The sequence below is a fragment of the Trachurus trachurus genome (genome assembly GCF_905171665.1).
Source record: "Trachurus trachurus genome assembly, chromosome: 8".
NCBI classification, from domain to species: Eukaryota; Metazoa; Chordata; class Actinopteri; order Carangiformes; family Carangidae; genus Trachurus; species Trachurus trachurus.
Genome location: NC_139905.1, coordinates 19,885,094 through 20,029,272, shown reverse-complemented (window position 1 = coordinate 20,029,272; position 144,179 = coordinate 19,885,094). Strand labels below are relative to the sequence as shown.

At 39.9% G+C, this 144,179-nt stretch overlaps 10 protein-coding genes and 1 long non-coding RNA gene across 13 annotated transcripts; 3 read left to right on the top strand and 8 right to left on the bottom strand.

Moving 5' to 3' along the window:
• Positions 1-2,519: 2,519 nt before the first annotated feature.
• On the bottom strand, positions 2,520-16,170 carry slc17a7a (solute carrier family 17 member 7a; the record flags this gene model as incomplete). The annotated part of the gene is made up of 13 exons (XM_083977372.1): positions 2,520-2,845; positions 2,925-2,994; positions 3,106-3,233; positions 3,537-3,647; positions 4,119-4,251; positions 5,245-5,394; positions 5,529-5,667; positions 5,966-6,056; positions 6,175-6,262; positions 6,374-6,488; positions 6,809-6,927; positions 7,576-7,828; positions 16,109-16,170. 13 exons carry the CDS (start codon positions 16,168-16,170, stop codon positions 2,520-2,522), a joined length of 1,785 nt encoding a protein of 594 aa, XP_083833498.1.
• Positions 16,171-16,569: 399 nt separating this feature from the next.
• On the bottom strand, positions 16,570-28,907 carry slc6a16a (solute carrier family 6 member 16a). The gene is made up of 12 exons (XM_083977913.1): positions 28,636-28,907; positions 23,626-23,845; positions 23,200-23,357; positions 21,969-22,095; positions 21,708-21,883; positions 20,900-21,010; positions 20,529-20,770; positions 20,047-20,227; positions 19,388-19,589; positions 19,017-19,176; positions 18,741-18,903; positions 16,570-18,264 (listed from the first exon to the last, which is right to left on the bottom strand). The coding sequence occupies exons 1-12, from the start codon at positions 28,636-28,638 to the stop codon at positions 17,920-17,922; spliced, it is 2,088 nt and encodes a 695-aa protein (XP_083834039.1). The 5' UTR covers positions 28,639-28,907; the 3' UTR covers positions 16,570-17,919.
• Positions 28,908-34,395: 5,488 nt separating this feature from the next.
• Positions 34,396-42,889, top strand: eps8l1a (EPS8 signaling adaptor L1a; the record flags this gene model as incomplete). The annotated part of the gene is made up of 13 exons (XM_083977700.1): positions 34,396-34,513; positions 34,669-34,727; positions 35,610-35,742; positions 36,817-36,905; positions 37,095-37,169; positions 37,242-37,390; positions 37,480-37,689; positions 37,867-37,972; positions 39,232-39,372; positions 39,505-39,649; positions 40,093-40,255; positions 40,767-40,899; positions 41,315-42,889. The coding sequence occupies 13 exons, from the start codon at positions 34,396-34,398 to the stop codon at positions 41,399-41,401; spliced, it is 1,608 nt and encodes a 535-aa protein (XP_083833826.1). The 3' UTR covers positions 41,402-42,889.
• Positions 42,890-43,792: 903 nt separating this feature from the next.
• On the bottom strand, positions 43,793-46,313 carry nme4 (NME/NM23 nucleoside diphosphate kinase 4). Of its 3 annotated transcripts, none has more exons than XM_083977292.1 (5): positions 45,916-46,313; positions 45,136-45,257; positions 44,935-45,036; positions 44,150-44,262; positions 43,793-44,033 (listed from the first exon to the last, which is right to left on the bottom strand). In XM_083977292.1, exons 1-5 carry the CDS (start codon positions 46,058-46,060, stop codon positions 43,985-43,987), a joined length of 531 nt encoding a protein of 176 aa, XP_083833418.1. In that variant the 5' UTR covers positions 46,061-46,313; the 3' UTR covers positions 43,793-43,984. The 3 variants fall into 3 exon arrangements, with proteins under 3 accessions (XP_083833418.1, XP_083833417.1, XP_083833419.1); XM_083977291.1 differs by having other exon boundaries at positions 43,793-44,005; positions 45,916-46,300; XM_083977293.1 differs by lacking the exon at positions 44,935-45,036 and having other exon boundaries at positions 43,793-44,005; positions 45,916-46,309.
• On the top strand, positions 45,378-48,954 carry LOC310990066. Its single transcript, XR_014595567.1, has 3 exons — positions 45,378-45,507; positions 48,098-48,471; positions 48,779-48,954. It is a non-coding gene; the product is annotated as an uncharacterized lncRNA (long non-coding RNA).
• xpo6 (exportin 6) lies at positions 48,129-62,086 on the bottom strand. The gene is made up of 24 exons (XM_083977289.1): positions 61,815-62,086; positions 60,485-60,575; positions 59,920-60,032; positions 58,741-58,938; positions 58,271-58,430; positions 57,926-58,003; positions 57,011-57,530; positions 56,357-56,483; positions 56,139-56,248; positions 55,892-56,000; positions 55,606-55,698; positions 54,518-54,587; positions 54,229-54,388; positions 53,980-54,072; positions 52,438-52,582; positions 51,971-52,120; positions 51,588-51,777; positions 51,352-51,507; positions 50,931-51,045; positions 50,636-50,807; positions 50,183-50,344; positions 49,861-49,959; positions 49,036-49,266; positions 48,129-48,304 (listed from the first exon to the last, which is right to left on the bottom strand). The coding sequence occupies exons 1-24, from the start codon at positions 61,815-61,817 to the stop codon at positions 48,203-48,205; spliced, it is 3,447 nt and encodes a 1,148-aa protein (XP_083833415.1). The 5' UTR covers positions 61,818-62,086; the 3' UTR covers positions 48,129-48,202.
• Positions 62,087-63,099: 1,013 nt separating this feature from the next.
• Positions 63,100-70,463, bottom strand: LOC310990353 (uncharacterized protein). Its single transcript, XM_083977699.1, has 14 exons — positions 70,365-70,463; positions 69,450-69,570; positions 69,200-69,347; positions 67,952-68,545; positions 67,704-67,855; positions 67,137-67,284; positions 66,780-66,878; positions 66,203-66,367; positions 65,739-65,762; positions 65,032-65,195; positions 64,823-64,927; positions 64,599-64,739; positions 64,237-64,287; positions 63,100-64,103 (listed from the first exon to the last, which is right to left on the bottom strand). Exons 1-14 carry the CDS (start codon positions 70,430-70,432, stop codon positions 63,876-63,878), a joined length of 2,208 nt encoding a protein of 735 aa, XP_083833825.1. The 5' UTR covers positions 70,433-70,463; the 3' UTR covers positions 63,100-63,875.
• Positions 70,464-71,156: 693 nt separating this feature from the next.
• kctd13 (potassium channel tetramerization domain containing 13) lies at positions 71,157-75,806 on the bottom strand. Its single transcript, XM_083977290.1, has 7 exons — positions 75,364-75,806; positions 74,702-74,968; positions 74,050-74,219; positions 73,465-73,554; positions 73,195-73,247; positions 72,850-73,045; positions 71,157-72,618 (listed from the first exon to the last, which is right to left on the bottom strand). Exons 2-7 carry the CDS (start codon positions 74,943-74,945, stop codon positions 72,376-72,378), a joined length of 996 nt encoding a protein of 331 aa, XP_083833416.1. The 5' UTR covers positions 74,946-74,968; positions 75,364-75,806; the 3' UTR covers positions 71,157-72,375.
• A 2,359-nt stretch (positions 75,807-78,165) lies between these two features.
• sez6l2 (seizure related 6 homolog (mouse)-like 2) lies at positions 78,166-91,554 on the bottom strand (the record flags this gene model as incomplete). The annotated part of the gene is made up of 18 exons (XM_083976694.1): positions 78,166-78,195; positions 78,343-78,454; positions 78,602-78,719; positions 79,046-79,084; positions 79,325-79,516; positions 79,626-79,820; positions 80,053-80,247; positions 80,398-80,594; positions 81,289-81,427; positions 82,567-82,761; positions 83,662-83,825; positions 84,283-84,466; positions 84,557-84,742; positions 85,696-85,888; positions 86,821-86,975; positions 90,928-91,143; positions 91,236-91,364; positions 91,497-91,554. 18 exons carry the CDS (start codon positions 91,552-91,554, stop codon positions 78,166-78,168), a joined length of 2,697 nt encoding a protein of 898 aa, XP_083832820.1.
• A 3,403-nt stretch (positions 91,555-94,957) lies between these two features.
• asphd1 (aspartate beta-hydroxylase domain containing 1) lies at positions 94,958-97,539 on the top strand (the record flags this gene model as incomplete). The annotated part of the gene is made up of 5 exons (XM_083976444.1): positions 94,958-95,410; positions 95,626-95,832; positions 96,170-96,377; positions 96,984-97,097; positions 97,430-97,539. 5 exons carry the CDS (start codon positions 94,958-94,960, stop codon positions 97,537-97,539), a joined length of 1,092 nt encoding a protein of 363 aa, XP_083832570.1.
• Positions 97,540-102,749: 5,210 nt separating this feature from the next.
• cabp5b (calcium binding protein 5b) lies at positions 102,750-106,330 on the bottom strand (the record flags this gene model as incomplete). The annotated part of the gene is made up of 6 exons (XM_083976849.1): positions 102,750-102,778; positions 103,586-103,733; positions 103,816-103,925; positions 104,441-104,584; positions 104,684-104,714; positions 106,280-106,330. The coding sequence occupies 6 exons, from the start codon at positions 106,328-106,330 to the stop codon at positions 102,750-102,752; spliced, it is 513 nt and encodes a 170-aa protein (XP_083832975.1).
• Between the last annotated feature and the right edge of the window lie 37,849 nt (positions 106,331-144,179).

Here is a 144,179-nt window from a genome sequence, read left to right as displayed (position 1 = left end):
CATTTCATCAAGAAGGAGGAGGACAACACTGGAACAGCCATAAACTGAGACAAAGAAGAAACTTGATTGAAAATACACTGATACAACACTTAAAAATGAAATTCTTCACAGGAATAATCATTCAAATCTTTAAGACATTTCACTCAAACAAAATGCTAATTTGCCTTTGACACCTTTTAAAATATTTTTCAACCAACCCATTTTACCACTACACCCTCATTAGATCCAAAGAAATCCTCTTTAAAATTCCAGCAGTGTGTTTTTTCTCTCTCTCTCTCTCTCCCACAAAAGTGCGTTCAAATCTCAAACCTTCAACAAGTTAAATAGAAACAGATTTTTGATCAGAGAAAGGACCGTCTGCAAATAGGCTACTTTTGAATTAAAAAGTAAATGAGTGTGTTAGCATGACCTGTGAGTACAAGCAGAATGCAGGACTTGTGTGTGCGTGAATGCGTGTTCATGTCTGTGTGTGTGTGTGTGTGCGTGCTCATGTTTCACGTCTGACTCAGTTGCCTCAGTCTGCTGCATGTGCACGCTCCAGAGGTTGTTCTGCACGGTTCGCACAATACGGTGGTTTCCCTCCTGAGAACGGTAGATAGTGTGAAGCACCTCTGGACTCTGCAGCACTACCCAGCTGTCAGTGCATTGAGATGGAGAGGGTGCTGTTTTTAAAGGGCATTAGAGAGGCTGATGTGATCGGCCATGATTGTCAAGAAACCTCAACACACCCTCTGACATGTTGTATGATGATGATGATGATGATGATGAATTTTTGCGAATCCCTCCGCCCTCCCCCCTGCGTGCCTCTGGGTGCGTTTTGCTCCTGCAGGCACATGAATACCAAATATTGTGCCACCACTCCCTCTGCTCAGTGTGACTGTGCTTACATGAAATTAGCACCCTGTGTGTGTGTGTGTGTGTTTGTGTGTAAAAGAGAGGGACGGCACAGGGTACTGCACTGCTGTGCTCATTACAACATGCTCACCGCACAATGTTTCAGCACCTGCACCCAACACAACAACACACTGAACTATCACACACATACGCACACAGCCACACACACACACACACACACACACACATACACAGACAGTCTGGAGAGCTCTGACCCACCAACTCAAACATGACTGACATTTAAAGACAGGGAAACAGCACAGAGGAGGAGCAACACAGGGATGATGGGGAGGCAGCCACAGATACACAGACAAAGGCCCAAACAGAGGCAGCGCACGCTGTGATGCCCCGGGAATATGATACCGTCACTATCTGTCTGTGCTGGTTGAGCAGTGGAAGAGTTACGCTAACTATCACACTCTACTTGTCATTCTGGGCCACCTCTCCGATGGGACCGTACACACCAAAATGGAAAGTCACAAGTGTCAGATGATTACTCATGATATGTGCTTTGTGACCCATGAGCCTGGCTGGACGTGACCTAGTTTAGGTCAGACCCAGGTGAGATTCAGCTAGACACCACATGCAGCTTTGTGCATTAACTCAAGCACACGCCTTTGCACACACACACAAATGCGTACACTCACATTAAGGGCGGCCTGTTTTAACAAAAGCTATACAACCTTACAAACACATACACAGACTGATACAACACCAAAGCACCCTTTTTTCCTTTTTTGACTGAAAAGTTTTCTTAGTCACTGCGAGTGTGAAACAGATGACGGATTGACGCCACATGCAGTCGGACTGTAAATACACACACGGTGAAGCGAAATGAACTGGACACAAAACTAATGAAACACACTGACTTTTAGTTTGTGTATTAATTTTATCATATGATTTCTATAATATCCATCAGCCTTAAAAGACTGGGTGAAGAGAGAATGAGCTTTTTGTGTCGACACTGACAATATTGTGAGCTCGAAAGTTTTATATTCTAAAACCGATGCTCCGAAGGTGCTTTCCCAGCAGAAAAAATAAATAAATGTGTGGCTTACACATAAAAATTTAAACACAACACAACTCCAGTGGCTTGAGAGACTTGCTGTACAGGCAAAAAGCCCACCACACACACACACACACACACACACACACACACACACACACACACACACACACACACACACACACACACACACACACACACACACACACACACACACACACACACACACACACACACACACACACACACACACACAGAATTTCCTTAGTGATTGTGGAAACACAACTCCTGACCAATCACAACGAGCCCAGGAGCAGGAAGGAAGTCTAGAAGCTGAGTTCAGTCTGTCTTTGCAAAGAATACTGTATGTGTTTATGTACATTAACGACTCTAACACCTGCATGCACATGCACACACGCCCACACACGCCCACACACACGCACACACAAATGCACACACACGATGGAATGAATCGGATGCATCCTTTTGATATGTGCAATTTGTAAATATTGTACAAAAGCACAGAGGAGGTCCATTCAGTATTGCAGTGACTCTCTCTTACAATCCCTCTCCAAAAACAATCTTCCTTTTTTTTTCTTTTTTAACATGTGTCAATCTTCTATGTCAGCTCCCTCTCCTCTTCTCCACCATACATATAAGAGTTGTATCCAGGTGGCTGAACATACTCCTCAGATTTATCCCAGTCCGACACCCATCCAGGTCCGGCTCCTCCTCCCCCTCCTCCTCCTCCTCCTCCTCCTCCTCCTCCGCCGCCGCCTCCGTTGGAACCAACCACTGGTTGGCTCATGGCCCCGTACTGCCCGCCTCCGCGGTACATCTCCTCCGTTTCATTGGCCAACTCATCCTCATCTATGATACCACACTTCTCTTCGCTTGTGTCCTCTATGTCTGCCCACGGCTGCTTCTCCCCTGATGCAAAGAGTCCTATTGAAACAAAAGATCACATTTAGACTTCAGTCCTTCTTTCCACACTCAGAAAACTTATGATCATTCATAGTCGTACCGTAGAAAATCACTCCTCCATAATGAACCAAGGAAGCTATAAGGAAGACCCCTTGCCACTCCTCACGTGTCTGAAATAATGTAAAAGATTTTACTTTGTCTCTTTGTCCATTAAACATACACAACCATTGCAATCATTTCATGCTTGGCATTGTTAAGTTGAAATAAGTGAACAGATGTACCTTATGTTTGGTCATGGCTCCCACTATAAGAGGACACACCATCCCAGATAATGTTCCCACCCCATTTGAGATGCCCATCAGTATGCTGGCGTATCGCGGGGCGATATCCAAGTGATTGACATTGAACCCTAAGAGAGAAAAACAAATACAAGCACAATATACTTTTCTCTTATTTCTTAAACCTTTTCTCCAATGTCACCATAACAGATGTTCATGGTTAGAGTAAGAAACAAAAGCACAGAGTACTGATATTTATCACAGTACAGAGAAAATGGGTGTTAGTAGTATATTTCTAAAAACATCAAACTGAACAGGGGCGATAACCCACTGCTCACAACATGTTGATGGCTGAACCACACCACCAACAGATGACACAACTGTAGATCTAATTAAATTGGGCTTCCAGCTTATTTGTTTACAGCATCTCTTACCTGAGATAGCAAATCCACTGAAACCCACAGCGAGGACCAAAAAGGAGATGGCGACACCTTTTGTGTGAGAGTATCCCACCACCAGCAGGAGGGTCGCCTCCATTCCAAAACCTGAAACACAGAAACGTGCACATGAGAGGAAAAGAGAGGGGAGGAATGAGGAGCACTGTCCATAGCTTTATACCCGGTCTCTCTGTTACACTGTAGTGCACCATAATGAGGCTGTGTATCCTTTGTTCATTGTGTATGCATATTAAATAGAAAGACTGATTTGACCTTTAAGTTGCACAATAATAGTAATATGACTCCAGCACTTCAGCGCTGCACTTCAAATGAGAGTTGCAGCTATAAATTAGTGCCTTCAATTTCAGACGATCGCAACAAGGACACCTGTTATTTTTTGGTCTTTCTTTCAGTTGTGTTTCTCCTCACTCAGTCAGTGCACAACATAGATATTTTTTTTAACAGAACAAAGATGTCAGTGTGTAATTCAGTTTGTGCTCTGCTCATAAACAGTTTATTAACGGAGTCTTTTTCCGCCTCCATCGTTCTCTGTCCTCCTCGCCCTCCTACATCTCTCACCTCCACAGTTCATCATTTTCCTGACATTGGTGGTGGTCATCAGGTTGTGGGTTCTCAGGTAGTCGGCCAACTGGCCTCCGATCGGCACGATGATTGTCATCACCAGATGGGGCAAAGCTGACACCATGCCCACCTGAAGCAGGAGAGGGGAGAGGGGGCGGTCGAGTGCATGTCACAGAAGGAGAGAGAGAGAGAGAGAGAGACAGAGAGGAATAGTGTTTTCATGAGTAGTAGAAGCAATTGGAGGATGAAAGGTGAAAAAGCACAAAACTTCTGTTTCAGTTCAAATCAAATGATAAGATAAGATAATGATAATTGATATATTCATATCAATAAGAGTAATTGTTGAAATTGTTAACATAATATTAAATGTAATGTTGTCTGGGGGTCCTCCAGCATGTTACTCTCTCCCTGTCTTCCCTAACCTCATGTCTCCTCTACATCACTGTCCGCTATAAATTAAGGGCAGAACCTCATGGTTTTAACATGTTACTGCTCAGTTTTTGAATTGAAAAATTCAACTAAATTTTTATTTAACATGCATCAAAAATGATATTTACAGTGTATAAACAGGACTATACACACAAGTAGCTCTTTGAGATTATGTTTTAATGTAAAGTGCATTAGAAATCAAATCTATTATTATTATTATTATTATTATTATTATTATTATTATTATTATTATTATTATTATTATTATTATATAGTCTATGCAACAGAAATGTTTATCCATTAGATCAAATCACTGTAAACCTCTCCCTGAGGTGTTTTGTTGAGATGAGTTGGCAACTTTAACCTCATTCTCTAAAACTTCTCATGAAATTTCAACAGTGAAAGCCATGAAAGAGTTAAAAAATGAACTTATATGACATAAATTGTAAAAAAAATAAAAATAAAAAAAAATGCTTGAGTCAGTGAGTACAAACTTACAGTAATATAGACCGGAGTTAAAGCAGACACAATATGGGAGAAAAAATAATTTCACTTTAACACCACATGAAGTGTCACTGAGCAAGACACCACAATTAATTGATCTGTAGCTGGCCACAGAAGGAGACTGTTGCTGCATGAGAGAAAGCTGTAGTAATTTGGTTTCTGTAAAAGTATGTGGATGATATGATCCCACCTTGCTGATCTCAAATCCAAAGACTTCTTCAAAGTAGGCGGGCTGACTGATGAGCAGGAGGTAAAAGGTCCAGCTCCTGCAGAAGTTGGCCACAATGATGGCATAGACCGGCATGGAGGTGAAGAAGTGTCTCCATGGGGTTTTAAATTTCTGCCACCAAAAAGGAAGAAGATATTAGTTGGATCCACACTGACTACTGATTGATTGAGATCTAGAGAGTCAGCTGAGTGTGTATGGGTGTGTGTGTGTGTACAAGTCTACGTCCACACATGACATGAACATACTTGGAGAGGGTTGACAAACCCTGCAGACTCTCCGATCGCATCTTCGATATACTTCCTCTCTTCTGGTGTGATGGTGGGATGCGCCGCAGGACTCTCATACGACACCAGTACCCAGAACAAATACCAGAATATCCCAAAGCTGCCTGGGAGAGGAGGAGAGAGAGACAAAGACACAGACAGAGGGACAGAAAGAGAGAGAGACAGAGTTAAAGTCAACAGTAGAGAGAGAGAGACACTGAAAATGAAAAATAATCGCTTAAAGTTTCTTCCACATTGGTGTTAATTTGTTGAAATGCTGTAAGGAAACCAGTGTATCTTGATGGCTAAGCTAATGTTACTAACCCCATGTAACCAACACAAAATCTTACACCTGAGTATTGTGCACACCTCCAAAATGCTCCAGTAAAACACCACATGTTATTTGAGTAAACAGATACTAACCATAGACGTAGAATACTGAAGGCCACCCAGTGTATTGCACCAGTATCCCAGCTAAAGGCATGGCCACCACAGCCCCTGCATAGGATCCTAAGAAGGAATCAAATATAAAGAAGAAATGTAAAGACATTTCAGCACTGCAAAAATGTCATATACTATAAATTATACATACTATATAATTTTAGTTAGTGAGATGCTGAAACTTTACCACAAAAGGCTGTTGTGGCTAATCGACTTCTCTCAAGAGGAGGCGCCCACTTGGCCCAGATGCCGTGGCAGGCTGGGTATGATACACCCTGAACAACAAAAAACAGCCACAACACACTCATCATGTGTGTTGAGTATATATAGAGTATAGTCTAACACACAGTCCTGCAAACACACGTGCACGGAGAAACATGATGTACCTCAACAAGGCCCTGGCATATCCTGACCAGTATGACGCAGCTGTAATGGCAGCGAGCTGCGGATGGAATCAGCATGTTGAGGGTGGAGGTGGCCACGATCGCAAAGCCAAACACTCTACAACACGCAAAGGACAAAGAAGCTGCTTCAGATCAAATAACCAGCAGCACAAAACACACTAACACAAAGGTGAAGCCTTACTGTATGACTGTTTAGTCATGCTGAGTAAGCCTGATTTATTATTGTTTTTTATAGTACAGATGTTCCAGTTGCTTTGTGTGTATGTTTGAATATATTTTTAAGTAGCTGGCACAATTCATTGTGTCATACTGTTACCCAATCAACCATTTTATAGCAAGCAGAAATGCACTATTCTCTATGATATCATCTTAATACTAGAGGAGAAATTAAAGTATAGCCAATTTGAAGCCACTCACCTGTTGGCTGCAAATTTTTGACATATAAAGCCACCCGGGATTTGTGTGACAATGTAGCCCCAGAAGAAGGAGCCGTGGATCATCCCCACTGTCTCAGGGTCCCAGGTGAACTGTGCAGCCTGGAGGAAAAACATTTTATATACAGTACATATATATCCTATATGACAATTAAATTCTATTGGAGAAAGAAGATGTCAGACATCAGAGCGTTGATCAAACATCATCAGACACGCACCTATTTGTCATCATGTCTAATTTCTGTATTGATCATTTTGAGCATCTATAAATAGAAGAAGAAGTAAATAACTATATCTTAAAAGTAATCTTTATTGGCATTAAAGCAGAAGTAAGCAGAATATTTGTGTTAATATAAGTCTTAAATAGTTCTATCTTCCGACAGTGATCACTTATATAGAGTGTTTGGTCCGAAACACGGGTCTGTCAGTCACTCTGCTCTGCTGTAAGCCGAGGAGAAAACTTTCCTTGTATCCTACAACCTTTATCCAATGAGGAGAGAGGATGGCATAAAGGGGCGGTCCTCTCTGTGTGTGCAGCCAAGGGATGCGCGTGAATGTGGTGACGTAGGGACGAGGGCGGAGACGCTAACTCCATCGGCTGACAAGAAGTTAGCCAAAACGACCGGATCGCTTACTTCTGCTTTAATCAGGCATCTTAACAGAAAAAGGAAGTAATGCTTGGCTAACACGGCAAATGTCCTTCTGTGACAGACAGATACAGTAAAGATACAAAAGCTTTGTGCCACTTACCACAAGTACTTCCTTGTTGCCTCTGTAGACAGTGTGATCATTGACCATGCTTACAATGGCTACACCCAGGTTGCACCGGATGCCAAAGGAGATGCAGAACCCCAGGCCAGACAGGATGGCTATGATGTACCGCCTCGGCAAACCAAAGCAGGTGCAGTCCACCACCGGCAGTTCCTTCTCCTCGACCAGCTCAGGACGTCCCTCCGCTGACAACTCGATGGTTTCTCCATTGGCCTGCCGCTTCTCAATAAGTCTGAGGTGAGACACAGACAAACAGACAAAGAGAGTTATTTTCAGAAATAAATACTGCAGATAGTTGACAAATATATCTAAGGATTTAGATAGAAGTTAAAAACAAGACTTTAGATTTTAAATAGAGCTCTGTAGGTCTAAATAATACACAAAGTGTTTGCAAAAACAGACTCAAAGGTGAGAACAGCAGGTTCTGGTGTTTACTTATACATCTTGTTGATCTTCTCACAGCTTTTGATTGGTATGCTTAGCTCAGACAGTGCAACACACTATACTGGATATTACTGCTTTTATCACCTCTGATTTGCTGATACATGCAACGTTTTAAGGGAAATGTTTGCTCATTCAAATGGTCAAATGTGGACTGGTGTTACCCTTCGAAAAAAGAAGGAAAAAAAAACAAAGACAAGAAGGAGAGAGGGAGAAGTGGCAGTGAGGTGACACACTGACGTTCACCTCCATTAGGGACAAAAACTTGCATAACATGAATCAGAGGCTCAAAGGGGGATTTCCTGGGAGTGTGGGGGGATGTTGGTGTGATGTCAACAAATATCTTTGAGCAAGAGTCTGACTGAATGTCCTCTATATTTTTTGTACATTACTCTCTGTGCTTCTTAGTGAGGAGCAATAATCATTTCATATGGGAAGTGTTAGATTTTAGTGGCATTACCAATAGTATTTTTCAGATAGTGGCAAAGACCTCACACAACCTTTATCTATGCTTTTCACTGCAGACACACTATAGTGTTAGTCTCTCACAGACACACAAACCCTAAACACCTCCATGCAGGCAACATGCACCATATTGGGGATGGGTCTGACTCAGCGTGTCCCAGTGTGTGGAAGCAGCTGTCACTGGTTAGCTATGACAGCACATTCCCCCAGTGTCCGCTCCTTCAGGACGCCTGGGACCTGCTGCCATACTGGTGCTGTTCAACATGTCCACTCGCTCAGACACAAACAGGAGGTCCCTAGACACACATTTAACCAAATCATATCTGTCTGTGCAAACGTATATATACGTATATATATATATATATATGTGCATTATGTTGATCGACTGAAAGCAGAAGCATTTACTGCATTGTGTAGGCGCTGTACCCACAGTATAGCCTGTACACCCATTTCATTACACACAATGTTTTTATTTTGTCTATAATGTCTTTGTAAACCAAAGAGCTTTTGTGCTTCTCTTTAAAATATTCAATGTATTCCTTACTCTTCCTATAAAAACACCCCCCAAAAAATAGTTGTTATATTATGCTGATGCTGAATTTGTGCAAGACCATTTTGGTCACTTTTTTTTCCACACGAGTCAAACAGAGAAGTCAGGAGAGCGACCATCTGTGTATTACAACCTTCACCCTACCCCCCACCCCCCACAAACACACACGCAGCAGCAGTCTATACTAAATGCTGCAGATACATGAATTCCTACAAATAAATCAGACATAGCATCACCGTTTCCAGTGAGTATATATCTATATATATAGACATATATCTATATATATTTTAACCTGAGTGTGTGTGTGTTTTTGTGTAAATTCACAGCGAAGTGCACCCGTGTGTCAGCCGTCCACTTTCTGTTGGGCTGATCCAGTTAGTCAGTGAGCTGGAGAATTATGCACAGAAAGAGGCACAATTACCACAAGGATTTGTTCCCTGTGACGTTGGATTTTTTTTTTTAAAAACAGGTTATTCAAATTTGAGCTTTGATATAAAATCAACGAGTCTGTTTGCTGCATTGAACGCTCCTTTGTTTTTCAAGCTGCATTCAAAGACAATTCATCTCTCTTTCCAGCTCTCCGCGCACTGAAACTCCAAGATAACTTATTCACACACAAGACAAGTCAGACTCTGACACTGGTTAATTATTGATGTGTTTTTGGGTGGGATAAATAATTTACTGGAGCTTTTACACCATATTCTGTCACTATGTATCTATCTATCTGTTGGCTTGTCTGTCTGCTCCTCTGCACACACACACACACACACACACACACGCACACACACACACACGCACACACACACATGCACACACACACCGCTTCATCCATGCAGTCGTTATATTTCTTCGTTATGCTTATGGATTCCACGCCCTCCCCCCCCATTTCCACACAGCACATTCTGCATAATCTCTTCAAATGTTCATGCAACAATAAACATATTGTTATAATATAAATATATATACTATATACTGTATATGCCAGGATAATGATCTATAACTTAGCCTAGATCCATCACAAAGAGTTCTTTGTAAGACACAAAGGACGATAGTAAAGTAATACTTTGTAGGGCGACATTTTGGAGTGTGTAAGAGATTAGAGAAGCTGCATCCTCTCTCTCTCTCTCTCTCTCTCTCTCTCTCTCTCTTAATCTGTCACAACATTCAGATTAGGATTACAAAAATGATTTACTTCCGGAAATGAATATGGAGGGATAGACTAGCACTGGGCTTGGCTCAGTGTGCTTCTGTCTCCATCACGACACACTGTTGAGTTCATGATGAACTCAGTTTTTCAGTTCTTTCATAAACAAGACTGTGTTCATTTAGACCTAGTTATCATTATCAGATCAACAAATGATTCCTAACATATCTGGTATAGTTACTTCTATGTTTTGAGTTTGACTGATGTGCTGGTGCACAACCGAACCCCTGTTCCTGATTGTTTCAGCTATAGCACATCATGCAGGCATACATTTGACAATAGACAGAAGGTGCATTGGCCTCTCCACATGGACCATCTTCAGGCACAGCGCGCTGAAAACCAGAAACACAGAGCAGCGTTCCATGTCCTGTAAACCAAAGCAATAAGATGATCAAAAAAGCTGAAGCAACATAAAGGACAGTGTGCACACGTTTTCTGATGAATCAGTTCAACAAAGCTCACGCTGTGCTTCCCCCTGTACCCAACAAATTTGCTGAGTCGCCACCTGAATGGAGCTCACTATCCTGCTTCAGAGTTGAAGGTTGCAGGAGGATCCTCATTAAACCTCGAGACAGATTGCAGCCCAACACCTACACATATGCTACCAGCTAACGAGGCTAGCCCACAGCAAAAATGACTCTTGATTACAGATGCTTCCCACTAAAGGGCAATCTCTCCCCATTGAGTGTAAGTGTCCCAAAATAGCCGACGTGCTGAGGCTCTCCCTCTTCTAATGTGGTTATTTAAGGCGGTAGTGATGGAGTTCTTTCACACGTTACTGCGACTAATTGCAGCTTCATAACTGCACCAATCCTGAGCAAACAGGAGCATGAGAGGAACAAAGAAAAAGAGTTTCCTCTGGACATTTGCACAACACCGTGAGCTTCCGCTCAGCTGATGTAGCCTCTCTCGTTAGCTTAGCGAGGACCTGATTGGTCTCAGCTGGCAACAATTAATGAGCCAGAGAGCATGAGCAGGCAGGAGTCCCGTGACCTCGGGCTCTCTGAAATATCATAATTACAATAGTAGCAGGCTCAGTGGAGACCCGGGAACTGTTCACACCTCGAACTGAGCTCATGTCTCCACCTGAGCATGTGAAGCAATGTTCAACCTTCAACATAAAACCTGAGTAACAAATGTACAAAGTCAACCAACTAAGTGATTCAGTGTTAAACACACACACACACACACACACACACACACACACACACACACACACACACACACACACACACACACACACACACACACACACACACACACACACACACAAAATGTAACTCTTTGATTTTTTTTTTTTTAAATTTCTACCACAAGACAATAATAGGTGAACTGTGTGTTTACATTATTATTTTGAGTTAAATTCACTCCACTCAGTGTGCACCCCAAAATACGATACTTAACCACAGATTATTGATTCATATTTAATGTGACACGAGCCAGTCTCACAGACCATCACTGGTTCTTTTCATATGGAGGTAAAAGTGACCAACTTTCTCCCCTTTTTTAGTTATAATATTAAGGATTTTACCGAAATATCATGGTGATTTTTACAATGATAGCTACATCCCCAATGGCAAAATCACAGTGTGCCCCTCACGTGCTGGTGGCTGACCTGGGAGTTTTGTTACTCTGTATATTAAATTCACCAATTCACGGAGCGTTCTGCGTAATCCTCTCATAAGAGGATGATCGAGACAGAGAGGGGACAGCAAGGGAGGTGGACAGCAAAAATATTATATAACGCCAGAAACCCTGGTCATTATTTGTCTAAATACGTGTGCTGATTGATTCTCCATTGTCTTTCCTCATGTCAGCCCACCCACCTCAGGCCTCCTGTCTGAATATTATTTCACCCTTATTCGTCCTCTGGTTGTAGGTCATGTGTATGGAAGAATGGGTGCTTTTTTGTGTTTATATTGAAATGAGTGCAGTTGCTTTATAATTTTGATAGTGGTGTCTCCCCCTTCCTCCACGAGCCTCTCTCTTTCTCTCTCTCTCTCTCCCTGAAGTGAACAGATTGGGTCTCGGTGGGACTGTGTCACCCAGGGAGACACCCTCCTCCCCATCCTGTCACACCACTGTTTTTTCTCTCTCTCCTGTGGACACGACTTGCACACGCTCACTCACTCACACACACAAACACACAGAGACACGACATTCAAACACACACACGTGTGACCTTCATAGACTTATTATCTAAATACTCATAGTATAACTCAATCACTTTACGAGTGCTGGCCGCATACACACACACAGACACACACACTTCTGGCTCGCTACCAGACAGTAAATGACAAACTAAGCTGTGTCCCAACACGATCATTACTTTACATATTAGCAGACTGTATATGAAAGTACTTCTCTTTTTTTTAAAGTTTACACCCAAACCCAGCAGCACACAGAAGCAGAGTAAAGTCTCAACAACATGGACGCAAACAGCACTGGTGCAATAACCAGAGATGTTGAGTGATTCCAAAATACTCAGCTCTCACTTTGATGACCTGATACCCAAGAATACACAACACAAAGATGGAGAACACAAGCTGTAGCGTCTCAGATGTATTTTTGGTTTCTGTCTTTTTAATTTCTGTCAGAGTCTAAAATCATCCTGCTCTCTCCTGCTTAATAATGTTGTCCTGCCTTTTTGGTCTTGGCTGCACAACCTGTCCAATAACTTTCATATTATTACTGCAGTTATATGTTGTTGTTTTTTCACATAAGCTTTGTTTCTCTTTGGTCATTTTGTATCTTTCATGATGAATATATATATATATAAAAAAACACACCTCTAGCTATAAGACCACCAACAGCTTTTTGTGTAATAGTGACTAAATCAGCTGCAATATTAAATTTCAAAGGTCCAAAAAAAAGATACAAACCCCTTATTCATCAGGAGTGTGTTCATATAGAAGGAGAGCCAAGTAGCAACGCTGCTTTGTCCCTGGGTGTATTTGAAATATTAATTTCAAGAACATGGGGTTATATATAATACAATGACTAACACTGCCTCTTCAGCTGATAAGAATGTGTTTTTGCAGTTCTTGCATTGTGCTAAAGCAAAAATTGTAAAAAAGAAAAAAAGCCCATTATTGGTTATTTGAATATTTTATTTCGACCATCTTTCAGACCAATGTGTAATGGCGCTAAAAACACAGCAAGAAAAACTGATTAAAAATTGATTACCTGTTATATTCTGTTTTGCTCTAGTAAAACATAAGCTCTCCTTGTCTATCATGCATTCCTGTGAATTCATTTAAAAGTCTATTATAAATATATGTGGCTTTTTTTTTTTTTAAACCAAAAGCTAAATGTCAGTGAGATGCTATGAGAAGCATTTACAGTTTTACATGCAGCTGTGGCATGAATCTGTAGGTTTATATTTCACAGAGATGGAAAGGGAGAATTTATGACCATTTATTTCAAGACGTTAAAAGAGTGAATAGTCAGAGGAGAGATGTGGAGTGTACTTGACCTTACAGTGCTGAAGTTTATGCTTACCTAGTGGAGTTTAATATAGAAACAGGAGATGCATTCTGATGGAGAAAATGTTTAAATAATAGATGAACTCCTGGCTGCTTTCATCAGGAGGGATCACGGTTTTGTCTGTGAGGTGGTGAGATTGCACACAGACATATACTCACACAATGCAGGGATGCTCCCTGCACAAAAAAACAAAACAACACACACATATACACACACGCAACTAAAAACACATTATACACACAATTTGATAAAATAAATTCACTTCTTCTATGGAACGCATTGCTTGTGCTTCATATGCTGTGGCCTCATAAATCCAGAGTTCACTAGCTAAGCTGAGGGAAACGCCCACTACAATCAATCTGACTCCAATCCGACATCACATCTCTCATGGCATCAGCTGTGAACGTGCACATGCGTGGCTCATGACCAGTAAGAGAGACAAAGCCTGAGATTTTGCATGTCTGTTAATCTGGGAGATCTCCAATAGGCACAAAGTTGTCTGTTGGTCTCTGAGAGGATGGATGGATGAATGGATAGAGGATGGAAGATGGATGATGGAGGAGGAGGGAGCGGCTGGAGGAAGTGACATGGGCTGGGATGGAGTGAGTGGGAGGGGAGAGTTTAGGGATTTGCGTGGCTCGACAGCTGGACTGAAAAACAGGCTATTTCAGGACGGGATTTATACGTTTGGTTGCTACCTCAAATCCTGAGAGAGCGAAAGCTTAAAGCATGAGGTTCTATCAGTGTATTTAATCTCTCCTTTTTACGGAAATATTGTCTGCACACCAATCTGTGTTGTAACATGCAATTTATTTACATTTGGCCAGCACGTTATCACATCTGTAATTAAAGATTATAATTACGTATGATATTTCTCTCTGTATGTCTTTATGTGCAGGCCATGAAGATGTACAGATTTCTTTAGGCTATATCATAGGGCTGCAGATGCTGTAGATTAGATTTCAGGAAAAGATAATAAGTGTCCATCAGAACCAGAACTTCAAGGTCACATCTTCTGATAGTTTGTTCTGTACAACAAGTCAAAGATGCCCCGTTTTCTACAGTATGCAACTATGCAATAAATCACAAGGTTTTCCCCCCCTGAACCCATAGTCAAACATGGTCAGTTTACTTTATGAACGTTTGGCTCTTGGCTTTTGGTCATGTCAGATGTGCCTTTACGGTGGTGGACACTGGTGGCCAGCTGTAGGATATAAATCCTTGTATATTAACACTCCATTTCTAATATTTTGGTTTTTAGATCATTTTCATGTAGTATCATCTAGCCCTATACGATATTTTATGGCAAACTAACCTACCATGGCAGGGTACTTAAAAAACCCATCAGAACTATGTCATGTTTGAAAATGATATATTATTTTAAAAGTTGCTGATAAAGTCTCTGTTGAGTGACCAATCAATCAATCGATCAGTCAGTCAATCAATCAATCCACTCACTGTGTCATCTCAGCTCTACATTACTACAAGGATCATTTTTTGAATATTCTAATATTACCAAGACTTTTTTCTCTCTTTTTGATCTTCTCATTTGTTACAGCATTGGCTTCTTTATTAAATGTCATTTCTTGTTTCTGTTTTTTTTGTAGTTATGCTTCATCATTAACGACCTTATTGACCACAGATAGATAGATAGATAGATAGATAGATAGATAGATAGATAGATAGATAGATAGATAGATAGATAGATGACTTTGCCTCCATCTGGTCAGAGCTCTCATTCAGCCAGGTCGGGCCAACAAAGCACGGAATTATTACGTAACCACATTTCCTCTGGTCTGAAACACCAATATTCTCAATCTACTTTGAGTTAGCGCAAATCTAACAACAAACTAACTAAATACAAACAAACAAACAAACAAACAAAGTGGATGGTGAGATCCAGAGAAAAGCAGCATCACTCGTTGTTTCCAGCAGTAAAGTCAAGCACAAAGCATCAACCTCGACAAAAGCTTCTAGCCCCACAGGTCACTGCACTTTTACCGCACATTTGCTAAACATACCCGTGAAATGAGAACCAAGCATTTTCTCAATCTCCGGGAGCATTTTGCACCTGCTGTCGCTCCCATCACTGCACTGTGCGTAAAGCCGCGGACTTTTGCAGCTACACCTGCGCAACGTCTCATAATGTCTCCCTGCTCAGTTAATTTAGGAACAACAACAACAGAAAAAAGAATAAGGAACAAACTTTTCACCACTGAGAGTCAGTGGTTGGAGGAGGAAAGGATGGGACCCCGCAGCATCATGAGCGGCAGAGTCCCGCAGACCACAACTATCCCGAACAAAGGGGGGAAAACGGGCAGAAGTCAGAGGTTGGGGGGTCAGTCGTGAGTCAAATAGTTGTGTACCTGTGAATTTTCCCCAGAGTTTTGCCCGCGGCCGCCTTAAACCTGTCCGGTCGGATCTCCATCCTTGCAGCTCCTTGACCCGGCCGGTGTGCTGATGTCCCGCGCGCTCTCCTGTCCTGCCTGAGCGCGCACCGTCCTCTCTCCCTCCTCCTCCTCCTCCTCCTCCTCCTCCTCCTCCTCCTCTCTCTCTCCACCCTCCCCAGTCGCACCAGCCTCCACTTCACTCTCGGATAGGCCACAGAGGTGGAGGCCTCCCGGGATCACTTTATGAAACATGCCCTGCACTTCTTGCTTTTTATACATGAAATGTGTGAAGTTATAGGATATTTCAAGCTGCTTCTACTAAATTATCAAAAAGTGCCACTGTCATCCACATAATAAAGTAAAGTTGGATATACAGATAGGCAGTTGTGATTATTCTCCAGTTTTCACTCCAAATTGTGTATTATAGAGAAAATGTTTTATTTCTTGTCATTTGAACATCAGCTTTGCACTGCAGTTTTTCATTTGCATGCAGGCTCTAAGGAAATTCCTATAGCAACTCATATGGATGGCATCTGATTTATTAAACTATATAATATACTTTTAAAAGAAAAAATAAAACACACAATAAACACATCACAAATAAGTGAGTAGCTATAATATGAAATACATTCAGCTACAAAATTACAAAAATACAGGCATGTTCACTTAAAATCCCCCAGAAACTGTGTGAATTTAAGTGGATTTCATCAACGTTGAGCTAAATAACATCAGATTAAATGGCATAGAGCCACTTACAAATGAAGTGGACATAGTTTCCCAGGTGGCTTCTTAAAATGATGGAACTGCCTTTTAAAGTAAAACTTAAAAAACCACAAATCTACTTCAGCTTCATGAAGAAAACCCCTCGCCAATATTTAATCAACTCTTTTTTCACCAAAACAAAATATAAACACCTTGAGATGAAAAAAAGAGATTATTATCATGTAGAGGTGTTAATGGCTTTAGGTTTGAGTGATGGTTTCATACATGAGTCAGGTTGCTGCCATCTAGAGGTTTATTCAAGTCCTCATCCTGAACAGTATAATACTGCTACACTGAACACTGTGAACACATGTAAAAACATCGATGTGGTCTTTTGAGGTAAAATGATACAAATATAATGTAAAATAAACATATTCAACTGATATACTAACATCTCTCACTTCACATACAAACTGATTCACAACAGACACACACGCACACACACATTTATCACAGTTCCTCAAGATAGAATGTTTTCATGCAATGTTTTCATCCATACTCACTATTTAGTTAAAAATACTCATAATAAAGCCTGTTTCTGAGTTGTTGCCTTCCTCCTTTCACCAGCTACTTCTCTGCCTCACAGGAAATCAGGCTGGCTCAAATGATAGAGGTTGACAATTTCCTACAAAAATGAAAAACCTCCAGTAAAATTCTTTGTTTCACCAAATATAGCAGCTTCTTTTGTTCGTCATGTTTGTATTTTCTGAGCAGCACCAGGGCTTCAGAAAACAAATGGAGGGATGTACAAAGTGGGGCTGAGGTTGTAGTTTCATAACTACAGAATCTTAAAAGCTTGCAGTTTGACTGGTAATAAACTTCCATTAACATAATTACTTTGGCTCGGCAGCAAAGTAGAGTTTACTTGAATATGATGAGGATACAACCCAAAGACTCTTCCTCTGATTATGTATAATTCTGTTGATGACTGTAGTCCCGTCACACTGACATCTCTGTCTGCTTGTACACTCTCAGAGGTTCCACATTTTGCCTGTGCACATCCGACTACCCTCCCACAGCTGTGCTCACACCCCTGTATCTTGCTCCTCATCTTCCTCCTCCTGCTGGGACAGGAGCCGGTAGTGCTCGTTGCCCATTGGCAGGAAACCAGTCCTGGGACGAGCCTCGGCTTCCTCGGACGGGACTCGGTGGTGGGAGTTGGAATCCAGCTGCTCAGTGGAGTTGCACTTGGTGTACAACTCGCGGTGCACCTCCGGGCTGCCACCCTCCACAGGGGAACCGTTAAGGACTTTGCGGCTTTTCAGTATGGAATGGATGTAGCCAATTGGTACAGGTAGGCTGGCGAAGACTATGAGCATGACAATCATAGCCAGGGCCCAGCCAGGGTACGGGAGGGTCATCTCAGAGGCCTGAAGACAAGAACAGACAGCACATAAGGGAGAGACACGGGCACAGCCACTGTACAAATAAGTCTGGTGCTGTCTAGTGCTGAAATAACTAATGGAGAACTTTCAAAGATTACATTTAGATTAATGATTCCTTTGTGCAAAGCTATATAACATATTGATAACACCAAAGATGTCTATTCTGTCTATCAAAACCAAGACTTTTACAACATAATCCCACAGTGTCCACAGACAATGACCGCACAAATGTATGGTGGTTTTTGTGCCATGTTGAAACTGCTACATATCCTGCTCCTTTTTGAGAATACGTTTTTTTATTGATTTGAATATTGGTCTTATTTTTTGGGACACTATAACACGTGTTATTTATTTCATATGTTCAAAATAAAGAATAATCAATCTATTTCATAAGTTATAACAGGCTGATTTGAACTGAAATTCATCTCTGTAGGACAAAAATCTTCTGTTAAGTATCTTACTGTGTTTTGATTCCAGGCGGTGTATGTGGGTCCTTTGAGGACCATGCGCAGCAGACTGGCAGCCAGGAGACTGACCATGGCCAGTAAGCAAACATATTTCCAGAGATATTTGTACACCACCGGAGGGCGCCATTTAAGCATGACTTCGATATCGTCCAGGAAACTGCAGGAGAGGAAAGCAGTAATGTTACAGTCTTTTTCAAAATCAGAAAACACTGAAAACCGGACGCACGGTGAAATCTGTCTGAAATTTTGAGTTGTCGATATGTTTCTTACCGGTCAGTTCCGTAAACCCAGGACACACTGAAGGTTTCAAATATGACCACAATGATTAATGGCAGAGTTGCAGAGTAGTCATCAAACATTGTCACAAAGTAGTTGCCTGAGCGTTGGGTAAACAACAGACCTATCACGAACCCTAAAGCACAGCTGGACACTGAAACACAAATAAGAGTGAAGACAGTGTTATAAAACAGTAAAGCTACTGAACAAACAACACAAATTAAACGTATCTGATATAATATGCGGCACTAGTAGATACATGCCTGTCACTCTAGTAATTTGAATATCTTCCACATATCTTTTATATGATCAAGAGCAGGCATTGGCATGTTTGAACAAGTGTGAACTTGTGGGTATTGTATTACCAGTGAGTATGGTCCGGTGGCGCCCCAACAGGCTAAAATTGTCCATAAGAGGTGTGAGGATCCCCTGCATGGTCCCAAACATGGTGCTGAGGCCCAGGTTGAGAAGCATTAGGAAAAAGAGGGTGGACCAGAAGGGGCTGGCTGGGAAGAGGGCCATCACCTCAGTGAATGCTATGAATGCCAGGCCTGTCCCTTCGACACCCTGCACTCACACAGGAGGAGAAATAGTGACAATATGTTTTGAAAAAGACCCAGAGAAATATTGATTTGAGTTTAAGCATGTGAGCTGAGACCGTGCAAACTGTGTCTCCCCCTATGGCTCTATGTCTGAGAATATAAGATATAGATAAAATAAACTTTGTGGTATAACATGTCTTTTAGTGCCTCTTCCGCTGTTTCTTTAGTATCTCCTTTCACTCCTCTATCACAGCTTGCTGCCATCTCTCATGTGGACCTACTAGATACAATATCCCATATGTTTTCTTCCTCTTGCCTGCTGGATATTTTACGGCACCTCACAGATTCCTCAGGAGGTCATGGGAGACTCAAAACTTCACCTACATCCTATGATGAGGAAATGTTTCCCCCTCTTTTTTTTTTTAGAAGGCAAGGATCTGATTGTGGACTACTCGGGCTCCCTGGCTACATCCCCGACTCACCTTGTTCATCTCCTCCTCCAGACTGCAGTCAGTTATGTTGGGCCCCACCATGGAGCTGTGGAGACTGTACCACTGTCTGTACTCATCTATAGACACAGAGCTTGGGTCTGTCACGTTGAACGAAGGCCACCAGCCCTGGTCAGATCCATGGGATGTCATGGAGCTTAGCAGACCAAGATTCCTGGAAGATATAAAAAACGAGTCAATACGATATTTTAAAAGGTGAAGGTGTCAAAGGTGTCATTAGAGAATATTTTAAATAGCTGTGTCACTGGTCTTGACCCAGTACATGCATATGTTACAATTTGCTTTTCACAAATCTCCTGCAAATTGTATCAACAGAAGGCATTTTTCTAGCAGTAAGGTAAAAGAAGTTACTTCAGTAATAATGTTGAGAGTGAACTGTAAATCTACAAAATATGTTGCAAATAATAGACAAAGGGAAGTTAAATTCATGCGCACACACACACACTTATTCATACTCAGCCACGCAGCGTAGTGCAATCGTCTTGGCACGGAAACCCAGCACTACAAAAACCACCAGTGAGGCCAGAACAGACGTCATGAAGTTGATGCCAGAGACCATCAGCGCGTCCCTGTGGCAGTTGTTGTGGACTGGATTATAGGAGGAATAGGCGATAACAGAGCCGTAGCCCAGACCGAGGGCAAAAAAGACTTGTGTAGCAGCCTGTCGCCACACCTGCACATTACCCCAGATTTCCAGCTGGAAAATACCACAAAAAAACTCATTAAGTCTCTCTCTCTCTCTCTCAAAACATGTTTACAGTTGAGCTCCATTGAGGTTAAAATCACAAAATCTGAACAACACAAATGTGATGAAACTTGTGCTCACTTTAGGATAAAACATGTAGGCGATTCCCTCCAAAGCGCCGTCCAACAACGACCCTCTGATGAGGAAAATAAAGAGCACCACATAGGGAAAGACTGAGGAAAAGTACATCACCTAAGATTTGGAAAAAGAAGTGATTTCTGTGTTAGGGCATCTGAAAGGAGGAGTTTAACATTTTGGAAAATACATTTATTTGCATGATACTAGTAAGAAGTTCCTGACAGCAGCTGGTTAGCTTAGCTTGGCACAAAGGCTGAAGCAAGGGGTAAACAGAAGGCAGAGAAGGTCACTGAAAGGTCATCCCTTGGTCTATCTATGCCTGCTCTTTGAGCTAAGCCGAGCTAACTATTTTTGTTAAAGGGATAGTTCACTCAAAATTGAAATTTCACTCATTATCTACTCACCACCCTCATGTCGACTAAGGGTCGGGAGAAGTTTCAGAGTCCTCCGTGCCTTCTCATGTTGGGGCTTCAATACAAGAGGGACATTACAGATGAGCACTATGGAGGTATTTGGATGTTTTTTGGTGTGTCTTTTTGGACGGAGAAAAGTGAGCTCCGTTCGCAACCGTCATATGGCAGTGCAGTGCTGCGCGGACCCCCCCCTGTAACTCAGAGAAGGCACGGAGGACTCTGAAACTTCTCCCAGCCCTTAGTCGACATGAGGGTGAGTAGATAATGAGTGAAATTTCAATTTTGAGTGAACTATCCCTTTAACAATGATACAAGCTTTAATGTGTATTTGTGTGCTGGGGTATTGCTTCTTGTTCAGCTACCTGGGACAAAAACTATAAAAGATGTTCAATTATTACCCTTGCAGAAGACTTGATGCCCTTAATCATGGCCAAGGCGACGATTGCCCAAGCGGCCAATAAACAGCCTGTCATGATGGGGTTAAACTCTCCGGACTCCTCGATCGAGTTTGTGATGTTGAGGGCTTTGCGAAACCAGAAGTATGACGTCGGGGAGCTGCTTGCGCATTCTTTCACTGTGGATCGAAGACAGACAACTCGGTGAACTTTTCACTGGCATCCGTAACGTGACAACTCAGTTTGTTTAATTTTTGCACGCACCTGTGACATTAGTGGCGACATCGATCGGACACTGCTCGAATGGCAGAGGATACTGGAAAGAATTACCCAGGTAGAACAGGCTCCATGCAATGATGACATTGTAGTAAAGAGCCACGTAAAAACAGACCTAGAGAAAAAGAAAGGGTTTATGAATCATTTACTTTAAGCATTATCGATATTTACCTAAGTCCTTGGTAGGACACAGTATGTGCTGACTTGTATATTGTCCATTCGGTGAAAAGTTCTCTCAAGGACAAGCTAATAGAGCAACAGCAAACCTCAAATGACCTAAGATAGGAGTTAGCCTTTATGTAATGTGTTTATGTACACGTGTACTTTACAAGCTATCAAGTTATAATCGACACATTGACTCTTGCATGGGGAAATAAGTGTGAAAGTTTTAAGTGTAAAAATCATTTTTGACACTATCATTGATTGGGACTGATGGAGCAACGAGGCTTTTTGGAAAATACCTGTAAGCAAAGTCTTTAAAAAAGCATGGGCGTACAAATATACGTCTGTGTGCTGTACATACACAGAAAGTTCTTGTCTACTCTGTTTGCCTTCACGTCTGTATAGAAACTGTTATGTAACAAGCTGCTAGCGCCACAGCACACTGCCTCTCTCACATTACAGTGCTGCAGATGTCATCATAGTCCTTTCTAAAGTATACACACCGCGTGGCCGGCAGTAAAAAAGGAAAGTTGTTAAGTTGTCTACAGAACGGTGCTAAAAAAGGAGAACGTGCTGCGGTTTTTGATCAGACAAGAGGAGGAAGACATTTCGTTCTTGTGAATCTTTTCATATTGAAAATACTGATTTGACTTTGACTTGTGCATTTGATAGAAAAACGAGATAAATAACAACTACAAAAAAAGAAAGAAGCACAGGTGGGACGAAGAAACCCGCAAGGGCTTGTAAAGAGAACCCTCCCAACACTGAAATTAAAAACCGGCTGTATACGTCCTGATGACGGCTCTACTGTGGAAACTCAATCATGAAAACTCCATCCAGTGACCAAACCACAGCAGCCTCGCTGAGTAATCACCTCACTGACATGTGTAAACACAAACATTTCATAATTACGGTGACTTCTGGAGCACATGCTTTTATTGGACACTGCTGACAAATACTAGGAAGTAAAAAACTTGTTTAAAAGACATGGACAGTTCACTTTCAAACACAGAACAGAAGAATAAGAAAGGAGGAGAAGGAGAAGGAGAATCCTCACCATACAGCTGGAGTAGCCAATGCCTGCCAGTTTTGGGGAGATGTGCTTCCACACCCCGATGCTGCCCTGCCGTATGCTCTGGCCTGCAGCCAGCTCCATGAAAAACAGTGGAACTCCCACAATCAGCAGAAGAAAAACATACAGCAGCATGAAGGCCCCTGGAAGGAGGAGAGCAGTGACAGGTCCAAATAAATATAAGGCCATATACAGTATAAATTACATGTTACCTAACTCACTCACACTGTGTAATAGTGTGTATCGCTTCGTAGATTCATTTTCCTATACATTTATGTGTTTGTTCTGCTGCCTGTCTGTTTTAAAGTGCACCATTAAAAAAGGGGGTACACATTTGTCAAGAGAGCTGCTATGCTACGACAATCAATCTGGGTTATGTAATCCACATGTTGTTCCCTTACAGACACTCACCTCCTCCATTTTGGTGGCAGAGGTATGGGAACCTCCACACGTTGCCTAACCCCACGCTGAACCCCACCTGGGCCAACACATACTGGATCTTGGAGTCCCATGCTGGACGGTCTCCTTCGCCCTCCTCCCCTCCATCAGGAACACTCGCGAGCTGAACTTCAGACTGACCCTCACCCAGCCAGGCTCTGTCCTCGGTGTCGTCCAGTGAAGGCTTTTCCGTCTTGTCGGAAACATAGGAGAAAGAGAAGAAGAATTGGATAGTCAGGACAAAATTAAAGTAAAAACTTTTTTTTTTTTTTTTTTTGTGAGGACAAAAAAGATCCAGAGGGAAATGTAGATATAAATAGATATATAAATATAGATTTAAATAGTTCAGACTCCAGCAAACAAATCTCATGTATTTAAGGCCAGAACATGGAAAACATTGTATGTGTTGGAGTCCCGTTTATTTGTGTTTCACATTCCAGCAGATACCCACCATGTCCGACTCAAGATTTATCAGGGACCACAGTAGTCTGTATAGCAACAGGCAAGGCCTATGGAGTCTGAGGGGACAGGCCAAAGACCACTGACGAGGAGAGAACAACAAGTCGGACGCCCCGGTGTTTTGTTGCTATAGTGTCCCATGTGCTGAAACTCGCACCTCCTCCACCTCCGCCATGTGAAAACACAACCCTGGGACATATGTGCTGTAACTTGGGCTGCTTTCCAATTTCATAAATAAACAAGGAGAATATGCTCCATGTGGGAAAGAGTGAGCCTGAGATCATGTCTATACCTTGTGCAGTATCAGAACAAAGGTCTGGTATGATAGATTAACATAATCCTTATATTTCCAAGACATAAAAACCCTGCTTCTGGTATTAATGGGTGACATTTTTTTTTAGCAATAGCAGGTCACTGTGTCTTTACTCTGTAACAGCCAACGTTTCTATGAAAGTTCTTATGTATTGGAGTCTGCCATTCATGCACAAATTGCCTCCACTCAGGGGAATCACAGGAAAACAATGGATGCATGTAACCCAGCGTTAGTGTTGCTATTTCTATCTTTAGCCTCATCTTATTTTCACTCTAACTCTTGTATCAGAGCTTGTGTTTGAAGGCTCTGCAAATACAAACTCAGCATTTCCTGCTGCCATCTAAACTATCAAGGAGTACATCATTAGCATGTTGAGTTGAAATTCTTAAAAAATATTTAAAATGTATTAATTCTCTGACATTAATAAAAAAAAAACTGCACAAATAACCCTAATGTTAATGATGATACTTTTTTTTTTCTTTTAGAAATAAAAAGCATAAAAAGCATGAGCATACTCAAAAGACACGCTCTTGCTAACCAGCTTAGAAGATGAGTGGGCCAGATCCAAAATGGCATAGCATGTGCCAAACTGGCTTTAGGACATGACCCAGCTGGATTATTTCTCTGTGTCCCGGCTGGTATCAGCTGGTGAGAATGGAAAATTACAAGAGGTGTATGACCCAGAAAAGTACGTGGCTGGTCAAGACCCATGGCCAGATAGGGCAGGTGATTTCAGAAATATGCCGTGCACACATAGTCGCATACACAGAGAAGTGCGAAAGAGTGACAAAAATATTCATGTGTACACAAATAGAGACGAGGGGAAGTGGGAAGAGCAGGAGCCACATAGGCAGATGTGAGGGTGAGGGTGAGGGTCTTGGGTGACGTGTGGGTGGGTGTGTGAGGGAGAAGCCACTGGGAGGTGTTGGGTTTACATTGGTCCACACTGTGGGAGGTGCTGAGGTGCATGTTGGGTCGACCGTGGAGTTGGTAACAGGGCAGTAGAGCACTACAAAATAAAAACGTATTATGAAGAGACGTGAGCCTAAATAAAGTTGATTCAAGTGTTTGATTCACAGATTTGATAGATTTCACTTCAACAGAATAAAAAACAATGTTTCTGAATGGCTGTGGCCTGTTTCACTCATGAGAGCAGATGCCTTAAAATTCAAATGATAATTAATCACAAACCATAACAGGCTGTTGTTGCAGTAATAGGTAACAACTGTTGCTCAGGCATAACATGGCCTTTGGAAATAGAGCTAAACTAACTGTAGGCAATATTGCAACATAGTGAACATTTCAACATTTTAATTTTGAATTCCATTTTACTAAAATTTTCATTAATTGATCAATATATCAATAGAGGTAAATCTTAGGCTGGATAGTTGCAATCCTAGTTGCTTCTGGATTTAGGTGAACTTCAAGACAACCTGAACTTGATTCAATATTGATAATCAATGAAGCCTATTCTTCTATAAGAGCCTTTATTTTCAAAGGAAAACAAAATGATTTAAAGCAGAAGTAAGCGATCCGGTCATTTTGGCTAACTTCTTGTCAGCAGATGGAGTTAGCAGCCCCCGCCCTCGTCCCTACGTCACCACATTCACGCAGTCGCGCATCCCTTGGCTGCACACACAGAGAGGACCGCCCCTTTATGCCGTTCTCTCTCCTCATTGGATAAAGGTTGTAGGATACAAGGAAAGTTTTCTCCTCGGCTTACAGCAGAGCAGAGTGACTGACAGACCCGTGTTTCAGACCAAACACTCTATATAAGTGATTGCTGTCGGAAGATGTAACTATTTAAGACTTATATTAACACAAACATTCCGCTTACTTCTGCTTTAATTTTTTAATGCAGTAAAACTAGCTTTTGCCATTGAAATAGATGTGCATGTAAATGCAGTTTGAATCCAAGGTCGGATATTTCAGTGACTCTCCCGCTATTGGACAGGCACCAGCCCTTTGTGCAGAAAGACGATTATGCAACTGATTTTCACAGAATTGCAAACTTTTGTCAGGTAAAAAACATTTCACGTTTATTTCTACTTCTTTAACTTTTAAAAGACCTTAAGAACTACTGGAAAATCCTGTACACTTATTCTTTACGTGTTGGCCTTGCTACAACCTTTTCCCAAAGGAACTACTGTATTTTTTCCTTTCCTACTATTTTCCTACACTTGGACAACCTTAAATTATCACAAAGCCTCACATACACACACACACACACACACATAGATGGGCTGTAGCCTAAATTTTTGCCTGTTGGTCGGTCGGGGTCTGTCTGTGGGTTAGGGTTGGAAAACAGGCAACCGCACGTCTTCAGTGAACGGGAATAGTAAATGCATAAAAGCATGAAGCAGTGGTGAAAGCAGCCTACATGAAATCTGTTCAGATACATTTTTGTTGTTTTACTTGTATGAAACTGAAACAGCTGGTATTAAAAATAAATCACAGATACTTTTTAATTGCTCAGAGAGTTGTATCAGATTACATTTCAGATTAAATATATCGACTCATGAACACAGGTTCCTCATCCCTCATCCAGGTTCTTTTGCAGCCACTATCAATGTGAACATGTTTAACTATAGTTTAACCATGGGGCAGTGGGATATGCTTGTTATTCTGCCGCCTTATCTGTTGAACAATGTTTGTTTAACATTGATCTGAATCCTTTCCCTAAAATGCATATAATAGCAGCAGAGAGTATTTAGGGTGGAAATAATTATTGTCACGTATGTGCATGTAACAATTATATGTAACTTTGTTTTATGTAAGCAAATATCTCAATCCGCAGGTATAGTATACCTTTGTTAGTTTACAGAAACACCCACCTTCCACAAATAAACCAAGAATAAAGTCCATTTCAGACAGTCAATTATACATTTCAACATCATGTTTGAAAAAGAGCCAGAGCCGTTTTTTTTCTGGTAAATGTCTCTTTGGAAATCTGCCAGCTAACGACCGAGCAACGTTTCTGTAACACTCCCATCTAGGATCGAGAGTAAACTAAACAGCCCCTCTCATCAGGCCACCAGCTAACTTGCCACACTTTTTCAGCTTTCACTTGAGCCAGCTGCTACAGCGTGAAGATCAGATAGCGAAACTGGCATGTGAGCCGAACAGGAATGAAACAAGAGCCAAAAGCTAGCCGAAATATCTTCATAATGTTGTGTCAAAATGAGTTTTAAGAATGGTTGGCTCACAAGAAACTATCAAACAAACAAGTGAGTCCACACATCTCAGCACAGAGTGCAGTAGAATAATGTACAGTACATTACAGAGTCCTAACCCGGAGGAAGCCCCAAGAGGCTGCAGAGCAGGAGCTGTTACATAATCAGCCCAAATGCAGCAGCTCTGAGGCGGCCATCATAATACAGGCAGATCATTCACTTAGCCCACCTGCCTCCTCATGTTTTCAAATGGCCAACTCCCTACACAGGTATACATTGGCCAGTACATTTAATACTGTTCCCCCAGAACACACACAAACCACAGTAGGCTATTGCATAACCCACCTACCTGTCAATCAGACTAACTCTCCCTCCTTCAGTGTGCCTGTAGGAGCTTGTACTATAAAAATACAGATACACACTATATGTTGCACTACAAAAAGAAAAAGAAAGAAAAAATGTGATTAATTAAAATGGGTTTAGGAAAACAACATTGTGGACAGTTGCTCATGTCTGCATGGGTTCTGTAGCTTCTTAATCTTATTGCTTGTGTGTAAGGAGTGTGATAAAACATTTCCCTTTGGAACAATAAAGGCATCTAAATATCTATGCTACATAAACATTAAATCAATGTCTGGGAATGTAAGTGAATATTTTGTCACCATGACTGTAGAATAGTAGGCTACATTAGGTGTAATTTGAAATTGTTTCAATGTACTTAATCTGTAACATACAGAGCAGCATGTGAACACAATGCATGAAGAAAACAAGCTGCACAGGAGAGATTATCCAGAGTCAGACAAAGCACAGAGTTAAAGCCTGTTCATGACCAACTGACAGAGGAGTGGAGGAGTTAACGGTACATACATTAGAGATAAGCGCAAACGTCGCGCGAGAAGACAAAAAGTCAGTGAAAAGCAAGAAGTGCACAATGGGCTGAGCTGAGATATTAATGCTCATTAAAGCGAGGTTAATAAAGAGTAAAATCCGAGCAGAGCTGTGTGTGTGTGTGTGTGTGTGTGTGTGTTGTGGACATACCATAATGACAGCTCGGTCCAGGAGGAGTAGAGTTTCTAGCCTTGGTGTTGCTTTTCTGTGCGGTTGGAAGATTTCTCACAAGCCAACTTTTCAGCTTCTCCTTTTATGGTGTCTAGGTAGATAATAGTCGGACTGATAAATGTGATTTGCGGAGGGGAGAAAAGTCTCCGCTGGGTAGCTACTTCAAGTTCTGACAACTCGCGGCCACGTTTCTGCTGTTCGCACAAACTGTGTCCGTCGCTCAAACCAAGAAGAGACGAAGGAGAAGTTGGTGCAGCTGGAGCCAATGGGGAGAGTGAGGGGCCGGACCCGGAGCGGACACAGGGCCTGGACAACCCCATAACCTACAGCCCTACACACTGCTGGACGCGTGTGTGTGCGTGTGTTGTAGCCTATAGGTTTTAGAAAAAAGACCTCGAGGCCAACCTACCTACGGAAGAACATTAGGGTAAACAACAGAGTTTTTTTTAAATTATTATTATTTTTTAACATTTTTAACCATTTCTGAGAGAAAACTCTGAATTTCTGAGAAAAAAAAACGTCTGAATTTCCTCTGATGACGTCCAACCCATAAATCCCCTTGTCAGCTGCTTTGAAGAAATCAACTGCTGGATGGCAGCCAACTTCCTTCAGTTGAATAGGGAGAAAACTGAAATTCTGGTCGTGGGTGCTAAACAGCGGGTATATGTTATATATGTTGTCCAATATGTAAAGCACTCTGAACTGCTTATGCAAATACATTTGAATTCAATTTAATTGAATTTCTGAGATAGGCTAAACTCAGAAGTTTTTTCTCAGATGCATTTGCATATCTTTTAAGCGAATCAATTTGCGTGGTTGAATTGGGTTCACATACTCTGGGCTTGCTGGTCAGCTCTCCAACCAATCGGAGAGCTTGTTACTAATTGGGATTTGCTTATGATCAATCTGTTTAAAGGGATAGTTCAGCTTTTTTGAAGTGGGGTCGTATGAGCTACAAATGCCCATAGATTATATGCAGTAGAAATGTCTCTGCTCTCCCCAACTGAGAAACACCGGCGCATCGCGATGCACTGAGACACAGACAATAAACTTTTTTTCAATGAGGGACGATTAATCAGCGTATTTCCGCCGCCCAAGATAAGTCCCATCTCAAAATAATACACCATAGTTCAAGAGTTCGATCTAAAGTAAAAATTTACAATGCGTCACGTAGTCGGAAAAAAGGCTGCCTGCCTCTGTGGAGGAGTACCGAGGAGTAGGCTACTGAGTGAGTTGATAAACAGTTCCAGATAAACAGACGTTTTTTCCGACCAGCTGATGCATTGTAGATTTTTACTTTAGATCGTACTCTTGAACTGGTGTATTACTTTGAGACGGGACTTCTCGTAGGCGGCGGAAATATGCTGATTAATCGTCCCTCATTGGCAACAGTTTACTGCCTGTGTCTCGCTGCAGCGATGCGCCCGTGTTTCTCAGTGGGGGGGAGCAGAGACCTCTCTACTGCATCTAGTGTACTTAGTGGGCATTTGTAGCTCATACAACCCCTCAAAAAAGCTGAACTATCCCTTTAAATGGCTGCCAATGTGGTGTAGTGAACACCCCACCACTTTCTTCCTCCTCCTCCTCCAGCTGGTCCAGGTGCTGTCAGCCCACCTCAGGCTGCCTTGATTCTGCTGGACGTCTCTTTCCATTACAGGAGCTCCCCACCTCCACCCCACCGCTCTAGTAAACAGCTCTGCACTGAAACATCTTATTGTGACTTTAACTGGCAACTGTTCACACTGCTTATTGTGTTGAAGTGTAGAGAGCTTGCAGCACATCATCAGCATGGCTCGGGTTGTCAATACATTACGTTTAAACACCGTGGTAGGCTACCAGAGAATTTCCTATTGCAGTTGTTGCTGCTGAGGTTTTACAAGTTTTACGTCACTGACTTGAGACTTACTGTAGAGGTCAAGGCTGTCGTTACCACACAGTTGAGCAATGCCAGGTAGTAGTAAATTCACTTTCGCAGCCACCTGTTGGTTCAATATAAGGAAGGTCCTGAGTCCCTCTAGTGGAAAGAATGAGCTAAAGTGAGACTGAATAGGAAGCCACAGTAAACTCCTGGTATTCAGAAATACAGTAGGCTATATACAATACTCTGGATACTTGGAGAGGGATAATTATATTACCCTCTACAGCCTGGTGTTGCAAGCAAATGTTTTAATTGCCATTTAAGAGAAGAGAACGTTTGCCCCTGAGGCAAAAAGATCAGTAATGAGGGTGTCCCATGTTTACTTATATGTCACTAGAGCAGCCTTCACCTATTGGGATGTGGGTCATAAGTGTCCTTCTACAAGCCGCACAGTGGAAATTAATACACTGCTGAGAACAGAACAGCAAATCCCAGGTTAATTATGAAGGTCAACTGAAAAGCTCTTTTGCTGAGACAAGACCTTTAGGAGCTGCGTGTCATGTGCATCATGTCAACAGTAGTGAATACCAAACTATTTGATTGATTTAAATTAGGGAGACTATTTGTCTCTTTTTTGCCAAGAACCTATTTGTGTAGTCAGGCTCTGATTCAATCCCAGGTCAACGTGGCTGCAGAGAGACTATTGTTACAGTCGATCATCCAAGCAGCAGGGCAGCTGACCCACAAGTTCACTGCAGCCAGGTCTGCTACACATGTCTACACTATCAATCATTTGATCTTCAGTATCTGAACAGTGGCTATTTAAAGTTTTATAGCTGTGATCAAGTCAAACATGAGGAGAGCTGAAGGGACAGACGGGTCTGACCTGTAACGACCAGCTGGTGTCACTGTTCACCAACAGCTCAGTTCTTACCAACGCCATCACCCAGCTGCTGTGTGGGAGTATCTTACCTATAAACTCAGAACTAAGGCTGCTTCAAAGTAAAATCTTAACAAAGACATATTTTAACAGCTGTTGTTCGGCTGTCGATTCCTTTCATTCTGTCCTCTCACTGTTTTTCCCCCCTGTTAAACACCATCACTCTGAAACACCCTCATGATAAATATTCATCTGAAAGTAAAGTTTAAATGTCTGTAACTGTAAGAGCAGGCACATCTGCTTTTATCTCTGCATTGTTTTTTTTTTGCTGATTAATTATTATTTGCTGGTTTACTAATTGATTTGATAACCCACTGACATACAGCAGAGTCACATTTCTGCAGTAAACTTCTCCACACCATAATAAGTTATCAACCACACCCTCTCCCACACCTTCTTTCATATCATTTTGACAAATGTCTTTCTGACTGTTCTTGCAAACATTCTCACTCAACACTATTCAGTCAATATTTGCTTTTAAAAAGTTAGCACTGCCCTCTGATCGCAAACTCTCCCAACTAATAATGAGCAGATGTTGTAATGATAAATCATACATTGATTTCATTTTATGGACTACTTCACTTTTAACATTTGAAGTTTAGAAAAAGCAAAAATCTTCGCACATCTATTTCTTTGGTAGGTGCATCGGAGGGTGACAGTTAAGTCCAAATTAGAAAAGAAGAGTTCCCGCACATGGCCAACTTGCAGAATTTATTGCATTGCAACGTTTCAGTGCTAGACATTTTTCAAGCAAATGTTTGTGCCAACACAGGAAGCCATCTTAAATAGGAGCGGCTGTGTGACACAAACCAATCACTTTCCCACACGTCTGAGTGTGAGGAATTCAAATATTAAATATCAACATACAAACAATAGAAACAGCATCAATATACAAAGGTAAAGAGCAATGAATACATACAATAAATACTAAGCTGTCGTGACTGGATACATTAGGTCCTAATGGAAGGTAATAGCTAATAATCACAGTCAGAAACAATAAATACGACAGATACAATAGAAGACAGAGGGACTTGCAATAAAAAGTGTGCAAGGATACAGTAAAAATCTGAAACAGTCTGAAAAAAATATGATGTAAAATATGATTTTTTTTTAGCACCGAAACGTTGCAATGCAATAAATTCTGCAAGTTGGCCATGTGTGCGGGAACTCTTCTTTTCTAACATTTGAAGTTTAATTGTGTATTTTGATTCTTTTTTTTTATGAAATGGTGTCAATTAAGACAACTATTTAAAAAAGGGAGGTTCAGTGCCACATTATCAAATTGTTAAATATGGGTTGGTATTGTGTTGTCACAAGGAGGAAGTTTGTTTTGGCTGATTTAAATTATACAATTTCTGAATGAATTGCATTTAGAAGTTTAACTTTTTTTGTTCTCAATTTAAACATTAAATTAATCCTCTTGGTAACACTTTATTTTAAGGGGTCCTTGTTCCTGTGTATCGACCTAATTAATTACAGTGTAATGTAACCGTATGTAATAACATGCACTTACATTGTAAATACATAGTGTATTTTGGTGTACTTACAGGTCCTTGTTACACTTGTAATAAGAAATGCTTGTGCAAAGAGAGAGGCCACTTTGGCATTTATTATTACAAGTGTAACAAGGACCTGTAAGTACACCAAAATACACTATGTATTTACAATGTAAGTACATGTTATTACATACGGTTACATAGGTAATTACACTGTAATTAATTAGGTAGATACACAGGAACAAGTACCCCTTAAAATAAAGTGTTACCATCCTCTTTCTCTCAAATGAAACTTGATGTCACTGAATTTATGCAGGTGGGGAGCGAGTGACTGCATTACATTTCTGAGATGGCATGTGTAGGTCCCATTAGACCTTTGGCACAAGCCACAGGCAGTTGCTGCTGGAAATGCCTGTCTCAAGGAAGGAGAGGCTTATTGAGATGCAGAGAGAAGAATAGGAGAGAGAGAGAGAGAGAGAGAGAGAGAGAGAGAGAGAGAGAGAGAGAGAGAGAGAGAGAGAGAGAGAGAGAGAGAGAGAGAGAGGGAGGGAGGGAGGGAGGGAGGGAGAGAGAGAGAGACTATGAAAGAGGCAGAGGAGAGTGAAAGCTACCTGCGAAAGGAAAGCCAGACAAGTTTTTCTTGTTTCTGCATTTCTCTAGAAGGTGGGACGAGCTCATGTAAACAGCTAAGCTCAGTGCACATATAGCTCCACTAGCGAATGGTCTCTTGGATTTAAACCCTCAAAGCAAACTAAAAGGTACAGTGATGAATCCAGATTTCAGGTGTTTACTTTGTGTAAACTGTGTGTATATATGTGTGTGTGTGTATGTGTGTATGTGTGTGAGAGAGAAGCAGGTGCACCTGTCATGTGACGGACAGGTGTTCTGTGTTGGTGTCATGTGTTTGAAGTAGCTTTAATTGACACATTTGAACATTTGAGGAGTTGTGACTGCTCAAAGGGCGTTGTCTGTGTATTTCATAACGATTAATTAAGCTTGAAAGAGTTTATGGGTCGGGAGAGGAAAGATTACAGGCAGAAGATTAGAAAAAGAGCTTTCGATGTATTTGCATAGCACACAATTAAAAGTACGACTCAAACAGTTTGTCATCTGCATACCACATACCTGGTGATAGTGGTTTTTCCTGTCATATGCATGTGTCACTAAGATGCAGATAGAATACTCAGCATTCTTACAACCAGCCTGAGGAATGCGTCAGCCGTCATTGATCACCTTTTTCCTGATATTGGATGAAACCAGCATAACAATTATGTAACAATTTAAGAATGTGGTCATGAGATAATTAGAAATAGTAAAGTTGAGCTAATGCAACAGTTCATAAGCAGTATTCAGAAATTGAGATGCAGGTTTGAGATCAAGGAAAATGTAAATGTTATTTATTATTTTCGATGGTACGTACTTAATATTCCTGTCACACAAAACAGATGTCTGGACCACCTCCTCCGGTGGTCCCCAGGAAGCCTTCAATGCTTCGTGTCATGATACCAACAGGAGACCAGCCGCCTCCCGCTGCCGTGCCCATCTACACAGTTTCTGTCAAAGGTATGAACACCAAGCTGATGTGTTTTTGTATATGTGAGCATGTACTGTGGATATCGTGAGCATGTACTGTGGATATCTTTTCATCCTCTGCATTACTACAGCAGGGTTGGTGTTGTGAATTTGCCTTAATAGCTTCTTCTCCTTCCTCTGCTCAGGGAATCGAGCTAAAAGAGATTCATACCATGTACCTCCGCTGGATGCAGAGCGAGAAGTGGTATGTGTTTGCATAAATAAGTTTGATGTTCCTCTGTAAATGTGTATACAGTATACAGAGGTGGGTTTCTCTTAAAGTCAAAGGAGATGTGATGCTAAGAAGCTGAACAAAGTATGTTTATTGTTATGTGAGTAACCCTCATAAAGTTTCAAGACTGAAACTGCTGTCTGTACACAAGAGAGGACATAACAGCAGTGATGGTGAGGTGGTAGTGAAGAGCCGGCCTGTAATTCTGGTCAAAATGAAAAAAAGAAAAGAAAAATGAATTGCATCTGCATGTAAACCAGAGAAAAGAAGCTTTCATATCAAAATATGAAAGAAATGAAGGTTGTTGTTTGTTTGTACAGAATTATTATTGTTTTAGATTTGTTGTTTGATAATATAATACCAGCAAAATTCCCACTGGCATCTTTACCTATAGAAATCTGAAAAGGACAGTGAGGACTATATTGGACCATGAGTTTTTAAAGTTGTTTCAATACAAGCTTTTTTTAAAGGTTTATTTAGCTCTAAGTATAACAAAAGAGGCTTCCTCCATAACCCAGTAGGGTCAACATCAAAATCCTAACCCTAAATACAACAGAGAATTTATAACATTCAGCTTGTTTGCTGAGAAAGCGGATCATGGTGAAGCTTCCACATTAGATTTCATTTTTGTACATTTGAATGCTCAAATATTGAACATTCGAGGCATTACAAATGTGCAAACCATAATATATGTGTGTATATCATTTATATATAAATATATGCCACTCTTCCTGTTAGCTACAACTCTTGTTGTGTGTTATTTGGCTTATTGAATCATCTTTATTATGAATTACTACAATTAATTTCTGTAAGTTGTGCAGTTGGCTAAACAGACAGTGTGTGTGTGCTCATCAGGAGATTCTGAACCACTGTTTTGACGACGTGGAGCGTTTCATGGGACGGTTGCAGCAGGCAGCCGAGGCCCAGAGTGTTCTCAACCAAAGTAAGAAGAAGAGAAGCAGGAAGAGCAAGAAGGGAGACCAAGAAGGTGAGAGAATATATATAGGTGCCTTCAATAACTATTCTGTGTTCACAGTTTCACAGGGGTGGGAAAGAGGAAAGTTGGCTGCGGAAGAAGTGTAACTGTTGAAACTGTTGACTAAGGCTGAACATCCATCCATTGCTAATCAACCTTGTGTTTGGCCTGTGGGAGGAAGGTGGAGTACCAGGACAGAACACTAAGACTAAACATTTGCACCCTATTTTGCATGGAAGCATATCAACAGGCAGAATGCCAAAAAATAAAATAAAATAAAAAATCTTGCCATCAGTAGTAATCATAACCAAGAATCATAAGGCTCAGGTTAAGTCGTGTTTCTAATACGCTTCATTCAGTGATTCATTGCGTTGGATTGTATGAAACGGCATGAGTGGTATGAAGAATGTAAGTAGTCATATCTGACGTTATAACTAGTTTGCATCCCACCTCTGAATAAATGAATGGCATTCACTGCTGCACTGTGGGATCAAGATTAGAGGCGACATCGGCAACAAGGTTTGATTGATGATTCCCATGCAGCCTTGATCTGCTCACGTTGGACTGCTGTGTCCTCATCACTGGACATTGTCTGTGGATGTGAACTGATGTTTGTTTGTGTCTCTCTGTGCTTGCCCAATGTCGGCTTGGCAACATAACCCAGGTTTCTGGCAAGTGCACACCGGGATAGGTGTAACTGTGAATAAGACCAAAGGCAATGAATGTATGAATGCTTTTATAACCTAAGAGGACACAAAGTTGTTACAGTATTAGTCATTCATTGCCAGTGGCTTTTTCCACCTGCCACAACAAGCTAGAAGGAGCACTCCACACCTACAGAGTCATTACCAGTAGTGTAAGACTTTTACCTGAATCTATTTTTTGTTGTTGTACTTTTTAACTTTTCCAAAAACAAATATTGATAGACTGGCTATTTACCTTCATTATCACTCAAAACACTTGAACACACAAAACATACTGGCAAATAGTTTGAAAACAACAACAGCAGTGATGTAAGACCAATAATATGTCATACTTTCTGAAGTTGCTGTGGTTGTAGCTGTGATCGTTCTCTTGTGTGTGCAGACCATGTGTTGACCATGAAAGCCTCTCCTCCACCAGAGGAGGACTTTGTGAACATCTTTCAGAAAATCAAGTACTCCTTCAGCCTGCTGGTGAGATTAGTCAGATTGTACTGTATAAGTAAAGCTGTTAAGCACCAAATAACTCTGGAGTATCACCTGAAATAAAAAATGTAAATAACCCCATTTTCACAAATATTGTTATTTATTGCTTTGTATTTATTATTTAGTGTTCTTATCCAATATCATATCTTATCTTACTCCATTTGCTTGTTTCTTCAGGACCGTCTCAAGTCATCCATCACACAGCCTGATGCTCCAGACCTGCTGCATCACATCTTTGTGCCTCTAAGACTAGTGAGTGTTCCTAATGTTTCATTTAGTGTTTATTTTGTGTGATTCTGACTCTAGTGACTCTGTCTTTCATAGATGGTGAACACCACTGGAGGGCCAGAATTAGGCATGTCAGTGCTTAGCCCTGCTTTGACCAGTGGTGCAGTCTCATTGCTCCAGGAACATCTGACCACAGAAGAAAAGGAGCTCTGGACTTCATTAGGACCCAACTGGACTTTTGACTGGTCTGTGTGTATAATATGCTGTGTCAGTCTTGCTTTCTGAGTGGCCCATGTTGATGTAACAAAACCCCCCTTTTCCCCCTTTTTACCAGTTCGCACCTCAATGTATCTGTTCCTCCATATTCACCGGTCTTCCTGGATGGATGGGAGCCTCGGGGCTATGACTCATCTGGCCGGCCTTTGGAGGATCCCATAGAGTCGCAGCACAAACAGGATCAGGCTCTCAGGGAGAGGGAGGCACACACTGCACAGGTCCAAGCTCATCAAACAATAGACACGGCTCATAACGGCACAGAAGAAGAGTAAGTGTGGAGATATTGGAAAAAAGTTATATAAAACAAGGTATAATTACCAGTATACTGTATATAACACCAATCAGAATCAGCAGTATACAGCCTTGTAAAATGATGATGATGATTACTGATTATTAAATAAATCAAATATTGTTGTATAGCTTTTAAATGATATTTCCATTTCAGAGACACTTGGCTGCCACCAGAAGGCGAAAGACATTACTGCTGCAGTTATGACTTTGTGGCCAGAAACAGCAGCGAACTCTCTGTGCTACAAGGAGAAACACTGGAGGTAAAACACAACACACACGATTGCAATCATAGGTGGAGAAAGAAGTTTCACCGAACAAAAATGTAAACACAACTCATTTGCTTTCACTTCAATGTTTCTTTGATTAAAGGAGTACTTCTAAGCGCGCAAGACTTCTTTCTCTCGAGTGTTGTTGATAAATGTGTTGAAATCCGTGAGTTTTCAGCACACACAAGGTGTGAGACGTTGTGTTGATTAAAAAAAACTGCAGATTGTAAAGTGGCCTTTTATTGTGACGAGCCCAAGGCACACCCATGTGATAATCATACTGTGTAATCTACATGTTGATGTGCCACACCTGTCAGGCAGCTGCATCTTGGCAAAGGAGAAATGGATTTCAACACACTTGTAAACAAACTTTAAAGAGATAGTTCAACATTTTTGGCAAATTAGCCCATTGCCATAATTCCTATAGTGTTAGGGGTAGGTTCATTACCTTTAATTGTCGGTGCAAGCTATTTTTAGAACGGAACGGCGGAGCAGAGCCGCGAGCTGCTCAGAGCTACGCTACGGAGGCTCATGGGATTTCTTGGTTCCCCTCATCAGACTCATCAAATACACAATCCAACAACTCCAAAACGCTCTGGTGGACAAGTTGTGACCTGCACATTCACCACGCTATGAGATAATAACGGAACGTTACGAAACGGAGTTGTTTTTGAGGTAAATTCATGCAAAACCGCTGATGCGCGTTCCCGTTGGAGGCAGTTTTTCGGCGAGCAGTCTCTGGATTTACATCTAAAACAACTCTGTCTCGTAACGTTCCGTTATTATCTCATAGCGTGGTGAATGTGCAGGTCACAACTTGTCCACGAGAGCGTTTTGGAGTTGTTGGATTGTGTATTTGATGAGTTTGATGCACTTGAACCAGCCTAAAATGGAATGTATTGTTTTTGGTAGCCCTGATGTATGTGACAATGTAGTTAGGAACTGTGATTCTTCTTCCTTGGCCCCTCTTTTTAAACCTGCTGTTAGGAACCTGGGAGTTACTTTGGACTCAGGTCTATGTTTTTGTATGTTATGATATCCTGTGACATTTGTCATGTATTTTCTTTCTCCTGTATTTGTTATGTAAAGCACTTTGTTCATCTTTCCGGATGTTGTAAGGTTCTATATAAATAAACATTATTATTATTATTATTATTATTATTATGAAAACAATAGTATTACACATTTAATATGTATAGCAAACGCATGCGATAAGTCATAAAACAGCTCATTTGCAAGGCATCTTTCCTCAGGTAATTGAGTCGTCAAAGCGATGGTGGAAGTGTCGGAATCGCTTCGACCAGATAGGATTTGTTCCCTTCAACATCCTGGAGCCTCTATCTGCTCTCAACAACACAGGGAGGGGCAGCCCAGTGATGCGCACAGAGTCAAAGGTATCAGTTTAGACACAACCGCAACACAGGCAGACACACACACACACACACACACACACACAGTTGTTGTTGTTGTTGTGTGTCAGTGCATATGGCAGGATGTAATTCTCTCCTAACACCTTTTCTCCACAGAGGACCCCTCTTTCCCCTCCGGCAAGGAGCTTCTCATACACTCAATCCAGCCCTGACGGGACCAGTCCTACTGCTACCAGCTCCCCACTGCGACCTCAAAGCATGGTCTTACCCTCCACAGTACTGGGGGAGGACAGTGACCGAGGTAACGACATGTAAAAAAAAAAAAGGGGGGGGCTTGTTTATCAGTGACCTCACAAACATACTGGATCATAAATATTCTTTATTAGAGTTATTTCAAGAAACTTCTTTTAGCCTTTTTGCATCAGTGTTTAAGAAAAATGGACTGAGTGCCATGCTGTCTCTGCTGGGATCTCCACATCTTGTGCAGGATAAAACCGCCATATCAAAAACATCTAGTTGATGGTTTGGTTAAAATGATTCACTTACATACAAGTGCTTTTGTTGTCACTTTAAAAACATTTGAATATATAGAGAGCATTTGAAAACAACCCAGCAGGTTGAGCACTCATTTTGAGATAAAGGATGATGGTGCTTTGACTCACCACATTGTATAAGGGGCTGTTTATGACTATGTGCTGGTCTGCATGTGTATGCCAATGGAGTTACTGTATGTGTTTTGTGCAGTCCTGATAATGAATGATGAGCTTCTTCAGCGGCTAGCCGAGAAAAGAGGCTCAGTCCGTCCGCTGGTGATTCCACGCACGCCTGACGTTGCTGCTCCCCTGAACTACCACTCATCACCTGCTGAGGTGGAGGCCTGGCTCACCACCAAGGGATTCAGTCCAGAGTGAGTGTCCGGCACTGGATGTATCTTTGATTTCAAAAACCTGATTCAGCACAAGGCTAGTTTTTAAGAAACCCAACTTTTACCACTCATAACTACACATCTTGGTTCTATAAGTAATATCACGCCCAACATGTCCAACGAAGATTGTGCTCTAAAAAAAACGGTCAAATTCATGTGTAGGGTACCCTAAATGAAAATTATTCTGGGGCACTTGAATGCTGTTATGTTACAGTACAATTCATGCTTATAGCTTATACAGCACAATGAAAGCATAATTCAGGTTGACCATGTGCAAAATAGCTCCCTAAAATGTCAAGCCAGTGTTTGTGTTTTGCAGATTTACTATGAACTTGGAACTGACCACAAACAGTGGGCTAGGATTACATTTAGGAACAATATTATTAAGTGCAACAAGAAAATAAAGACATTCATTTTTATTTTTTGACAATGGAAAAGTAAATGGAAAGTAAAAAAAAAGCATTGATTTTGTTGCTGTTTTCTCCTCTGTTAGGACAATTGAGAGACTGGGCATTTTAACTGGAGCGCAGCTATTTTCCCTGAATAAGGAGGAGCTCCGCTCAGTATCACAAGAGGAAGGCACAAGAGTTTACAGCCAGATCATGGTGCAGAGGGCTCTTCTCGAGGTTGGTCCACTGTTACCCTAGATGTACTCTGTAAGCGTGAGTACGCGTGTGTGGTTATGTCTGGGTCCATGTGTCCTGACTCCTGGGCCAATGTTTGCTCGGCCTTGGCCTTATGCACAGGCTTACGTTATCTTAGGACATTATCATTGACCTACATTCACTAAGATTGTTCACCATTCTATTTGCAAGTTCAAAATGCATAATAGCTGCCAGATACTGTACCTTTATAGGTGAATGGTTGCAGTAGGTGTATTTTTTGCTTGTTTTTTTATGCTGTCATTAATGTGACTTTTTTTGTTGAAAACATGACTATAGAACTACAATTTTAATATATATATCAGCTATTTTTGGGTCCTGCAAAAGACACAAAGTTTCCTCCAAATCTGACTCCTAACAATTCTTTTGTCGTCTTCAGGATGTACGCAAAGCCACAGAATTGGAGACGGTGATGGAGAAGCAAAAGCTGAAGATTGGCCTGATATCAGAGAGTGACGAAGTCTGACTGAGTTTTCCACATTCACTAATACAGATGTGGCATCAAAGATGAATGGACATACTAAATGTAGTGTTGCGTGCCGTACACAGCTGGGGCCACTGAGGAAAGCAGGAGATGAAGCTTAGTTTTTGAATGGTGTATGTATCTCTTCTGTGCAGCAAAAGCAAACTGTTAAAAGTAAGACTCTCTTATTAATATTCTTATGTTTTATCAACCTCAACACAGTTTACTGAAGTTATTCTTTCAATGTATTTTTCATCAGATTTTTCCACTTTTTAAATATTTCTGCTGTCCTTCATTCAGGCTATGTTGAAAAGGAATGAAATAAACTCAAATGCTATACTATAAACATGATAATGGAAACTGCGTTTACTACAGTAAAATAGAAAAAGAAAAAAAATGAAATGAAATGGTAATGTACATTATGATAAAAAATGTTTATGTCTACAAAAACAGCTGTCTGGTTGATTCATAGTTTGGCACATCTAAGGCGATATTGCTTATTGCAGCTTAATGTTGTTTTAGACCAAGTAGACGATACAGTTTTAGTCATGGTTTTATATGAGATTTAAATGTCTCATGATGTTGCATTTGTCATCACGATTAAGATAATGTACAGCACACATAGCTGTGGATGTATCAGCTTGAATGTAGCACACAAGATTAAAGGTATAGGTTCTGGTAATTCTTCATTAGCATTAAAAGCTGTTTACGTACCAGTCATCTGAGGAGCTGCAGTTACTGTTTCATTAATAAGACAAACAAGTGATAACCTGCCTTCTGAGCAGCGCTACACCTTTTCAGGACAGACTGGATGCCATAGTGACTCGATGTCAGAACTTCAGAAGAAGAAAAGATGGGAAAGAAATATAAGCCAAGCAACAGCTAACGTAATACAGTGTATCACATAACAAACAAAACTAGAATGAGCTTTGCGTTGATATGACGGTAAGTGGAGGTGAAGTGTAGTGCACGGCAACAGAAAACAAAAGTTCATTTCTATCAATAACATTAACCAGAGGTCAAAAGGTCTAGTGTAAATAGTCATTATTATTAGAATTATTCACATTTCATTCACATTATCATACACTTTTCTCTGAACCTTTCACCATCTTACATAATTTCTTGTGCTCCAGAATAATTTTAAATAGAGACAGCATTACTTAATTTCAGTTATATAAAATGACTTGAGTGAACAGTTCATACAAGTGGAATAATAACACTTAAAGTATCTGAGGGCAAGATTCAAGTAAGTAATTAACTTTTTCACTAAAGTCTTGTTTTAAGTATTGCATATACAGTAATGTTCCTCAAAACAGCACCACTACATATATGTTGTTAAATTATAATTAAAACAAAAACATTTAACTAATTATTCTATTCTTTGACACTTTGCTAACACAATCCGCTAATGTTTTCTGAATGAAGACTGCAAGCTCTTGAAAAATCATTGGGGTTTTTTCAGTGATGAGAAACTTAATGGAGAATTTTTAGAGTGTACAGAACATCTATAGTGGTTTAAGTTACATTATATCTTTCATTGGTTGGTAATACTGGAATTTGCTTTCATCTGCCTTAAATAAACTTGTCTGTTAATTTAGAATATTCCAACCATCATTTATGATTTTAGACACAATGTCCAATAAAAACAAGCACATAACTGTTAACCATTGGTTAGAAAGACTACAGGTGCTTTAAAGCAGATATCAGCTTCACGGCCGTTTCGGCTAATGCTGCGTTCAAGGCAGGCTTTTGAAACCGTAAGTTACAGCTTCAAGTCACAACTACGACTTGGTAGCGTTCCAGGTAACCCGTAGCTCGTGTTTTTACCATCCTGTTGTCTGTGAAAGTTCCCTATAACGGCCACTCGTAACTTCCGACCCGTGAACTCGTACCAGATCGAACTGGTATGACTTCACAGGAAGGAAAAACACAAAGTACGAGTTTCTTTGAACGCACCATGAGTTAGCAGCCCCCGCCCTTGTCAGGCATCAATTGGTCCTCGTGTTACGTCACCACATTCACGCGCATCCCTTGGCTGCACACACAGCCCTTCATGCCGTTCTCTCTCCTCATTGGATAACACTTGTATCCCACAAGGAAAATTTTCTCCTCGGGTTACAGCAGAGCAGAGTGACGGAGAGACTCGTGTTTAGGCTGAAATACTTCATGTAAGTGATTGCTGACGGAAAATAGGACTATTTAGGACTTATATTAACAAAAACATTCCACTGATATCTGCTTTAAGCCTCATGTAATTGAAATGTTTCAACTCATAATTCAGCACTGAAAAATGTGACTGCTATAAATTCAAATGTGCATTGTTGCTAATGTAGCTTGAATTATAAGTGCACTTACTGAGGTATATTTTCTAGGAATACAGAACATTTCCATACATTTGATCATTGTGGTCACACAGACAGAAGAGATGCATCTCTGAGCAGCAGGAGAAGAGGTAGCAAAACTGATTCTCACTGCATTCAACTCTCAGCATCTTCACAGGTGAGGCTCTGGTCACAGCAGTCCCAGCTCAGCAGCTCTTGTCTCTGGAACCACAGCTGAATCTCCCTTTGAGCCCCCTCCAGCGAATCACTGGCATGGACCACATTCCTTCAAATGACCAGCACACATCGTTAGACTAAGAAAAAATATACAGTGCAAGCAATTACACAAGATGCAATATCTGGAAAGTGGAATTTTAATAAGGTTTTTGATCAATCCTGAAATGAATGAGGTTGAACTGCAGCAGACTACCTGCTGACATGGATGCTGAAATCTCCTCTGACTGTGCCGGCCCGGGCCTCAGCTGGGTTAGTGTGTCCCACCATGGTGCGTGATGTGTGAACGACATTGTGGCCTTCCCACACCTGAACAAAAACCGACACATGCAAGAAAAAAGACTGATGGCAGATGGAATATAATGCAAGCAACTGGGTATGAATTATGCTCTTGCTAACCAATATATTTGGGTTATTATAATAAACTAAGACAAAAAAATTGTAAACGGATATTAAATGACAGTTTTTCGCAAAAATGAGAACTAAATAAAAACCACAATGAACAATGCAAGAGTAACTAAAACTAAACTGAATTGCAGATAACATTTAGGTTTCTTAGAGATGGCTGAAGTTGCAGGAAGAAAACGCCACAGCTCAACATGGGACTACTTCAAGTAGGCTACGCCCTCAGGTAGATAAGAGTGAATCTAACGTGATGAGGACTAATGGGAACATTTATGGGATGCAACTAAAAGTGAAAAAGTACCACATTTGGAAGTTCATCTTCAGAGATCTCACAGATGCTTTCTCCTACTAGGCCTACCTGAAAAACTAAAACTAAGTCTTCCTTAAAAATAAAAACTAAACTAAAACTGCTTAATGACTTGTTGGACTAAAACTAAAACTAAAACTAAACTGAAATAAAAAAGCAAACAGAAAAATTAAATATAAATAAACTAATGAAAATTTTACTTTATTTTTTTACTATAATAACCTTGCAATAAACAACTACAGATGATGCATAGTGAAAGGAGCCCTCACCATGGCAACCACAGGTCCTGAGGTCATATAATGCAGCAGACTGGGGTAGAAGGGCTTTGTCCTGAGTTCACAGTAGTGCTGAGACAGGAGATCATCAGACACCTTCACAACAGAGACATGGACAGGTAAATAAACTGATGCCCCATAATAAACATTACAACATAGTAGTACGATTGTGATATAAGTTTGAGGACTTTATACCTGCAGCATCTTCAGACCAACCAGTTTGAAGCCCCGCTGCTCAAACCGCTGGATTATTTGTCCAACCAGACGTCGTTGAACTCCATCTGGCTTCACGGCGATCAGAGTCCGCTCCCTGATATCTGGAGGAGACAGACAGACGGACTGACACTGACACTGACACTTCCTTATAGCCGATTGCAAATATCTGCGAGTCGACTGTCACTGCAGCAGCAACACCGCGCGCAACAGCTAATGAACGGCCGCGTGCGACCAATTGAGCACGCACGTGACCTGCAGGAGAGGAGAGGTATCTATCTATCCATCGGCCCAGTGTCATTTCGCCGAAACTATCGTCGGAGTCTGCTCAGGTTTTGGCCCAGTTCCGCACAGGTCAGTGTTTCTCCATCACCACCAGCTTCTGTCCCTCTAACCTACTTCCAGTTCATGACCCCACGACTTTGGCAAACGAATTTGTTTTTGCAACTGGCCCACAGAACAAATGAAGTTTGCGCCGCAAGAGTGAAATCCCTGACGAATCAAAAATGTCAAATAACAATATTTGTAGGCTACAGAAAAAAAGGAGAAGGAGAAAAAAAAGAAAAGGAAATCATGTCATTCTCATACAATTACTTTTTTTCCCCCTAGGCTACATGTTTTGGGTCCTGGAGAAGTGTCATTCATTAAGTCCTTTCTCTTGCGCTCGTTAAAAAGAAATCATATATTCAGTGGCTGAGATACAAAAAATATATAAAAGAGAAAAATCGATTGACTTGTTGACTATTAGATTTAGTGACTTACCCGATGAGCTCTTGTGCCCAGCAGCTCTGCGTCCGCCCAGCAGCGCAGAGGGAAACCCAGACACCAGACTTTTAGCGGTTTCTTGATTTCTTGGGTAAAACGGTTGGATAATCCTCTTAAAAACGCATCTTTGTAACAGGATCATGTTTGAGGTTGTGTTGTGTTCTGTCAGCCTGAGGAGAGAGAAGTCAGCCCCCCCACCTCAATCAAAACTCACGAGCCATCCCCTCTGTCTGTCACTCACTGATTTAACTCCAGTGATGCCAGACGGTGATACTGTGTCTTTCACAATGTTTTTCAGTGTTGACTTGTTGACCATAAACACAGTTCATCACTGGTCCACTATCTCAGTTCAAACAAGTAGTTTCATCAAAACATTAAAACTCAATAGTCACTTCAGAGCTGGTACCACGGACTCATGTCTCTGCTGTTAAATGCAGAGCTGGTGGACTTAGACAAAAACAAACAAGATGGGTCAATGTGTCCTAACTTTAGGTCCTATTTGACTATTGGTCCACAACAGTCTTCATTAAACAGTCCACTTTTTGCAGGCACATCATAAGTCTCTCTTGTGATGAATGTTTTTATCTTGAGCTATAAACAGTGGTAGATTTCCTTTGACATAAAACCGCATGAATATGACAATGGTGAGTTCAAGACAGGTTATAGGTTATTGATAGGTTTATCTTCAATGCAAGTTCACTCAACACTGATTTAAAGCCTAACCTTGTACAATGATAAGGTATTTTTCCATAAAGACATAACTGCTTGAATATATTTAGCATCAAGACCAGCTTTCATGCCAGAAATAAGCTAATTAAATGAAGAGAGTCCAGCAGTAAAGTTCATGAGTTCCGTTTCCCTGTAGACTACGCTGAGTCACATGAAACTCCTATTTTCTAATATCCAGCTGTTGTAAAGATAACATCATAACAGGACCAAAATGTGTCTTTGATGTTTAAGACAGAAACTGAGAACAGCTTTGAAAATGTGTAAACATTGTAATATGTAAAGGGGTGGACAGACGGGCAGCAGACTGAAGCTGAAGCATTAGTGAAGTGTCATTACGCTGCTGTTACTTGTGAGTGTTGTGCCTTCACACGACTTTCTCTGCACGTGATGAGTCACATGCAGCACATCAGGACCTCTGTCTGTTGATGGTCCATGTCTGTCAAGGCCTAAAGCCAGTGGTTCCCAACCTTTTTTGGCTCGTGACCCCATTTTGACATCACAAATTTCTGGCGTTCATGTGCAGTCACGTGATCGTGGCCGTCAATCAAGATGCGCCAGCTCAGATATTTTTATATGCTGCATTTTATTTGAACTCAATTTATTTTTAGAAAGTGAAAGTATAGAATACAGTAGTTTAAGACTATGTGGTGTTTTAAATTATAATTTAAAAAGAATAGTAATTAGTAATTTTTTATAGCAATAACTAGACATTTCAGGCGACCCCATTTGAATTCCAGGCGACCCCACGTGGGGTCCCGACCCCAAGGTTGAAAAACACTTCCTTAAGCCATCCTAAAAAATTGAATCTGCTCAGCTTTATCCATTATCCCTGTAGAGACCTGGGCCAACAATCAGATTATTCAGCTCTTTCAGTTGGTGAACATATGTTTTTATAAAGATACCAATGACTAGTGTGATGCAACCGAATATAAATATATCAAAGAGTCAGATTTCTTATGATACAACCATTAATTTTCACAAACTGTATTGTAACACAGAAGGATAAAATCACGAATTTACCAATTTCTAAAAAAGCACTTTATTTAATCAAGCAGGATTTTCTCATTTTCAGAATGGAATGATATGAAAGTTGAGAGTCCGTCTCCTTTGGAGATGAAAAAAATTGAAGGCAAAATGAATAAAAGCAGACATTTTAAAAACTCAAAATGAGTTGAAAGTGCTCAGTCCCAGCCCAGCTGTTTTCGCAGAGGATTGGGAAAGAAGGCCTGGCTCAGACTGCTCCAGGTCTGGGCAAAAGCCAACTGCAGACCAGGTTTACATTTCTTGCCAAGTTATCATTGGCAATACATAAGGAGGGCACTGCTTTTTAAAAAAAAAATAATATAGCGCCAACCTTCTACAGTAGAAATCAAAAACATCAGCAGCATCCTCATCCTCCAAGTACTCAACCATACAAATGTGTGTTCTTCCTTCCCATCACTTTGAACAGGTGGAGCGAAGCCGAGTCGGAGAGGGAGTGTTGGGCAAAGTGGTCAGCACAGGCAATCCTTGAAGATCAGAGTTGGTGTGTGGAGTGGTTCAAGCAGTCATTGTGCTATAGCTTGATGGTGCCAGTGGGCAGGCTACTATTACACAGTCTATAGTAGCGAAGGTCATTGACCAGCCGCTGCACACTCTGAGTGAACGAAGGCAGGTCCTAAAGAAAAGAGGGAAAAGGTGAACAATGATATTAGATTATTGAGAAAATATGGGTTAGCAATGCTATGGGTGCATGGGAGACAAAAACAGGCAAACATGAGTATGTACTGTTTGAAATCATTTTAAACTTTGTCTTGACTGACTGTTGCTGTTAAATGGTAAATGGTAAATGGTAAATGGACTTGCACTTATGTAGCGCTTTTCTAGTCTCTTGGACCACTCAAAGCGCTTTACACTGTAGGTCACATTCACCCTTTCACACACATTCATACAGCGCTGTAGCGCAGGAATCTAACCATTCACACACATTCGTACACCCAATGGACACATCGGGGGGCAAGTGTGGGTTCAGGGTCTTGCCCAAGGACACTTCGACATGTTGCCAGGAGGAGCCTGGAATCGAACCACCGACCTTCTGGTTAGTGGACGACCCGCTCTACCTCCTGAGCCACAGCCGCCCAAAAACAGGGAGAAGACTACAACATGGAGTTTGATGTAGAGTATCCGTAATTTCTGTTTCTGAAAATTCTGAATATGGTGGAGGTGAATGGAATATAATATAAAACAATAAATATTGGATAAATTGGGCATGTGATACTCAATTATCTGCAGGGTTACCAATAGTTATTAGGACCAGTGTGAAGGATTTAGAGCCATCTACTGGTGAGATTGTAAACTGCAACTGACTGAGTAACCCCTGGGGAATATGTCACAAAATGTCATGCTTACCTGTTCAAGCTTGAAGTTACGAGCAAGAACAGCTCGCTGGCTGCTGTCCACACCCTGGCAGCCATTGAGGAACTCTGGCATGAAGGCCGAGTAGAAGGCATCGAAGTCGACGGAGGCCATGTTGTAAATAGCAAGTGTGATTTCCTCCTGAAGAAGGTCGTGGCTTTTGTGGAGAAGAACTTGCAGCAGCACGTTGATGAAGTGGAAGAGCATCGAGGTCCGGAAAAGTTTCTGAGGCACAAGAAAAACTAGAGTTAGATCTTCATTTGTGACATATTAAGTGATTTGTGCGGTTACTGCGACCCTAACCCTCGACCATCAAGATCTATTCAGTCGATTCTTGAGTCGTGGTTAATGTTTGTATCCAATTTGACGAAATGCTGTCAATGCACGACTGAGATATTGTGTCCACAAGAAGGGGACAGACAGACAGAAGACATAATGTTTGTGGCTCTGAAGTCTGTAGATGCGTCGTCAAGACTCAGTGCAGCTGACATCCAACCGTCCTGTGTCTATGAATGGACACACGTCTTACCTGCGAGTTACTTCTGACATATTTGCATGAAGTTTTGGTTTCATTCTGACTGGGGTGTTTGTGGACTGTTGCTTTAACCACAGCGGTTTTGTTATGTTTATCCTAATAAATCTGTTTTGTTAATTTGGACACGCTTATTTCTTTCTTTGCCAAAATGAGCAGAAATGACCAAAAGATAAAGGACAACTACTTCAGCAACAAACTGTTTAGATTTTTGTAACTGATAGAGGTAACCATAAAACATAATAAAATCAGGAATACAGGGATACAGATATGACATCTCAACTTACTCTGTGATACAACTTGTGCTTGGTGTTGAGTGATTCCAAATAGGAGAGATTCTGCTTGAAGATGTGGATGTCAGGCTGCAGGAACGACTGTCCAAACGCCTGGGAAAGATATTTTAGATAAAATCAGGGGACGAAGTGTAACTTAATTCAACAATAATTTATATACTATATATGGTATATTTAGTTATGAAAACATTAACTTCATAATTATCAAGGATCCACTAGACTTGGTCTAAAAACAGAACTTCAAAGAAAACAGTCGAGCGTTATCAGTCTTTCCAAAAGGTATATGTGGACAACTGTAGGCATGTGCCTCACCCACCTGCATGGCAGCTGTGAACTGGGCTTCATTTTCCATGGTCTCTTCACCAGCTCCTCTTTGGACACTTGTTAAGACTGAAGTTTTAAAGAAGTACCTCCAGTTTTGGTGAAGTATTTGGTATAGCAACTCAAACATCTCTGCCTTGACATCCGGGGAGGATCGCTATCAAACAAGCACATATACCATCAAAAACTGTCATTAATGAGTGAGTATCAAATTAATTACCATATAATTGTTTTTACTGAGCAGCTATTCATTTGTTTATTTTTCTGTAACACTGTTAGGCTTTCCATAATATCCATATTTTACTAACGGGTAGATTTTTGGAAAGGTTTTCTATATGAGAAATGATACCACATGCAAATTTCAGGTGCTAGCAGGCTGATAAATCCAGATGCAAACCTTTAAAAAAAAAAAAAAGAAGAAACTTTGGACAAGTGATCACCAACTGACCTCTGCCACCACCGGATAAACCTGCTCCATGCACAGAGAGAGGATGCTGGGTAGGAAGGGCTTGAAAGCTTGACCTGGCTCTTGCACCACCACCTGCAGGATTTTCAGGAACTTCTGTACCACTCTACACCCTGCACTGCCTTCTTGCAAAATACTGGCTGCCAGCTGTTCCCTGGAGTACAAGCAAGTGACATCAGATTAATTAGCGTTAGGAGGGATGGCAGCATTTTCAGTGTATGCCCCATGCCATATCGTTCTTAAGATGACACACTACAGTATAAAGCATCTTATTAACCTGGTGAACATGCTGAGGAAAGTGTGAATGATCTGTCCTGTGAAGGCGACACCCATCTGGACTCGCAACGCCTGAAACAGCGTCAAGAAGAAGGCCAGCATCTCATCGGTCACGTCTGGGAAGAGAGGTGACAAGTAAAAAAGCTGGTCAGATAGACGACCCTTTGGTCTTCAGGATTCATTTTCCATTGATCGCATTAATTACAATTACATGTATTTTACTTAAAAATACATAGGATGTTGATCAGGTCTTAAAGAACCTTTGATGTGATTGCTGTACAAGTGAAAAGCTGTCACTAGCTGACTATAGTAAAGGAATAAAGTGACAAACAGTACGAGAAGCATGTTAACACAAGATGTTTGTGCACTACTGTAGACAGATGAAGTAGAAGAAGAAGTCCAACTGTGGATAAGACACTGACCTGGCTGCTGAATAAACACCGGGAAAAGGCTGAGGGACACTTGGACAGACTCCTGAAGACTCTGGTAACAGATCTGACGTGACTTTGTGGATTCGCCAGAGATGCTGTCCACTATGTCTCTGAGCACAGGCAAGGTCTGCTGTATCACTGCTTTCACTGGAGGAGATGACATCATGTTAGGATGAGTAGACCAGGACTAATATCATGGAAAACAAGAAAAATAAAGAAATACTGACTTTCGCCCAGAGCTGGTTGCCGTGGAGTTATATTCACAGTTCCTCTTAAAATACGATATTCTCGTGTGAGGGCTGCCAATAAGCTGGCATGGTTACTGGAGCGCGTTTGCCACTGCTGCTCACTCTCTGGTGAATTCGGCCATGGAAGCAGCAGCATGTTGGATAAAGCCCTACACACCAACATGTGAGCCTAGATGAGGAAACACATGCACACACATGAATTAATTCAGGTACTGAGGAAATTTCATGGCTAATAGAAAAATCAAGAAGGAGAATTTTTGAAATAATCTGCACAGTTAACTATGAAAGAAGCCTACTTTGCTACTATTAATTAAATAACTACATCATTGAATATATGCAAAATAAAAAGAAGAAGCGTTTACCTCTGGTGCAAGTCTGCGGGTGCGATTCTCCGTCGTAATGAGGTTGAAGATGTTCTGAACAGCTGGCAATGTGACCAAGAACACAGGTCGCACAGTAGCTGTGATGGAAACCATCAGATGACACGCTGACAGCACCAACTTATCGGGTACCTACAGATGAAGACAGAATAAAAGCATTTGAACCATTTTTATTTGGCACATGAGATTACTACAATATTTTACTTTACCAAAATAAGATATTCAGATGTGAGTGGAGTGTGTGTGTTCACTGTGAACCTACGGCTCTATTACCACTTTTCTTTCTCACAACATGCACATCTTTAGTGGAAACCTGAAATTCACTTGTGAGTGTATAAATAGGAAATGACTAAAACTACTGATAGTTGACTTGGTAGACTAGCTTCCATGTGTTTAACGAGAGAGAGAGATAGAGATAGATCAGAGAGCGAGAGAGAGAGAGAGCCTACCTTGGCTGTGATGAGTGGACTACTGGCATCTATTGCAGATGTGATGAGGTTGATGAACTGGCTCTGGTTCTGACCGTGCACTTCACTGGAGAACTGTGCCAGCCAGTGAGAGTAGGCTTGCAAAGCAGCAAGGGCCTGTGCATGTCTGTAACAAACAAAACAGCACAAAGATACACAACAACATAGTGAGATGGACATAGTTGCTTCTTCCTCATAGGATCTTACACCAATTTACATGACTTGTCAAGCATTTTCAATATTGATGTTAATGTTTATTTTATTTTAATTCTGGTGAAATTCTAAGAATGACATTCAGATTGGTCTGCATTTCTAACAAGTCAGCCCCAGAACTAACAATTATTCTGTAACTTTATTATGCAAATGTTGATGAACAGGAGGAAACTTAACCAGCATTGTGCAAACAGCCACAAGAGCTTCTCAGTGGCTTTTTATTGATGCTGTGAAGTACAGAGCTATTATGTGTCTAAATTCACACAGACTTTGCAAGTGTTCACACGCACAGTTCCTCTAACTGTTGCTGGTGACACCACGTTCAATAAAAGAACAGCACATTTCTGTCGGTTGTAATAAAGCAGTCACATGTAAAGGGTTGGTTAGTTTTCTTTTAAAGGGTCCATATTATGCAAAATCCACTTTATACTGGTTTTGTAGTGGCTATATATGTTCCTGTGGCCTGTCTTAAAGCAGAAGTAAGCGATCCGGTCGTTTTGGCTAATGCTGCGTTCCAGGCAGGCTTTTGAAACCGTAAAGTACAGCTTCAAGTCACAACTTACGACTTTGTAGCGTTCCAGGCAACCCACTCGTGTTTTTCCGACCTGTTTTACCTGTGAAAGTGCACTATAACGGCCACTCGTAACTTCCGACCTGTGAACTCGTACCAGATCGAACTGGTACGACTTCACAGGTTGGAAAAACACGAGTTACGGGCTGCCTTGAACGCACCATAACAGTCCTCGTCACCACATTCACGCGCATCCCTTGGCTGCACACACAGCCCTTCATGCCGTTCTCTCTCCTCATTGGATAAAAACTGTAGGATACGAGAAAAGTTTTCTCCTCGGCGCAGAGCAGAGCAGAGTGACTGACAGACCCGTGTTTCGGTCCAAACACTCTATGTAAGTGATTGCTGTCGGAAGATATAACTATTTAAGACTTATATTAACACAAAAATATTGCTTACTTCTGCTTTAACGCCTTAATTGATTGCTTCACTTTTTTGAGATCGTGTGCCCCAACGGGTCGTTGGAAGTCACTCCTCTTGACATCAAGAGGCAGCTGACTCGCAGTGACTCCACCATGAACATTTATTTTCCCTCCCTTCATCCTAACCTCGCAAGGGACAGTGACTGGAGTTTATTCTGGAGAATACTGTAAAGGTACCGCTTCACATCACAGCGGTACCGTTCAATAAGCATAATAAGCACATCTGAACGAGGAAGTCTCCTCTCTCGGCGTAAAACCACGCCAATATTTTGCATGGAAAACAGCATAACATGGGACCTTTAAACATGTGATACTCACACGTCAACGAGATCCGGCTTGAGCACAGAAGGCACAGCAGTCTCGAGGTCGTAAAGGCTCGTCTGGGAGCCATAGCACGTCACTTCAACCAACCTTGAAAAGAGAAAGTAAAGGTCTAAAATGATGCTTTGCTCTTACTCTTCAATTTAGGAAAAGGAACCACCAACAGAAACGCAACAGGCCTTCTCCTCATTCAACTTCATATTACTATTGATAACAATTAATATAAATTTGAAAAGCAGAGCACACCTCTCCACTACTGCAAGGGCATCAGTGAATCGTGCTGCAAAAACATCCCCGATGAAATGCTCAGCCAAGCGTCCGATAGCCTGAAGGAGGGAGCTGAGGTCCCTGAGAGAACAGTGAAGTCGACGACAGTCGTTTTCGGCAGAGATATTGAGCCTCCGACCTGAAAGATGACCAACATTCAAACAATTCAATCAATGGAAGTAGCACCATTTCATGCGACTAATCCTAAATGCAAAGTCAAACTGTGTAGCTGAAAAAAACATTTAAAAAATAAAAAGATAAAGCTTACTTGTGCCAGTGGTGACGATAAACTGTTGCAAACCCATGTATACATCCAAATTATCCTGAAGCACTGGGAACTGAAGGAGAAGAAGAAAAAAAAAGCGATAAGGAAGAGGCTACTGCAGCCACTGCAACAGACCGGGTACGTGTTTCTAAACATGCAATAACAAACCCACGGCCATGTCAAAGTATTTCATGTCCTTCACACATGTTTACCTGTCAGTGCCTGAACATGACTGAACAGAGCAGACATACAAATAAGATAACATGTGACATGAAAAGAAAGAAGAAGAGATAAACAGGACAGTATCTTGACCTCAGAAACAAAATCTGTTTGGAGGAACTGGTTCTTAACAGGAGCCAATTCTCATAATTGTTCTTAACAGAATTCAGATTCTGTTTTGTGAACCATGGTACAAATATGAGCAAGTTTAAGCATTCACCCCAGAGCACTTTGCTTCAACAGTGCAACCTAACTTCACACATGAGTTCCGATAGCTTGTCTGCAAGTTGTGCTTTTTTTTTTGGTTCTTGTTTAATGTCGTCTGAATTTAGATTTTTCAAAAGTGAAACTTGTGTTTCTATATTTCACACATGAGATCTGTTACGTTCACAAAACTTCACACGTTTGTCAAACTGCTGAAGAAAAGGGTGCTTCACTCTACATCTCCCTCAGTGGTATTTAGTGAAAAACATGTTTTTATACATTTGTAATTAGTTTAACATGATTGTAATTAATGTCACTAATGTGTGAAATAGAATAAACCTGTGGTTGCAGTGTAATAGAACTATAATTATAGAAATATAATTATTTATGGTAACACCATTGATCGTGGCTATGTTTGAGTTGCTGATGCACAACCTTAAGACACATCAGATAGCTTATCAAAGCTAAGTGGTGTAGAGTAATATTGAAGAGCCCCAGTGTGCAAAAAATGTAAAGGCATTTTGAAACTGTAAACATTTAACATCAACATTTTGTTGTATGCAATTAGCCCATTGGAATTCTAAATAAAGTTTGGGTTAATTGGGTTAAATGTCTCAAAACTTTTATCTTCACTCTATGTCAAGCTGACACCAACAATCATTTCTTACCAAAGTAGAAAAGGCATGGGATGGGAGCAGCTCCATCACCTTGGCAACCACCTCCAGACTCTGACGCAGGTACTTCTGCCACTCGGTCTGTTGCTATAGTTACCAAATAAAGGAGAGCATTTAGACTTTGAACTGAAAGCTATAAACGCCTTAGCGATGAGTGTGTATCTTAATGGGCTGGACATACTAATAATATAATTAACCTTAGCGGCAACTTGAGATGTGCTGAACATATGAAGCAAAACATTGTAATTGATGGACTGTGAAATGCACTGTATGTTCTTACATCATCATCCAGAGTCTCGTCATCCAGCTCCTCTAACTGGGCCTGGTTGTATCTGAACTGGATGCGATTCAGGACCTCCCTTAATAGAAGAACTAGGGCATCCTTGTACCTAAAAATGCATGAATATATGTAACAACAACAATTTCATATATTTATAGAAAATGAAATGAACAACACCTAAGACATTTTGTACATCTGTCTACATTGCAAATAACATGAGATCAATTTTCTTTTCTTAGCCACTTACCTATTTAGGACACTGTCTCTGTCTGCTAGTCTGCTTTTGATTTTGGTTGTTAGGAAATCCAAAAACACACTCCAGATATCCAAACAGGCAAAGTAGCCTTCATGGGTAGGCTGAAAAGTCAATGATAAGCAAGTTTTCAGGAAAACTGTAGAAAGCAGGGCACTGGGATGTACTGCATAAACAACAAGTGTCATTAAAATGATCAAAGTTAAACTTACCTGGTTGAAGGTGTACTTGAATAGCTGGCCAAGAAACTCTACAATTGGAAACTGAGGACTGGACTCGATCCGCCTCAAGTGAACACTGACAAACAGGCGCAGAAAATCTGTGAACTTTTCCAAGTAACTGCAACAGAAACAGGACACATTAATAACACAGAACACAGTTAAAGTAACAGTCAGAACTTACATGATATAGTCCGTGCTGGTCAATAATCATAACATTTCTTGAACCAAGGATGGGGTCACCACATTGACACAAAATGTCACATCCTAATTTTTACCCTGACAAGAGACAGTGACAGTCAGTCTTGTGTATCTGCTCAGACTGCAGGACCACTCATGAAAACAATTCAGTGCGTTATAAAGATTAGGATTAGGTGAGGTGATCAAAGCACACACATATTTTCTATGGAGGGACTAAAGAGACATACACAGGCTGAAAGAATAGGTCAGAAGGACTCATGTGACAGAGCTGAAGGACATGGCTGTAAGGAGCCAGTGTGGTGTGCAGCAGTGATGAAAACAAAGACAGTTTTGAGAGATGGCCTACTAAGAAATACCACAGTGCAACTTCTGACAGCACATTAGGCTCAACTGCATCAAAGTTAAATACGATCAGTTTGTTCATGCTCCAAACACCAGCGGCTATACCTCTCATCAAGTTCCTGTAGGCGGCTCTTGACCGTATGAGCATTATTCTCTCGTGTCAGCCTCTGCAGAAGAAAGAAGGTCTGCTGGAACATGCGCAGCAGGTACTCCTCAAAGTCCATTGGCACACAGTTCTTTGATACCAGTTCATTGACACAGGTCATAGCGAGTACACCGAGTCGGGCGCGATCCACCTTGTTGCCCTCACTTTGCTGTCCGTTTCGCCCTCCCCCGTTAGATGTCGGTGGCATCTGATTATGCTGTCCATTAGAAGAGTTGGAGGAGATGAAGGATCCCGTCTTGGCTTTTGTGTGAAGGTCACAACCAAAACGTGCAAAATGGAAAATGGAGGCCAGCAGCGTGGGCGTGATGCTTGTGGAGAGCGGGATCCAGCTGAACAGGTGGGCCAAACACTCCAAAACGAGACAACAGAGCTGCTGACTCTCACTGTCCAATGCTGCCATGGGCTGGCAGAGCAGCTTTGAATACTGGCTGCCCTGAAACAAACTGCCCAGCAACTCCACTGATAGATTGAAGAGAGACAAAATAGTCCGCTTAGTACACAACAAACTACTTGATGAAATGATTGACTGTGGTCAGTGTTAGTATATCCAGTGGGGAAAATAAGGATTTAATCTCCTGCTGATTGATTTTTGCCCCTTATTTCAATTGATCAAATGTTAAATAATTAATAACCTTTATATGATGACATAATTTCTGGATTGTTTTGTTGATATTCAGTCTCTCTCTGCTAAAATAAACTTACAATTAAAACTATAGCCCGTCTGTTTCTTGGAGGGAGAGCAAACTTACAAAATCAGCAGGGTATCAAATACTTATTTTCCCCACTGTACACAACAGCTGTTTCATGATTAAAACTGCATTACTATTAAGGTATTACAGTTTTAACTAACTTACCACTTTCCCCTGAGGTCGGTGAGGGCGGTGGGGTGGAAGCTATGACACTGTGCTTGTCCCAATAGGTCTCCAGGATACCTGTAAATTAACAAGTGACACTCAGCTTATCCACGTGAGCTAAAGAGTTCCCAGCAATACATTTCTTCTGACTGGCGGCCTGACAACTCAACGTTTTGCCATTAAAAGCTCACAGAGACTGGACTTTGCAAGTCAGATTTAAAGCTCATTAGCTGGTTGAACTACAGGAGGCTTTAGCTTTTCCTTAGATTGTGCCTTAGTCTTTCACATCCCTTGCAATGTGGCCTGTAATATCGCTGTCATAAGCACATTTGAAGTCGTTCTCACCTGTCAACAGTCCAAGCACTGTTGGTACCTGCTCCAGCAAAAGTTTACGCAACTCATCCTTCCTAGCGACACTCAGGTCTTCTCGAGGACATGCCAGTTCCTCTGATGTGGTTTTTAACATCACCAACCCCAACTGAGCCAGAGCTGGAGACTGGATCAACTGCAGTTCACAACAGATTGACATTTATTACACACAGGTTCTTCAAAACAGTTGACTGTCATTTAGTATTGATTCAGTTCCTCTTTCAATATCTGTATCTTTGTTTATGGGGTGGTTTTTAGTGTAGTCCCACATGATAAAACAACACATGCTGTCTAACATGTTTATTGCATCAAAAGCTATGATTTTATTTAGTTTCAGTCTTCATTTCTGTCAAGTATTTGAGAACACATCAACCAGCACTGGGCTACTGATGATGATTAAACTTGAACAAAACATTAATAGCATAAACAACATCAGCAGGACTTACCTGAAGGGTGTTTGTAAAGAAATCGTGGTAGAACATCGGCCAATCCTGGCGACCAATGTCCACAATGACTTTGCAGAGTTTGTTACGGATGAAATAGGGCACAGATTTGTGCTGAGCAAGCAAGAGTTTGGGAAGACAGCTGCGAATCTCCATCTTGTCCTGCGACGCCACGCCAATCCACATCTTGTTCACCAAGTTCTAAAAGTAAAAAGTAACAATCAGCCATTGAAACTGTGTCTGAAAGAGGAAAAACACACTCTCAACAACAAACAAAATACTACAATTAAAGCTTGTATCATACTGCACAGAAACCCTCAACAAGGTCAGATGTAGTTTCTGGCTTCAGTGCCAACTGCCCGTGATGGAAACATGAAGATTATGTCGATATGGATATACTAAGTCTCCTCTTTTCTGGCACAAAGCTATGACGTTGGTTCAAATGTGTAAAGTTTCTGCAGTGTAGGAGAAAAACTCCTAATCAGTCTCGACCAACTCATTCAAGCAAAACCAGATGAGCACTCTACCTACAGGCAGCGGTATTGCTGTGAAATACGTCACACACCAACAACTGTGTTCATTCTGCACTGAGACTGAAGAGACGAGCAATGTGACATAGTCAAAAGCCTCCATGTTGCTTTGTACTGTTTTTCAGCACATTTGTGACAATGACCATGAACAGAATGTCTACTGTCTACTGACAGTGGGGAAGCCTATTTTTGGTGGGTTCCCCCACACTGAAAAAAACAAAAAACAAGAAACCTGCATACACGTGCTTATTTCGGTGCAAAATGGATGGATGATTAAAGACAGTAAAAGTAAACAAATCAATAAATCAATAAACAGAAACTGACAAATTCTCTTTTTTCTGCATACTGCCTCATTTTCAAAACATAAAAAAGTTATAGAAGGCCCTAGACCGAGCATCTCCAAACTATTCCACAAAGGGCCGGTGTGGCTGCAGGTTTTTGCTTCAACCAACCAACCAAGAGCACCCAGTTTGACCAGTCAACTGTCTGAAGACTGAGATCAGTTGACTAAATGTGTCAAGTCTGGTGTGCTGCTGCTTGGTTAGAAAGAAAACCTGCAGCCACACCGGCCCTTTGTGGAGTAGTTTGGAGATGCCCGCTCTAGACAGTGCAATAAACTGAAAATGTGTATCTCCTAACCTACAGCACTTACTTCAAATACTGTCAGGCTGTACATCATCACATACTCATTCCGAGTATTGGAAAGGAAGAACAAGCAGTGGCGCCACGCTCCCGTCTGCTGTGCGAAATTATTCAGCAGCTCTTCTGCAGAAAAAAGGAAGTAGGCAGGATCACTGACAAAAGTACATGACACTCTTGTGCTTCACTTGCAGACAGACTGAAAGTAATGCGTCACAACACAGGAAGTATATAAAAAAGAAAGAATATAACACTTCACAGCCCAAATAATTTCAAGACACAAAAAAGTGGCAAATGGTTCAACACCACCACAACACATTGCATGTCGCGATTCAGACTTGCTATGATGGATATGTGCACACAGACTAGGATATGCCATTTTACACGGGGAAACACCTTTACATTTTCAATAATTAAAATTCATAGATTAGAGACATTTTTATATTCAAAAATCTACTTCTCTGTCAATAAAAGTTGAATTGTATCTATTGCAAACCAGGTTGGTAGAAGCACACATTTTGTGGATCATGTTCTTACTTCTAAAGGAGCAGAAGTAGGTTTTAAATAGTCAAACTTACCTATTTCTCTCTTTCGCTCATTGGTTGTGCAACTGTGGAAGAACTCGGTCATTAGGCTCTCCAGTGCACGCAGGGATGACTCCTCTGAAGCCTAAAGGTTAATAAACGGTAAAAATAAATACAAACTTTTTAGATCTTACCCATCCACTGAACCATATGCATAACCCAAAGAGCTGACTGCTGCACTTTTCTCATAACCCACTAGCACTTATGAGAAACATCATACTAGATCAGTCTCTGTCATTTTAACAGATACAATTCAGAGTTGAGTATGACATGCAGTTTACATGCACATCAGATTTTCAAGTGCAGACCAGCCACAATCCTCTGCAAACATCTGTCCATGAGCAATAGGCCAATTCTTATAATAAAATTACAATGCACTAAAATTGAAATATCTTCTAACACTACCAAACATATAGTAACATTTATTGTGCAAAGTTATTAGGCCTATACATAATTATTTAAAGAATGTGTGTGTGTATTTGCACAGTACAACAGGACCTGAACCTGTAGACTACATTTAGAAGTTTGTTCATAATTTAGCACTTACAGGTGTATACACCATCTTGCTCAGGTGAATTACTTGCCAAGCTATAAATATATCTGAACATACTCATGCCCCCACAGAGCTACAGTTGATCACTGCACATGGATCACTGATGTGCACCTTTTTTTTTTTTTTTTTTTTTGCACACTCTCTTGGAAATAAAGTTCACACAACATGACAACTCTGCAGTCCAACTTGCTGAGATGGTTCTGCATTGATGATTGCATGAGTATTTTAGTCTTGGTCATAGACGGTTTAAATCAAGCTGACATTAAAACCAAGTCAGTTGTGATGTACCACGTTTTGACAGGTGGAGGAAGTTGGGCCTTGTCTGGCGAAAAAAAAAAGGAAAAAAAGAGAGAGAGATAGCAGCAAATTGAGACTTTAAAGGGCAGCCCCTGTGGCAGGCGGGTCTAAATTCCTCAAATAAGCCACAACTTGCCGGGGCTTAACACTACTCAAAGCAAATATTCGGTTTTGCAAGATGGGCGTCTTGTTCCGCGAAATGGCTTAACAAGCTGTCACATCCCGTGAAATACCTGGCCTCTCATAAACCGTTATGTGGCTTAACAAAAACATACAACACCATAGTGCACACTAGCATACGCTATTAGCTTATATATGTGAGGAAATTTGAATGCATTACTATCACAAAGTTAGGTCAGCTTCCTGCTCACATACACGAAATCAAAAGCTCCTGCACCACATTAGCCATTAGCAGATAAGACAGGAAGACAACGTGAACGACTATGTAAATGATACGCATTAAATTATACTCACCATGTTCACAGTTGGCTCAGACGCTTTCTTCGGTTTTCTTTTTCTCGTGTTAATTACAGTAATGAGCCAACATTAGCTTCCGACTGACTAAAGTTAGCCACTCCTGTAGCCGACGTTAGCTGAGGTGTTGCTGGCTAACGGAGCCGCAGAGTGGGCTCATCATGGTCGATACTCCCACACACACACACACGCACAACCACACACAACCAGCTAGCAAAAGGTCGCCGTCGTTGACTGACTGACTCTGCTTTACAATAACAACGTTTAACACTGGCTTTCCCCCCCTTCTCCTTCTTCTTTTCTTCCCCCCACCCTCACATAAAACGCATTTCGCTTACCATGTACACAAGGCTTAATAACATTGAGTCAGCTATCTCCAATCGTTAGCACTATCTTGCATTATCGTTATTATTCACCGTTTACCGTTGGGTTTAAATATAGAAACCTTGCATTGAGGGACATCTACTAACACTGGCTCCGACTCCGGAGAAATGTGCAACGTTAATTAGCTTTCTATGCCAAGCAAGGCAGGCGCTTTCCGAGGCTAAGTTACCCAGCTGCTAACGCTGGCTGCAGCGGATGGCTAACTCGTTAGCTGCTCTAGCAGGATGAAGGTATAAGTTTCGTTAGCTTGCTGCTGTCAAGCGTAGAGAGGCTCCCAGGCTGTTGTTGGTCACGACAACTACCATCTACCGCTTGGAAATTTTAAAACGACTGGATGTGCACAGCTAAAACATACATCTGACAAATTCGTGACAACACTAAAAAATATAATACTATGCGCGCTTGTTCCTGTTATTCTCCCTTTTTTTCAATGCTCAGGGCGGCTCAAGATTAGAGCTATAGCTTGTTGGTTACAGGGTGAGCAAATCGCAACTTCCTCTTTTGCTGCAGAAATGAACCAACCCAGTCAGTTTGTGTGTCAAGTGGGCTGCGACAAGAAAACCACCGTCTCCGGTTATACTTTCAAATTACAGCACTTTTTGAACACACCAAACAAAAACAAAAAAAGTTAATGTGTATCATCGTGTTGAAATTGATTTAAAAATAAAGTTATAAAAGAAAAAAGATGCAGTCCAAAAAACAACAAAAACAAAACATTTACTTGTTTGTATTCTATTTTTTGTTTTAAAATTTTATTTTTTTATGTTCGAAATAAATAAATTCATTCATTTATTCACATGGTTGGCTTACAATGTAATAACTTGACATTCACGGAAAAAAGGCAAAAGAATAAACAGGGGGCAGCATGAAAGCATTTCCTTTTCAAATAAAATATATGATGCCTTGGAAGCACATGTACAGTACTTTACCTCAAAACTGGTGTATCATCTGCAGCTCATTGCATACAACATTACATCAATCAATTAAGTCTATTTCTTTCCACCTCAATCTGAAACACACAATAAATTGCCTTATTTATACAATGTATCTGGGCAAAATGATGAATTTGTGAATGATAAAAGAAAGTTCACCCACAATAAGTTACCCAATTTACAGTGACAAATTAATTGTCCAGCACATGGTGAAAGCTAAAGAGCAATTTATAACCCATACATAGATTTGAGCAGTTACTTTTACAGAAAGATAAAAACTAGACATTGAGGATAAATAATTAAAAGGCTATGGTTAAAAACAAACAGCTATTTGGAAAATCATTTAGATCAGAAGCAAACAAATTCATGCATATAATATGCAGAGGTAACTATGTAATTCCATTAAAGGAATGTGCTGCTTCCTAATATTACAATGGACCCCATGAGCTTCATATTACATTCTGTTCATGTGATTGGAGCTGTTTTTTTTGTTTTTTTAATTTGATTAAAATAGTGAAAATAAACTGCAGTCTATCATTCAACAGTACCCTTCATCCTCTTGTGAAAGTAATTAACAAGTATAGAGTCTTTAATTATGTATTCAAACAGTAAGTTTAAGTAAAATGTATTTAACAATGTCCTTATCCAGAGAGGTGATATCTGATGAGCAGTTTTATAAATTAATGATATATAATACTTATATGCTGCCTTTCTCAGAGGGCAAATGATCACAGGTGTGGATGGATCATTTCTCTTTGGTTAGTCCATTGTCAAGGTTGTTATCCATGACTGTGACCTCGTCATTTTTCTTTGAGTTGTTCAGTCTCTGTGCTTGCATGTTGTATGCCCAGGCTCTGTCCACACCCTGGCCCTCAATTCTGCAGGGTTTCCAGTCAGTGAAGGGAAAACGTCCAGCCACAACTACGGCATCATCAGGGAGCTCAGCCTGCAATTTATCCTGTAATAAGGAAAGCTAGGAGCACAAATATCTTCAGTGAGCTCACATCCAGATTTCCTAACTGCAGCATTTTTGCTTGACTCTATGCTACACTGAGACACATTACTACCTCATGGTTTCTGCTTTTTGCCCCCCCACTGTTACTCACCACGCTAGGAGCCAGAAACACTGTGACATTCTTGCATTCTGTCAGATTGACCTGAGAAGAGATTACAATGCAGGATGTGAAGTGTCCAATATATGTATTTTGTAAATCAACTTCAAATATCATGTTTTTATAATTATGTTTCATGCAGCTTTCTTGAAATTAACTGTAAATATTTGGGCCTCCCTAACCCATATTAAATGAATGGGAACTAATGCTCCTGCTGAAGGGAAGACAAACACGCTTAAGTATCTAACACCACTTGTCATACATCATAAAAATAAAGAATTAAACCAGAAAAACAACAACAACAAAGAGTTAGGCATGTTAGGAATGCAATAAGGCACAATTGATGACTGACAAACCTTCCAGAGATCTTCCCGTCGGTACGACACTTTTTCATGATGGCCTGCTCTCCATGCATGAAAGTAGGAGAGGCGAACAAGCCAAGGGTTGAGCTCATAACCAACAGCAGGAGTGAAACCCTGTTGATGGGCTTCCAGGACCTTAGGGGTTAAAGAATGACCACAGTCAAAACTCACTGTCAAAGTGCAAGACAACAAATCCCAAATATCTTGCTCATGCTTACAATGCGGCCGTCACCGGATCCCAAATCCACAAGACCTCCCTTTCGACCTCTCAGCAATGTCATGACATTATTTACCTGAGCTTTGCTGGCTGGCATGTAGGGGACCTAATTGGAGAAGACATTTTTAAAGATTTTTTTTTTATGTTTCCCAAAACTATTTGGAACAAGCAGAGTTCCACCAGTAAGTGTTAAGAAGATGTAGACCATACTTGAAGCCTTAAAGGCACTTTTCGGAAACCTGGTTGAAGGATTCCCACCCACATAGCATACACAGCAAGCCCAGTGCCAGCGGCTATCTGAGCAACACCCCATGCTCCAATGGGCTTGGTCTTCAGCTCTGCAAAGGCCTCGTCTAGTGTGTCATTGTCCATTTCTGCATTCAGTGTATAGAAAGTAAATGTTATTTTATAGAAAATACTAAAAATGGCAATAAATATATTATACATTCTTAAAATGGAGGTACTGCAATCAACATATAGTGATAATTTGAAATAACAGTGCTCCATAAAAATACCAAATATCTTTCTATCTACAGCTTAAGTAGCCTACACACCAGTACAGCATCTACCAGTATAAGACTGTAATGACCGGTTTTGGTTGACAGGAGAGACAGAGATATTAACTCGACTGTATGCATTATTGATTTGTAACGATCTTGTATTAACCCTAAAGATTTTTTTAATTACGTATAATTAAATACTAAGACAGGCGTGTTCTGTGCAGCAGTGAGCCTGGTTAATGGTTCTGCATCACGTATTCAGGTCTTGTTTGTATCCAGCTACGTTGTCTAATCGAAATCAAGCACGGACTTATTCATTCATAAAAGTGTTTTTGGTGACAACAGCGATCTGTTGTACACAATAACGTAATAACGGTTCATATACTGCGGTAATTAACGATAAAACCTCTCATTGACCTGCAGAATTGAAGCGGACACATTACCTTGTTGGACCAGTCCGTCTGCCAAATGTTCCGTGTATCCGAGAGCTGACTTTCTATCAGTTCCGGAAGTTGTGACGTTTTTATCACTATTGACTTTTAACTGCTCCTAAGCCTCAAAAGTCTTCATGTTTTTGTTCATAAAATTAAACAGTTGTTCCACATAAGCATCATTTTATTTTATTTGAAATAGAAAACACAAGTTCAGAAAAATAATGTTCTGCCACTTAACTATATTATGATGAACAATATATTACAAAAAACGGTCATTCAAACAGCAGGAAAATCATCAACCATTATTCCTCTATTGTAACAAAGTCAGAACTTTAAGAATCAACAGCCTTGGTATCAAAATGAATTGTTAAGACCAAAATCCAGCCTGTACAGAGAAAGAGAAATGCCCATGTCCAGAGTTCAAGAGGACCAGTCCCTGTCAATCACTGTCTGCATCGTCACTGATGACCCCCTTCAGGTTGGTCCACTCTGACATTTTTCTTCTCCCTTGGTGTGCATTGTTTTCCTGATCGCTGTCCGAGCCAGAGTTGAGGGTACGCTGAAACTGACGGCTCTGTTGCTTCTTCTGTAACTGTCCGCGTGTAGAACGACCTGAGAGAGCAGGCATCATTAGTTGATATTTTCATATTTTGCATGTGTAATAAACTGATGACAATGAACACCAGCAACTTCAGTATCAGTAGAGGTGCACTATGCACATTTTCAAACAAACTGGTCATTAACCACAGCCACAGGCAAAAAAGTTTCCCTTTGGAGTAAATGTACATGATTTCATTTATCTTTATTCGACTCACCCCTCCAACCCTGTGCAGTGTAGCTGCAGTGTCAGTGGTTTAACAGCACGGAGCTGGATGGATGACAGGTGTGTCTACAGGTAATAGGTGTGTCCTATTTGTCTGGCGGTAGGGATTGATTGGTTGGTCTGCATTGATCCAGCTTGCAGCTTTATGGAGAGCACCTTAGTCTGAGTAAAAGGCTGTAGTGACCAAAGAGCGAAAGTTACCTTGTGTTGCAATAATGTTGCCGACATCGAGCTCAGCTATTTCCTTAGCCTGTTCTCTTTTTTGTTTGAGTTTTTTGCATTTTTGAAGATTTGGATCACCTGTGTTAAAACACAAACACACACATTATTAATTCCCAGAGTTAATCAAATTGTGTCCACTGTAAAGAAAATTAAAACAGTTTTATAGTTTACAAAATAGATACAAATGACAAGGCAGTTTAAAAAACTAGAGATAGGTAACCTAATTCAATTAAATTGAAACCTATTTAGAAAGGAAACTATGAAGATGAATTTCAAAAAATGAGCAATATGGCCATAAAGTGTGATCTGTTGAAAGTTAAATGTATTCCCACTGACCATCAACACCAAGACTTTCAAGCTCCTTCTTCAGGACAGCCACCATCGAGCCAATAGTTTTACAATCTTGAAGGAGTTTCTTGTAATTCTTCCTCACGCCACACGCAGCAATGTAGCGTTTGAGTCTCAACACCGCTTTGTTTTCCTCCTGCAGGGGAGAGAGAGATTGTGAAGAAAAATGCAACTTTATTCTACACCTTTACTCTGCATTGACCCAGCATATGCATATATGTTTTAGTGATACATTTACAAGAGTTGGTTTTATCTTCTTAGCAACTTATGATGTTTTAAGATACAACTTCATTATCTATAAAAGATATGTAAATTGAACGATTTAGTTTACTTCATTTTAGATCACTTGAGTCACAGTAAAAATGAGAAAGAAAAAAAAAAATCCAAGCAACGTGAAGCATCATAAACATCACCCATCACTTCAAAATAGGGTTAGGGTTAAAGTAGCAATCAAAATCAATTTATCATCTTTAAATGCAGAGGACTTTCTAAAAACACAACAAACCCAGATTCTTCTGACTATGATTTATAACATCACATCACTTGTGGACTCACCTTTTTAGCCCTGGGGCGCTCTTTTGTCGTAGTTTTCTTTTTTTTATCTTGATTATCTTCTGTCTTATTGTCCTTGTCATCCTCCTGAGAGGAGACTGAAGACGAATCTGAGTCTGGGTCTTCATTTTCCTTCTCCACTGAGACTTTTTCTTCTGCACAACACAAACAAAGAGTGACACTGAGTCAAAAAAGTGTGACACAATAAATGAATAAACGGGGACATGCAAGTATAAACTTTTTTCCCCCACCTTTTTCATTATCATCTGAGGACTCATTACTGCTGGTCTCATGGCTCCTTTCAGACTTGTTCTCTGCATCAGTTTTGTTCCTCTCATCATTCGGCTTTGTCTTCCTTTCTGGGCTTATACTGCTGTTTTTTTTCTTTGTAGTTGTCGCTTTCTTTTTCACTGTTTGTTTTGGACTATCACTAGATTCACTCTCTTCCCCTTTTTCCTCTGGCTCCTTCATTTCTTCATCTGAGGACTCATTACTGCTGGTCTCATCGCTCTTTTCAGACTTGTTCTCTGCATCAGTTTTGTTCCTCTCATCATTCGGCTTTTTCTTCCTTTCTGGGCTTATACTGCTGTTTTTTTTCTTTGTAGTTGTCGCTTTCTTTTTCGCTGTTTGTTTTGGACTATCACTAGATTCACTGTCTTCCCCTTTTTCCTCTGGCTCCTTCATCTCTTCATCTGTTGAGTCTTCACTATCCAGCAGCTGTTTCTGTTTTCCATTTGTCTTGGGCTGTGATTTTTTCACCTCTGGGTCTGCATCCTCAGATTTCAGTTGGTCTTCACACTCATTCCCCTCACTTTCTGATTTGCAGCTCTCTTTATCCTCAGATTCTGTCATTAAAAGCACAAGACAAAACAAGACATTTTGTGGTTAATAAAACTCAACAGAACCTGCTGATGAAACCAATAATCCTGACTATAAATAATCCAAACATGGCTAGAGTAACAGAGGTACAAGACAGAACGTGAGATTTCCTGAGATTTCATTGTACCCTTCATAGATTCAAGACACCCTGTACCAGGTGCAGCAAAGCAGCCCCAGAACAGAATCGAGCCTGATCCATGTTTCACAGTAGTACCGTGTTCTTTTCTTTGTATGCTTCACCTTTGCATCTCTGTACAAACGTGGACAAAATTGTTGGTTCCCTTCTTCAGAAAGAAAAACCCACAATTGTCACTGAAATAACTAGAAACTGACAAAAGTGAAGGACCAAAGGACATTCTCCCCGAAGCTTTGTCGACGAGACGAAACTGGAGCGCTTTGATCCAAAACTGAAGCTTTTTGGCAAGTCACATCAGCTCAGCAAGCACACAATCAACAGCAATAATTTGTAACAAGCTTGCAGCTTTACATTGAAAAGTATGAGATGGTACAACATGCTGCTTAGAGTAATGCATATGCCCCAGCAGCCCCACTGTTCATAATCCTCATCATTAAAATTACAGGCATCTAGAGGCATTTCCAGAAAATAAAATATTACAAACCTGATGATGAACTTGACACATGACGGGATTTCTTTGCCCTGGATTCCTCTTCCTCTTCTCTCTCATTTATCACCTCGTCATTTTCCTTTTCTCTCTTCCTTTTTTGGGGCCTGTTGATCACCACCTCATCTTCACTTTCATCACTTTCCTAGCAGGGAGGAAAAAAGTGAATGACGATAAAAATTACCATTGCAAATATTTTACACACAAATATTTTACACACTTAGCTATATGAGAAGAATTCAGATACCTGCATTTTCAACAGTTCCTCTTCAACCAGCTGTTTCATGTAATTTTTGGCCTGTGGACTCAGTGATTCAGAGCCGACTTGAGCTAAATATCGCTTTTTTAAAATCCCTAATGTCAGTGTGCTGGAATAAGACATTAGAAATATTTTAATAAGGTTATTCACAGGAACAGGCATGATTAATGATGAAGAAACATGTGAATACATCATACTGAATGACAGAAGCATAAACAGATGAAGACTAATAAAGATAGTACATTTGTGTTTTAAACATCACTATTGTTGTCTGTGTATTATGAGGTATCAAAGTTTAAATACAGGAATATTTTGTGTATTGTCCTTCAAAACTAAACTAAACTACCTCCAAATACAACTGGCTTGAGGTGTGCATGTTACCAGATGCACTGTCAGCACAACTTGTTTTCATTTACCTGTAGTTTTTTCCCCCCACTTCCTGTATCTTTTGTCTCATTGCCAAAACACCCACACGGGTATTGTTAACAACTATTAGATGCCACATGGCAGCTGTCACTTCTACCTGAACAAGGCTTCCCTGACTTTGTGGAGCTGAAGCTTTGACCACGTGATTAAAAACAACCAAACACACAACTCAACCATAGACTGTGCACTGTTAAACTGTTGCACACGTGTGACTGTTTTAACTAATTCGCGTATATTACAGTTACAACGGCATACAACAAAGTTTAAGTTGTTGAATGACCTCTGAGTGTGTTGCTAGTGATATACTACACCAGTGGGTTTAATAAAAAAAAAAGAGGCTTTAGTCCTGTTTGTAGACCAGTTAGCGACAGTTCACACAACACACACACACACACACACACACAACAAACACACACAAACAAACAAACACACGGTTAAAACACCATTTAAACCTAGCGTGTCCTAAATGTCCTGTACCTGAGGTCTGGTTTATCGCGGAGTTGACCTCGAACAAACCTACGGATAGTCTCTTTCTCTGACACCATCTTCTCTGGCGTTGCCGCTACTTCTGTTTCTTTCTGGCGGGTAGAGACGAACCCGGAAGTGGCGTCTGAGCAGCGCCACGCCCACCCTCGGACAACTTTTATTTTTTGAATATTTTACCCTTTACAGTCTATGATTTTACCACATAAAATAAATGAAAAATATATAATAAAATATTTTTTCCATAAATGTAGCGTTACCTAAAAAATGAACTATAGTTCACTTGCCTTCATGGCTTTACTGTATAGACCTTTTTTTTTTTTTTTTTTTTTTACAGACTATGGTATAGACTAGAGAGGCACTCTAGTTTCTCTAAAATAAAATAAAAACAAGAACTGTATCATTTGATTGTTAAAAAAAAGAACTATTATTGTTCATTTGAAAGTTTTTAAGGGAGATTTGTTCTGGTTGAGTTCTTTTCTTTTTAAAGAACAAAACACAGGAACACATGCACCGATAAATATTTAAAATCTTGACTTTGGTTTCATTCCTCATAATTCATAACACTTAGAGCATTTGTGAATATTACATTCCTATAATCATGAGTTGGAATTAATAAAATGGTAAGGATTATCACACGAGCACTGTAGTAAATATCCGGTTGATAACCATGATTTATTTTCTGGACCATGTTTTTAAGTCCATTTATTCATTGAACTTTAGAAAAGAATGGAATAAAAAGAACAGGAAGCTAAAGCTGGATTTTATAAGTAATTTATTCAGAACATTCCCATGACCACTATTGGACGGAAGTTATTAGTGCATATTTCAAGGTAATCCAAGGTGATTTTATAAAGGGTCTGAGATACATATTGCTCTCAATGTTTTCTTCAGTATCGAGAGTGATTAAGTTCACATAAAACACTGGTGACTATTAGAAAGAAAACACATCATACCTCTCCCTGAGGAAAATAAAAATTCAACCCAATATCAATTAATTTAATCATCACTGTATGGCCTATTGAACCCTTTGATGCCCTTAAACAAATTTAAGTGGTTTGGTGTAAGACATAAAGCAGAAGTGAAAAATAATGGCTCAGAATAAAATACAATATTGAACAAATGGTCTCTGTTCCTTTTGAAACTTGGAACTGAAATGTAAGTTCTCAATTTAGTAATGTACAGGAGTAAATTCACAATCTGATGTGTGCTATAAGAGTGCATCGTATCGTTCCCAAAATTAAAACTCACTTGAGCACTAGTTAACACAAAGATTGCATACAATACAAAAGTTAAATACCAAACAATAAATTAAGTTCATAAATTAATTAATAAAAAACATCTTGAAGCAACAGCAGTAAAAATTTAAATAAAGAAAATTGAGCTGCTCAACAATCTCATTCATGGACAACCTGGCTAAGAATGGCTACTCGGTTTAATTCCAGTGTTAACACCTCTAAACTAGACTTCGCCATCCTCCGTTCGTCACTGCCGGGGCAACATCTCACGCCAACTCCTCAAGAGGCAGCCGATGTTTAACAACTTGAATGAAGTGACTCACACAGTGTTTCCTACAAGTCAAACACAGAGGCGGCTGCCAGTGCACATCACGAGCACCTACATAAACAGTAGGTTGTCTCCTCTAGGTATAAATTAGCCACCGTTGGGGTGGGACATGGGTTGAGGCCCATTCAGTAACTTGCAGGAGGTTCCTCGAGTTCCTCAGAAATATTTTTGCCAGTTACATTTCCCAGGTTATTTGACATATTTCCTATTTAAATAATGTACACAGTCTTTTTCTTGTAAACAGAAGCATTTTTCACCTCCAAACGACTCTCACCTCGTCGCCAACCCCTGTATTTCTGCAGTGCCGCCTAAAGACAATCAGTAAAAGAACTACTAAGCTATTGCTATGATCAAGGACATCTCTTTCACTCTGCTAACATTCAACAAAAAAAATAAACATACATCAAGTAACTCTTCTATGCCCTATGGTTTCACATTATTAGTCCTTGTACACAGTTTGCTGACCGTGCCCTCTTTCGTCATGCATTATATGCCTTCTTACGTGGATACGTCTTACTCGTCTTTCCCCTCCCACAGCCCCCTCTTCCTCCGACTGGCCCAGTGATGAACCTGAGCCTCTAGAGTCTAAAAGGTGTAAGCCTCCTGGACCAGATCCTCGGCCATTCTCATAGATGAGAATATTGAGGGTTTCTTCAAAAATTCGGGCCTCGGGAAACTCAACCTAAAAAAAAAACAATGGACAATGGTCAACTTGGGTCATAAATAGCTTTTGACAGGTATATTGAACTGTGTGTGGATTTAGTTAACTGTGGGCAGAGCCAGGTTAGTCATTTGCTTGTGTGACTTTGTGCCAAGTTACACGAACTGGCTGCGAAACTCAATGCCTGAAAGAAAATCCACACATTTCCTGAACGATCAAATCAAATTCCTGTATCCATTATATGATGCTTACTTTGGTCTGCTTCTTCTCTGTAGCATAGACAATGGAGGTGCAGCATACTTCGGCGATCTTGCGTCCTTCACCATAGAAAGACCAACAGCAGATCTCATCCCCAAGCACGTCTTTGACAAACAGCACCCGGCCATTAAATCGTAGAACAAGTTTGTCAAACAGTTCGATGTTCTTCAGCAAGTTATCATCAGAGTTGCTGGTCACAGGCGGAGACAGAGAGGGAAAGATTAATAAACAATTTGCACTAAAAAAAAATCCACATCGATGGAACATGTGAAACACTGAGAGGTTGTTGTTGCAGCGTTACTTATATTGTTTTTCACGCTGCATAGGACACACACATACCTGGTATAAGAGTATTTGTTGTTTCCTCTGTTGTTCTGCAATTTTACTACCGGCTGTGGAGACAAGAGTCAGGAATAAATCAGGGTAATTCATCTGTAGTTCACAAGTAAACAACTGTCTTACACAACAGGCTCCCAGCTCCCAGTTTTAAATCTTATTTCTTTCAATTCTGTACAGTCAGACATTTGCTACACAGGACTAGACAATAGACGACTGCGACCAGGTAGACTTATGTTAGTGCCAATTGGATTTTGATGAAATGCTCTTTACCTTTCTACAAGTAGCAATCATCTTCTGCTCTTCTTTGGCGGAGGTGATCATGGGGATGCGGCACACAGTTTCAAAAACATCCTTTTGTTTCTGAGGGTAAACAAAGAAAGGACACTGAACTTAATTGAACTGATCAATTAACTAGACAAAAATGATGAGTAACTAATTTTGTCTATTCAATAATGTTAAACGCCCATCATAAAATACCTGGGTTCAAAGTGATGCGATTACAAATCTTGTTTGAGATGGTGAGATGCAAAGCTCTTTGTGTTTGTGAAGTTAAATGACCAAGATCAAAACAACAACTAGTTTAACGTGTTTGGCATCCTTTTATACAAACAATGATAAATATAAAAGAAAGAGATGGTGATTAGTTTCAAACGAATACAATGAAGAGCATCTGATATTACATGTAATTTAAACAGTACAAATGAATGCATTGAAAGAAGAGAGGAAGCAGGTGAAGTACCGGTAACTGTTGAGTTTGGTGTGGAGGGGACAAAAGGAGGGTAAAAATCATAAAATCGTTTTATTCTACTACTTCTATGTACTGTAAGTAGCCCTGTGTTTTACATCTCCATTTACCTGCATGGCACTCAGGCAGTGCTGGACGAGTCCCTGGACGCGATAGTACTGGGCCTCTTTCAGTACCTCATCCAGCTCTCTGTGATCCTCTGGAAGAGGCACCGAGCCATCTCGCAGGAAGTTTAAAACAAGCCCAAAATGTCGACCACTCCGATCCAACACGACCCAGCCTGTGACAGCAGGAAAGGGTTTTTTTTTCAGTGGCTGGTGTACTGCAGTAATCTTTGTTACTTGTTGTGGTAGACCGATGGTCCCCAGTATGAATGATAGAGACAGTTCACAGACAAATCGAGGACCCTCACTTAATGATGAAGTTATCAATACTAAGTTCCTTTCAGAGACAACATTTTCTTTTTTATGACACTTAAAAAAGGAAGTATAGTCATTTAAGAACAGTGTGAAGTGTATTTGAATATACTTTAACTCCAGATGTTAACCAAACAACTGCAGGACAGAACTTAGTAGACATTAAAACTGATAGTTAAGATCCACAAATAAGTGACACTGATGTAAAACTAAAACTGCAATTTTTCTTACCGTAGATTACATTTAATAATTCATCATTTCTATGAAACCATACTTAACAATCAGTGTCACGGCACACAGAACCTGTAAGGATCCGGTGAAAAGGTTAGTGCTCACATCCACCCACCTTCAGAGTCTATGGTAGCCTCAGTTCCTCCATTGCAGATGCTCCGCAGCAGGCTGTCTTCCTTGCTTAATGTCTGGACAGTGGTATAATGCAGCGAGCCGCCCACGTTTAGCTTGACATACTTGCTCCCCAGCAGACCCCGACCCCTGTGCTCATCCGTGCTGAGGCAGACGGCCTGGGAGACAGCACACTGGGCAGAGTCGGCAGCAGCAGCATGACTGCCAGCTGAAGCCTCAGCAGACATGGAGCTGAAGAGTCACTCCCCGACTGTAAAAGCAGAACAACAGTGTGGCTTGTTTGTAGCACAGGGTTTTTGCACTGGAAATTGGTTTGTTCATTTATCGCTGTGTATTTTAAAATGTCTCTTAAATGACAGCTGTTCGGGTGAACTACATCTAAAAGACCCTATACCCTCTGAGGCAGGTTTTTATTGTCCTTATGTGTAAAGTGCGTCAGTTCAGTGCCAAGCATCTTTCCATATACTTCAACACAGTGAAATACAGGAAGCATTTCTTTCAGAGTAAAGCCCACAACATATAAACCTACATAGGCAGTTTACGTGTTCACTGCCTCGTCGACTGACTGAAGTCAAGCTGTTGTGATAACAGGCTAAATACATTAATTCAGGTATATGAAGTTAGCTTATGTCAAAGTGTACTCACCACACTGAGCATCCAAGGCAGCTGCACGGCTGAACGTAGCAAGGCTAAACTAAAATAGCTCGATGTGTAAGCGATAATAACCCCGTAGTCCTTAATAACCCACCGGCCAATGCGATAAGCCCGAAGCACACAAACTACTTTACTACGCAGCCGACATTTGACAGCTCATTTTAATCGCAGCTAAATCAAAGTGGCTAACAACAACAGCTAGCCCTGTTTTTTTTGGGGAGGGGGGCTAAACGCTTCAGGCTGACAACGCTACTCTGTTTTGTATCGCTTCTCGGGCGGAGGATCGGAAAACTACCCGTCAAATAATACAAGGTGCTAAATGAAGGAAGGTCGAGTCCATTGTTGGATTGAACGACTATTAACTGATGCTAATGTGAGAAGCTAAATGGGTCAATCGGAAACGAAACTGGGGTAGCTGCTTCCGCTGCTTTCTTCTTCTACAGTCAGCTACTCAGCTCATGACATGAGGATTACGCCCCCTGTCGTCGGAGTGTCATCAATACACACCCTACAGAGGGCTTTTTTTTTTTTTTTTAAATTGCAGAATAATCAATAAAAATTCTACAAAAAAAAAAAAAAAAAAAAATAGACCAAAGTAGAGTTTGTTTTAATGTCTTTTGGTTTCCCTGTCCATCAGTTCATGCAAAAAGTGTGTGAATCTTAGTTTGGAGACGATCCATTTTCTTAATGAATGTGATATTTGCACCTCAAATAAAATAAGTTGTACAAAAAAAAAAAAAAAAAAAAAAAAAAAAAAAAATATATATATATATATATATATATATATATATATATATATATATATATATATATATATATATATATATATATATATATATATATATATATATATATATATATATTGTATATATATATACAAATGTATATTGTATATATATATAAATATAAGTATATATTTATTTTTGTGATTCAGGAAGTGTCTTGATGTTTACAATCTGAATCTGAATTTAGAGTGATGCTCTCTAGTGGTCCAAGTGAGGAACCGCAACACAATGTGAACATAGTAAATTTCATAAAGGATGTGATTATTGTGAAAAACAACAGTAAAGGGGTTTCTTATGTCACTCTACCCACAATACACATTCAGGTTCTTTCTAGTGTTAAGGGAGACCGCTGTTGTAAAGGGTTATAGCCCACTTTCAGCGTAAAAAAGATCAAGTTTGACCAATCACAACCACACAGGTGGAACTATCAAAACAATAAAAAAAAATAATGATATGATCACATTCATTATCTTCAATTGGTCACAAATCACGATATAATATAATAATTTACATGAAGTTTATTTCACGTCAATGATAATTATTTATGTTCATATACTATTCCCTGCACACTATTATTAATGTAAATTACTAATACACACATTACTTTCCCATTGTGATATTGCTCCGAGAGGATGAGTTACATGTGTATTATTACAGTGTAATATGAACATAACCCTATTATTTTGAAAAATAAAAGCTCATTCCAGTTTTACACCATTCAACAGACTTTATTTCCAGTTTAGCAAATAATTTACTGCCTTCAAAAGAGTGTATTCATATATGAAGCAAAGAAATGCTACTGATGATAAGAGAAGAATTAAGTCTACAAAGCAACAGTCTCCAAGATCCTTCATTTGGCACAGTGAATGATATTACATTCACTGTTCAAACAATCATTTGTAAATAAATACATAATGCATCACAGCAAGCAGCCAAGTTTGCAATTTGTCATCAACATAGTGCATACAACATCAAATCTGATAACAATGATAACTGTCAATAACTATAATGATAATGGCAAGATTGAGCAGAAGCAATATAATTTACAATCAGTGCATGCTCTAAGCATAATGACATTCATGTCCTCACCTTTTCTTGTATGTCATGTGACACTGGGTGACAATGCACTCCAGAAACAGCAAAGAATAAAATAAACACTGCCTTTGTAAACACTATTGCAACAACAGATGAAACACTTAGGGACATTAAATTATTTAACATTATATTTTGGCACTGAATTTTCATTATATATATATATAATGAAAATATAACCTCCCACCACCACCACCATGTATAAGTGTATATATGAGGCTCATATATATATGTATGTATATATATAATTAAGTATATATATCAACCTCAATCAATTAAGTCAGATATTTACATTCAATTTGTGTGTGTGTATGTGTGTGTTACACACACAGAGAGAAAGACAAAGTGAGGAAGAGAAAATGTGTGCTGATGTAAAACTTTTCTCATGATAAAAATCAAGGTAGGCTATTCTTCCTCTTTGTTGTAACACTTTGTAAAATGTAGCATCAGTCATTAAAAAAAAAAAAAAAACTAAACTAAAACTAAAACATTCAGCGTGGACCACATGCTCATGACCGTAACTTTTGATTGTTACAAACAAAGTATTGCCAAGTTCTTAAATGTTTTGGCCTCATAATGATTTAACTAACTAAATACATTTTCCATCACCATTTCCCTTATTTTTGTTTTCTTTGTTGTCAATTTCTTACCCTTCATAAGGCACCAGTCCTAATGATACAGAAAGCTGGATCTAACAGTAGGACCCACATTTGGCAGACCACCACATCAGTGCAACAAATCAAAATAAAGCACTTTGATCAAAATTGATAAACCAGAGATATTGTGATGGTAAAAAAAGAAAAATAATCAAAACATAATGATAAAGGGGCAGAGAGGCCTTATAACCATAGAATTTGTCTTCAAAAAGAATAATATCTTTATGTGGATTTTAATTCTCACCGAGTCATTTTCTCCTTTAAATGGATACTTCATACTCCCGTGTATCCTGTGGTCAAAGTAAGAAATCGATTGGTGAGAAATCATTTCAGAGTCTGATAATGACAAAAATATTTCAAAGCAGAGGACAAAGAACAGATTTGAGTGTTTGAAATGGTGAAATGGTGCACAGAAATACCTTAAATCTTTTACTCACCCCTGCCTCATAGAGAGGGTTGTTGAAATCAGACTCGACTGTAATGGGACTGTAGGAGTGTGTGTGAGACAGAGACTTCCAGAAGAGTGGCTTCCATTCTAGTCTACATATGCTGTGGGAGAGAAAATACAATGTAACCAAACATCTAACCTTAAAGTGCAACCGAGGTGAAGACAAGTACAAGCTGTGTTTCTTTACCACACATGTAGATGAATGTGAACATAAGTATCTACTCACATAACTTTGGTGGGATACTTACTTTGTGTAGTACATGTAAATTCCTCCAATCAGGAGAATGACCAGGATGATTGGCAGAATTATTGCCAAAGCAATGTTCTCACTCAAGATCTGATGGGATGGCTCAAATGACTGGGACACTGTGAAATAATAACAAAAATTATAATCAGGACAAGATACTTTTGCTAATAAACATAACCCTTTTTTCTCTGGATTTGATTTGTTTATTAATTAGAAATGACAAAGATGTGAAAATGTGGGCAGAAACATTATGTTAGCACTTACACTGCATTTCTTGAATTTAAATTGACTGCTGTAATAATAGTTGGCATATACCAGCACACCATAGTGTTGTTCCTAAAACCACCACTAGATGGTACTAAAGTAAGACATCAAATCCTTGATATCCTATCTTAAAAACTACTGGCTACACACGTCACAGATAAGAGACAAGAAAAGCAATCACCTTCTAATTTGTGATCATCCAAGAGCTCCTCGTATGCCACTGTGAGAAATGCAGATGCAAGAAATAAAAAAGATGATAGTACATCACACCTGAAAGTCTCATTTTGTATTAACAATGGCAGGAGAGGCTGTAACCAAGTATATGATTATAATCAACCAATCCTACAGTCAAGAGACAAAGCAGCTAAACTTAACCTCATTAGTTCAAACGTGGACTCAGTGAATGAGAAGTTAACAAGAAGCTTCAGGGCAGACTAATATGAGACAACACAACCTTTACCTTTGCAGAAGGGCGGGGGGCTGTTCCACTGAGAGGGATGGCCGGGAACACAGCTGATAGTGACCTCACCAATAAGTTCATAACCCTCGTAGCAGAAGAAACGCAGAGTCTCTCCTGCCGGGTAGCTGTGCTTGTACAAGGTTTGGTAACCGTTGTCAGGGACGCCAGGGTTTGGGCACGGGTCATATTTTACTGATCGGAGGACAACAAAAGGAGGACAATCACAAATTTGCTGTTTATATTTGTAAATGTGCAGTGATAAGGATTCAAAGAAGAGAGAAGAGAGAAGAAAGCTACTTACAGACACACTTTGGGCTGCGGTCACTCCATTTCGGGGAGCCCGTGTCTCGGCCGTGGCAGGAGATTAGGCTGGGACCTTCCAGTTGGTAACCTTGGTTGCAAGAAAAACGGACAACTGTCTCAACAGCAAAACCCGCCTCAGGGCGCACGGAGCGTGCACCGTTAACCACCTCCCCTGGATCAAGACACTGCTGGACTGTGGGAGACAATGTGGGACACATAACATGATCCTGTGAGTCAGTTTTTATTAAAAAACAAGTACGACACGTGGGAAATTAGCTTATTGCTTTCTTGTTGAGAGTTAAATAAGGACAGAACTGTTTACAGACTTTACGCTAAGCTAAGCTAAGCAGCTGCAGACCGACCACACAGAGATCAGAGATATGCGGTGTTAAAATTGATAAAATAATTTCCACCACCGGCCTCACCTTTAGCACAAGTGGGTGGGGGGCTGCTCCAGGACAGGTCCCACTGGCAGGTGATGATGTCAGAGCCGCTGATGTCATATCCTGGCTGGCACTGATAGGTTATCACGCTGCCTCTCACGTGAGAAGTGTGGGACGAACTGGTCCAGCCAAACTCAATTTGAGGGAGGGATGGGCAGGTGTCATTCGGCTCAACCTCTGCACAGTAAGGAGAAAGAGAAATTCACTGAGACGAAGTAAAGAAGATTGTCTATGATCTTGTCCTCAGTGGTGGCAGACCTCCAACTAAAATGGAAAACATTGTACCCATTGAGCCATAAATTAATTAACTGAGTATAGGCTACTTACCACGGTAATGAATGAGGAATCCCTGACTTAGGATAAAGCTGGAGTCATCTGGATCACTCTGAAACTGAATGGTGACCTCTGACCCCCCCGTCACGACTTGGAAACGCTCTCTGGACCCCAGGTATTGCCCGATCACGTGAGACATGAGATCCCGTCCGTCAAAAATGGTCAACACATCAGTGTGGCGTATATTTAGGCTTTAAGATGTAACGACAAAAAAAAAAAAAAAAAAAAAGCAGAGAAATGAGGTTACACTTCAGAGAGATTCTGTATTTTAAGACGAGCAGTCCACCCACCTGATATTTTTTATTTGACAGTGCACACCACTCAGAGGAAATGCAGGAGAGCCAGAAGATTATATAAAGCTGCAACACCATACTGTATATCTATCTTGTTCTCTTACTTTCTATTTTTCTTTAAAGGCGACGAGAAACAATTTACGTAAAAAATGTACACAAATAACTACAAGTAGCCTACATTATATCACAAAATAAACTTAGATTAAAATTGTGTATATGTGTAAAGACACAGAAGTTGAATTTGATTCATTATCACATAAAAAATATTTTAGTGTTTCTGTGTATTTCTACAATCTGCAACCAAATCATTTCTTCAGGTGATGTTTTGTTCACCCCACACGTATTGCACTGCAATCCTTTAGCATGTAAATACTATGTTATCAATAGGCAGTGTACAGAGATTATTGCACACATAAAATGATAACGAGATAATCAACATCTGTGATCTAAAGGAAGCACGGTACGATACGACTTTTGCTCATTTCTTCACCCCCTCCCACCTCCCCCACCCCTAAAACAAACAAAAAACACACAACAACACCAAAACATGGTTGGTGCTCATTTGGTTGCAACTTAAATGAACCAAACTCACATCTGGACATCCAGTTCAATGCGTTTCTCCTCATTGCCATGGATCTGCCATACACAGTCGAGCCCCTTGGAGTAGCTCTGAGGCCAATCAGGAGACAGGATGGTGCCCATGGGCTCGGTCAACTCCCCTCCACACAGAGCTGAAAGGGCAGAGGAGACACAATGAGGTGAGGACGTGGACTGAGAGACAGAGAGAATAATCTTTAGAAATTGGAAAAATAAAAACAACTACTATTATTAATGGTCCTTCACTTACTCTTGGCAGATTAATGAATGAATGTGACAATCAGTCACTTTATCATTTTTCTAATTACTTGACAACAAACAAATTGTGGACCAACGACACAAATAGGTGGGGGAAGTGTGTCAGTGGGGAGATGGCAGCTCTGGTTCAGTGGTAGGAGCCAAACTGTTTGAATGAAACACAGTTTTGCCTGTGATGATGCAATTCTCTTGATTTAGTTTGCTGATGGACTCACTTCTAGCCTCCTATTAAAACTGAGGCATGAAACTGTGAAGCTTTACGGATACATTATCAAGGTGAATCAAGTGATCACATATTTCTGTCAGAGACTCACTTGAGCAGAATGAGACAACCAAGATTAAACACTGGTTTGGGGCGAGATACATAAATTACCAAGGTTTTGATTTCTCACTCTGTAAGCAGATAAACTGTTTCCTCTCTGAGAGACAGATTCACCCTCCTCAATATAAACCATATACATGAGTCATGACCTTACAGCTTTTGACATTTCAGACTGGTGCCATTCATCTCCCTATCACTGTGCATGAGCAACTCGTGTTTTACTTAAAATAAGAATACCACGCAGCATATGGCTTTGAGAAAATCTTTCTGTCACTTTAATGCTCAGTGAAATTGTAACACCTGTGTTTTCAGCCAGTCTCTGACCCGGTGTAAAGTCTCTGCCAGATTTCTTTCTGCTACACTCCCTCCACTAGTCTCAGTTTTCACAGCATGCCAGCAGATCAGCAGCTGACACAGACAGCATGGCTCTAGTCTGCATGCTACGGCATCTTGATGCTTCAGGCGCCCATTTAAACACAATTCAAATGGAATATTAATGAAACAAATGACTTTATCAACTCCACACGTGTTTTGGTAAATATGTATAAATAGCAGATTGAAGTTAAGGCAAGAAATTGAAGAAATTTGAGGAAATAAACAACAATTAAATACCATGAACTGCTGGCATATGGGTCGACATATTGCTGGATTCACCTTTTCAAAATCCAATCAAAGCTCATTCCTGAAACGTACCTTTGCACACGGGCTCGCTGTCATTCCAGTGGGGATTGCTGGGGTCGATGCATTCAATCGTCGCCGAGCCTTGTTCCATGACGAAGCCTGGGGAGCAGGTGAAGGTAACAGTGGTGCCCAGCTGATATGTGATGTCGCTGCTGCTGAAGTTTCCATGGGGCATGTAGGGCTCCCAGCAGTGCTCATCATCGAAAGCTAAAGCAAGAGAACAAAGGAAAAAGAATAAGGCACGAGATTTCAACCAGTCGTTATAGTGTAGCTTGTACTGTGCCATCTCCTAAGTCTCTTTATTGGTGTGTGATGACTAAAAATCAACGAATCAATACACTCAAGCATAGAGGGTCATTGACCTAGACTATGTGGACACTTCCTGTTGCAGGCTGGGGTGCCGAAAGGGGGGGGGGGCATTTCAACATTTCAAGTGCGCCCTTTTTGCCGACTTTATGACAAATGCTTCCAGACAACTGGGAAAGTCAGCGCAAGCTTACTGCAGCGTGTGGAAACTTCCGGTTTTCAAAATAAAACATGGGTATTAAATGCACTGAAAGTTTATTTTCAAAATGCAGGTCTGATTAAAAAAAGCTATAATGAGCTATACTGCTCATATTTACAGTACAGCTATTAACCATAAACCTTATTAAAGCCCTTTTGACTATAAAAGGCCAAGGTTAGGTGCTAAAAGCTTAAACAGTGAGCATCTCTAAAGCCTAAAGTAAGTCCCACTGCAGTGTGGGCAGATTGAAAGCACTTCTGTGGCTCATTATGGCCTTTAGACACAACAACACTAATGGGAAGAAGGATTTGGGTTTTATTTTTTAGAGCTCTATGGCCGACTGACAGGCATTCCCACTAAAGATGTAATATCTCATCAATTGTCTCCCTGAAATCATCTCTAACTCACCTCAGAGGCTGGTGGCTTCTGGTAGTTCTATGATGAATAATATCCATGTTTCCAGGCAGAATGCTAACCCCAGTGTTAAATATAATACAGAAATGAGGAACGTACTGTACAGGTCTGCTTCTACCTTTGTGTTGTACTGAATGTGGGAAAGAAAAAAACGACATGTGCTTGGTATGTGATAGGTCCGCGCTCACCCTCGTATCGCAGCGCCAGAAGCAGAGGGATGGAAGAAGAGTCGGCTGTGAGCTCCAGGTACAGTGTGGAGCTCTCGCTGAGCAGCCCACGTTCTGGGACGTCGTCCAGGTCTGAGTCAAAGAGTGGTGGAGACAGGGAACTGTTTCCACTGCGCACAATTAACCTGAGAGAAACAAACCACAAAGACACCTGATAAGTCTGAGGCCAGAGGAAGGTGGTACCATCAATGCGTACAATCAGAAATGCATGAATGTGCTCTGACAGCAGGTTAAATATATATGAATATAATATAAATCTCATGTTACATGTGGAATAAAACTATTTTCCATACATTTTAAAGTTAAGAATATAAAAATTAAAGTTTTTGTCAGGATAGAAATGAACCATATGCTTTTATTTTCCATATTTTAATAGTTATAAGCATAATTCGCAATAATGGCAAATTACTTATAACGTGTGCCAGTGATTAAAGGATGATGGCGAGGAAGTGGGTGTAAGAAATAAGAACTGAGTGAGAGTCTAACTAGCCAAGTGCGGAGGGTTTAATATGCTGAAAACATTAAGAACATTAAGTGAACAGATTCTGTGACACACCAACTGTAGTGGAAACACAAACTCACTTATCATCATCTTCATCCAGTGCAATCCTCTCAAAGTGTAGGTGGAGCCTGTGTCCCTCTTTGGCTTCTATTAACCAGTGGCAGCTCAGGTTATTTCCGTTACTGTGGTTGCTGACAGATGGCGGGGGTGGAGACAGTATCCGTCCCACTGTTGCGTTACGAATCCACCCTCCACAAGACACAGCTGTAGGAAAAAAAATGACCCCAGGGATTATTTTACAGAATCCAAAATTGTGACATTTATTTCAAATCTAGATCAGTTTACTGTACTGACCGACACATTGAGGTTCTGCGGTGCTCCAGTGCGGCTGGGTTGTGTTGACACATGTGGCCACCTCGTGACCTCGGACCTGGAAACCTGGGTCACAGTGGAAGAGCGCCTGCCCCCCAGGATGGATGTCAGTCACGGTCACTCCTCCACCCTCAGGAGACAGAGGGAACGGGCAGGAGAGCAGAAAGGCTGTTGATGTTTTTACAAAAGAGGAGAAAGATGACAATTATTTTTACAAAATGGAAGATAAACAGTTACAAGGAAAAGGATCTTCTGGTGAATTATTACTTTTTGCATCTTTTTATTAAACCAGAAGTAAGCGATCCGGTCATTTTGGCTAACTTCTTGTCAGCCGATGGAGTTAGCAGTCCCCGCCCTCGTCCCTATGTCACCACATTCACGCTCATCCCTTGGCAGCACACACAGAGAGGACCGCCCCTTTATGCCGTTCTCTCTCCTCATTGGATAAAGGTTGTAGGATACAAGGAAAGTTTTCTCCTCGGCTTACAGCAGAGCAGAGTGACTGACAGACCCGTGTTTCGGAACAAAAACTCTATGTAAGTGATTGCCGTCGGAAGATATAACTATTTAAGACTTATATTAACACAAATATTCCATTACTTCTGCTTTAACTACCTTTTACTAATATATTTCCTTTTTTACTCTTATAAACTGAACGGTTGGATGTTGGATCTTTAAATCTTTAAAATGCTGAGATGTTGTCGTTTTGTCTTTTTCCTCCACCGCACCCATCACCATCACAGCTGACATGTTTGTCCCTTGTGACTATAGGCCATATGGAAACCTCTTAATGTTATTCACCTCTAATCTATTTCCCCTAATTGAATTGAATCCACACACTGTTTAATCCAAATGATTTTTTACTTCGCTGAATGAAGGAGGCCAGAGGGAACACAAAGAATAAAATGAAGTGTAGAGATCCTCCTCAATTACAGCTATACCACAATTCACTGTTTTTCAATTGTAAAGAGGAGCATAATTCAGCAAAAACACAATACTACTAAAAACAATTAAAAAAAGGATAATAGATACATAACTAATAATAAAAAAAGGGATGTAGTAAATCTGGTGCCATCTTTGGTTAGAAAATTCACTTTTATATTAAGTCATGTTGCCGTTACCTTGATAATGGAGGCTGAACGTGCCGTGGTTGGCCTGTCGGAGACTGCGATAGTGAATGTACACCTGATTGGTTGTGCTGCGAATCACCTGACCCTCTCTCATCAGGGTCTCGTTGGCCAGTAGCTCTGGTCCTGTGCCTCCATACCCCATAATCATTAGAGACTCCTCCTTAGACAGATTCACTTTTCTCACCTAGAGGGCAAAAGAGGAAACAATGACATACACGGTCTGGTGGTCTCTGATGTACAGCCCCATCTAGTATGAAATACTTTCTTACAATCTTCTTATTCACATATTGTACCTTTAAAATGAACAAATGACAAACAAATAAAGACAAAGTGCTGTAGAAAACTTAAAGGGATAGTTCACCCAAAATTCAAATTTCACTCATTATCTACTCACCCTCATGTCAACTAAGAGCTGTGAGAATTTTCAGAGTCCTCCGTTCCTTCTCTGAGTTACGGGGGGGTCTGCGCAGCAGTATTTGTCCATATAATGGTTGTGAATGGACACCAGAGCTCTTCGTCCAAAAAGACACACCAAAAAACATCCAAATACCTCCATACTGCTCGTCTGTAATGTCCCTCTTGTATTGAAGCCCCGACATGAGAAATTGTTCCGCCGGTCAGTGCAAATCACGTGAGATTTGCACTTACACAGGCAGAGCAGTGAACTGAGACACTGGGAGCTTCCGCTACAAACAAGCTTAAAATATAGACTTATTTAATTTTTTTCGGAACAATTTCTCATGTCGGGGCTTCAATACAAGAGGGACATTACAGACGAGCAGTATGGAGGTATTTGGATGTTTTTTGGTGTGTCTTTTTGGACGAAGAGCTCTGGTGTCCATTCACAACCATTATATGGACAAATACTGCTGCGCAGACCCCCCCGTAACTCAGAGAAGGAACGGAGGACTCTGAAAATTCTCACAGCTCTTAGTTGACATGAGGGTGAGTAGATAATGAGTGAAATTTGAATTTTGGGTGAACTATCCCTTTAATTTAATGGATCTAATTTCCTTATTTGCTGTCTGTCTGTATTCCTGACAGTAAAAAGCCAATAACCATTTCAAAGGCAATCTTTGGACGACTGTACAGAGGGAATGATTAATATCAAATTACCTGAATTTCCACACCATAACCCGCATAGACAGTGATGCTATAGGTGCATTCCAGAGGAGAAAAAGATGATGATGATGATGATGAAGATGAGGATGATGAAGGATCTGGGGACTCGACGACATCCTCCATCGCTAGCAAAGTTGCATTGCATTGCACTGTGAGGAGAGAGAAACACAAAGAAAGAAGAAGAGAAGATAAACCAAAACTGTGTCAGAAGACAGAAGAAATACATCTAATACCTCTAATTCACTTCACACAGCATCAGCATGACTCACTTTAATACAATTTAAATAGACACTTTGCTCAGAGGCTTCTTGGCAGTTTCTGAGTGATGAGAGATCACAGATTTTTACTTTTTTTCTCAACTGGTATTTATATACCTGATACTTAGTCGGCAGAGTTTTATGAGTCAAAGAGCACCGTACAAAGATATTGTTAAATTTGCATATATTTCAAATTTGTAGAGAGTTTGAATGGAGCGGTGAAAGCTTCCCAGTAACCTGCTATTTTTTTTGGATGAGGATTGGTGTGATCAGGCGCAGCGCAGCTAAACACATTCAGCGGTGTGAAGATGACAGAGAAGTCACAGTGTCTTAACATCTTCTATCGAGTGTCTTCACTGGCTTAACGCTGCTCTACACCTCATATACTGGGAACTTATGAATAATTCCCAATTGAAAATGTAAAAGGAGCAGACATTACGAACCTGATGACGGAGCTCACGATTCATTCAACAATTAAGGCATGTGAAGTGGTGCCAGGATGTAATGATTACACAATCTTCTTTAAAATAAAAGTGTGCACTTGGGGCACCATACCTCTGTTACTGCTGTCAGATCAATTGTGGCCATTACCATTGTAATCCAATGCACTGTATCTCTGGTATGCACTTAAATGCATTTAATGGCTAATAAAACATATTAAAAACAGAAATGACATAAATACTGTAGAGGTTTTCTTGTGACTTTGGAAAGGCCTGTGCACCCTTCAAAATAAAGTAATGGGTGACAAAAAAAAGAAAAGAAAAGAAAGAACATCCCTGCAAGACGAATAACCAGTCTAGGTTTCTCATTTCCAGATATACTTCTCTATAGATACATTCAAACTTGAACCTGTATTTACCTTCCCTACCTGCTGTTTTCTTTCTTTCTCTTTTTTTTTCTCCAAAGGCTTTTATGCCTTTAATAGATAGGACATGACATGCAGCAAAGGGCCACCTGTGAAATCGAACCGGGGCTGCTGCGGCAAGAACTATAGAGTGAGTACCGGCTGAATTGGATTGCCCAACATTCAATTATTCTTTTGACTACAATACTGACTGAAACTGCAGCTAGGATTTGGTGAGATCAAATTACAGTGCACCACTTGTTAAATAAGTAGCATCTGGAGAAAAAAAGGCTTCACGGTGCATAGCTAAAAATAAATTCAAACATCAACAAAAATAATGAAGCAGCATGACCACTTTCAACACTTAATGACAACGATATATCTCAGCGTGTTAAGTGAGCATCTAAAGAGATCAGTTCGGTTATTGTGTAATCTCTGCAAGTATGAATGGCCATCAGGGGTTTCCTTTCCCCCTGGTACCCCCAGACATTTGCCTGTTTGCCACTCCTGACAGCGTGCCTCTGGTAGAATCAAATCAAAAATCTGGTCACGGAAAGCAGCACCTCAAGCACCTTATAAATATGGACAACATTGTGTGTAGCAGAGTTAGATGAAGGGATTCATACCACTCTCATTTCTGTGAACAAGTGAAACCAATGGTCAATTAGCATTAGCTTTGGCTGAGCTCTGCTCAGGTGAAAATAAACAAAAAGAAACATTAATAATGAAAAAAGCTTTTGTAAAGAACAAATCGTTATAAGTAATCATTTTTCTCATTATCTCCACATAACAAAGCTTGTTAAGCCCAACTAATGATGGTGAGGAAAAATCGGTCATGTTTACTCAAGATAAGGAGATAATTCATCACATTTTCCAAGATTGTGGGACAATTAATGAAAATTCAAATTAACGTGTCTAGATAATTTGATTTAGCCTGATTCCAGGCTTCAAGGTCACTGTCACGACTGTCAACTGAACAGTAAGCCAGCACCTACATAGTTTTATTTGGCCCAATTATGGATACATGATGTGACATTTTCAGCTTAAATCAGCTGTGAAGACGTCATCCATGCACACTGGCACAACATTACCCATCTCTGATAAACATTATAGAAAGAAAAAGACCTGATTATCTCATTATCTCATTAACAAGATACATTAACCAGTTATCACGCGAAAATGAGCTTTGCTATCTCGAGATAACCAGATAATTGGCTTGTGATCTCAAGATAATGACATAAAAACTAACAGCAATTACAGCTATTTTTTGGTGCACTGATTAACAGGCAAGATCTTGTTAATGTAATACTGTTTGGAAAAACCAAAAAGTGGAAGGGACTATTTCTTGTCATATTTCCTCGGCACATAACAACAATGCATTGTTTTAAAGCTTGGTTTTTATATGGCTTGAACAAATTCGATTATGCATGTTAATTTGTAATATTTAGAGATCCTCATAGTCAGATTTTGTTCGCTTTAGATAGAATGGATAGCAAATGATAGCAAATGGTTTCATCCTGTTTCTTGTTATTAAGCTACCGTAAGTTAAAATAACCAGTTGCTTGTTCTAGCTTCATATTTAATCTACAGGCATGAGAGTGCCATCAATCTTCTCACCTCACTCTGGACAATAAAATAATGATGCACATGTTCCTAAATGTCTACCTATTCCTTAAGTCATGATCCTATGTGTATGTATGTTGTGTGAGCCCCCAACATCACCATTACACACACACACGCACACGCACACGCACACACACACACACACACACACACACACACACACACACACACACACACACACACACACAAACCTTGCTGATCATTCATCTTGTGTGACATTTCTCTCCCCACATCTGGTGTAAACCAGTCGACCCCGCCCCCACCTCTCCCAGCTTCCTGCTCATTCACATTTCCTTAACTCTCATTTGTAGCTGTCTCTGTGTCTCTGTACATGTCTCATTCACCTTCAGTGACAGAGGAAGCATTTCTGACAATCTGTCAACCAGGACGCTATTGTGCTCTTCACCACCCCTTATTAGTATTCTGATCGTCTCCCATTCTTGACTGACTCATGCTGATTTGTCAAATTAATGCTTCTCCTCTTATATCAGGACAATAACACTATTGATATTAGTATTTAGAGGCTCAACCCGCTCTTTATTCAGCTATTACGTTTTTTTCTTGTTCACTGATTATTTTATTTGTCTATTGCAATAATACCTAAAAGGCAAAGAGTATATTTAGATTTTTTTTGCCAAGACTAATCTGGATACATAACTTTTCATGTGACAATGTCAGTGAAGAGAGTTCCAGTGACTGTGTCAAATGACAGTAGCTATAATTCATGTCCAGATATTCTCTTCCATTATGTTTCATCTTTCTGGCATCAAAACCATTTTAGAAGTCATCTGCTTCTATTTCTTGCCATAAATCTTTTTTTTATTGAAGATAATAAATACAGGGAATGAGGGGAATGATTTATATCATTATCACATTCCTTTTGAGGCTCCCTGGACTTAATTTGTCCCTACAAAAGTTTAAATTATGAAATGCAAAATACAGGACACATGTGATCCTTGCTGAAGGAAGACCAATCATGAATGTACTTTTAAGATAGTGTTACAACTAAATATTTTTGTGTGGATCCTAATGAGCTTAATACATAACCCTAACCCAATAAACAAACCAAAAAATAAAAGAATAACAAACAACAGAAAACCAACCAACAAACAAACTGGTTTATAACTGTGCTTTTTTTTCCTTTATATACGGGATGTAACTTACATTGTACAGTAACCTGTTGATGTTTCAACATTAATATTTTATGACTGTTTCATGTTACCTTGTCATGTCCTTGCTTCTCTTTCTTCAGGTAGATGTACATAAGAGAAATGACTGAAGCCATGCTTAATTATTAAAGCATTTTTTTCCCTCAACCCTTTGGGAACTGTAAACAAACTCAACTAAGGGGAATCTATTGTGGTGACATGCAAGTACCTGGCATGTGCATTGTGGTTATGGTAGTCGTGGTGATCAGAGTGGTGGTTGTCTCCTCCTCTATGGGCAGCAGAGACATGGTATTTCTGGATCCGGTCTGGCCGGCAGCAGAGGACGAGCTCAAAGCTGTGGTGAGCAGCCCTGGTGAAATGACTGTTGCCGCTGAGTCGGTCTGCCCAAGCCCAGGCACGGCCTGCGTTGGGTTGGTGGTTGTACCTGCAGAGTCCAAAAGTTCAGTTCAATGAGCAATCACCCATGTCACAGTGTAACTGTATTGCCCTGGGGCATAAAGGCCTGTCTTAGTGTACCTGTGCCTGCAGAAGCCCTTCCTAAGTACTCCTTACTCTGCAGGGCAGCATGGATCAGGTCACCCAGTGGGTAAGAGTCTGGGGCTGTTGTTGGTGATGTATCAGGCTCAGGAGTCATAAAGCGCATACCTGGAAAAGTCAGGACTTATTATTGTTACGGAGGACATTACAAGAAACCTGCAAAGAAAATACACAGACCTGGGTTTTTTTCTCTCAGGTTTGACATTAACACATTCTGCATCCATGCACACATACAGTTACCTGAAACTAGGGGGATGATGGTGACATACAGCATCACAGCAAAGTGTGTGAACCCCATGGCTTTGGCTGGAAATCAATGACCTGAGAAGGTTAAAGTGAACATATTGATTAGCAAACTATTATGCGAAAATGTAAATACAACAATAGTGCATCTTGGACTGTGATGTGGACACATACAGTATTACCATTGCTGCAGGAGGCACATATATATAACCCATGCTAACTGGGGTGGTAATACATGCAAACTGTTAGTCATATCATTAATTATTCTCTCGCAATCCTGATCCTGATCATATGTTTACATCAGACAGGCCACAATGACTCGGATCAGGGGATCATTGCGATGTGATACTGTAAAAGCTCAGCTCCATCAATCTGGAGGACAAAAAAAACCTATTCAGTTAATACAATGCAGAGGCGTGAATTAAAATTTCACAGGTCCTGGAAAAGAAATGGATTTACATAGTAGAGATTAGTTAGATATTCAGGCTTTCCTCATTTTCTCATGCAAACCTGCAACAACATGCCCGAAAATGCGCTATTCCAAAATTCAGCAAAGGAGCCTTCCCTGACCGCAGGTAGACTCACAACCTTCTTCTATTATTCATCTGTAAATGGTGATGTGTCAAAAGGCACCTGAACTGTTATTCGAGGCGTTTCCTCGGTGAAAATGCCAGCCTGGTGTGTGACAAAATGATGGGGCTATACGAGGCAGCATCACTCGCACCTCCCCCGGCCCTCTTTGTGCGGAGGACGATTTTTTTGGCATCAGTCATCACTAACTGTGATGCTGACATCCATGTCAGCGAGGCTGTGAGGCGGCCGCCGCTTACCTTTACCCTCCAGGTTGCGTCCTGTGCTCTTTGTCTTGGGGTTGTATCCTGTTGCTTTAGGAGCCGAGAACACGGCGGGGTTTGTGCTGGTGAGATGCCCCTAGCTGGTTACCGTGTGGTTGACGCATTCGGCTATGATGTGAGGGCATTTGTGTTGAGGCTTCAGGTGCGCTCTAGCGGCAGCACGCGGTAACTGCACCGGCGCGCGGCAAAAAGCCACATTTTGTGTGTAGGGGGGCTAGAGGAGCTGTCCACCAGCACGGTGCTGAAGTGTGTCCGACACAGCGCTGCCTGCACGGTATATCAAGGTAATCAGACAGGAGTGATATGCGGCACGCATGCGGGTAAATGGTGTACGTTTCCTTTTTTTTCTCTCCAAAACAACAGCCTGCATGATCTATATGGTATGCATGGCGAATATTTGCGTGATGGACGTTTGCGTGAACATGAAATGCGGACATTACACATGAAGCAGCCGAGCTGTGGGGCTGGTGCTGAACAAAAACAAAATGAATGCTGAAGCGACTGCAAAAAACAAAACAAAAAACAGCGACCCATGTCAACAGTTTATGGAGCACCTTGATGATGCTTAGCCGTGTTATAGCCTATAGGTGTTTCCAGTGGGCAGTATCATCACTTGGCATGTAATTGATGCAACTACGAAACGAATCCGCTGGAATAAGCCTATTAGGGAAGAGCCCTCCCATCCTCACGCGCGCACCCAGACGTGCATGCAGTCATGTTTTCTGCTTCTGGGAAACAAGACAAAAAAACAAAATCTCTAACTCTGACTGTCTTCATATCTCCCCCACACACACCCGTGCACACATGCACACACATAGATACTTACAGGACATAACTTTCACTCATGCACCAAATGCACAATATAATTGCTCACTGGTAATGCATTTTATTTTATTAATTATACTTTATTTCCCCAGATGTGGTATTGTCGGTGACAAACGTTATTTACACAGACACATATTTAGTGTTGTTTTTTTATATAAAGGCAAGAATCACAATTACACAGTAGTGGGAGATGATAAAGAAAGCTATTGAAAAGGTAAACCTCACCATGGCAAAGCACAGTGAACTCAGCATATTAAAAGCGAGAAACAAATGTCAATTCCAAATTGTAATTTGTACTGTAAGAACTCTACAGAGTTCAGGGATCCACTGGGTCCAAGACCGGGCAGAGGCGTTGCAACAGGAGAGGCAACCCAGGCAGTGGAAGGGCCCCAAGAGACAGCTAACATTGGTCCATATCAATGACAACATGGTGTTGCCAATGGCTGTGTACACATAACATTGTGCATATTATGCATAATGTTATTGAATAGGCTACACTGCAAACATAAGTTAGTGCTGCCAAAGCCAATGTTAATTTCTCCCATTAGCAGTAGCTAGAATAATGCGTTTGTTGTCACATGACACCAAAATTCTGCTGTCAGCAGATGAGCTTGTTCTGTCCAAACTGTTACTACTTTGTATTTGGAAGAGTAAAATGTTATATCTCCTTGAATTTTCTGGTATAAATGTTACATCAAACTAAATGTTAGCATGAAGCATTGTTATTGCAATGAATGAATTAAGCCATAGGGGTCAGTAGCTCTGTGAGGGACTGGTAACCTGTCATGATTGTTTCACTAATTTCTTCCAAGTGCATGCTGGGATATGCCTCAGCCCCTTGTGACCCAGTGGGGGATTAAAGTAAAGAAAGTAAATGAATGACTCGGCTGTTGGAAACCAGGTCGTTCTCTTCTCTTCAGGCTGTGTGTGTCACAGTTCAGTCACCCAGCTCCAACTCCGTACTTTTCAACCATTATGTGTGCTTGCCTCTGCCTCACTCTGCCCGTCAAGTCACGCCCTCTCATCAAGCCAACACAACTCACCTGTGAACACAGCTGCTCCTCATCACCTGCAATCAGCCCAGCATATATTCACCCGCTCCACGCTCACTCCTTTGCCACGTTCTTCTCTCAGCACTTATTCCAGACTTTCCAGCCAGCACTTTCTCTCTGTCTCAGCCTGATCTCTTGGTTTCTACGCCTCCCAAAGTCTCTGTCCCTGTAAACCCGACGGCCTTCTGTCCTTGACCGAGTTCTGTTTGTCTTTTTCTCCTGGTTTTGTCTGCCTGTGTTTGTTTGTCGTGCCTCTGCCTCGTGCCTTGTGTCACCAGCTCACCTGACGCTGTTTCTCCCTCGACCACAAACCCTGTCAGCTCTCTGCTTCCGTTGTTCCAAAGTCACAGACTCCTCATGAGCCCTGCCTGACATATGTGTACCATGCCAGTACTTCCTTCCAACATATTTCTGGGCAACAAACTGAAACTCAAAAAGTACTTGTGTTTTTGTGAACACACCCACAAGTACTTTTTGAACACTCCCATGGAGGTTAAATACCTGGGTCTTGTTTGTCAGACTAGACTGAGGACAGACTGATGTGTTGCCAACTGACCGGCAAAACGTCTTCCTCGACAAATAAAAAGTCCAGTTGTCTTTGATCCAATTTGTTGCCCAGAAATAATGATGACCTGGATGAATGAGAATATCCATATGAAAACAAATATTTACAATAATCTCTCAATCTCTTTTCATTTCAGCATTTAGTGTCTAACAAATTTGGAGGATGCACTGGTCAATGAACGCACTGCCCATGCCTCCATATGTAGAGCTGGGGGTCCATTCACTGAGTGGCCTTCTCTGGACTATACTGCTCCTGTTTCTGTGGCACTGTTATCGCATGGGCTCTGATCTGCCAATCCCAGGCCATGCACACGCTGGAAAGCTCAAGTCAGGCTCACGGCGGTCCATGAAGTCCCGCGCTGGTAGCTGCGCTGGAACAAAGTGCAATGCACGGTCCAAGTTGTCAAGGAATGATCAAATTAGTCCCTTTATTTCCATGGAAACAGAGGAGGATGAGGAGCAGGGACAGGGTTACCTCACCCCTGTGCTGAGTCATGCATTGTTCCCGGCCCAAGCATCTGCAGAAGCCAATAAACTCTATGCAGCACTGCAAGAATATGCCAAACGCTACAGTTGGGTGGGCATGGGCCGCATTCATAAGGGTCTCCGTGAGCAGGTACAAGTTGTGCCCACTATTGGCAGTAATTCTTTACTTCTTCAAAATGTATTAGACTGAATTTTATTCTTGTCCCAAATTTAATTTTAATCAAAGTAGGAATCCAAACACCTCATGCTGAATTATTATTATCCTTAATTATTCTTGTTCAAGGGAAAGTGGAAGGAAGGAATTAATCATTGATTTCTCATCCTCATTTTTTGTTCTCTCTATAGGTCAGGCTAAATGATCTCTGTGCTATACAGAAGCCTCATCTCTTCTTCCTGCCAGATGTCCCAAGTGTTCCTTTCTTCCCACGTGACGCTCACCGACATGACATTGAGGTCTTGGAAGCCAGCTACCCTGTAATCTTGGCTGAATTTCAGGCTGTTTACCTGCGGGGCATCGATTCAAAACAAGGCTGGACCTGTTTGGGACCAAAGGTACACAACAATATTTTTCAGGGCCAATACGAGAAAGGAGCAGCACAGGGAACACTTTACTCCTCTGTATAAGATGGTTATCACGTGAAGTAGTAAAACATTATATCTGTTTCTTTAAATGTGGCACCAACATTTACTTGTACTTAAAAGTGAACTGATAAGAGTTTGGTGATCAAAGGTCAAAGGTCAAGGTTATGATGCATAGTGATTGAGATAAAATGTCACACAAATTGTTAATATTTTGTATGATTATGGATAAATAGGGACACAGTACAATCAATCCGTTGTATTTACCCCCTTGAGTCATATGATACCGAAGGGTTTTTGTGTGTTTCAGGGCCAGGCAGTGTTTCCCTTGTACAGTGCAGGAATCTCTGTGGCAGGAAACTGTCGCTCTTGTCCCTGCACCTACCGGACGCTTCTCTCCCTACGTACATTCATAAGCAGCAACTCTCTGGGATCTGCTGGATTTTGGCTGCTGGGGCCTGGAGCTACGCTGGGAAGTTCATATGGACCCACCAATACACGCCTCCGTTGTCATCTTGGTGAGTAAAACATTACATTCATCGTGGTTTGTCTGCATTTAACAACTCATGCCTTTGCTCCGCACATAATGCTTGAATATGCTGCAATGCACTCTGCAGTGACTGCTCTTATAGGCATCAGTGTTATGAAATGTCACTCCAATTTGAAACTTGTGTGTGCCAGACATTTTGTAGCAAAACATTTCAGATAAATCAGGTCACAAAGTGGTTTGAACCATATGGCTTGACTTAAAATTACTGCAATATAATGTAAATTCTGTATTCAGTCATGAATTCAGTACTTTAAATGTGGACCCCAGGACGACTAGCGGTGCTCTAGAGCGCAGCTAATGGGGATCCGAACAAATAAAACAAAATAAAACAAAAAAACTCTATGGGGTATTTTGCAAATGTCAGACTTTACTTAAAAAACGAAAGAAACACAATCCAATGAAATACTAAACTGTGGCATCATGTCGTATTTTGTGGGTCAAAGCTTTCTTAAACCCATTTTGTACTATGATCTGTCTGGTTTTAATCCTCTAATGTTGGTACCAGATTGCAAACTCTTCTGAGCTGAGTGAAAACGTGATAACAAAAGTAAAAACCATACTTCAACATTTTTAGGTCTGCAGACTCCTCCCCAGTGTGAACTGGTGGTAGGAGGGGAGCCTCAGTGCTGGTCAGAGGGACACTGCCTTCTGGTTGATGACTCGTTTCTTCACACCGTCTCCCACAAGGGTCAGTGAAAAAATAACGCGTGATTTTATGATGATATGTCTGGGGGACGGTAAAGCTTGAAAAATGGAAATAAGTGAAGAAATATTGTAGCAATTGTCACTTTAATTTTTAAAAACTGTGAAAACTTTTTGCTCATATTCGTATTTGTATCTGTGTTATTAAAGATTGCGTGCCAAATGCAATGCATAATCTCTGCACCCAAAACGGGCAGATTTAAGATTTAAGAGTCTTTAGGTTTTATTTATCATAAGTCTTTGTTATGAGTCATTCCCGGCACATGAATTTTAATGGCTTATGTTTTCTCTTAAAATGGTACCTGTGTGTTTTTAAAGGCCCTTCGGATGCTGGACCCCGCGTCATTTTGAGTGTGGACCTGTGGCATCCAAATGTGGCTGCAGCAGAGAGACAAGCTTTGGACTTCATGTTCAACCCTGACCTCTGAATCTGCTCCTGCAACAGACAACTTTCAGGGATGCCTTAACTTAGCCCTGCTTGTTGTGTGTCACGCATCTCATTCAAATTAATGGAACACTGTGTGAATTTGCCCTAAGAATTATACAAGCCATTAGCCACACTTTCAAGTGGTGTTGGGTTTATGGTCTTCACCAGGAAGTGCCCCTTGAATGCATTATTATGGATGCTGTTAGACAAAAGCTAGACAATTTGGCTGCAAACTACAATCTGACATCATATGAAAGCACAAAGAGATGTAACCTCAGCAAAGCAGATCTGGTGACTATTGTAAATCTTGCAGTAACACATTGATGTCACATATTATGCTCATGAATGCTATTTGCATGTGAAATCTATCTGTCATGAAAACTGGAGTTCAAGCTGCTGATGCATGTGCTAATATGCCTTCAGGATATGAGGCCATACATTATTTTGAAATATATGTATATTTATTATGGTTCAACCAAAAAACTGTGAAAAGATGAAAAACATAAATATAACATTTCAGTACATTTTTGTTTTTCAAAATGAATGCCAAAATATATTTAACGTTTGCATACTGTGGTTAATCTTTCTCTTATTATCCTCTATATGCCTTTATGTTTCTATCTATAAATATATTTTTTCTTTATTAATCATAATTGGTGGGTTGATGGTGGTTTACACATTATATGATATGCATATATCGGAGTTTTTGTCAATTTCACTTTTTCTTGAAATCCAAATAACAAATAAACATATAACATACATCAGTAGGTACTGACTCTTTGTATACAGTAGATTAATAACAGACTGAAAGGCACGAGAAATCATGAAGCAGAATTGTGGACTGACTATGAGTATCACTTTTTTGCTGATAAAGAACGCATGGAGGAGTGCTCTTATTTCACAACATACATAATGTGGGTGGGGAATCACTAAAATATTATTTTTATTGTGAAAACGCATATTGACTTTTTGGCCTATTGAAAAAAGAAAATATATATATATATATATAACGGTATTAAATGTCTTTTAAATATTGCTTAGAAAAAATAACATATTCCACTGAGCATTTCTTTTGATTAAAGCCCATTTGAACACAATTTTGAAAATACATTGTACGTGAAACTCTAACAGCTCTTTTTTGGTTACTTTTTCAGTCAGTAGATGAGAATTACTGTGGTGATTTTGTTTTATCTGCCATCTGTTCCTCTGAGGGTCCCATGATGAGGATTATACAGACTGAACTAATCCACCCCGTGAGACAGATTATTCCTGAGATTGTTTACATGTACTGGTATGTACATGCATGCTGTTTAATGATGTATGATTTGTTCATCTCTAGACATTTTCTTTATGAGCTGTTTGGAATTGATTCGAGGCAAAATTATTACTAAATTCATCAGCAAAATAACAACTCGAATACTGAATATCACTGTCAGATGTCATTCTCAGAGGACATCTGAGAATCTTATATTTCCTCAACTATCCACCCACTCATCACAAGTCAAGATTATTTGCTGTGTTATGCTAATACTGATCCCTGAATTGTTTCATCAAGCAATGTTATTTTTTATTCGGTGATTGTATGTAATTCTGTATGCTGTGTGGCTGTAGCCTCAACATTCATTTGAAAGACAAATATAGCTATTGTCACACTCAACGATATTCATGTTGTTCTTTTGTTATGCAACAGCTTTAGCAACATCAGTGGGATTATTTTCAGCAAAAGATGCCAAATGGATGCAGTTGATGATGGAAAAATAAATGTGGTGTTATTGTTGTTTCCAATCTGTCACTCCGAAATAACAGCAGTTACACGTGTTGAAATCTGGACTAATGTGTTTGGTAATTGTGCTCAACCACAACTCATGCTAGAATTAGTATTGATTATGAAATTTTATTTTTGAGGGTTCTTTTCAGACACATGTAAAAATACCCATCCAAAAGTGAAGCTGCATAGGTACACATAAAATTAATGAGTATGTTGGTGTCAATGAAGCTCACGCTACATGTTTGGTCATAGTGCTGGTGAAAACAGTAATGCAGTAATTATGGATCAACTCTTGACAATATTAAACTATGTATGTAGTAGAGGGCTGTACAATATATTACTCTCTGAGGAGATTGGGTAGTTGAATTGGGGTTGACATGATGCAGGACTTTCACACATGACATCACTTTTTATATTTGTTTCCCTTGAGAAACCTTAGTCACATCTTTATTGTGAGCATATAATTAAGATCCTCAAATCTTAGGGATGTACTGGGATTTCTTTTGCAAGAACAAAAAAAAAACTGGGGTTTTGGCAACCCAACCCAACCCAACCCAAACCTCCTCTTGAAACCCAAGTGTTTACCACCTGGTGTAGCCAATGTTCATATCTGGCCCTCTGAGTTGTGTTTCTCACGGCCTGCCCTAGGTGGGGTTCGAACGCTGGTCTCCTGCATGGCAGGTGACGATGCTAACCACTTCGCCAAGAGTTTAACAACCATTTGGCGAGTTAATTAGCATGTCCTTTTTTATGGGTGGAGTAAGTGCACATCCGTTACACTCACCCCTGCTGAACTCACTCCACCCAGGGCATCCGGGTCATGGCACCACTGTAGCCAATGTTCATATCTGGCCCTCTGCGTTGTGTTTCTCACGGCCTACCCTAGGTGGGGTCCGAACCCTGGTCTCCTGCATGGCAGGCGACGATGCTAACCGCTTTGCCAAGAGGTTGACAACTGCTTGGCAAGTTGGTTAGCACGTCCTTTTTTATGCGTGGATTGAGTGCACATCCGTTACACTGGCAAATGTTTTCAGTCTGATATTTTGTTGAATAAATTCACATGCTGTACTTGACTATCTGGAAAATAACATACTTATTGGATTTTTACCAGTATTCTATATCAAAACAGGGTGACTTACCCTTGCTGAATCGCTACTTGATCAAGATGGTCAGACTTCAAAACAAATTTGTCAACACCATTGATAACGAAACATTTACCTCCTGGTGAGATTGAGTTGTGGTTAGTAAAGGCATGGAAGTAGAGGACCCTGCTGTGATTGTGTTCTGTGTGTAGAGGATATTTTAATCTGCACATCACATTAAAAAGTTTCAGTTGATCAGTAATGTCCTTTTGATTGATACAATTTGCTGCTTTATTTGGCTTTATTTATATAGCAACTTTCATACAAACATGCAACTCAAAGCACCTGACTGGGCAAGAATTAAACAGCACAGACAAAAAGTTATAAGAACAAAACCATTACAGACACCCATCATAGCAAAGCAGGTGAGGAAATGCAGATCACTAAGGAGGATTGTCATTGTCATTGTCATTGTTCACAACCACCACGGCCTTGAAAGTCATCAGGAACATGCATCTGTGTCCCTGAGACCAGTCATTTTACTGGCTTGTTCATGTAACAAAGGATTAATTTATTTACACGTTACATACCTGTACTTGTATCTTCAAGAGTATGGGAAACTCTGAAAGCTTATTTTTTGAAAGGTCTAATATTTATGACATTGGAGTAATTTTGGATTAAACTGACAACCAAACATGGATGCATACAGTCTACTGGACAATGTTTGTGTTGCTTTTATTTGTTTATTTAGTCGGGACAATGCATATTAATGGACAGTGAGTGCAAGAGTACCCACTGTAAATACACCGGATTTAGCACATGTGCTAAATTACATCCGTAGTCCCCAAAACAAAACAACAATTAACATAAAAAGTCCATGTTCTAATCTCCAACCACAGTATATTTTAATCTTACATGACCAAATGCATCATACTCAACTACTGAACTGTCCATATTGTGAACACTCACAAGTTGTATACGTAACTAGGAGTCTGTCCTCATTTAACAACCACCCCATTTGATATTAACATGGTATGAGGCTCATATCTAGCCAGGCTAGCGCCGCCTACTGGTTCCGGCCAATTTCATTTGCCTCAAACATGTAGTCAGGACACTAGCAATGCGTTTCGGTTTGCTCCGTCCGCCAGAGCGGACGGACCAATCAGCGAACAGACGGGTAAGTGAAGGCGATGACGTTGAACTCAAGCGCTCAAGATTAACCTATGAGCTTAACCGGTGTATAGCACACGTGACCACCAAGCAGCAGCGATTAGTTGAAGCAAATGTAAGCAACCGCCTCCCGGAAGCAAACGAATCCCTATGGCTCGTGTTCAGACGCTATATGAAATGCAATGAAGTAAGCGGCTGATGCATCAGGCTAGCTCATATCGACCACAGTAGAAAAACAGACAAATATCTAAAGTTTACGGCTAAGGATGGCTACATAAATAAACTTAGTTTAGGCATTTATTTCCAAGAAGTACATGTAGCTGAGCAACCATACATCATTTGTCTATAGACTGTCTGATATGATTCATGAGAGCATCTCCTGAGAGGGCTTACATATGGACGAGGTGTACTGGACTTTTGCTGTCCTGGTTCCAGTTATAAACATATTGGGGGGTATGAAACTGTCATGGTTTGGTTAGGTTCAGGCACAAAACCAACTTGGTTGGGTTTAGAAAATAATCATGATTTGGGTTTCAAATGTTACCTAGGTCATCACACTGTCTAAAGAACTTTCTATCTAATTTCACTCATGTTTTTGATTACAAAGACTGGAAAAGATGTTTTGACACCATTTAGTTTTGTTTAAGTTCTTGAAGGCCAGTGCACTGCACAGCCAAACAGATTTGTACACTCTGTCCTGCACCCTTCAGCCAACATGCTTACCACCTGACTTGATGATCACAGACACCTCTAAACATACCTCTGCTACTTATTTATCTACAGTAGAACCATAACTGATCGATATCTCACAGAGAGAAAGCAGTGATGCCATTCAGTTAGAACAATAACATTGACAATGACTGCTCTGTAGGAGAGGTTAGGGGTAAAGGGTAGGCAGGGTTTGGGGTAAACTAGATTACAACAAACTTGCCAAATTTGATGACTGAAGAAGTCAGTTTTTTGACTTTCAAGAGGTACAGATTCAATTTGAACATTCAAAGTAATGCATTTTAACAAAAAAACATTTCTTTGTTGTCCACTTAACATTTATAAATGTGATCAACATGTATGAAATAAATGCCACTTAAATGACAGGAACATTTAGTAGTTATAAATAAGAAGTAGGTTGTCATCAGCATGAAGTCCAATAAAAATGCATCCGCCCATTTACATCCATTCATTCTGTTGTCCTCATTTCTGTGACATCATTTTCACAAACTCTGTAAAGAAAATGGACAAAAACGATGAGCTACAAACTTGTAGGTTAATACCAGTAAATCAAGTCAAGTCAGCATTTATTTGTTTAGCACATTTAGAACGACAGCAGTAAACCAAAGCGCTGAATGTTCTCTTAAAGCAGAAGTGAGTGATCCGGTCGTTTTCGCTAATGCTGCGTTCCAGGCAGGCTTTTGAAATCGTAAATTACAGCTTCAAGTCACAACTTACGACTTTGTAGCGTTCCAGGCAACCCACTCGTGTTTTTCCGACCTGTTTTACCGGTGAAAGTCACTATAACGGCCACTCGTAACTTCCGACTGGTGAACTCGTACCAGATCGAACTGGTACCACTTCACGGTCGGAAAAATACGAGTTTCCTTGAACGCACCATAACAGTCCTCGTCGCTACGTCACCACATTCACGGCGTTCCTTGGCTGCACACACAGCCCTGCATGCCGTTCTCTCTCCTCATTGGATAAAAACTGTAGGATACGATAAATGTTTTCTCTTCGGCTCAGAGCAGAGCAGAGGGACTGAGAGACCCGTGTTTCAGTCCAAACACTCTATGTAAGTGATTGCTGTCGGAAGATATAACTATTTAAGACTTATATTAACACAAATATATCACTCACTTCTGCTTTAACTCTCTTAACTATGAATTTGGTCTTAAACAAAAACGATTTATTTATTATTTCCATTATTTATTTTTAAATAAATAAATAGAACAACAACACAATTTATAAGCCTGTAAGATAGTTTGTATTTCTTATATTTCATCCAACCCTATGTGTGTCTTTTTGTATCTCACCCTCAAAGTCAACTGTTCCATCACCATTGTTATCAGCTTCTCTGACGACTGCATCAATTTCATTTTTGCTGGCATGTTCACCCAATAACTTCATCATGGCGTGCCGCAGCTCATCTGATGTGATTGACCCATCACCATCTATATCAAACTGTAAGGGAGGAAGAGAAAAATTCAGTATGTTCTTTGAATGTCCACCACGGGGTGCCAAAGACTAAAAAGAAAGCGCTCACCTCTCTGAAAGCGTCTTTAAGTTCCTTCAACCCAATCATCCCTGCAGTTTCAGCAAGAAGCTTGGGGGTCATCAGTTCCACAAAATCTTCAAAGTCCACTCTTCCCCCCACTGTGATGAGACAGAAGCCATGACCAATGTAAATGTTATATCAGGCATGAATTAGAAAACACAGTGGATTGAAATCCATTTACACAACATAGTGTTCTGTAAGGTTGATTTTTAGAGAGGGGTTAACCTGTGCTTTGAAGGAAAATTTGCAACTGAAGAACAGACCCTGAAAGTGCTCCTACACAGTTGCTCTTTCACTTTCACAAGATAGAAAATGCAAATGAAGAGCTCAGGAAACACATTTCCTGAAACTTTCTGAACACTCATTTACAGTAAGCATCAGTTTGTCAGATCAACACATCTTTTTTTTTTTTTTTTTTTTTTTTTAAGTTTTAAGTTATTTTTCTAACTTGCAAAAATACATTACAAATTGCTGATTGCATTGGCCTTACAATAATGCTAATTAATCGCAGGATTTTCATTTTCATTGTTCGTCAAGGTTCATCCCAAAGAAAGTTCTGTAAAAAAGCTTTTATTGTGTTTTTTGCTTTGACTTCACTGGAAGAGCTACTCACAATTCATGTTGATGTTCTGGCTCAGTTCAATCAGCTCCATCTCAGTCGGCATGTAACCCATCGTCCTCATCAGGTTCCCCAAGTCTTTGCAGCTTATGAAACCATCCTTGTCTTTGTCAAACTCTACAAAAGCCTCACGTAACTCTACAGAGAACACAGACACAGGGACATCGAGAATGGTATGTGACTTAATGTGAAAAGGTTTAAAAAATATCACATAGCATGAGGCATTTAAACAATTACCTTCTATCTCTTCGTGTGAAAGAGCTCTCGTCTGAAAAACAATGATATAGACACAGACATTATATTAGTTTGCTTTTTAAACAGAGCTTTGCAGAAAAATGTCTACAGTCGTCTCCATTGTGTCTCTCTGAAAGATATATTGACCTGTAGATGTGCTAAAAGCTCCATAAACAGAGGCATGAAAGATGAGTATAGTATAAGTGCAACCAATGCTGTAGATAACATCTATTCAGACTTGGCAACTTTTATTATTTTTTTTTTACATTCCTTGTGTGATTCTGAACTAAAAACGTTCAGTCTGAGCTGTGTAGATTTTACAAAAGTATGGTGCACCTACAATAATTGTATGTTTTTTCATTGTCACATTCTTATTCCAAAGTGTTGTTGTGTATCTCAAAATAATATTTAATATGCACCAGCACCATTCACAAAATGCCCTATAGATAATCTTTTATTACAGACTCAGGTCCATTATAAGGAGACAATACAAAGACACATACAATACAAGATAAAAAACACCATCATAAATTTAAAACACATACAGACACCTGTTCCAGTGTCTCCAAAGACCTGACAAGTATTTCGTATCACTGTGCGTAGCTAGTGCAACTATGATGCTATTGCTTGACTGGTTAATGATGAACAACATCATTATTCAGTTTTTAACACTTAGATATTTATTCTTTTGCACAATATTTTTTAATATATTGCAAGTATTTTAGATAGTGAAACCTCCTATGTCTGCATGTGTCTTGTATCTGGTTAGTCAAAATGCATGTATTTTGATGTAATCATAATAATATCTATGACTCCACTGTAGGCCTGCATTTTACAAAAATACTCTTAAAATCCAGATGATCACCTATTAATGTGTACAGTAGTTTTTACTCAGCAAAACGATTTGCTGACATTTTTTGAACTGTTTGTGCACATCTAATATCTATAAAAATGAGCATTGATACTTGAATTCAGTGCGTGAGTCTATATGTCATCTATTAAATCCCTGCTTAAAACATTTTATACTATATACATCATGTTCACTTTGGGATTACATCAGCAGGCAGTTCCTATAAAAAAAATTACTGGTCACAATATTACATAAGTGATGGTGAGTGCCAAATGCAACTTATATTTTTTATCTGTATTTTGGGTTACAGCAACTATAATCTTTGAAACCAGGAACAAATGCACAAAAACGGAGTGCCAAAGCATCCGCCTAATGCACCAGTTAAAAAGTTTGCCCTCCCACCTCTACTCCAGAACGGGGCTAGTCCTTTAAGCTTCTTTTCCCATTAGCTTAAAATACCACCATATAAAAATGAAAAAACAAAACAAAAAAACACCCTGAAAAATTAAAAACAAACAATAAAAAACAAATTATCAACAAACAAACAAAAAATACCTTGTTTTATAAACGATAAAAGTAATATTTATATTCCACAAATCAATCAAAAATGAAAAGAAGCATACATTAATAATTCATGCAATACTTTAAATACTTAAAGATACAAAAAAATAATGAAAAACTGCCATAACATCATAAACTGTACTACAAGATGACAAAACCATAGAACAGATGAAACATTTCTAACTCACTTGTCTCCTTGTTCCTCCTCTGAGAAAGATGCAGGCTTGTTTAAGACTCATTATGGCAGCCTTCGTCGAAATCCTGAGCAACTCTTTGTGAATTCTCTCCGTTTTTCAAAAGATAAAAAATTCACTGTTTCATATTTTCCTGTATCATCTGGTTCCAGTGCCACCATGTGTGTGTGTGTAAATCGTAATCAGTGGTGATCTGCGTATGCCACAGAGGAGGGATGAGGTCCCTTATGGATTATCTCTGTGGCTTTGGTCTGGAAAAGAAAGATAGGCTTAATGCTGCACATATACACAATTTCATATGGACAGCCACAGATTATGGTTATTTTTGTTTTTGTGTCTTAATGTTATAGAACATATCACTTTTTAACAGAGTAAATGTAATGTATTAAATACTGTTATGATTTACAAATATTCACTCATGATGAATTAAAAAAAATGCAGTTCCACCACCTCCTTGGGTTTCAGTTTTTATTCATTTGGTAAAGGAAACCCGTCCCATACATAATACACATCTGTGTTCTTATATTGTTAAGTTTGTTGACTATGGGAATTGAACCTTTTTTTAAAAATATTTTTTATCTGTATCCCTTCATAACATACAACAGATGGGGATGTATAGAGACATAAAAAATCTCATTTTACTAGGACTGTGAATCACAGCATGCTAGTGCATAATATGTATTATGGATGCAGTTTTTTTATGTAACAAAATTAAAGTATTATTTTACTGCTTTATAGGCTGTGATTATGATTTAACATTAACCTCAATGAATGGATTAAATGAACGGTCAATCTCAGCATGCAAGTTATCTGATTATTAAAGACGTGCAGTTATAATGCTTGTTCAATATAATAATTAAAAGTATCTACATTATCAACCTATTACATAACCATGGCAACTTAAGGAGATATCCTTAACCGTACACGCAAGGATCACATTTGTAGTTGAACTGTTTGCTGATGTTCATGAGAAGCCCGTGAATGAAATAGCAGAGCACGTGATCAGTCTCATTACACAGAAGCAACATGCACACTAATTTAAAACGTCATGAATTTGGTCTGGCTGCATGTGGTGTATACGTGAACTGGATCAGCATTAACTGCCATCCTGAGCAGGATGGCAGTTAATACCATGAAATCACTTTTTCTATCTTTTTACATAACAGCATTGATTCTGGTCATATAGCGTATGTACTGTATGTTCACTGCACGGAGACAGATCAAGATTAATCACACGCACATTTCTCTCACTCACTTACAGACTTCTTTTGAAAAAAAAAGAGGAAATGCTCATTATTTTAATGGCATTCTTCGATAGTAGGTCTATAATTAAAAGCAGGTAATGTATGAATATGAAAAATGAGGGGCTGAATAGGTTGTGTCCATCGCACTGACTGATCTGATTATCAGAGTTGCATTAAAAAATATATACATATAATTTAATGTATTTCCCATAAAAGCTCTGGCTCAAAGCATTAGGCTATCTATTTATATATTCTGTATCCTGGGGGAGACTCTTTTTCATGCCTTTTTCATCATTTCATCAGTTAAGAATTTAAAGTTTAGCAGGTGTTGTGTTGCTAGTGTTTTTTTTTCAGGGAAGTAGGAGATGGAGAAGAAAAAAATCCATAAAATGCTGTGTCTAAAAATATTTGCCCCTCCCTTGTAAAATGCCAATGCAAATCTAAGCTTTAGAGTGGGTGTATTTCTGCTTCCCATCCACTGGCTGTCTCTCTCATACTCATCTTCACTCTCAACAAGATGGACAAACTGTCTGTTCTGCTGACAGCGCTCTGTCTGCCCTGTACTGTAAGTTGCTCTTTGCTAGTGCTTCACAAAAAAAATGCATGTGCCAAATGTTCTGGCATTGCTCCTCTTTCATTCCCATCTCTCTCTTTTTATTGTGCAGGTTTGAATGGCCAGGCAATGGAGTCCATTCCCTCCACTGCAATGCTGAAAAGGCCTTCAGAAGCCCTCAGTCTTTCCTGCAGGGGAAGTGGATTTGACTTCAGTACTAAGGGAATGCACTGGATCAGACAACCAGCAGGAAAAGCTTTGTAATGGCTGGGGCTCATATACTATGATGCAAGTAAAACTCAGTATGCCAGCAGTTTGCAAGGGTGTATAGAAATCACCAGAGAAAACAGCAAGAGCTTGGTGCATCTGAGACTGTCTGGTTTAAAGCCAGAGGACTCTGCTGTGTATTACTGTGCAAGAAACCCACACTGGTCAAAATCAGCAAAGGAGCTGTACAAAAACCTCAAATAATCTGTGATGGTCGACAGGGGGCAGCAGCACATCAGAAACGATAAAAGAGTTTGGCCTCACTGACACAAAAGCACCAGCTGAGGCTGTGGTTTGCGACTTCCCCATACCTCTTCTTCTTCTTTTTTATACCAACATGTGCGTTTATGCCGCAATTTAGTGGTGAATAATATTCCCATCAGGCATGAATGAAACATTTGTCTGTTAGATATCCACCTGCCCGAAGCAGTTAAACTGCTAAAATGGCTCTTTGCAAGATGTGACAACAACTATGTCTCATCCAGACCAAGGCTAAGACCATTTCATCCTTTATAAATTTAATTTTTCTCCTTAAAGCTTTTATTAACTTGTTTAGGGAATCAACATGATAAAACAAGCGCCTCTGACAGCCCATAAAAGCCCCTGCTGCATCTAAAAACTCACAGAATCTGCAGTAAAAATCACAAAGGACTGACACAAATATGAGGTCCATTCCCATTGACATCCATATCAGAGGCTCAATCATTGCCACCCTCCTTTTATATCCCATCAGTGTCCCTCATTATGCAAAGTGAACTTCCTCACAGTCTGATATAAAGACTTGACATCATGCTGTCAGTTACAGTAGAAGAAGAGAAGCTCCCATCAGATCAGCTCCAACACCAACCATGTTCTCTGTAGCTCTGCTGCTGCTGCTGGCTGCTGGATCCTGTGAGTCTCTCTGAGACACAGACACTGACAGTATGATCACAGCTCACTGACTGTTTATACTGACTCATTACTCAACATGTTTTCCTCCACAGGTGTGAAGTGTGAACAGTTGACACAGTCAGCCTCCGTGACTGTGCAGCCAGGTCAACGTTTGACCATCACCTGTCAAGTCTCTTATTCTGTTAGCACCTATCGGACACACTGGATCAGACAACCTGCAGGGAAAGGACTTGAGTGGATTGGTGGGAAATATACTGGAGACAGTGTGCCACTCTACAAAGCTTGTTTGCAATGCAGCCGTCAACATGAATCTGATGGCTGATAGACATTTACAGTCAAGTCTTCGTGGCCCAAAATCTCACCTCTTATGGTGATATCCTTCTCTGTCTCTCATCTGTGGAGGTCAGAGGAGGGGAAACATGGTAAACAATGTATACATAAAGTTTATAATCCCTACTATAACTGATTACATTTTTTATAAGAATAATCTCAATGTCTTACAATTATAATTTTGTTCAATTAATTTTGTTATTGTCTAGAAATCAAACATCCCAATTCCCATCCAACTTCTGAACACTACAAGCTGATGTCAAATTCAACATTAATTGAATGACACAACTTCATTTGGTCCTAGTCAGAATTCTTAATGTGGACTGTAGTTGTCTGAATAAATAAAAAATAATGTGATGATGGTCTCTGTGAGGAGGAGTCAATGCAAAACTCAGATGTCTTCCACCTCTACTTATGTGACTGCAGAGAGGATGACAGAGAACAGTGGACACACAGTTTAACATGATGGACTATAGGACAGGACTGCTGCTGTTAACTCTCTGCTGGACAGGTCAAGAGATTCACACATTTTAACATGGTCTTAATATTTGTCTCCTATTATTTGTAAGCCACTTCAATTAAGGATTTTCTTTTCTTTTTATTGTTATACAGGTGTTGATGGTCAGACTCTGACTGAATCTGAACCAGCTGTTAAAAGACCTGGAGAATCTCACAGACTGACCTGTACAACATCTGGATTCACATTCAGCAGCTACAGGATGGTCTGGGTCAGACAGGCTCCTGCTAAAGGACTGGAGTGGATCGCTTTCATACACACAGGCAGTTCTTCTACCTATTACTCCCAGTCAGTCCAGGGCAGATTCACCATCTCCAGAGACCACTCCAGCAGTAAAGTCTATCTACAGATGAACAGTCTGAAGACGGAGGACACAGCTGTGTATTACTGTGCCAGAAGAGACACAGTGAGAGACAATGATAGAAGAGTCATACAAAAACTACTTCTTCTATCTATCACCACCAGAGGGAACTATCTCTTCACCAACACCCTTCTTTTACAGTAGGGTCATTCCATGAAAACTGTTAAGTTTGGGTCCCCAACATTCAAAGAGGTATAGGAGGCATAATAAAACTGTCAGTAATACTTTCAGTGTCTGAAGCCATTAATTAAAGTTTACTTTCTAGCATGAGGTAAAATGAAAGTAAATAATAAATATACAATGTGCACATATATAACTTTTTGTGTTAAACTACAGTCATTTTCTCATGTCCGCTCTGATCATTTTTCTCATTCATGTAATGTAAAACTTAAAAAATATCAAATAAATCTCAAACATTTATTGTTCTTATAGTTAGAAATACTTTCTTCTTAATAGGAAATATGTTAATTATATTAAAATGTCATATTTTTTTATTAAAATAGCATAATTTCTCCATGTCCATCAATTTCATATTCCACCCCGTCACACCAATGTAATTTTGCGCCAAAATGCAATAAACTTCCTGTAAGGAAACAGGAAACAGGGAGTGACATCATTCAATAGTTTGAAGGAGGGAAGTGCAAACAATGATGAGTTCTGATTTTTCTTTTAGAACATTTTTGGTAAATTTTTCTTTCAAAACCTTCTCTGTTAAGCATAGCATATCCACCCCGTCACACACAAAAAGTGGGGAAAACAATTTTTAAATCAAAATTTCAAATTACATTTGTATAAATCCTTAATTTTAGGATGTAATTCCATGCTAACTGCAGTGTTAGCTTTTAGCACATCCAGGAATTCGGCCATATTGCTTTAGATTTTCCACCCTGTCACATTCCACCCCGTCACACACTAAAGTGACGGGGTGGAATCAGTGGCACTGTTCTTCATATTGAATTAGTATAAAATATTTAAATCTCTATCACTTTCACACTTCCCTCCCCCAGCATCAAATTAAACACTTTGTTCTGTGTTATCAGTATGTTCTTAAATTTTGTCCATTCCACCCCGTCACAATATTCCACTCCGTCACACTATATTTCCACCCCGTCACAGAATGCTGTACATGAAATAAAAATATATTTTTTAAATAATTTAAACAAACTATTGGTGTTTTTGAACAAAAAGACAACTTCTGAAGTGAATAACTTTTTGTTTGTCTTATTTTAATCTAAAATTACTGTTCAATTTGTTAACCTTTATCCTGTGACGGGGTGGAAAAAGAAACTCTGATTTTGGGGTTTTAATGTGCTAAAAGACCGTCAGAAAAGGGTGTCTGAGCTTGAAGTTTTCATGGAATGACCCAGTAATAGGTTGTTGTTGACACACGCATACACGCACATGCATATGCACACACACTGCCCTTAGAGGAAAAACTCTCAAGAAAACTGTAACAGAGAAAAGTGGAAAAACCTCAGGGTGAGCAACGGAGGAGGGACTGGCCAACATGCATGGATATGAAGAAAACAGTTTACAATGTAGAATATGGGATGCTGCAGCCAAGAGCAGATGATGAGAGCAGCTTCTGGTGGGCAGGATCATACACGTATATGCAGAGCATTTCACCTAAGCTTTTATTAAGTTAAGTTAGTTTGTCAAGGTGTTTAGGGAATAAAGATGTTTATTCAAAGCATTTCTGACACCCCATAATGATCAGGCTCAAACTCTCCACTGTCACATCTAAAAACTCACAGAACCTGCAGTAAAAAACACAAAGGTCTGACACAAATATGTTGAGTTATTATACTGACAACAATCCACGCTTATTTTATAATCTACAAATCACAAACTCGGTCATTGTGAGTAAACAGTCCATGTTTCTTTTATATCCCATCAGTGTGTCCCAACAGTTGAAGCCTCCAGTGTATCACTGAAGTCAAAAATTAATAATCTACAGTATCAAAGAAAAGAAAATCCTCAGGATGTTAGTATGCCATTACATTGAACATTTTGTTTGTCTGCAACTACACAGTACTGTAGTAACTTTGTTTCAGCCCAATTCATGAGCATTTTAATTATTCCAACTACTGTAAATTATGCAACTGTAAGTGTGTTTGACATGGACTTAATTCTGTCTTATAGTTTTGAGAGAGGAAGAACAACTATTTCACATTTCAGGTTTTTATCTTCTTCAGATTCAAAATCAGAATTTTTAAACCTATGAAGGAAATAACAACAAACATTTTTTATGAGAATAATCTCAATATCTTGCATTTGTAATTTTGTTCAATTATTTTTGTTATTGTCTAGAAATCAAACATCCCAATTTCCATCCAACTTCTGAACACTACAAGCTGATGTCAAATTCAACTTCAATTTAATGACACAACTTAATTTGGTCCTATAGTCAGAATTCTTAATGTAGACTGTTGTTGTCTGAATTACTGTAATAAAAAGTAATGTGAATGATGGTCTCTGTGAGGAGGAGTCAATGCAAAACTCAGATGTCTTCCACCTCTACTTATGTGACTGCAGAGAGGATGACAGAGAACAGTGGACACACAGTTTAACATGATGGACTATAGGACAGGACTGCTGCTGTTAACTCTCTGCTGGACAGGTCAAGAGATTTGCACATTTTAGCATAGTCTCATGTTATTTGTCTGCTTGCTTCAATTATAGATTTTCTTTTTATTGTCATACAGGTGTTGATGGTCAGACTCTGACAGAATCTGAACCAGTCATTAAAAGACCTGGAGAATCTCACAGACTGACCTGTATCTGGATTCACATTCAGCAGCTATTACATGGTCTGGGTCAGACAGACTCCTGGAAAAGGACTGGAGTGGATCGCTTTCATACACACAGGCAGTTCTTATATCTCATACTCCCAGTCAGTCCAGGGCAGATTCACCATCTCCAGAGACGACTCCAGCAGTAAACTCTATCTACAGATGAATAGTCTGAAGTCTGAAGACACTGCTGTGTATTACTGTGCCAGAGAGTCACAGTGACACAAACCACCAGTAGAGCTGAACAAAACCCCCTCAGTGACTGAACAGTTGTAACATGAAGCCACCAGAGGAGGAGCCCTCACACCACTAATGATTTCACATGTCACTATTACATTGAGGAGTAAAACAGTCTTTACATTCTATAAAAGATTCTTAAAATGATAATACTTCCCTTCTATTTGAATTCAACAAAATGACAAAACGGCAGACAATTCTGAAAATGGACAAAATGACATGACAAAAAAAAAAAAATCAACAACCATGTTCTCTGTGCTTCTGATACAGCTGCTGGATCCTGTGAGGAGCTTTGAGTGGATTCACACTATGATGAACACATTATAAACACTGAATATTCAGATGAATGATGGAGATAATGACTGGATTTTCCATGTTTTAATATATTTTATATAGATCATAAATAATCAAATGTTCATAGTTCAGTTGATAATGTTTTCATTTTGTCTTGCAGATCACCAGTGATGAAAGAAGACACAATATTAAACATCATAGAGGTTTCTCCATTTTTCAATGAGTGCAGATCACAACAAATAATACACTTACAAGTAATGACAGTGCAAGAAGAAAAAGAAAGAAAAGTTGAATGCTGCTTCATTAAAAACAGAAAACAATGTTATTTTTGTGTGAGAAATTAAAGGAAGACCACTTTGGAAAGCAGAGATGATTTTTTCATTCTGCAGATATATAACAAGACTGAACAGACTCTTCTCTGCTCCAGTCAGACCAACACTGATGCTTCATATGTTTGATTCTATGCAAACTCAGTGAGCTTCCTTGTTCCTCAGCTATAAAGACTTGAGATCAGACTGTCAGTGGAGTTCACGTCTCATCAGCTTCACCATCAACCATGTTTTCTGTAGCTCTGCTGCTGCTGTTGGCAGCTGGATCCTGTGAGTCTCTCTGGATTTGTCATTTTCAACATTGGTACTTTTAATTTGATAATTTATCGCAATTCTTTTTTCTCTTTTACCAGGTGTGAAGTGTGAACAGTTGACACAGTCAGCCTCTGTGACTGTGCAGCCAGGTCAACGTCTGACCATCACCTGTCAGGTCTCTTATTCTATTGGCTCTGCCACACATTGGATCAGACAACCTGCAGGGAAAGCCATGGAGTGGATTGGATATACATGTGCTGGATGCACTCCAGTCTATAAAGATTCACTGAAGAGCAAGTTCAGTCTCAGTGTAGACTCTTCCAGTAAAACACTGACTCTCAATGGACAGAATCTACAGCCTGAAGACACTGCTGTGTATTACTGTGCCAGAGAGTCACAGTGACACAAACCATCAGTAGAGCTGAACAAAAACCCCTCAGTGACTGAACAGTTGTAACATGAAGCCACCAGAGGAGGAGCCCTCACACCACTAATGATTTCACATACTGTCTGAATGTTCTCTCACAGATGTGAGAAGATGGAAACTGATTTTAGATCCATCCACATACAGACTGACGGACCAACATGCTAAATACACTCCACCAAGGAAGCTCACTCTGTAAAAATGATCAAAATTAACAACTTTTTTAAACTGACATGTTGGCCTAAATCCATTCAAGTCTTTATTGCTGTACATTTGAGGAAAACAAAACAAAACAAAACAACGAGCAGTAATTATGTACTGAAACATGATACTGTAGCACAGTGAGTAACACAATAGAAACAGTGAATATTCAGATGAATGATGGAGATAATGTTGATTTGTGTTTCTACAGGTGTGTACAGTATTGATCTCATCCAGCCAGACTCAATGGTTGTGCAGCCTGGACAGTCTCTGACCATCACCTGTCAGGTCTCTGGTTATTCTCTGACTGTTAACAGCTACGCAACAGGTTGGATCAGACAGCGTGAAGGAAAACCAATGGACTGGATTTTCCATAAATGATTTTATGATGACCAACTATTTCAGAAACATTTCTACTCAAAGACTGACCAATGTCCAAGTTGAAATTAGTGATAACAGTTACATTTATCTTTTACTAATATAAAAATACAATAACCCTGCACATACAAAACTGATGTATTTTCAGTGTGTTTACAGACATGCTCCAAAAAATGTAGATGACATATTTTCTTTGTTTAATTCAAGTCAGACATGTCAGGATCCAGCTGTAATTTGTGATTCCTAATATGATCACTGGTTGACATCATCTTACGTCATCTTTGGTACTTGTTCTGTTTTTCTCTTTTTTTTTACCTAACATATTTTTTTCAACAGACAATATGCACAAAATAGAGCAGTGCAACTGTTTATGAATGAAACCTGGAGATATTCCAATGATAGCAGGTTAACTCCACTTCTCTCCTCTCTGTGAGGAGGAGTTAATGCAAAACTCAGATGTCTTCCACCTCTACTTATGTGACTGCAGAGAGGATGACAGAGAACAGTGGACACACAGTTTAACATGATGGACTATAGGACAGGACTGCTGCTGTTAACTCTCTGCTGGACAGGTCAAGAGATTCACACATTTTAACATGGTCTTAATATTTGTCTCCTATTATTTGTAAGCCACTTCAATTAAGGATTTTCTTTCTTTTTATTGTTATACAGGTGTTGATGGTCAGACTCTGACTGAATCTGAACCAGCGGTTAAAAGACCTGGAGAATCTCATAGACTGACCTGTACAACATCTGGATTCACACTGAGCAGCTACCACATGGACTGGGTCAGACAGGCTCCTGGAAAAGGACTGGAGTGGATCGCTCTCATAAACACAGGCAGTTCTTATATCTCATACTCCCAGTCAGTCCAGGGCAGATTCACCATCTCCAGAGACGACTCCAGCAGTAAAGTCTATTTACAGATGAACAGTCTGAAGACTGAGGACACTGCTGTGTATTACTGTGCCAGAAGAGACACTGTGACACAAACCATCAGTAGAGCTGAACAAAAACCCCTCAGTGACTGAACAGTTGTAACATGAAGCCACCAGAGGAGGAGCCCTCACACCTCTAATGATTTCACATGTCACTATTACATTGAAGAGGAAAACAGTCTTTACATTATATAAAAGATTCTTAATTTGACAAAATGATAACACCTCCCTTCTACTTAAATTCAACAAAATGACAAAATCTTTATGGCAGACAATTCTGAAAATGGAGAAAATGATATGACCAAAAAAACTACTTCTTCTATCTATCACCACCAGAGGGAACTATCTCTTCACCAACACCCTTCTTTTACAGTAATATGTTGTTGACACACGTAGGCTACAGTATACACGCACATGCATATGCACACAAGCTGCCCTTAGAGGAAAAACTCTCAAGAAAACTGTAACAGAGAAAAGTGGAAAAACCTCAGGGTGAGCAACGGAGGAGGGACTGGCCAACATGCATGGATGTGATGAAGGAAACAGTTTACAATGTAGAATATGGGATGCTGCAGCCAAGAGCAGATGATGAGAGCAGCTTCTGGTGGGCAGGATCATACACGTATATGCAGAGCATTTCACCTGAGCTTTTATTAAGTTAAGTTAGTTTGTCAAGGTGATTAGGGAATAAAGATGTTTATTCAAAGCATTTCTGACACCCCATAATGATGAGGCTCAAACTCTCCACTGTCACATCTAAAAACTCACAGAACCTGCAGTAAAAAACACAAAGGTCTGACACAAATATGTTGAGTTATTATACTGACAACAATCCACGCTTATTTTATAATCTACAAATCACAGACTTGATCATTGTGAGCAAACAGTCCATGTTTCTTTTATATCCCATCAGTGTCCCTCATTATGCAAAGTGAACTTCCTCCCAGTCTGATATAAAGACTTGACTTCATGCTGTCAGTTACAGAAGAAGAAGAGAAGCTCCCATCAGATCAGCTCCAACACCAACCATGTTCTCTGTAGCTCTGCTGCTGCTGCTGGCTGCTGGATCCTGTGAGTCTCTCTGACACACAGACGCTGACAGTATGATCACAGCTCACTGACTGTTTATACTGACTCAATATTTAACATGTTTTCCTCCACAGGTGTGAAGTGTGAACAGTTGACACAGCCAGCCTCTGTGACTCTGCAGCCAGGTCAACGTCTGACCATCACCTGTCAAGTCTCTTATTCTGTTAGCAGCTATCGGACACACTGGATCAGACAACCTGCAGGGAAAGGACTGGAGTGGATTGGAAGTGCACATATTGGATACAGCACATACTACAAAGATTCACTGAAGAATAAGTTCAGTATGAGCTTGGATTCATCCAGTAACACACTGACTCTAAATGGACAGAATCTACAGACTGAAGACACTGCAGTTTATTTCTGTGCCAGACAGTCACAGTGACACAAACCATCAGTAGAGCTGAACAAAAACCCCTCAGTGACTGAACAGTTGTAACATGAAGCCACCAGAGGAGGAGCCCTCACACCACTAATGATTTCACACCAGCTCTCCTTGGTTACATACTATGTAACTTTAATCACTTTGACACGATCACTGGAATATTAACACATGTATTATGAGTCAAAAACAATATAATTCAATAGTACAACACATTGTAAGTTTACTGGTATTTACATACACCCGTCACCAGTGTATCACTGAAGTCAAAAGTTAATAATCTATCAAAAAGGATGTCAGTATGCTATTACATTTAACATTTTGTTTGTCTGAAACTACTCAGTTCTTTAGTAAATTTGTTTCAGCCCAGTTCACGAGCATATTAATTATTCCAACTACTGTAAATTATGCAACTGTAAGTGTGTTTGACATGGACTTAATTCTGTTTCATAGCTTCAAGAGGTGAAGAACAACTATTTAATATTTTGTGTATTTATCTTCTTCAGATTCAAAATCAGAATTTTTAAACCTATGAAGGAAATAACAACAGCATCAATAATAACGATAATAATAAACAATGTCAGTGATTGCAGTCATTTCAGGCGGTTGCTATTGTTTGCAATGCAACCGTCAACATGAACCTGATGGCTGATAGACATTTACAGTCAAGTCTTCGTGGCCCAAAATCTCACCTCTTATGGTGTTATCCTTCTCTGTCTCTCATCTGTGGAGGTCAGAGGAGGGAAACATGGTAAACAATGTATACATAAAGTTTATAATCCCTCTTTAAAGTCTTCCCCCTAACTGATCACATTTATTATACAAATAATTTTAATGTCTTACAATTATAATTTAGTTCAATTAATTTTGTTATTGTCTAGAAATCAAACATCCCAATTTCCATCCAACTTCTGAACACTACAAGCCAGGTCAAGACTGAAACAACTTAATTTGGTCCTAGTCAGAATTGCAGACTAGTTGTGATAGGAGGAGTCAATGCAAAACTCAGATGTCTCCCACCTCTACTTATGTGACTGCAGAGAGGATGACAGAGAACAGTGGACACACAGTTTAACATGATGGACTATAGGACAGGACTGCTGCTGTTAACTCTCTGCTGGACAGGTCAAGAGATTTGCACATTTTAGCATAGACTCCTGTTGTTTGTCTGCTTGCTTCAATTATAGATTTTCTTTTTATTGTCATACAGGTGTTGATGGTCAGACTCTGACCGAATCTGAACCAGTCATTAAAAGACCTGGAGAATCTCACAGACTGACCTGTACAACATCTGGATTCACACTGAGCAGCTATTACAGTACATGGCCTGGGTCAGACAGGCTCCTGGTAAAGGACTGGAGTGGATCGCTTATATAGGCACTTCCAGTTCTCCTATCTATTACTCCCAGTCAGTCCAGGGCAGATTCACCATCTCCAGAGACGACTCCAGCAGTAAAGTCTATCTACAAATGAACACTCTGAAGACTGAGGACACAGCTCTGTATTACTGTGCCAGAAGAGACACAGTGACACAAACCATCAGTAGAGCTGAACAAAAACCCCTCAGTGACTGAACAGTTGTAACATGAAGCCACCAGAGGAGGAGCCCTCACACCACTAATGACTTCACACCAGCATCAGTCAAGAAACCACAGAGCAACAGTTGTCATCAATTTTAATACGGCCTAATGTAGGCTATGTAGTGCAAACTTAATATCACTTTTAATCTTTTCATGCAGTTGTAGCCCACTTCTCTCCAGTAAGTTGGAGAGGGGCCCTTAGTTCATATAACAACTAATCTTAACTGGTAATAAAATACATCAAATAATATTTCTGATTCTCTCGTAATTTATAACACTAAACACCTATTGTCTCGGGTTACTCTAATACTTTTGTTGTAAGCAGCATAAATGATGACCAGCATCTTTGACAATCATCTTTATCATGTTACTGTAATCAAATGACACACAACTGGAATATAATAATGTAATCTATAAGTATATAATGAACATTCTGTTTTATATCTTGTTTTTCTTTTGAACAAACCTCATGAAAAACTACTACAACTATGATTATAATCTTTCAACTTCTTGTGAATGAATGAATATTTTGTAAACCTAACAATGAGTTAAGTGCAAGACTATTTGCTGTGAGGAGGAGTCAATTCAAAACTCAGATGTCTTCCACCTCTACCTTTCTTTTATTAGACAAAACCCTGAGTAGTTCCATGAATATACGTACTGTATGACAATCTGGATGCTGGAAACAAACTTAATGCAACACATTTCTGTTCCTCAAGACATAATAATATATTTTATTTAGTCTTTTCACTTTAATATTCAGTGTTATGAAGGTTTTGTTGACAGGCACCAAAATTCACTGTCATGTTGTGGACAACATCTTCAAAGGCCAAAAGCTTGAAATATTGAGAAGCTATACATAATACCTAAAGTTACCAAAAGTGACCTAATCACTTTTATTTATTTATTAGGTATTATGTAGCTTCTCAATATTTCAAGCTTTTGGCCTTTTTACTGAACATCAGAATGGGCAGTATGATGTGTGAAGTGTTCTATGTTTCTTTTCTCAGCTCTGCACAAGCCACAGATGCACATTTTATTTACCATGAAAAGTGACTTGATAAACATGAGTTATAAGCTAAATACTCAGCCTTTATAACAGCCCTATCAATATAGATTATCCAGCAAAATGGAAAATCTAACCATTTTGAAAAATGTAATCGTTTGGTGTGGTGCCAAGAATTAGATGAGAAGAGCTCAAACACTCTCACAGTGATCTGATTGTGTTTATCTTTCGTTTACTTTGAAAATAAACCTGTGGCTTGTTATATCCCATCAGCGTCCCTCATTATGCAAAGTGAACTTCCTCCCAGTCTGATATAAAGACTTGACATCATGCTGTCAGTTACAGTAGAAGAAGAGAAGCTCCCATCAGATCAGCTCCAACACCAACCATGTTCTCTGTAGCTCTGCTGCTGCTGCTGGCTGCTGGATCCTGTGAGTCTCTCTGAGACACAGACACTGACAGTATGATCACAGCTCACTGACTGTTTATACTGACTCAATACTCAACATGTTTTCCTCCACAGGTGTGAAGTGTGAACAGTTGACACAGCCAGCCTCTTTGACTGTGCAGCCAGGTCAACGTCTGACCATCACCTGTCAGGTCTCTTATTCTGTTAGCAGCTATCGCACACACTGGGTCAGACAACCTGCAGGGAAAGGACTGGAGTGGATTGGAAGTGCACATAGTGGATACAGCACATACTACAAAGATTCACTGAGGAACAAGTTCAGTATTGACTTAGACTCTTCCAGTAAAACACTGACTCTAAATGGACAGAATCTACAGCCTGAAGACACTGCTGTGTATTACTGTGCCAGAGACACACTGTGACACAAACCATCAGTAGAGCTGAGAGAGGATGACAGAACGACACACAGTTTAACATGATGGACTATAGGACAGGAGACTCTGCTGTTTATTACTGTGCTCGACACTCACAGTGACTGAGAAGTGAAGTTGTTCAAGCAGCTGTACAAAAACCTACACAACTCTGGTCTGAACTACTGTAAACCTATGCTCCTGTTTGTCTTACAGTACATAGTGGAAGGCATCACAGTTGAAATATATATATTTTTTCTTAAATTGTTAACTGTGTTAATGTGTCAAGGTGTCATTGTCTTCAACTGCATTTGAGAGAATATGATCAGTTTTACACAATAAAAGGGTCAACACAGTTTAATTATCTTCTCTATCTTACGAACAAATCTCTAACTGTTATTGTGTTGATTATTACAAAACCTTAACACATAAACCTTTACTGTGGTTTACCTTTGTGGAGAATAAATCAAGTCACTGAATAAAAAAAATGCTACCCTATAATATACAGTGTGCTAAGGACGGATGATTTGTTAAAACAACAATGAATGAATGTTGATTTGAGGAAACAATTTTAAAGCATATAATATTAACAATGTTGAATGAAATTAGATCATCACCACATATAATAATATAATAAAAATATAAATTATCCAGTCAGACCAACATTGGTACTTCGTATGTTTGATTCTATGCAAACTCAGTGAGCTTCCTTGTTCCTCAGCTATAAAAACTTGAGATCAGACTGTCAGTGGAGTTCACAGCTCATCAGCTTCACCATAAACCATGTTTTCTGTAGCTCTGCTGCTGCTGTTGGCAGCTGGATCCTGTGAGTGTCTCTTGATTTATCAGCATCAACATTTATTCTTTTACTTAACAACCTAATGAAAGCATTTTCTTTTTTACCAGGTGTGAAGTGTGAACAGTTGACACAGCCAGCCTCTGTGACTGTGCAGCCAGGTCAACGTCTGACCATCACCTGTCAGGTCTCTTATTCTGTTAGCACCTATGCCACAGCTTGGATCAGACAACCTGCAGGGAAAGGACTGGAGTGGATTGGAAGGAGGGGAGATGGATGGACGACATACTACAAAGATTCACTCAAGAACAAGTTCAGTATCGACTTAGACTCTTCCAGCAAAACAGTGACTCTAAATGGACAGAATCTACAGCCTGAAGACACTGCTGTGTATTACTGTGCCAGAGAGTCACAGTGACACAAACCATCAGTAGAGCTGAACAAAAACCCCTCAGTGACTGAACAGTTGTAACATGAAGCCACCAGAGGAGGAGCCCTCACACCACTAATGATTCACACCAGCTCATCACATCAGTCAAGAAACCACAGAGCAACAGTTGACATCAGTTTAAATACTGCCCATGATCACTAATGTATGTATTCCCACAGTGCAAACCACTTTTAATATTTGTATGCAGTTGTAGCCCACTTCTCTCCATTAAGTTGGAGAGGGGCCCTTAGATCATATAACAACTAATCTTAACGGTAATAAAATACATCAAATTATATTTATGATTCTCTCGTAATTTATAACACTAAACACTATTTTCTCGGGTTACTTTAATATTTTTGTTGAAAGTAGCATAAATGCTAACCAGTATCTTTCACAATCATCATCATCATGTTGCTTAAACAAATGACACAAAACTGGAATATAATATAATATAATATAATATAATATAATATAATATAATATAATATAATATAATATAATATAATCTGTATAAGTATATTATGAACATTCTGTTTTATGTCTGTTTTTTCTTGTGAACAAACCTCATAAAAACTACTACAGTGATATCTTTCAATCTTTCAACTTCTTAATATTGTTTTTCTAAATGTAGATGAATATTTTGTAAACCTAACAATGAGCTAAGTGCAAGACAGTTTGCTGTGAGGAGGAGTCAATGCAAAACTCAGATGTCTTCCACCTCTACTTATGTGACTGCAGAGAGGATGACAGAGAACAGTGGACACACAGTTTAACATGATGGACTATAGGACAGGACTGCTGCTGTTAACTCTCTGCTGGGCAGGTCAAGGGATTCACTGATCTCAACTTGACATATAATTAGTTTTGCACTAAATTAACCTGTGATCTTTTGAAATGTCTTAACAGGTGTTGATGGTCAGACTCTGACTGAATCTGAACCAGCAGTTAAAAGACCTGGAGAATCTCACAGACTGACCTGTACAGTATCTGGATTCTCACTAAGCAGCCGCTGGATGCACTGGGTCAGACAGGCTCCTGGAAAAGGACTGGAGTGGATCGCTGCTGAAACTGGTGGCAGCACAAAATACTACTCTCAGTCAGTCCAAGGCCGGTTCACCACCTCCAGAGACAACAGCAAACAGCAGCTGTATCTGCAGATGAACAGTCTGAAGACTGAAGACTCTGCTGTTTATTATTGTGCTCGAGACTCACAGTGACTAAAGTTGTTAGAGCAGCTGTACAAAAACCCACACAACTCTGGTCTGAACTAAACCTTATGCTCCTGTTTGTCTCACATAGTGGAAGGCATCACAGTCGATATATTTTTTCTTAAATTGTTTACTGTGTTCAATTATTGTGTCATTGTCTTAAAACTGCAGATAAATATGATTAGCCTTACACAATAAAAGGGTCAACAGAGTTTACTGTATCTGAATAATGTGCACACTGATAAGCAGGAAGAAAACATGACTGTGATTGTAAGTGTAATGTTTTTTTTTCTTTTTCAAAACTAATAACAAGTGGGAAAAAAAATCAAATCAATACATTTTCTTACGGACACATCTGTAACTGTTATTGCGTTGATTATTACAAAACCTTAACACATAAAACCTTTACTATGGTTTACCTTTGTGGAAAATAAATAAAGTCAATGAATAATAATAAAAAAATTCTACCCCAATTCACACTATTGCTATTTAAAGTGTGTAAGGAAGGATGATTTGTTGAAACAACAGTGAATGAATGTTGATTTCTAACCATAAAATATTAACAATGTTGAATGAAATTAGAATGAAATCATAAACAGATACAATAATATAATAAAAATATAAATGTAATTCAACTGAACAGACTCCTCTGTTGGCTCCAGTCAGACCAACACTGATGCTTCATATGTTTGATTCTATGCAAACTCAGTGAGCTTCCTTGTTCCTCAGCTATAAAAACTTGAGGTCAGACTGTCAGTGGAGTTCACAGCTCATCAGCTTCACCATAAACCATGTTTTCTGTAGCTCTGCTGCTGCTGTTGGCAGCTGGATCCTGTGAGTATCTCTGGATTTGTCAGACTCTATATTTACTCTTTTACTTTACAACCTAATGAAAGCATTTTCTTTTTTTAACAGGTGTGAGGTGTGAACAGTTGACACAGCCAGCCTCTGTGACTGTGCAGCCAGGTCAACGTCTGACCATCACCTGTCAGGTCTCTTATTCAGGCTACTACACAGCTTGGATCAGACAACCTGCAGGGAAAGGACTGGAGTGGATTGGAATGAGATATAGTAGCACTTCATACTACAAAGATTCACTAAAGAACAAGTTCAGTATCGACATAGACTCTTCCAGCAACACAGTGACTCTAAATGGACAGAATGTGCAGCCTGAAGACACTGCTGTGTATTACTGTGCCAGACAGTCACAGTGACACAAACCATCAGTAGAGCTGAACAAAAACCCCTCAGTGACTGAACAGTTGTAACATGAAGCCACCAGAGGAGGAGCCCTCACACCACTAATGATTTCACACTGGGTCACTGTGTAAAACAGTCTTTGTATCACATTTTCCCTCCATTAGTTGCAGATTTTTGTGTAACAATTCTGTTTTTCAGAGTTGGCTTTCCTCCCTCAGGGCTTGTTGCTGTTCTTGCTGCTGTAGGGCTTTTTAAAACACAAAATTGTGATTTTATTATGGAAGTAAAATCCCCCCCACCAAAAAAAAAGACAAAATATAAAAAACAATATTTAGCCTCTGGACACACCCAAAGTGTGTAGAAGTGAAATCTATACCTTAACGAGAAAAAATAAAGGGGGAGGAATCAATTCAAAACTCAGATGTCTTCCACCTCTAGGCCTACTTATGTGACTGAAGAGAGGATGACAGAGAACAGTGGACACACAGTTTAACATGATGGACTATAGGACAGGACTGCTGCTGTTAACTCTCACCTTTGACTGTATCAATATTTTATATCATGTATTAAATATTAAACATTTCATTATATTTTTTTCCAAATAAAAACTTTACTCTCTTTTATTAGACAAAACTCTGAGTAGTTCCATGAATATACGTAGGCCTACTGTATATATGACAATCTGGATACTGGAAACAAACTTAGTGCAACACATTTCTGTTACTTAAGACATAATAATATATTTTATTTAGTCTTTTCACTTTAATATTCAGTGTTGGATGGTCTGGGTCAGACAGGCTCCAAAAGGACTGGAGTGGATCACTTATACAATATAAGCACAGCTAGTACTCCTATCTCGCACTCCCAGTCAGTCCTGGGCAGATTCATCATCTCCAGAGACGACTCTAGTAAAATCTATCTACAGAAGAACAGTCTGAAGACTGAGGACTCTGCTTTGTATTAGGGGAGAGTGGGGTAAAGTGAGACACTTTTTACATTTGCTCCCCTCTAAGCGAGCTAAAATGATTTATCAGTACAATTTACACATTTCCCATTAATTCAGGATGTTTCCTAGCAATGGAAATTATCAGAATGTATTCAGGACGAAGGACAGTGAAAATATGATTGTTTTAAAAAAAGTGGTCTCGTGTCTCTCTTTACCCCAGGTCAGGGGTAAACTGAGACAAACTAGAAAAATCAATGGGGTAAACTGATCCACTTACTTTTTCCACTCTGAAACTACCATAACAACACATGTTGTAACAGTTAGAGTCCTGACAGCTAGCTTGACAACCACACTTTCCAGAACTAATGTCGGACTAGTAACAGAATCATGGGGATTTGTCAATTAAGCACTTTTGTTTTCTCAACACAAAGTGACTCAAGACCAAAATCAAATACAACACAAAATGTTTTAATTAACATTCAAATGACAGATAGAACCAGTTAGATAGTCTGGGGGTCAGATTGTAGGCCCCGACAATGGTGACCATTTTGATCAAAAGTCCTCTTGTGTGTGGGGGGAGCCGACAAAGTGGAATATGACTAAAATTGAGTTAATTAACCAATAAAAAAGTGAGCTGACTGAGAGCACATAGCATAACAAAGCAGTATGGCTACAGATCATTGATCACGCGAGATTTCTGGCTTGGGGGACGAGATTCTAGTGTAAATCTTTGTCTGTGGTGTGCTCACAGTGTCTCACTCTTGGATTTATTATAATACATCCATGGTCTCACTTTACCCCGCTGCATTTGTCTCACTTTACCCCAACACCCCCATTTTAGAAAAAACAACCTCTCTTAGAAATTCAGGCTAATTTTCAGCCAGCATCATCACATGGTTTTATGTGTTGGTAGTTCATCATCATGTATCATAGAAGTTTTTCTACCTGAATCAATTTGCTTTGGCACAACAGTTGATTAAGTTGACCGCAAGAAAATTTACTTTTACATGCAAAAATAACATTTTTGTGAAAAAAACATGCTTTCCACAGCATCATGAGGTCCTCTCCTTCATGACCATGGGAAAATGGAAGGGGCTTGAAAACATAATGGTCTGATGACCATAAATGTGTTCCGTTTTCTAGATATAGGGGGTGTCTCACATTACCCCACTCTCCCCTACTATGCGTCTGTGCCAGAAGAGACACAGTGACACAAACCATCAGGAGAGCTGAAAAAGAAACCCTCAGTGCACTTTAAACATGAAGCCAGAGGAGCTCTCACACCACTAATGAGTTCACACTGCAGTCAAGACAGAGACACAGTCATTGCTGAATAGATGTTTTATTTGATTCAACACTTTCAATACACAAAGAAAATGTCACAATGTGTAATTGGACAATAAAAAGAAACACTGTCATTTTTTTTTTTTAATACACCACTTATTTATCACTAGACTATGCCAATTTTCGTCCAGTGAGAGAACAGAAAAGCTCCCATCAGTTCAGCTTCAGCATCAATCTGATACAGCTGCTGGCAGCTGGATCCTGTGAGGAGCTTTCAGTGGATTCACACTAATAAACACATTAGAAACACTGAATATTCAGATGAATGATGGAGATAATGTTGATTTGTGTTTCCACAGGTGTGTACAGTATTGATCTCATCCAGCCAGACTCAATGGTTGTGCAGCCTGGACAGTCTCTGACCATCACCTGTCAGGTCTCTGGTTATTCTCTGGCCAGTAGCAATTACGCAACAGGTTGGATCAGACAGCGTGAAGGAAAACCAATGGACTGGATTTTAAGTTAAGTTGTTGGGGAGGAGGCAGCTTTTATCAACGTTATCAACGCCCTGAAGAACAAGTTTCTCTATCACACACACACTTATTATTATTACTACTACTAATTCTGTGACATTAACAGGACAGAGTCAGCAGCCTGACAACAAAGCTGCATATTACTGTGTACACACAGGGATGCTAACCATTATCATAGATGCACAAATAACACGTAAGCTGACTCAACCCCTAACAGTTAAGACATTGGTTCATAATCTTCCCTCTATAGTAAAAGTTCAAAACATACTATCTTTTTTTCCTTTTTAAAAATTTTTTTTTTTTATAAGCAATCGTTTTTGCTTTCCACATGGAGGGAAAATTATATTTCATGACTTGAAAAAAGGGAAATGACACAATAACATGAAACTCTAGACTGGGTCACCCTATCCACAATAAACAATGCAATTAAAATAGCATAAGTAATGCAAAGCGACTTCCTTATTTCGCAGATTTAATTAAACTGAACAGTCTCTTCTCTTAGCTCCAGTCAGACCAACACTGATGCTTCATATATTTGATTCTATGCAAACTCAGTGAGCTTCCTTGTTCCTCAGATATAAAAACTTGAGCTCAGACTGTCAGTGGAGTTCACAGCTCATCAGCTTCACCATCAACCATGTTTTCTGTAGCTCTGCTGCTGCTGTTGGCAGCTGGATCCTGTGAGTTTCTCTGGGTTCGTTGGATTCAACATTTGTTCTTTTTCCGTGTAACCTAATTGAAAGCAAATATTTTATTTTCTTTAAAAAAACAAAACAGGTGTGAGGTGTGAACAGTTGACACAGTCAGCCTCTGTGACCGTGCAGCCAGGTCAACGTCTGACCATCACCTGTCAGGTCTCTTATTCTGTTAGTGGCTACTACACATCTTGGATCAGACAACCTGCAGGGAAAGGACTGGAGTGGATTGGAATGAAAGCTAGTGCTTCATACTACAAAGATTCACTCAAGAACAAGTTCAGTATTGACGTAGACTCTTCCAGCAAAACAGTGACTCTAAATGGACAGAATCTACAGCCTGAAGACACTGCTGTGTATTACTGTGCCAGACAGTCACAGTGACACAAACCATCAGTAGAGCTGAACAAAAACCCCTCAGTGACTGAACAGTTGTAACATGAAGCCACCAGAGGAGGAGCCCTCACACCACTAATGATTTCATACCAGATCACTCATGTACAGAGAAAAAACAAAACAAAAAACAACACATAGAACATGTAGATCCACCCACAGACAGACTGACTTTTAAAAGCCTTTCAAAATCAGAAATATCTTATGAATTTATCATCAACAACTGTCACTTTCACTGAATATTCAGGATGGTCTCAGACCATCACCATTATCTCTGCCTGAAACTGACCAATTGATATTCGTAATTTGTGATACCAACAACTCTGTCTAAATTTAACCAATATAAACACCCAAAAAACACACAAATTCGCACTAAACAATGAAACCTTGACATATTTTCAGTTTATTTACCCTGTGGGATATGAACCAAAAATGCTCTTGTTTAATTCAAGTCAGACATTTCCATGAGCCAACTGGATTTGTGATTCTCAATATAATTGTGATCATTGGCTGACATCATCTCATAGACTTTTGTTTTGGTTTTCGTTGTGTATTTTTCTTATCTGACACATGTTGTTGTTCCAACACAATACAGGAATAGAATAGTTATAATTTTCATGAGTAAAAGTTAACAATTTTCCGATAATTGCCAGGGTCACTCCACCTCTCTCCTCGCTGTGAGGAGGAGCCAATGCAAAACTCAGAAGTCTTCCACCTCTACAGTATGACTGCACAGAACAGTGGACACACAGTTAAACATTGGACAGGGCTGCTGCTGTTAACTCTCACCTTTCACTGTGGCAGAGCCTAAGTATAAAGTATTTGATATCATGTATTAAATATTAAACATTCCATTATATTTTATATTTCATTCAGGAACACTCTCGTCATTGATTAAAACCATTTATTGCAACAAATGGAATACAGTTAGGCTTGGCGCTGAAGCTCCACTCCGGAAGCTGCCTGGATTGACAAGCGCATGCTATGTCGCTCCAGAGAGACAATGTATATACTAATGGGCTGGCTGTCAGCTGACTACAGCTGGAGCTTGAGACTTCTGTCCTGCATGAATTTGCGCAAAGCTTCATTTATTAGACAAAACCCTGAGAGTTATTACATGAATATAATATGTGATGAAAAAAACAAACAAAACAAACTTTTCTCTTCCTCAAGACATAATAATATATTTTATGTACGCTTTTCACTTTAATATTCAGTGAAATGAAGGTTTTGTTGGCGGGCACCAAAATTCACTGTCAGGACAACATTTCTCATTCCATCCCAGCTTGACATATTGAGAAACTAAAGTTGTAAACCACATTTTTTTTACTGAACATCAGAATGGGTAGTAGTTTGTTTTATTCAGAAATTACACATTAAATTGATATGATGTGTGATGTGTTCAATGTCTCTTTTCTCAGCTCTGCACAGGCCACGAACACACATTTTATTTACCATGAAAAGTTACTTGATGATTTATGAGCTAATTACTCAGCCTTTAAAACAGCCCTATGGATATACATTTTCCAGCAAAATGGAAAAATTAACCATTTTGGAAAATGTAATCATTTGCTTTGGTGCCAAGAATAAGATGAGAAGAGCTCAAACACTCTCACAGTGATCTGATTGTGTTTATCTTTCTTTTACTTTGGAAACAAATCTGAGGTTTGTTATATGCCATCAGTGTGTCCCTCATTATGCAAAGTGAACTTCCTCACAGTCTGATATAAAGACTTGACATCATGCTGTCAGTTACAGTAGAAGAAGAGAAGCTCCCATCAGATCAGCTCCAACACCAACCATGTTCTCTGTAGCTCTGCTGCTGCTGCTGGCTGCTGGATCCTGTGAGCATGGATTTGTCATCATTTCTTCTTTTACATTATAACTTGATTGTTTATAACAAAGGATTTTTTTTTTTTTTTTACCAGGTGTGAAGTGTGAACAGTTGACACAGCCAGCCTCTGTGACTGTGCAGCCAGGTCAACGTCTGACCATCACCTGTCAGGTCTCTTATTCTGTTGGCAGCTATCGCACACACTGGGTCAGACAACCTGCTGGGAAAGGACTGGAGTGGATTGGTGGCAAATATACTGGAGACAGTGTGCCATACTACAAAGATTCACTAAAGAACAAGTTCAGTGTCAGCTTAGACTCTTCCAGCAACACACTGACTCTCAATGGACAGAATCTGCAGCCTGAAGACACTGCTGTGTATTACTGTGCCAGAGATCCACAGTGACACAAACCACGAGTAGAGCTGAACAAAAACCCCTCAGTGACTGAACAGTTGTAACATGAAGCCACCAGAGGAGGAGCCCTCACACCAGTAATGACTTCAAGATCACTGAGAAAAAATCTGTCCATGAAAAATAACTTGTAAATATTATGTTGTCAATAATCAATAAACAATACACTGTCTGCTCATGTGTCATGTGTCAGATTTGACCCAAAAGTATATATATATCTGCCTTTAATTGATAGTGCAGGTAAGAGAGACAGGAAATGGGGAGGGAGAGATAGGGGGAATGACATGCAGCAAAGGGCCACCGGAGTCACTATTCAATACAGCTACAGCAAGGACTATGACCTCTGCATATGGGGCGCCTGCTCAACCCACTGAGCTAAACGACGCCCCGGAAAACTGTAGTTGACCACATGATCACTGGTTGACTGTTTTTCTCGTATTCAATTGACAGATGATTTTTTTTCTGAGATAAGTGAAAAGAGAAGAGTTCTGCTGTTCATGAATAAAACGTAGATACTGAATATTCCAGTGGTGGCCAGGTTCACTCCACCTCTCTCCTCTCTGTGAGGAGGAGTCAATGCAAAACTCAGATGTCTTCCACCTCTACTTATGTGACTGCAGAGAGGATGACAGAGAACAGTGGACACACAGTTTAACATGATGGACTATAGGACAGGACTGCTGCTGTTAACTCTCTGCTGGGCAGGTCAAGAGAATACCGTACATTTAACAAGTCATAGTTTTTAATTGTATCACCATATCTGACTTTTTGAATCTCTTGACAGGTGTTGATGGTCAGACTCTGACAGAATCTGAACCAGTGGTTAAAAGACCTGGAGAATCTCACAGACTGACCTGTACAACATCTGGATTCACACTCAGCAGCTATTTTATGGCCTGGATCAGACAGGCTCCTGGAAAAGGACTGGAGTGGATCGCCTGGCATGATAGTGGTAGTGGCAGCAGAAGATTCTACTCTCAGTCAGTCCAAGGCCGGTTCACCACCTCCAGAGACGACACCAGACAGCAGCTGTATCTGCAGATGAACAGTCTGAAGACTGAAGACTCTGCTGTTTATTATTGTGCTCGACAGCCACAGTGACCAAAAATGTTCCAGCAGCTGTACAAAAACCTACAGCTCAATTTTTGTTTTTTCTCTCAATTTTCGCCAAACTCATGGCATATACAGTATAATTCATATATCACACATAAATATCATACATTTCATAAACTGGTTATATTGAATGTATTACTTTTGGTTCTCTCCAGTTTCTATACTTTGTTCCCACACGCCAAACACATTGATTGGTAACTCTGAAGTGCTAGTCACCTGCAGTACAATGTGAATGTGCGTTTTGTTTGTCTCTTTCAGGCCCTGTGACATAGGCTACTGGGCTACTGGTTCAATTCCTGTATGAAACAACTTGCAAAATAAGATCATGTCAGTCTGTCCTTCACATGAATCAGCTCCATCAAAATCACCTCTGAAAAGTGGTGATCCGTCAAGTGACATCATTGATCTTGGGTCTATACTCAAATTGAAAAGATGGTCATAGGCATTGAAATATTTCCATGGCCGAAAAGAAAATGTTTTAAATTTGTCTTATTTCTATAATTATTCTATTTTGCCTAGTAAACATAAATCTAAAGAAAGACACTAAAACAAACAAATAGGTTTCAGTTCCTCCACAGCTGCTCTTCTCTCAACACCCCTGGTTTCACTGTGTCTTCAAACACCTGCAGCCTCTAAAAGTCATATATGCAAACTCATAGTCCAGCCACGAAACATGAACATTTTTATACTATTGACATTATTCTGGTCACTAATGTAAAGGTACTTTATTTGTCACATATACAGCTAGTACAGTGAAATTCTTTCTCTACATTTAACCCCTGAGGAGCAGTGGGCAGCCACGGTGCAGCGCCCAGGGACCAACTCCAGATCTCCAGCCTTTGGTCAGGGGCGCTGACTGGATTAAGTAGGATTAAGCTAGCCGACATGTTTTTAGTGGTGGGGGAAACCCACGCAGACACGGGGAGAACATGCAAACTCCATACAGAAAGGTCCTGGGCGGCCGGGGATTCAAACCCAGGACCTTCTTGCTGTGAGGCAACAGTGCACTAACCACTGCACCACTGTACTGCCACTATATCACCTATTCAACAAGTCAGTTTATTATATACCAGATACAATAATATTGAACAGACTCTTCTAGTGGCTCCAGTCAGACCAACACTGATGCTTCATGTGTTTGATTCTATGCAAACTCAGTGAGCTTCCTTGTTCCTCAGCTATAAAAACTTGAGATCAGACTGTCAGTGGAGTTCACAGCTCATCAGCTTCACCATAAACCATGTTTTCTGTAGCTCTTCTGCTGCTGTTGGCAGCTGGATCCTGTGAGTCTCTCTGGGTTCGTCAGCGTCAACATTAATTATTTGAATGTATATCTTGATTTGCAGTCTTTTCTTTTCTGTTTTTTTTTTACTAGGTGTGAAGTGTGAACAGTTGACAGTGACACAGTCAGCCTCTGTGACTGTGCAGCCAGGTCAACGTCTGACCATCACCTGTCAGGTCTCTTATTCTGTTAGCAGCTACTGGACAGCTTGGATCAGACAACCTGCAGGGAAAGTAATGGAGTGGATTGGACATGGATGTGTTGGGCAAACCAAATATTACAAAGATTCACTGAAGAACAAGTTCAGTATTGACTTAGACTCTTCCAGCAACACAGTGACTCTAAATGGACAGAATATGCAGCCTGAAGACACTGCTGTGTATTACTGTGCCAGAGAGCCACAGTAAAACAAACCATCAGTAGAGCTGAACAAAAACTACACGGTGATATGACTGAACAGTTGTAACATGAAGCCACCAGAGGAGGAGCCCTCACACCACTATGAACTTTACGCCAGGTCTCCTTGGTTATAGACACTGTGGTGTAGCCTATGTATCTTACATTTCCAAGCATTTTTTTTTCCAATTTGACATGATCACTGGAATTTTGAGTGATAAAATTGCTTAATTTAATGCTGGAATTGTCAGTACAGAACTGACAGTCAGTTGCTCACATCCAGGAGGTGATACAAAAAACTTATTTTCACTGACTGAAAACATGATCCCCCGTATCCCCATTTTAGTGCATGGTTTTCTTTTATACTTATCAACATACATATTTTGATATTAAAAAATATATAAAAAAACACTACAACTTCATTTTTGTCTTGACATGATTCTGACTTTGCTTGCTAATGAAAGTTATAAACAGAGTTAATTAATGAAACAAGATAAATTCTTGTAAGAATCATTATGTTAATTACATCATATCAATTGATTTACTCTCTCCCTTTTATGTGAGGAGGAGTCAATGCAAAACTCAGATGTCTTCCACCTCTACTTATGTGACTGCAGAGAGGATGACAGAGAACAGTGGACACACAGTTTAACATGATGGACTATAGGACAGGACTGCTGCTGTTTACTCTCTGCTGGACAGGTCAAGAGACTCTCTGATATTGAGTTGAATATCTCTTAAAGTGACTGTTTTCTTGTTTGTCAGGTGTTGATGGTCAGACTCTGACAGAATCTGAACCAGTTGTGAAAAGACCTGGAGAATCTCACAGACTGACCTGTACAACATCTGGATTCACATTCAGCAGCTTTGACATGCACTGGATCAGACAGGCTCCTGGTAAAGGACTGGAGTGGATTGCATGGCATGATGGTGGTAACACAAAATACTACTCTCAGTCAGTCCAAGGCCGGTTCACCACCTCCAGAGACAACAGCAAACAGCAGGTGTATGCAGATGAAGAGTCTGAAGACTGAAGACTCTGCTGTTTATTATTGTGCACGAGAACCACACAGTGACTGGAGTTGGTTCAGCAGCTGTACAACAAATCCACAGTCCTGTTAATTCTGAATTGACACAACATAATTTTGTAATAAAACGCTGGGGTGGAGCAGCTCAAACTGTTACATGAAGCCATTTCACACTTTTTGCTTTTTAACAGAATCAACATTTTAGATGAACAAGAACAGTTTTATACTTTTATTTCAGAATATTGAAAAACATAATTCTGTATTTCCCCACAATAAAAACTGAATAACATTATTGCATTCAACATTAAAGGGATAGTTCAACATTTTGGAAAATTGGCCCATTGCCATAATCCCCATAGTCATAGCAGTAGGTTCGTTACCTTTATTTGTCGGTGCAAGCTAATTTTAGAACGGTCGAGCTGAGCGGCGAGCTGCTCAGAGCTAAGATACAGAGGCTCATGGGATTTCTTGGTTTCCCTCATCAATTATGGCAAAGGCCAATTTGCCAAAATGTTGAACTATCCCTATCCCTAATCTTTTTATGCATAGCCCACTTCAATCCATCAAGTCATACAACAACTATTTTAACTGGTAATAAAATACTCAAAGTCTGATTCTTTCCTAATATTAATCAAGTCTTATGTTACTTAAATTTTTTTCCTAGTAAGCAGCATAAATGTTAATCTGTATCTTTGACAATCTTCATCATTGTTACTTAATCAAATGACACAAAAATGGAATAATGTAATGCATAATTGTAATTTTACATTGTGAACATTCTGTTTTATGTCTTCTTTTTTCTTGTGAATAAATCTCATGAAACTACATCTATTGTAATGTTTCAACTTCTTGAGATATTTTTCTCACTGTAGATAAATATTTTGTAAATCTTATACGTGATGAGTGCAAGACAGTTCTTCCTCTCTATGTGAGGAGGAGTCAATGCAAAACTCAGATGTCTTCCACCTCTACTTATGTGACTGCAGAGAGGATGACAGAGAACAGTGGACACACAGTTTAACATGATGGACTATAGGACAGGACTGCTGCTGTTAACTCTCTGCTGGGCAGGTGAAGAGATTAGCATATCATAAATTTAGCAAGTCATAGTTTTTATTTGTATGACCAGTTCATATAATTTTATTCTCTTGGCAGGTGTTGATGGTCAGACTCTGACAGAATCTGAACCAGCGGTTAAAAGACCTGGAGAATCTCACAGACTGACCTGTACAACATCTGGATTCACATTCAGCAGCTATGGGATGCACTGGGTCAGACAGGCTCCTGGTAAAGGACTGGAGTGGCTCGCTTATATGTATACTAGTGCTTATATCTACTACTCTCAGTCAGTCCAAGGCCGGTTCACCATCTCCAGAGACAACAGCAAACAGCAGGTGTATCTGCAGATGAACAGTCTGAAGACTGAAGACTCTGCTGTTTATTATTGTGCTCGAGAGCCACAGTGACTGGAGTTGGTTAAACAGCTGTACAAAAACCTCCAGTCCTACTTTTTTCATAGTTTTCACAGCTTCTACTGAACAACTGCATTTATGATGTATCTTTAATATTTTTTTAAACTCTCCCTGAGAACAGTCCACATCAATTAATAAGAAATATCTCACTATAATAATCACAACACAGACTAAATCCAAAACATTAAAAACACAAACAACAGAAACATTTCAAGATTTTTTGTTAAATGATATCTACTGTAGGCATGTGGAATTCAAAAAATAAGTATGAGTATTTAAAACATTGTTCCCTTGTATGCTGTAAGTAGCCTACTTCCTCTGCTACTGAGATCATTTTCAGTTCACACCCCTGTAAATATAGTCAGAAAAAAAAACTTTAATGTGTAAAATGTTGTCATAAGTGCTGTATTAGGGCTGATTAATGGCTGAAAGCTGTTTCATGAGATCAGATTGACCTTGACCTTGAAGTGTAAGCAGTGTCTGTAAACACAGACAGTGCGCTGATGTTGTGTTAATAAATCATTTCCTCTTAGGAAAATGAATGAATCCCAACAGCTTCTCGTGTCTTTCTACTGCTGCACCATTGAGAGTGTCCTCTCATGGCATCTTGATATGATACAAAATGGAACAAAACCTTACATCCTCATCAGCTTCACACACTTGATGTCCTCTCTTCAGGTGGTTCAAGAAAATGACATAATTCTCTTACACACAGTCAGGTTGGAATTGGTAATATTTTAATTGGGCATTTCTAAACAGAGATTTAAATAGCTTCCATGTACATACAATTTTATCTTTGACAAAAATTGAAAACTTCATTCAAAATAGGCCCCATTGAACACAAGTAATAAAGTCTAATAAAGTCCAAATCGTATTCACAGATTTATAAACTGATGATGAGGTTTGCTCTATTGCAGCTTCTTTCCATCTGCTGTCCCACCTGGAGAGACTGTCCATCATCAAGTTTGTTTTCTTTTGAATACTGTCTCACATTATCTATGGCAAATATGAATAAAAAAAAGCTTTCTTGACATTAAAACCTGCAGATATTTCACCACATATTGTTTCCCACTTGTGTAATTTCTCTCATGCATTCTGTCTTTTCTTTGAAATGATATCTATTTTGTAAATTATCTCCCAAATCACTTATTGTCAACAAAATGAACATGGAATTATAACAAAATTAAAACTCAGATGTCTTTATGTGACTACAGAGAGGATGCCAGAGATCAGTTGACACACAATTTAACATGATGGACTAGAAGTATCTGCAAAACATATCTGATATATGATATCACATTCATAAGGCCAACACCATGATCTGTAAGCTTTGAGTTTACCAAAACCTAATCATTTCATTCTTGAGTTGAAGTGAATGTTTGCAACAAATCTGAAGAAGTGTGACTGAGATATCATGTCCATGAGGATGTGATGGAATGGGACATAGTTGAATGAATAATTTAATTGTAAAGTTTGTCTTACAAACACAATAAACAGCAAACTGAACTGAACGTCAATATTATTTTACATCTGTAAATACAGTACCACCTAACTCACGCTGATGCTTCATGTGTTTGATTCTATGCAAACTCAGTGAGCTTCCTTGTTCCTCAGCTATAAAAACTTGAGATCAGACTGTCAGTGGAGTTCACAGCTAATCAGTTTAACCATAAACCATGTTTTCTGTAGCTCTGCTGCTGCTGTTGGCAGCTGGATCCTGTAAGTTTCTCTGGATTTGTCATTTTCAACATTGGTCCTTTTAATTTGATAATGTTTCGCAAATATTTTTTCTCTTTTACCAGGTGTAAGGTGTGAACAGTTGACACAGCCAGCCTCTGTGACTGTGCAGCCAGGTCAACGTCTGACCATCACCTGTCAGGTCTCTTATTCTCTTAGTGACTACTGGACACACTGGATCAGACAACCTGCAGGGGAAGGACTGGAGTGGATTGGAGTGGGAAGAGTTGGGCAAACTAAATACTACAAAGATTCACTAAAGAACAAGTTCAGTATTGACTTAGACTCTTACAGCAACACAGTGACTCTAAATGGACAGAATCTACAGACTGAAGACACTGCTGTGTATTACTGTGCCAGAGAGTCACAGTGACACAAACCATCAGTAGAGCTGAACAAAAACTACACAGTGATATGACTGAACAGTTGTAACATGAAGCCACCAGAGGAGGAGCCCTCACACCACTAATGATTTCACATACTTTATGTTCTCTCACAGATGTGATAAGACAGAAACTGATTTTAGATCCATCCACATACAGACTGACTGACCAACATGCTAAATACACTCCACCAAGGAAGCTTAATCTGTGTAAAAATGATCAAAATTAACAGCTTAACTTTAAAAACTCTGATAATGTTGGTTTTAATCCATACAAGTCTTTATTGCTGTACATTTGAGGAAAACAAAACAAAGCAACAAGCAGTAATTATGTACTGAAACATGATACTGTAGCACAGTGAGTAACACATTAGAAACACTGAATATTCAGATGAGATAATGTTGATTAGTGTTTCTACAGGTGTGTACAGTATTGATCTCATCCAGCCAGACTCAATGGTTGTGCAGCCTGGACAGTCTCTGACCATCACCTGTCAGGTCTCTGGTTATTCTCTGACTGATAACAGCTACGCAACAGGTTGGATCAGACAGCGTGAAGGAAAACCAATGGAGTGGATTTTCCATAAATGATTTAATGATGACCAACTATTTCAGAAACATTTCTACTCAAAGACTGACCAATGTCCAACTTGAAATCTGTGATAACAGCAACTTTTATCTTTTACTAGCCTAATATAAAAATACAACAAACCTGCTCATACAAAACTGATGTATTTTCAGTGTGTTCATAGACATGCTCCAAAAAATTTAGTTTTGGGGCGTTTTCTGTTTTTCTCTCTCTCTCTTTTTTTTTTACCTGACACATTTTTTCCAGACAATATTCACAAAACAGAGTGATGCTACTGTTTATGAACAAAACCCGAAGATATTCCAATGATAGCCAGGTTCACCGCACCCCTCTCCTCCCTGTGAGGAGGAGTCAATGCAAAACTCAGATGTCTTCCACCTCTACTTATGTGACTGCAGAGAGGATGACAGAGAACAGTGGACACACAGTTTAACATGATGGACTATAGGACAGGACTGCTGCTGTTAACTCTCTGCTGGACAGGTCAAGAGACTGTCTAATACCGAGTTTAATCAGGAGCAGGAAGGGTTGCCAAACTTATAACATGTGACTGTTTTCTTGTTTATCTTGACAGGTGTTGATGGAGAGACTCTGACAGAATCTGAATCTGAAGTGGTTAAAAGACCTGGAGAATCTCACAGACTGACCTGTACAGGATCTGGGTTCACATTCAGAAACTATGTAATGAACTGGGTCAGACAGGCTCCTGGAAAAGGACTGGAGTGGATTGCATGGCATGACAGTTATGGTAGCAGCACCACATACTACTCTCAGTCAGTCCAAGGCCGGTTCACCATCTCCAGAGACAACAGCAAACAGCAGGTGTATCTGCAGATGAACAGTCTGAAGACTGAAGACTCTGCTGTTTATTATTGTGCTCGAGACTCACAGTGACTGAAGCTGGTTGAGCAGCTGTACAAAAACCTTGAACTGATATTAACTTCTGAACTGACACAACATGAGAAATATTTTTGTAATAAAATCCTACAATCCTCAACTCTCAAGCTGTAACATGAAACCTGTACATTACAAATTATTTCACACTAATTCATTCTTGCATTTTGATGGAAACAGTCTTTGGATTTTCTACGTGGTTCTTGATTTAGTGAACAAACAGTTCAAAACTTTGACTTCATTGTCTTCTAAACATTAGTCTATAATTCCCCACAGTGAAAACAGAACATCACTATTACATTAAACATTAAACCTCTCAATCTGATACATTTATCAAATAATTATAATCCATCAGAACATGGGCCTTCAGAGAGAGTCTCTGTATAACAGAAAGGGATTTCCTGAATCAGTAGCCCCACATGGTTTTAGTCTCATGCACTGTAACACACTGTATAGATGGAGGATGAGTTTAGTAAGAAGCCTGTTGAGGGTTTTGCAAACAAAGAGTAGAAATCTAATTTGTAGGGTGCGGGTGAACCATAAAGAAAACTGCTATAGGTCAGGATGTAACGGAGGCCGGCAAGGTTTCAGTTACAGAGAAGATGCGAGACGGGAAGAAACAAGATGTTATTTTAGTTTGTGTCCATCATGGTTCCAAAATGATGATGATGATGATGACAATAATAATTTTTTGTTGAAGTAACAAGTATACAAAAATAACAATGTTCTTCTTCTTTTTTTAAATACATTTAATCAGTTCATCTTCCTAATCCTGCAAATATCTAGATATTAAATAACTAAATGCCCATCATTCACCTCGTAATATGGTTTCCATTTTGTTATGCAGATCACAATGCATTAAAAAAAGATACAGCGTTTAACATCATAGAGGTTTCTCCTTTTTTCAGAAGGTGCAGATAATCAACAAACTGAGGCAATGACAGTTTCTAAAAGGCAAAAAAGTTAAATGCTCATTTAAAAAAGCATTTTCTGAGGTGAGAAATGAAATGAAAATAGCTACTTTGGAAAGCAGAGATGATTTCCTGACATGTTGTCACTCTGCAGATATAATAACACTGAACAGACTCTTCTGTTGGCTCCAGTCAGACTAAGACTGATTCTATGCAAACTCAGTGAGCTTCCTTGTTCCTCAGCTATAAAAACTTGAGATCAGACTGTCAATGGAGTTCACAGCTCATCAGCTTCACCATAAACCATGTTTTCTGTAGCTCTGCTGCTGCTGTTGGCAGCTGGATCCCGTGAGTCTCTCTGGATTTGTCGGATTCAACATTTATTCTTTTGCTGTATACTTCATAGCAAATATTTTCTTTTCTTTTTTGTTTCAGGTGTGAAGTGTGAACAGTTGACACAGTCAGCCTCTGTGACTGTGCAGCCAGGTCAACGTCTGACCATCACCTGTCAGGTTTCTTATTCTGTTAGTGGCTACTGGACAGCTTGGATCAGACAACCTGCAGGGAAAGCTATGGAGTGGATTGGACATGAATATGTTGGGTCGACCAAATACTACAAAGATTCTCTTAAGAACAAGTTCAGTATGATCTTTGACTCTTCCAGCAACACAGTGACTCTAAATGGACAGAATCTACAGCCTGAAGACACTGCTGTGTATTACTGTGCCAGAGAGTCACAGTAACACAAACCATCAGTAGAGCTGAACAAAAACCCCTCGGTGACTAAACAGTTGTAACATGAAGCCATGAGGAGGAGCCCTCACACCACTAATGATTTCACACCAGGTCACCGTGTCAGTCAGTTACTTCAGAATTCAGCCCCACATGTGCTGACGTTGTCTGTATGTCTCTATGTCTCTGTGTGTATTTGTGGGGGTGGGATGGTTGGGTATTGTTCTTTGTTGCTTTTATGCATGAAAAGTGACATACAAATAAAATTTGATTTGATTTGATTTGACTTGACTTGATAAACAAATACATTAATAGGCTATTACCGGTATATATTGTTGGTTTTACTAGGATTCTTTTTTTTTTTTTTTTGCTTTACACACCCATATCATGCCACATGTTATTCATATGTCACAGTGATTATGTTTAAGTTATTACAGAGAATAAATCATTTCACATTCATTGTATTACTTTGGCTTCTCTCCAGGTTCAATAATTGGTTCCCACACACCAAGCACATTGATTGACAAGTGCAAATCACCTACAGTGTGAGAGTGTGAGTGTTGTTTGTCCCTATGTGTCGGCCCTGTGACAGACATGAGATATTAATGAATGATCAAATTGGAAACCATTTGCAAAATTATATCATACCTGTCCTTCACATAAATCAGCTTCAGTAAAATCACCTCTGTTAGAAGACAGTGGCTGTCTGTCAAATAACATTAAATGGGGTTAACTGGTTAATCTATGTTCAAGAGCAGGGCCACGCCTTAACCACACCTCTAATCACTAGTCAACTGTACAAATACCTGGTCAACCACTTCTTCTTCCATTTGCCTCAGATTTTACGACCCACCCTCCCTTCTTCCCTTTATCAAGGCACTTTCTAACCTTCTCTCAGATCATCCCTACTCTCATCCCTCCATCCTTCCCTTCATTCCCCCATCCCTCTCTAATCAACCAATGCATCCCCTTCCATGTCTCTTTCAAGGTACAGTCAAGAAACCAGCTCGGACGGAGCCACGCCGAGATAGAACCCCGACTCTGAGTCCTCCTCCGCCACGCTCCAGTTCATCCTCCCAGACCAGCAGCGCAGACATCAACCTTCCTTCACCTTCACCACTCTGTACAATATCCATTCATACATCCTCAACACTTACATTCAGTCCATTAAAATAATTACAGCACATTGTTGTGGTCCTTGCTAGTGAATGCTCCAGAGTATACTTAACTTTATTATAACAAACATGGATTTCACATTATGTATGGTCACAGACAATGAAATATTTCTATGGGTGAAAAGAAAATGTTTAGAATTTGTCTCATTTCCATTATTATTGTATTTTGTATTGTAAACATGAAAGTAAATCAATACACAAATACAAACAATTAAGTTTCAGTTGCTCTTCTCTCAACACCCCTGGTTCTCTGTGTCTTCAAACACCTGCAGCCACAAAAATAATAAATGCAAACTCACATTCCAGCCAGAAAACATGAATGTTTGTATACTGTTAACATGATCCTGGTCACTGTCACATCCTCAACAAGTGAGTCTAGTACAAAAAACATTGTAATGTAAAAACATACTGATAATTGTGAGTTTAACTGTGAATATGGTCTATTACTAAATCCATATCCATGTTTCAATGCTGACACATGTTACCAGTGACTGTGTGATAAATTATGATTTCCTGACATGTTTTCACTCTGCAGATAATAACGCTGAACAAGCTCTTCTAGTGGCTCCAGTCAGACCAACATTGGTGCTTCATGTGTTTGATTCTATGCAAACTCAGTGAGCTTCCTTGTTCCTCAGATATAAAAACTTGTGATCAGACTGTCAGTGGAGTTCACAGCTCATCAGCTTCACCATAAACCATGTTTTCTGTAGCTCTGCTGCTGCTGTTGGCAGCTGGATCCTGTGAGTCGGTTCATCGGATTCAACATTTATTCTTTTGTATAACTTATTATTATATTTATAGCAAATGTTTTCTGTTTTTTCCAGATGTGAAGTGTGAACAGTTGACACAGCCAGCCTCTGTGACCGTGCAGCCAGGTCAACGTCTGTCCATCACCTGTCAAGTCTCTTATTCTGTTAGCAGCTGGTACACAGCTTGGATCAGACAACCTGCAGGGCAAGCTATGGAGTGGATTGGATATGAGCGTTTTGGGCAAACCAAATACTACAAAGATTCACTAAAGAACAAGTTCAGTATGAGCTTAGACTCTTCCAGCAACACAGTGACTCTAAATGGACAGAATCTACAGCCTGAAGACACTGCTGTGTATTACTGTGCCAGATACACACAGTGACACAAACCATCAGTAGAGCTGAACAAAAACCCCTCAGTGACTGAACAGTTGTAACATGAAGCCACCAGAGGAGGAGCCCTCACACCACTAATGAAAGTGACAGTATTAGGACAAGGAATCTCACTTCATATATTTATTCTTAAATTTAATAAATGCTTTCAAAAATCTCTTTCAAAGCTCAGACATATTTGACTTTAATCTTTATTAACCTTTATTTTGCACCAGATCACTGAGGTGAAGAACTGTCAATAAACAGCAAGTCATTTTGAGTGAATATGCAATAGGCTAATGAATCAATACACACCATTTCAATACAAACCACGTCATTTCTGTTTTAACAAAAAAAAGAAAGAAAAAAAAGAGAAGATATTTGACATCACAATAGTGAATACATGGAATGATGAGTCAATAAAACTAGAACAGACTTCCT

Bases quoted from the DNA above. Each gene is read 5' to 3' on its own strand.
- slc6a16a (XM_083977913.1), bottom strand. The intron at 18,904-19,016 runs GTAAGAAACATA...CCTCTCCTGCAG, and splicing joins TGGGTTTACGGAACTGACCG to TTTCCTGGACGATATCGAAG. The intron at 18,265-18,740 runs GTAAGATACTTA...TCTTGTCTTCAG, and splicing joins CCGCCTGGAATCAAAACACA to GCCTCTGAGATGACCCTCCC.
- nme4 (XM_083977291.1), bottom strand. From the start codon at position 46,060: ATGATCCTGTTACAAAGATGCGTTTTTAAGAGGATTATCCAACCGTTT. The intron at 44,263-44,934 runs GTGAGGGCTCCT...GTTTTTGTTCAG, and splicing joins CAGGACCTGTGGTTGCCATG to GTGTGGGAAGGCCACAATGT. The intron at 44,006-44,149 runs GTAGTCTGCTGC...GGTCATTTGAAG, and splicing joins TTCAGCATCCATGTCAGCAG to GAATGTGGTCCATGCCAGTG.
- xpo6 (XM_083977289.1), bottom strand. The intron at 54,588-55,605 runs GTAAGAAATGAT...CTTCTCCTTCAG, and splicing joins CCCATGCCTTTTCTACTTTG to TTCCCAGTGCTTCAGGATAA. The intron at 54,073-54,228 runs GTGTGCTCTGCT...TCTCTTTTCAAG, and splicing joins GCCCTTGCAGTAGTGGAGAG to GTTGGTTGAAGTGACGTGCT.
- LOC310990353 (XM_083977699.1), bottom strand. From the start codon at position 70,432: ATGGTGTCAGAGAAAGAGACTATCCGTAGGTTTGTTCGAGGTCAACTC. The intron at 67,285-67,703 runs GTGAGTCCACAA...TCTCCCCTGCAG, and splicing joins AGCGCCCCAGGGCTAAAAAG to GAGGAAAACAAAGCGGTGTT. The intron at 64,740-64,822 runs GTAAGCATGAGC...TTAACCCCTAAG, and splicing joins GATCCGGTGACGGCCGCATT to GTCCTGGAAGCCCATCAACA.
- kctd13 (XM_083977290.1), bottom strand. From the start codon at position 74,945: ATGTCTGCTGAGGCTTCAGCTGGCAGTCATGCTGCTGCTGCCGACTCT. The intron at 73,248-73,464 runs GTAAAGAGCATT...TTGTCTCCACAG, and splicing joins TGATTGCTACTTGTAGAAAG to CCGGTAGTAAAATTGCAGAA. The intron at 73,046-73,194 runs GTATGTGTGTGT...GCCTGTGACCAG, and splicing joins AACAAATACTCTTATACCAG to CAACTCTGATGATAACTTGC.